The 144,179-nt window shown below is 41.9% G+C and overlaps 3 protein-coding genes across 15 annotated transcripts; 2 read left to right on the top strand and 1 right to left on the bottom strand.

The window, feature by feature from the left end:
* Window positions 1-56,890: 56,890 nt before the first annotated feature.
* Supt20h (SPT20 homolog, SAGA complex component) lies at window positions 56,891-96,374 on the top strand. Of its 12 annotated transcripts, none has more exons than XM_045155495.1 (28): window positions 56,891-57,067; window positions 58,083-58,159; window positions 59,157-59,192; window positions 59,742-59,800; window positions 61,290-61,356; window positions 62,474-62,603; window positions 64,284-64,387; window positions 64,774-64,890; window positions 65,025-65,078; window positions 68,019-68,158; window positions 69,749-69,905; window positions 70,002-70,058; window positions 73,281-73,352; window positions 74,896-75,053; window positions 76,169-76,195; window positions 76,772-76,804; window positions 78,548-78,665; window positions 78,793-78,895; window positions 79,036-79,182; window positions 81,021-81,090; window positions 82,192-82,325; window positions 86,181-86,236; window positions 86,809-86,943; window positions 88,800-88,905; window positions 89,843-89,946; window positions 90,612-90,708; window positions 95,180-95,405; window positions 95,823-96,372. In XM_045155495.1, the coding sequence occupies exons 2-27, from the start codon at window positions 58,157-58,159 to the stop codon at window positions 95,290-95,292; spliced, it is 2,397 nt and encodes a 798-aa protein (XP_045011430.1). In that variant the 5' UTR covers window positions 56,891-57,067; window positions 58,083-58,156; the 3' UTR covers window positions 95,293-95,405; window positions 95,823-96,372. The 12 variants fall into 12 exon arrangements, with proteins under 12 accessions (XP_045011430.1, XP_045011429.1, XP_045011431.1 ...); XM_045155494.1 differs by having other exon boundaries at window positions 58,083-58,174; window positions 62,477-62,603; XM_045155496.1 differs by having other exon boundaries at window positions 58,083-58,174; window positions 86,845-86,943.
* On the bottom strand, window positions 91,029-100,780 carry Exosc8 (exosome component 8). Its single transcript, XM_045155507.1, has 11 exons — window positions 100,745-100,780; window positions 99,833-99,869; window positions 99,625-99,688; window positions 99,120-99,193; window positions 97,398-97,443; window positions 95,771-95,876; window positions 95,643-95,688; window positions 93,777-93,873; window positions 92,261-92,381; window positions 91,494-91,600; window positions 91,029-91,235 (listed from the first exon to the last, which is right to left on the bottom strand). The coding sequence occupies exons 1-11, from the start codon at window positions 100,759-100,761 to the stop codon at window positions 91,120-91,122; spliced, it is 831 nt and encodes a 276-aa protein (XP_045011442.1). The 5' UTR covers window positions 100,762-100,780; the 3' UTR covers window positions 91,029-91,119.
* Window positions 100,781-101,094: 314 nt separating this feature from the next.
* Window positions 101,095-138,485, top strand: Alg5 (ALG5 dolichyl-phosphate beta-glucosyltransferase). 2 transcript variants are annotated; one of them, XM_045155506.1, is made up of 10 exons: window positions 101,095-101,113; window positions 105,327-105,498; window positions 105,835-105,881; window positions 107,302-107,370; window positions 115,754-115,846; window positions 118,874-118,987; window positions 122,338-122,397; window positions 130,539-130,690; window positions 136,221-136,306; window positions 138,289-138,485. In XM_045155506.1, the coding sequence occupies exons 2-10, from the start codon at window positions 105,360-105,362 to the stop codon at window positions 138,402-138,404; spliced, it is 876 nt and encodes a 291-aa protein (XP_045011441.1). In that variant the 5' UTR covers window positions 101,095-101,113; window positions 105,327-105,359; the 3' UTR covers window positions 138,405-138,485. The 2 variants fall into 2 exon arrangements, with proteins under 2 accessions (XP_045011441.1, XP_004660073.1); XM_004660016.2 differs by lacking the exon at window positions 101,095-101,113 and adding an exon at window positions 101,630-101,754.
* The last annotated feature ends 5,694 nt before the right edge of the window (window positions 138,486-144,179 follow it).

The raw sequence follows: 144,179 nt of genomic DNA, 5'->3' as shown, positions 1-144,179 counted from the left end.
GATTTTGCTCGGTGGATGAGCGCTGCCTAGCAAACACCAAATAAATAAATAAAAAGGTTTTAGGGGCTCTAGTGATGGTTCAGTGGTTAAGATGGCTGCAGGCAAAACCTAATGACCCCAGTTCAACTCCCCCAGGACCCACATGGAGCCAGATTCACAAGGTGGCACATGCATCTGGAGTCTGTTTGCAGTGACTGGAAGCCCTGGCACTCCCATTCCTTCTATCTCCTCTCTATCTATCTCTGCTTGTAAATAAATAAATAAATATTTTGTTTAAAAAATAAATTTTTTAATTACAAAAGGTTATTGGTATTTGATTTATAAAATCCAATCTATAACTATTTCACTTTTCTAATGATGATTAACATAACAGACAATGATGTTACACTTATGGGAAAAGTTCAATGCTGTGTCATGGTTATACAAATAATTATATTATTATCTACTTTTGTATCTCTTTAAAATTCTCCCTCAAGTGCTAACTGAGTCAAGTCTATCACCACCTCCAAGGCTCTAGGAACATTGCAAAATAAGAAGAGGAAAGGATATAAGAGCCAGAGGATGGGAAGGAATGCTGTGGTACACTGCCCACCAGACGTGGTGTGACCATTGTATTCATGACCACACGGTGACTGCCATCTCCTACACAAGAACTGCACAATACTGGGCCCATCAACATCCCATCATGGATGATGGAACAGGGCAACAGGTCCTTATCCCTCCCTAAGGAGTCATTGGCAGTGTGATGGTTAAACTGATTGTTAGCATCACAAGATTTGGAATCACCTGTGAGGGTTGATGTAGATTAGGCTAGCCTCTTTCAATGTCCATGAGTGGCTATATTGATTAGGTTAATTCAGGTAGGAAGACCCACATGAACTGTGGTGAGGCACCATCTCATGGGCCAAGGTCTTGGGCTGTATAAAGAGGAGAGAGCTGGATGGTCAGGCTGAAGCATTTCTCTTTGCTTCCTCACTGTGCTGCATGGGACCCGCTCCCTCAGGCGACGACGGCTGGGCCTTGCCCACCATGAAGGTCTGTAAGCTAGTACTGAAAGCCGATATAAACTCCTCCTCCCTCACACTGATTTTTATTTTATTTTTTTATTTTTAATTTTATTTTTTAAATTTTTATTAACATTTGATATGATTATAAAAAAAATATCCCATGGTAATTCCCTCCCTTCCCCTGCAACACTTTCCCCTTTGAAATTCCATTCTCCATCATATCACACTGATTTTTGTCAGGTATTTTTGTACGTTAATAATTAACAATATTGATAAACTTGATAAATTTAAAAAACTTATCTTCTGATGCTAAAGTTATTTATCCTATTGCTTCCTACTGATAATTAGAATATTATCCCAGATTACTTATAAAAACTAGAACCCTCTTTTACTCATTTCAGCACACAGGTACTAATCATAGAGTTTAAAATGGCCTAGGGACTCAGGGGGGGATGAAGAAATACTCTCTAGGTTTAATCTTTACAAAACAGTTACAGAAATGCTTGATCACTGTTTCTTCAAATATCTACTCCTTTTGAGGTACACTGTTTTACCTTCTGTAATTCAAATATGGACACCTTTTTAAATTTCTTTAGTTTTTTTTTGCATGTTTCCCTGGCTGCCAACTCTACATACACTGGAGAGCTCTGTCACTTCTCGGAGCTGTGGGCCTTCCCTGCCGGCTGTATCCATGGTGGAGTGATCCAACTTACACACATGCTACATATGTGCTGGCCTTCTTCCAGCTGTCATACTTTAAGACCAGTATTTATGACTTTTTATGAATGTCTGTATCATTTCATTACCAGATGTCTGCTCTCATCTGAAAACACTAGGTTTATTTTACATATATTGAATCTCTGATCTATTGCTTTTATTGTGGTATAAAAGGTTGATTGTTTATCTTTTCTGTTGCATTCCTCAGATTTCTCTCACTCTTCCTTGTGGCTTTTATTTTCCTAGGGATGGCATCTTATGTATCAAGCAGGCTACACTATGAAGTTGTTGTCTCCTCTGTTCTTGAGTCAGTGTAATCTCCACTTCATTGTGTGTGCAACCTAGCCATGTGGTTCTAATGAGAATATGTCCTGGGATGGCACTGCAAGTGTGAGATTAAAGAGAGACTGACCTCTTTCCTCTGTTGCTAATTCAAAATACATCATACACATGTAGAAATTTTTTCAAAAAGAAAAACTTGAAGTCCCATGTGGCCAAGAGCCGTATGAGTGATTCTCTAGTAACTGGACCCTCTAGCCCCCATCAACTTCCAATGACCACGGTCATGGACAACTTCATGACACTGAGTTAAAACCAACCAGAGAAGCCTCTTTCAGGTCCTGACTCCTAGCAGGGTTAACATTGGGTTCCCCATATACTAAATTTTGGAATAACTTGCTATATAGCAATAAATAACCAATATACCTCAAAAATAAAAATCACGTTAAAAAACAATCCTGGCAGGGCATGGTGGCACATGCCTTTAATCCCAGCACTTGACTTACAGAGGTAGGAGGTTCACCATGAGTCCAAGGCCACCCTGAGACTACATAGTGAATTCCAGGTCATCCTGGACTAGAGTGAGACCCTACCTGGACAAAAAATGAAAAAGAAAAAAGAAGAAGATCTTAGGGTTGAGTCCATGGCTTAGTGGATAAAGCACTTTCTGTGTAATTCTAATCACCCAAGTTCATTCAGATCCTCAGACCCTATGCAGATGCAAGAACCTGTGGCTGGTATACCTTTAATCTCAGCAAGTCTATCGTGAGAAGGGAGGCAGAGAGAGGAGAATGTCTTACACATTAATGAGCAGAGCAGTGAATAGTGAGAGGCTCCACTTCAAAAGAGATTGAAAGCTTGGACAGAAAATTGTCCTCTGGCTTCTACATACATACCATGTCTCATGCATACATACATACACACATACAGACATACATACACATACCAAATTTTAAGAAGACGATCTTGATAAAAAACTTAAAACTATAAAGTTTCTGGAAGAACACAAAGGAAAGAAAAATGCGACTTAGGATAGGCAAAGGTTTCTTAGAATACAGAAAGAGTGGACTGTACAAGAAAAACATTATAACTCAAAATTCATAGCTTATGCTCCTCATTAGACAACATTAGCAATAACAATGCCAACCACAGAATAGGACAAAGCATAACTTTTGGGCTTATATCCAGAACGTATAGAAAAACTCATTAATGAGCTGAAGAGATGGTGCAACACGTAAGAAGCTTACCTGCGAAGTCTAATGACTGCCTTTGATTTCCCAGTACCCAAGTAAAGCCAAATGCAAAAAGTGGTGCATGCATCTGGAGTTCATTTTCAGTGATAGAGGCCCTCACATATCTATTCTCTCTCTTCTTTCCCATCCCTTCCTCTCTCTCTCTCTTCCTCATGCTCCTCTCTCTCTCCAAATAAACAAACAACATATTTTAAAAGACCAGTTAAAACCCAGCTAGGACCTGTAGGTACAGCTCAGTGGTAGACAGCGTGCCTGTGTTGAGTTCCCCAGCACTAAAGAAAAAGAAAGTAATTTTAAATGTGCAAAATACCTTTGCAAAAGAGGAAGGCTAATGAGCACACAGAACAATTGTGAAAGTCATCAGTTATTGGGAAAGTTAAGGTAAAATCACAAGGAGATAGCGTTCATAACTACTAGACTAGCTGCAGTGATATCAAGTGCGGTAAAGATGCTAAGCGAACGGAACTCCTCTGCTCTGTGTAGGAATGCAGGATGGTAAGATCACCAGAAGGCTCTTCAAATGTGAAAAATTCACTTAACTTAGAACTCATTCTTTGGGTATTTACTCAAGGGCAATGATACAAGGGTTCATATATAAAGGTCTATATGTAATATAACAGAAAGTTCATAATAGGAAAAAAAAACCATAAACCAGGTAAATAGGCATCAATAGGGGGATACATAAATAAAATTAGGTATGTCTATATAGGAGTGCTTTTCAGAAACATAAGGAACTCCTGTTAAATGTAATAACATAAATGATTTTGTTTTGTTTTGTTTTTGGAGGTAGAGTCTTGCTCTAGCCCAGGCTGATCTGGAATTTACTCTGTAATCTCAAGCTGGCTTCAAAGTCATGGTTATCCTCCTACCTCTGCTTCCCAAGTGCTAGGATTAAAGGAGCATGTGACCATGTCTGGCTAACATAAATGATTTTTAAAATCATGAAGTTGAAACAAAGAGGACAGAGAAAAAAGAATACACACAATTTTAGAAAATGCACACTAGTAACGGGTAAGAAGACTAGTCTGCATTTTCTAAAATTGTGTGGACAGAAAGTAGACCTGTGATGCTCCTTGTTCCCCATGGAGGGCAAGGGAAGAATGTCAAAGGGACACAAGAAACCACTGGAGAGTGACGAAAATGTTATGCACCTTGACTCTGAAATGGTTGTTGATGGTGTGCACTGATACCAAGACTCACCGAATCTACACCTTGAACAAGGCTATGTACTTTATGTAAGTAATGCCTCAGTCAATTTGATTTTAAATTTGATTAATAACAGTGTTCGTTTCTTTACCTTTCAGTGTGATAGCTGTAGATCTGCAGTACTGTTAGAGCTCAGACAGTACGTATCACACAGATGTCCAGTGACTGTCTCATGACTTCGAAGTCCGCAGCATCAGAAACATAGAAGGAATTGTTTAGTCATACCTGTCGCAAATATTTAGTTTATGTGGATTAAATCTCTATACATTTCACTTTGTGGAATATTTAAAATATTGTATTTTTATTTATTTATTTATTTGGCAGAGAAAGAGGGAGAGAAAGTGCGCCAGGGCCTCCAGCCACTGCAAACAAACTGCAGACGCGTGTGCCCCCTTGAACATCTGGCTAATGTGGGTTCTGGGGTATGGAACCTGGGTCCTCTGGCTTTGCAGGCAAACGACTTAACTGCTAAGCCATCGCTCCAGCCTACTTTGTGGAATATTTAATAACTAATCATTTCATTACACTATAAAGTCTAATAATGCCACATGTGGCATGTGATAGGCTGGCTGACTGTTGGCTATGATAAATTTCGATTTCTGTAGATGTCTCACTTTGCATGCGCACATCAAGTTCTTCCAAGTGTTAAATTATTCTCCTAGAAATCAGGGCACAGTGGAGGCTCCATGGATTCTGCTTTCCTCTCCCTCAGGAAGCATGAACTTAACCCACTAGCAGTCTGGCATTTTCTTTCACAGCTAAGGATGTGCCTCTTCTAAAAACAAGACTGCTCCTGCTCCACATGAAATAGCTACTCACAGCCTGTCCATGGCCTAAGATCAATTTCTTCCCCCCACACACACACTTGGACAGTCCATGTTTTAAATCCCTTCCCTTCCTACTTTGTTTACTTCCTTTCTGCTATTCTTTAAGATAGGTCTGGGGCTGGAGAGATGGTTTAGCAACTGTTTGCCTGTGAAACGCTTGCCTGTGAAGCCTAAGGACCCCGGGTCAAGGCTTGATTCCCCAGGACCCACGTAAGCCAGATGCTCAAGGTGGCACATTCATCTGGAGTCCATTTGCAGTGGCTGGAGACCCTGATGCACCCATTCTCTTTCTCTCTCTCTCTCTGCCTCTTTCTCTGTCTGTCGCCCTCAAATAAGTAAATAAAAAATAAACAAAAGGGGCTGGAGAGATGGCTTAGCGGTTAAGCGCTTGCCTGTGAAGCCTAAGGACCCCGGTTCGAGGCTCGGTTCCCCAGGTCCCACGTTAGCCAGATGCACAAGGGGGCGCACGCGTCTGGAGTTCGTTTGCAGAGGCTGGAAGCCCTGGCGCGCCCAATTCTCTCTCTCTCCCTCTCTCTGTCCTTCTCTCTGTGTCTGTCGCTCTCAAATAAATAAATAAAAATTTAAAAAAAAAAAGATAGGTCCTTGCTGTAAGGCGTGATAATGCACACCTTTAATCCCAGCACTCGGAAGGCAGAGGTAGGAGGATCTCCATGAGTTCAAGGCCAGCCTGAGTCTACATAGTGAATTCCAGGTCAGCCTTGCTAGAGTGAGAGAGAGAGACAGGTCCTTGCTATGTAGCATAGGATGGCCAGGAAGGCAAGGCAATCCCCCTGTCTGAATCTCCCAAGTGCTGCTGATATTAGGGATGTGAGATCACATGTCCGGCTTAAAGTAACTTAAATAGAAAACCTTATATTTTAAGACACAATTCTCGTACCTCCCTTCCTTCATTCCTTTCTTCCTTGCTCCTTCCTTTCCTTTCTCCTTCTTTCCTTCCTTGCAATGTTTCAAAGGCATGAATGACCTTCAATTAAAGTTAATATTTAATAAAGTAGGTTCTGAAGTCAGAATAGCTGGATTTAGATATTAATTCGGGTATTTGTTACCTATGTTATTGGGAAATATTAGCAATCTTTGTTGGCCTCTTTTTCTGTAAAACAGCAATAAACATACTGTCTAACTTTGGAAAGTGATTGTAAAAATTAAATGAGATGGAGAGATGGTACAAGTGAAGGTAATGGGAAGGGATTGCGATAAAAAGTACATAATATACATGTATAAACTTAGGGAAAATTCTGAAAACAGAAAACAGAACTGTAAGTGGGAAAGAAGTTTCCTCGGCCATTCACTGTGCTGAGAGAGATTGCTCAGCACCTATTAATTCATAGGAACTCATGACTGTGATTGGCTAACGTACAGGTTACTTCAGAGAAATGACTACTTAGTCTTTCTCTCGCCATCCATGTTATTTTGCTGAGTATCACTCTAGAATCAGAAGAGTCCTCTTAAATCCTGGTGCTGTCTCTAACCAGGTGCTGTTTTATGAACCCCCTGTGTGCCATAGTTTCTCTGTGGAGAATGGTAACAATACTTGCCTAAGAATGTGCTGAAAGGGCTGGGCATGGTGGTGACACATTCCTTTAACCCCAGCACTCAACAGGCAGAGGTAGGGGCATCACTGTGAGTTCGAGGCCAGCCTGAGACTACATAGTGAATTCCAGGTCAGCCTGGGCTAGTGTGAGACCCTACCTCAAAGAAATATTTTTGCTGGAAGATATTAAATGGACTGGCACAAGTAATTACTCTCAAAAAACAACAAATATTGTTCTCTGTATTCTACAGAAGAATTCTCCCTGATATGAGTTTTTAAGTCTCAAGCCTTTCTCACAAATAAATAAATAGAATATTTTTTAAAGGAGTTAAGGGGGCTGGAGAGATGGCTTAGCAGTTAAGGCACTAACCTTTAAAGCCAAAGGACCTCAGTTTGATTTCCCAATACCCATGTAAGCCAGATGCACAAGGTGACGCATACGTCTGGAGTTCATTCACAGTGGCTGGAAGAAGCCCTGGCAGGCCCATTCTCTCTCTCTGTCTCACTCTGCCTCTTTCCTTCTCTCAAATATATAAATAAAAATAAGATATTTAAAAATAAAAAGGAGTTAAAAATAAATGTATACCCAATAAATATTTGCTGGATCAGATGAATCAATGGGATAATAAATATGAACAAAATAAATAAATAAGTAAGTGTATAGTTAATCTTTTGCTTCTATACACAGGATATTGATTCCAGGACTCTTTACAGATACCAAAATCCTTGGTTACCTGGATATCTTCTATAAAATGGTCTCATATTTGCATATAACCTTCACACATCCTTCTGTATACTTTAGATCACCTAAAATACTTATGTTACCTAAAACAATGTACATTCCATGTAAATAGATGTTATACTGTGTCGTCTGGTATATAATGAAGATATACTTTTGATCTGTGTTAGGCAGCAGCGAACACAAACATGCAGGACCCACTGTGCACATACACGGGCTTGTGTACCAATAATTCCAAATAAAGTGATTTGTTTGCTACCGTGTGGCATTAATATAGCCATGGGAAATGTGCTGCATTCTTTGGCACTGTAAACTAAAATTTTATTACAGTATTTAAGAGTATGAATTCAGCCTGGCATGGTAGCACACACCTTTAAGCCCAGCATCCAGGAGGCTGAGGTAGGAGGATCACCAGCCTAAGACTAAATCCAGGTCAACCTGGGCTACTCAAGACCCAGCTACCCACTTTACAGCTGTTCTAACTTTGGAAGTTTTAATGCTTGGTAAGCTTCAATCTCTCCACCAGGAAGTGGGAGTAATATCATAATAGGTGATTGTGAAGAATAAATGACATAAAAGATGTAGAAGCCATAGCTCAGCATCTGGTTCCTAATAATTTCTCAGTAAATGTTGGCTATTGTTAATATCCCAACATTGTAGCCCAGGCTGACCTGGAGCTCGCTTTCTTCCTACCTGTGCTTCCCAAGTACTGGGGTTAAAGGAGTGAACCACCATGCCCTGTACACACCTTTAATCCCAGCACTCAGGAGGCAGAATGATTGCCATGAGTTCAAGGCCAGCCTGGGACCACAGAGTAAGTTCCAGGTCAGTCTGTGATACAGTGAGACCGTACCTTGGGGGAAAAAAAAAAAGCAGGGCTGGAGAGATGGCTTAGTGATTAAGGCACATGCCTCTAAAGCTAAAAGACCTCGGTTCAATTTTCCAGGACCACGTAAGCAAATGCACAAGGGGACACATGCATCTGGAGTTCGTTTGCAGTGGCTGGAGGCCCTGGTTTGCCCATTCTCTATCTCTCTCTCTCTGACTCTGCCTCTTTCCCTCTATCAAATAAATAAATAAAATAAATAGCTGTAGGATGAATGGGTGAGTGGGGCACACCTCTGAGTGTGCCTGTGCAGGATTGGATCATGAAGGTTCTGATCTAATTCATGGGCCAATCCCTTGATGAAGTCATAATATGATGGCATTATTGGGAGGTGAGGAAGAGGTAAAGCCTAATTGGAAAGAATAGATTATTGGGGACGGAGGACTTAGAAAAACAAAGAAGCTTTACAAGTGCAGTGTTGCCTTTTAAGTATTTTTTATGTATTTGTTTGTTTGCAAGCAGAGAGCGCTAGAGAGAAGAGATGCAGACAGAGAGAATGGGTGCACCAGACCCTCTCGCCACTGCAAAATGAACTCCGGATGCGGCCTGCCACATTGTGCATCTGGCTTTGCGTGAGTGCTGGAGAATCCCATCTCTCCAGCCCCAGTGTTGAATCAATCAGTTTTAAGTTGGCCCAGACTTTCACCTCCTATCAAGTCTTTAGCATCTTATCTGCTAAGGTTCCCTGGCTCATTGATTGCCTCAGCCCAAACTCAAATTTCAACCAACCCAGTCCACTGGTCCTCATTCATTTAACAGCAATATGTTCCATTTCTACCGGTGACACCATTGAGCGCCAGGTTTTTCCACACGGATCTTCAAGCCGAAAGAACCTCCATCCCTGGCAGAGTAGCCGCTGGTTTTCACAGCCAGCCCGGGATTCTGAGCGGGACAGGAAGTAAGAACGCCTTAGACTCCAACCACGCTTACATAAGGTGGCGTCTTCTTTTCATTAATAATTGCTTCCCAACATTTTGCATGGTTTTCGTCAATTTTAAGGGTGCTGAAATGTTCGTGGATTTTGTTTTTGACAATTTTGTAGTTTTGTTACATATTTTGTAAGAAAACATTTAATCAGAGCACACAATGTCTTACCACAAAAGTGGAAGACATGTTCTGAATTGTCTGCCTGGTAGTCAAGTGCACAAAGTGGCACGTGCATCTGGAGATCGTTTGCACTTTAAGAGGTCCTGTCTTACCTATTCTTTCTTACTGTCTCTCTGTCTTTCTCCCTATCTCTCTCTCCCCATCTCTCTTTCTCAAATAAATATGTAAACTTAGTTAAAACTAAAAATTCATACATATATACATGTAAGTACATACATACATCTGCATCAAAATGTTCATCTAACCAAAACAAAATGCTGGCCCTTTCCTGTGTAGTGTTTACATGAGGAGTTACATTCCCTAAAATTCACTCTTACTCTTCTAGAAACAAGAATCATGCAGGCCGATACTGGGATAGATAACATCCAGGAAGCAGAAGATGGAGGATCACTACAAACTCAAGGCCAATTTAGTCTACATAACAATTTGTAGGGAAGCCTGGGTTCAAAAAAACTGATACTAAATAATAGTTCATGATTCAGAAATACTGTTTTATTTGATTTGTTTCCTAACAAATAATTATCAACATTTTAAAAGCAAGATTTACTTTTTATTTTTTTACTTTACTTCTCTTTGTTTATAAGGAGATAGAGGTAGAGATAAAGATGAGAGAGAGACATTGGAGAAAGGGAGGATACAGATGTGCCAGGCCTTCCACTGCAAATGAACTCCAGATGCCTGCACCACCTTGTGCATCTTGCTTTATGTGGGTACTGAAGAACTGAGCCCGGGTCATTAGGCTTTGCAGACAAGTGCCTTAATTGCTGAGCCATCTCTCCAAGCCCAGGATTTTAATTTTTGTTTTGTTTTGTTTTGTTTTTTGTTTTTCGAGGTAGGGTCTCACTCTAGCCCAGGCTGACCTGGAATTCACCATGGAGTCTCAGGGTGGCTTTGAACTCACGGTGATCCTCCTACCTCTGCCTCCCAAGTGCTGGGATTAAAAGTGTGCACCACCATGCCTGGCAGGATTTTAATTTTTAAGAATGGGTCAACAATCCAGACAAAAATAAATAAATAAATAAAAGTGGAGCCCCGTGATGCAAAAAAAAAGAATGGGTTAAGACTCCAAAGACCCAAACTTTATAGAACCCGGAGCTATCAAGCGTATCTAGGTTCTGAGCTGGAGAAAATGCCCAGCAGTCAAGTCAGCTTCCTGCACAAGCAAGAGGGTCGGAGGGAGCCTGGTTCTCCGGAGGAGTAGACATCTCCAGACCGCATGCAAAAACAGCTGGCCATGGCCTGCGTGCCTGCACCGCCAGTCCTGTGGGGAGCAGAGAATTGCTGGGCTCATGAGCTGCCTGCTGTGGAATCAGTAACAGACTCAGTTGCAAGAAAAAACAGACGGGGCCTGGGGAAATGGCTTAGCAGTGAAGGCATTTGCCTGCGAAGCCTAAGGACCCTGGTTCAATTCTCCAGGAACCACGTAAGCCAGATGCACTAGGGGTGCATGTGTCTCGAGTTTCTTTGCAGTGGCTGGAGGCCCTGGCGTGCCTATTCTCTCTCTCTCTTTCTCTCTCTCTCTCTCTCAAATAAAGAAATAAATAAAATGTTTTTTAAAAAAAAAGAAAAGCAAAAGCAGATGGGTGAGTGATGGAGGGGACAGCTGATGACCCCTGCTGTGACAGGTGAGCACTCAGGGTATGCACACACCACACACACACACACACACATACACACACGCATGCATGCACAACACACACACACACACACACGCAGACACACACACGCACACACGCACAACACACACACACGCACACACACACGCACATGCGCACGTGCACGCATGCACTCACAGTTTCATGCTTGAGGCAAGGTCTGGCAAAGTTCCGTTTGCAGTTACCCCAGAGACAAAGAGTGGTGTGTGAGCCCCTTGTCATAAAATGCTACCATTTGAAGTTAGGCCCAGCATTAGCCACTTGGGATCCTTCTCAGAAACTTAGTTGTTGTTTTTTTTTTTAAGTTTACAAATGATCCTGTAGGATAATCAAGGCAGCTTAAATAAATGGATCAGCTATATTCAATCTCCTTCCCTGTGAACATCAGACCCATGCCTCACAGATTTTTATTTGTATTATGTTGGATAATCGTGTCAGAACTTGAGGACAGTTACTTACCTGCAGTGTGATATTTATGATGCAGCTGCTCTGATCTTTGAATAAAGTAACCTGATGGACATGAATGTATTGCAGTGACCTGTCAGGAAATTGTATGGTCTCAATGAAGGAAGTGACAGACTACAGGGAGAAGCAAAAAAGCAGACCCAGTTCCTTACTGCTGTGGAGGGGCAAGGAAGAAACTGTCAAAATTTCAATTCCTTCACAGGAACCAAGGAAAAAATATATTTTATGACTGCAATTACACCCTACATTCTCAATATAGTAAAATTGGTATCTAAAAGTGTTTTTCTTTTCAATTAAACATATGTGAGTCTCAAAATGGGTGAACAGATGTCAAGCCATGGGAGAAAATGTTCTTTCATGAGGGGAAGAAAAATACAAAACATTGCAATGCGGCCCCCTGCTGGCTATTTTTAATACTATACCAAATCACCCAATTTCCCCAGTGGTCTCCAAGGCCCACTTTCAACAAAGCTATGAGGGAAAAAAAGGGGGGGAATTTAAATCATTCTACAAAGTTTAGCCATTTCCAAAATGTTTTCAAATTAAAGTATTTGATTATGTGTAATTCTATTCTGAAAATAGTGTTTGAGCCACACAAACTTCAGTAAATCCCTTGCATTAGTGGTTTAAGAACAAATGTTCAATATTTATTTCATACCCCATTTAAATATTCCCCAAAAATAGGTCGTAGTCATGTATAATGGTTTCTACAATTACAACAGTCCACGCAACCCTATGTCAATTGTTTAACTTTGAGGGAAAATCAGGAATCTCAAAAGCCCTTCCTAATAAAATACCTTCAAATCATAAGAGATCCCAAGAAACCAAAAAATAAAAATAAAAATTAACTAAAAAGTCATATGAAATTAAAACTAACACAACTTTGACATCGTTTTTAAATTTCTAGGGTCAAAAATCGACACTGAGAAGCAAATAAGGCCTCGTTTGTGGAGTTCCTTGTGAATGGTGGGAGAAGACAGCAGTTAGAAGGCGTTTCAGATAAAGTACAGCTGTGGGTTGTAGAGATGGCTTGGTGGTTAAGGTGCCTGCCTTCAAAGCCTAAGGACCCAGGTTCTACTCCCTAGAGCCCATGTAAGCCAGATGCACATGGTGGCATATGTGTCTAGAGTTTGTTTACAGTGGCACACTCATTTAATCTGTCTCTCTCTCTTTCATATATAAATGCAAATTTTTAATTGTTTATTTTTTTAATATTTTATTTATTTACTTATTTCTTTGAGAAAGAGAAAGAAAGATGGGGAGAAAGAGAAAATGGGCACACCAGGGCCTCCAGCCACTACAAACTCCAGACACATGTGCCACTTTGTACATCTGGCTTATATGGGTCCTGGGGAATCGAACCAGGGTCCTTTGGCTTTGCAGGCAAACATCTTAACCACTAAGCTATTTCCCTAGCCCTTAACTACTTTTTAGAAAGTAAGTAAGGTTGCAATATGAATGCACTGCTTTGAAAGCATTTCTGATACATTACATCTAGACAACTTAAGAAAAAAAGAACTGAATCAATGCTCATGTAAATTATTGAGATTTCTTTTCCTATATCAAATATGCTATTTCTGTTTTTTCACATTTTTGAATTTGTATTATTTTTCTTGAAGAGAGCTGCAGAAAAAAAAAAATGTCCACTCAGGGTTTACAAAGTCTGCATCTTAACCCTGTACAGCACAGCACTTCCTAATACAGTCTTATCTGACAATGCTATTTTACCTTTATTGAGGTCATCTTATGCTACTAGAAAAAATGATTGTGAGGGCAATTTAGAAATAAACACTGAGGGCTGGAGGGGTGGCTTAGCGGTTAAGGTGCTAATCTGCAAAGCTGAAGGACTCAGGCTTGGTTCCCCGGGATACATGTAAACCAAATGCACAAGGTGACACATGCTTCTGGAGTTCATTTACAGTGGCTTAAGAGCCTGGTATATTCATTCTCTCCCTATGTGCCTCTTTCCCTCTCTCCCCCTCCCTCTTTCACTCTCAAATATAAATTCAAAAACTAAAATAGAAAAAAATTAAAAAGAAATAAAGCCCGACTAGCAAGCAGGGCATGGTGGCTCATACCTATAATCACAGCCCTGGGAAGGCTGAGACAAGAAGATCACTGAGCCTGAGACCAGTCTGGGCTGCATATAAAGTTCTAGGTCAGCCTGGGATTCAGAGTAAGATCCTATCATTAAAAGGGACAGGGTGGGCTGGATAGATTGCTCAGTGGTTAAGGTGCTTGCTTGCAAAGCCTAAGAACTCATGCTTGAATCTCCAGGTCCCATGTAAGCCAGAAGCAGTGACACAAGCACACGATATCACACATGCACACAAGGGGGCGCATGTGTCTGGAGTTTATTTGCAGCTGCTGAAGGTCCTGGTATACCCATTCTCTCTTTCTCTGCCTCTTTCCCCTCTTTCTTTCCTCTCTCTCAAATAAAATAAAATTTTTAAAAAGGGAGAGGGTACTTTTTAAAGTGTTGGTAAAATACTTTGTGCAATGTGTGTGTGTGTGTGTGTGTGTGTGTGTGTGTGTGTGTGTGTGTGGCTAGAGGTCAACATGGACCCTTGCTCCTGCTATGCAAGAGCTCAGTCACTGAACTAGATACATTCTTTGCCCACACAAGGCTTAAGGAAAACAAGGAATCAGTATCAGTCCAAAGCCAATCAATATTCATGAGCCCCTACCTCTTGATATCTACATAGAGTGAATGACACAATTATGGATATCAACTCGTAATCCATTGCTGTGCATCAGTGACACCTTTGAAAGCCCCTGTACTGAGAAAGTGGGAGAGGAAATGTTCCAGGAAGAGTTGGTGGCCCATTGGCTTGTGGCACAGGGAAACCGTTGAGACTCCTCTCAGACCTGCAGTTGCTGACCCTCCCCACCCTGGAGAGGCCCACAGAATTGCCCAGTAGTGAGAGTTCACCCAGCCACCGCTACAAATCACGCTTGGCTTTCTTTATGGACAATGCCTTTAATTGCTACATAGAAATACAGGGTTCTACAGAATTTGTTTTCAACTTTGGTTCACTTATTTAAAAAAAAAATTTTATTTATTTATTTATTTGAGAGCAACAGACACAGAGAGAAAGACAGATAGAGGGAGAGAGAGAGAAAATGGGCACACCAGGGCCTCCAGCCTCTGTAAACAAACTCCAGACGCGTGCGCCCCCTTGTGCATCTGGCTAACGTGGGACCTGGGGAACCAAGCCTTGAACCGGGGTCCTTAGGCTTCACAGGCAAGCGCTTAACTGCTAAGCCATCTCTCCAGCCCTTGGTTCACTTCTTAATGTGTCTTCAAGGACGTGTATTCAGAACCTGCTACATGTAAGATACTAGAAATACTGGTGAATTATATTCATTAATCTTTTCCCAAAGGCATTCTTTTGGGATAGAAATTATCATTTGCTTTTGGCAATTTCATACATGTAATACAGTGCATTTTGAACCCCCCCCCCATGTTACAGTTACCTTCTTGTTGCTGGGATAAAGCATCTGACCAAAAGCAGCTGATGGGAGGAAGGTTGTTTATTTTTGGCTTATAGTCTCCAGGGGAAGCTTCATGATGGCAGGGAAAAGCATGGCATGAGCAGAGGCTGGACGTCACCTCGGTCACAGCAGGTGGAAAGCAGCAGCAGGAGAGTGAGCTCAACTCTATCAAAAGGGAGCTGGCTAAAGCACCCCTAAGCCCACCCCAACAGCACACCTCCTCCAGCAGAACTCCACCTCCCAAATTGCCATCAGCTGAGGATCAAGCATTTGGAATACATGAATCTATGGGCGAAACCTAATTCAAACCACCACTCCCCACTTACCCTGTCTTCCCATTAGATTCCCATCTTACATCCATGCCCTATTTAACTTCTTTGACCTGATCACTTGCATAACAATGAGTAAGCAGTTGGTTATTTACTGGATAGTGGGTTATCTTCCAGTGGCTACATCACTAACATGCAGGACTTCCTCTCTCCTCAAAATCATCACTTTCCACCCTTTGCTCTGAGAGATGTGGGGTCTCCTGGACCTGTCTCTCGCCTATGATGGCATGTTGACATGCTGACTCATGCACAGGGAACCCCATCTTCTGTGGTCCACGAGTGTTGTTGATCTGTTGCTTCCAGAAGACAGCATTCCACAGCCCAGTCCCTCTTGTCATCTTCCTGCTCTTATATTCTGTACCCTGTTCTGTAAGCTTCCCTGTGACTCAGAGGGGATGGTTCAGATGTCCTGTTTCAGGTTGAGCACTTACTAGTTGCTTATTGTTAGTAACTGTGTCTCCTGTGGATCTCTGAAATCACCTCCAATGTCTGTGTGGAAGGCTGTGAGTGATACCAGTATATGGGGGGAAAATCATTGATATTTAGTAGATGGTTTGACATGCTGTCAAGTTAATATAACCAAAGTATTGAGTTCCCCTCTAGATCCCAGTTCCCTATTCACAGACTTTTGGCCAGATTTACAGTAACATATGTGACTCTCCTCCTATGCAGAAGACCTAAAATTCAATCAGAGTGTAACTGGTCATACCTATAACTCTCCTGCCAGTACTGGACTATTGGATACATCTTGCCTTGCAGGTCACTCGTAATGTACGCAAGGTCTACAGCTGAGGGAGAGTGTTAAAAACAAAGGGCATGTGGTTAAGCAAAATGGCAACCTGTGGCTTGGTAAGCCAATTTTTTAAGTGTTTAAGCAAAGGTCCTTTACATGGGTAGGTAAAGCTGCTTCAAGAAGCCATAGGGAAAATTATTTTTTCCATCCTATGTGTGCTTTACTAAGGATGTATATTTTAAACTTTTTTGTAGAAGAAATGGGTTTATTTTGGCTTACAGACATGAGGGAAGTTCCTTAATGGCAAAGGAAAACAATGACATGAGCAGAGGGTAGACATCACCTCCTGGTCAACATCAGATGGACAACAGCAACAGGAGAGTGTGCCAATCACAGACAAGAGAAAGCTGGTTATAAAACCCATAAGCCCACCCCCAACAACACACTGCCTCCAGAAGGCTTTAGTTCCCAAATTACCATCAGCTGGGGACCCAGCATCCAGAACACCTGAATCAAACCACCACAGTGTGATAGAGATGTTTCAGTGTTGAACACTCCTCTGTCACTTCTTCTCAGCACTATGGTGACTCTTCAGTCATCCCAGAGGTCACCACCATCTGAAAAGAGAAGCTTCTCTAACCAAAAGTGTGAGTAACATTAATATATGGGTATGAACATGAAGAGACGTGCTTACCAGGCAGTTTGGTGAGCATAATATATGCATTGAGCCAGACACCAGCAGTTGTTATACCCCTAGGGCTCATGACTTCCTCCATCATATGTTTTTCAGTATCGGGCATGTATTCCCTCCCGTGGAGCAGGCCTCCAGTTCAGTCAGAGAGAGGTTGGTTTCCCCCATAACAGACATGCTACTATTTCATCCATTAGCTCATTTGGCCTGGCTGGCCCAACTTAAGGCTTACAGTGTCCACTGTTGTTTATCTCCACTGATGACTTCTCTCTCTCCCATGGAACTGCATGTAGCATAACTTTTCCAGTTTTATTTTTCCTTCTTACTTTCTTTTTTTGTTTTTTAGAGGTAGGGTCTCACTCTAGCACAGGCTGACCTGGAATTCACTGTATAGTCTCAGGGTGGCCTCAAACTCATGGTGATCCTCCTACCTCTGCCTCCAGAGTGCTGGGATTAAATGCGTGTGCCACCACGCCCGGCTTTTTTTTTTTTTTTTTTTTTTTTTTAACAATGGAATGAGAGAGAGAAGACTGGCATTTCAGCCACTGAAATTTTGAATCTGGTTTATGTGGGACCTGGATATTTGAACACAAGTCCTTAGGCCTCATGGACAAGTCCCTTAATTGCTAAACCATGTCTCCAGCACTACTGCCACTTTCTGAATCCAGCCTCCTGTCCCCTCCTGTCTGATAATTTCAGAAGCTTCCTGACACTTTTTTCTTCTTCTTGTGACAGGGCCTCACTCTGTAACTCAGAATGGACTGGAACTCGTTAGGTTGACCAGATGACCTCCATCCTATGTCTCCTGAATGCTGAGATTACAGGCATGAGCCACCACGCCTGGATGCACTTGCTCCGCTCTATTCTTTCTCCATGTTTCTGGCACAGCTTTTTCTACAAACCAGCTTGATTCATGTCAACATCTGGCTAAATAGAATTTCTTACAGTTCCTCAAATGGACACAGCTCTGCTCCTCTCTACAAATGCTATTTCCTCTGCTGGGGCCTTTTGTTCTTTAAGCTACCTCTACAGATTGCATCTCTTTGTTTCTGCTCTCTAAGGAAATCTCAGGCTGTGTGCCCTGACCAACTCTAACCCTACTAGGTGCCACAACTACATGTCCCTTTGTGCCAAAGCGCCTCTGTGTGCCCTATCACAGCACTTATCACATACCCTTTCATGTCTGGATTCCGTGTCTCCTGACCTTAGACCGAGAGCCTATTACACAGTGTCTACTTTGCTCAGCCCTGTACTTTCAAATTTTTATTTTATTTATTTGACAGAGAAAGAGGGAGAGAGAGAATGGGCTCACCAGGGCCTCCAGCCACTGCAAACAAACTCCAGACATGTGTGCCCCCTTGTGCATCTGGCTAATGTGGGTCCTAAGAAATCAAACCCGGGTCCTTTGGCTTTGCAGGCAAACTCCTTAATCACTAAGCCATCCTCCAGCCCTCATCCCTGTACTTTTAGAACTCAGCACACACCTGGTCCACAATAAGAGATCAGTACTTGTGTTGTTGCGCTTGAACTTCCTATATAGCTGTCCTAATCCTCCTGCCTCTACCTCTAAATGATGGGAAATAGCAAAGCATCACCAAGTCCAGCTTAATATGGTACTCCCACACCAAGCTTCTGGCCAATCTGATAGTGATAAAAAGAATGCTATTGCAAGGCTGGAAAGATGGCTTAGCGATTAAGGTGCTTGCCTACAAAGCCTAAGGACCCACATTCAATTCTCCAGGTCCCACATAAGCCAGATGCACAAGGTGGAGCATGCATCTGGAGTTTGTTTGCAGTGTCTAGAGGCCCTGGCACACCCATTCTCATTCTATCTCCCCCTCTCTCTCTAATAAATAAAAATATTTGGGCTGGAGAGATGGCTTAGAGGTTAAGGTGTCTGCCTGCAAAGGACCCAGGTTCTGTTCCCCAGGACCCATGTTAGCCAGATGCACAAGGGGGCACATGTGTCTGGAGTTTGTTTGCAGTGGCTAGAGGCCCTGTCGCACCCATTCTCTCTTTCTCTTTCTGTCAAATGAATAAATAAATAAATAAAATATTTAAAAAATATTTAAAACACACACACACACAATTTGCAAGCAGAGAGAGGTAGAAGAAAGACAGAGAGAATGGGCATGTCAGTGCCTCCATCCACCACCAATGGACCCAGATGCATGTGTCATCCTGTGCAACTGGCTTTATGTGAGTCCTGGGAAATCAAACTCCAGTTAGGCATTGCAGGAAGTCCCTTTACCTCTGAGCCATCTCTCCAGCCTGTTTCTTCAAGTTTTTTGTTGAATTTTCTTTTCACTTTCTTTAGTTGCTGGGGATTGATCTAGATGACATTGGGGAATCAAAACTGGGTGTGCCACTACACCTGGCCCAATAAAAATATATTTATTTATTTATTTATTTATTTATTTATTTAAGAGAAAGGGGGGAGAGAGAGAGAGAGAGAGAGAGAGAGAGAGAGAGAGAGAATGGGTGTGCCAAGGCATCCAGTCACTGCAAATGAACTCCAGACACATGTGCCCCCTTGTGCATCTGGCTTACGTGGGTCCTGAAGAATCAAACCAGGATCCTTTGGCCTTGCAGGCAAATACCTTAACTGCTAAGCCATCTCTCTAGCACCTTTAATTCCAGCACTCGGGAGGCAGTGATAGGAGGATCACCCTGAATTTAAGGCCACTCTGAGAGTACATAGTGAATTCCAGGTCAGCCTGAGCTAGAATGAGACCCTACTAAGAAAAACAAAAAACCAAGTATGGAGCTGGAGAGATTGCCTAGTGGTTAAGTTGCTTGCTTGTGAAACCTAAGAACCCAGGTTCAATTCCCCAGTACTCATGTAAGCCAGATGCTCACAGTGGCACATTCATCTTGAGTTCTTTTGTAACAGCAAGGAGGTCCTGGAATGCCCATTCTCCTTCTCTCTCTGTAATAAATAAATCTAAAATAATTTAAAAGCTGAGCACAATGGTGAATGCTTTTAATCCCCAGCACTTGGGAGGCAGAGAGCTATTTTAAACTTTTTATTGATAGTTTTCATACATGTAGATAATGTATTTTGATCATAACCCTCTTTCATTACTTTCTTTTATCCCTCCTCTGCTATCTCCCTTCCACTGAATCCCTGCTTTTCAAGTAATCGCTCTACTATTTGGATGACATTTTTCTCCTATCTCCATCATCTGTGATGACATGTTAATGGGCCCAATATTATGTAAATTTTTATTCAAGATGGTCTGGAGGGTGCATCTCCGTGGCTGCCGCCTTTACCACGAACAGTGTCGGGGAGGTTTGCCCAGCTGTGAGGCACTAGTGCAAGCCGTGTTTCCATTGCTGGCTTGTCAAGAAGCTCCTGAAAGGTGACAACTCCGGGGACCTGTACACCAACCTCTTCAAATGCCACCAACAATGCATTTATAAAGCAATAAAGGAGAAAGAGATTCCTATTGAAGGACTGGAGTTAACGGGCCACGGCAAAAATAAGCCTGAAAACTCTTCTTGACCTTGCCCGGTCACCTTGAAGATGGATTCCTCACATCAGGAATGAAAAGGACTTTGGATTTTGTTGACTAAGGTTGTGAACATTGCCATGGGATTTGATGAGTTTAGCATTTTCTTTCTGCCTTCTGGATGTTTCCCTCTCACTTCTAAAAGACGAGGAACCATCACTCTTGCTTTGGAATGATTGCTCACTTGCTCTGGTACCTTGCAGAAATGTGCTAAAAATTGAATGATTTCTAGGGATTATGTTGGCAACACATGCTCTGTAATCGGTTTTAAACACACCTTGTATGTAACTAATGATAAACTGGCCATGGTCAGCAAGGTTGCCTGACCTCCTGATTTTTGCTGCGAAGGACCTGTATGGGGCCCTTATCCATGAGAGCAGTTGGTTAGGGCCTCTTTTTCCTCTAAGGAAGCTAATGCTGCTCTAAAGAGGGACCCAAGCACTATGGTTCCAATAAGTTGGGAGCACAGTTTTATTTTTATATAGTAACTTAACAGTTATGATTGCCAGTGGCCTGGGTTAGCAGAAGAGGAAGACAAAGATTTTAACAGTTCCTGCCTTGTCAAGAGGAGTCTGGTTAACATGTGACAGCTTCACATGAGCATCACTTCCGGAGTTCACAGTGTGGCTCACAGTCCCCATATTGCCAGTGAAGAACAACTTCCATTATATAAAGACCTGCTGTTGCCAGCTTTCAACTCAAGTTAATCTGCATATCATTTAAAAGGAAACATGGGGGCTGGAGGGATGGCTTAGCGGTTAAGACACTTGCCTGCAAAGCCTAAAGACCCATGTTCAACTCTCCAGACCTCACAGAAGCCAGACACACAAAGATGAGGCAACACAAGGTTGCTCATGCACACTAGGTGGTGCAGGCATCTGGAGTTTGATTGTAGTGGCTGAAGTCTCTCTCCCTCTCTCTCTAGCTCACTTGCTCACTCTAAAGAAATAAAACTTAATTTAAAAAAAAAAAAAAGGAAAAATGGGGGCTGGAGAGATGGCTCCGTGGTTAAGGTGCTTGCCTGCAAAACCTAAGGACAAAGGTTCCATTCCCCAGGGCCCACATAAGGCAGATGCACAAGGTGGCACATGAGCAGCCCGGGCTCACCCATTCTCTCTCACCATCTGCATTTTCCTCTCTCTCTCTATCTCTCAAACAAATAAAAGATTAATAAAAAACAAAAAGGAAAACTGCTCCTTCTGGTAAGATGGGGAAGATCCTTGCTTGTTTTTATTTGTCTACTCTGCCCTATAATGTCTATAATCATGAAAATTAAATAACTTGTAACATTAGCTTTTAAAAGAATGGATGATCTGTAACTTTTGTGAATACTAATTTCTTTCACACAAAGGGCATTTGAGTTTCAAAGTTGATGTTAAAGCCATTGATTGGAGGATTGTAAAGGAAGGCTTATGAAAGTTCAGCACAGATATTTCCTAGTAAGTCATTAGGAGGAAAACGATTGCCTTACTTGAGAGAGAGAGGAGAGAATGGGTGCACCAGGGCCTCTAGACACTGCAAATAAACTCCAGATTCATGCAACACCATGTATGTCTGGCTTACATGGGTTCAGGGGAATCAAACCTGGGTCCTTTGGCTTCACAGGCAAACACCTTAACAAGCCATCTCTCCAGCCCTTCTCCCTATTTTGATTAGATTTTATTTGAATCTTTTGTATAGCAATTTTACCAGGATCCCCACACAGAACTTAAAAGATTCAATGAAATAGGGCTGGAGAGATGGTGCTTGCCTACAAAGCCTAAGAACCTGGCTTCAATACCCCAGGACCCACATAGAGCCAGAGGCACAAGGTGGCGCATGTGCCTGGAGTTTGTTTGCCATGGCCAGAGGCCCTGGTGTGCCTGTTCCCACTCCATCTTTCTCTCTCTCTCTCTAAAATAAATAAATATTAAAATAAAATAAATTAAATATTTTATTTTTAAAAAGATTCCATGAAATAAATTTTAAAAGGTAAAACTAAGCCTGGTGTACATGTCTACGTTCTCAACACTCTGGAGGATCCTGAGTTCAAGGAGAAAGGGATGAGGCTGTAGCTCAGGGGTAAAGCACGTATCCAGAATACATGAGTCTCTCTGTTCAATCCTTAGAACTAAAGAAAACAAAACAAAACTGGCTCTGGCCTTGGCCCTAGCCTTGAAGGACTCCCAATTTTATATGATAAAGTTGAAAATAGTCCTCGTCTTAGAGATGATTTGAAGTTATAAAACTTTAGGCAGATTTCCATCCTAATTTATTCATAATCTCTGTGAATTTACATCATGTGCTGAATTTGAGACTCGCTTTCCTTACCCAAGAAATGAAGTTAGCCAGGTGTGGTGGCACACACCTTTAATCCCAGCACTCAGACAGAGGTAGGAGAATTGCTGTGAGTTCAAGGCCAGCCTAAGACAACATAATAAATTCCAGGTCAGCCTGGGTTAAAGCAAGACCCTACCTCAAATAAATAAATAAATGGAAATGAAGGTAAATATAGCAACCTTACAAAACTGCTGTAATTTTCAAGGTGATGGATGTAGTAGAGAGCCTGGACACCAGCTCCTGAAAATTTCTCCTTCTTGGCATCATTGCCATGAACCTTCTTTTAAAAATGGGGTGGGGTGGCTGGGGAGATAGCTTAGCAGTTAAGGCACTAGCCTGCAAAGCCAAAGGATCCCCACTCGACTCTTCAGGACCCATGTAAGACAGATACACAAGGGGGCACAAGCATCTGGAGTTCGTTTGTAGTGGCTGGAGACCTGGCATACCCATTTTCTCTCTCTCTCCCCCTCCCCTTTCTCTTAAATAAATAAATATATATTTTTTCAAAGTATTTATTTATTTATTTGAAAGAACAGCAGGTAGAGAGAGAGTGAACGGGCATGTTAGGGCCTCTAGCCACTCAAATAACCTCCAGATGCATACTCCACCTTGTGCATTTGGTTTTAGATAGGTGATGGGGAATCCAACCTGGATCCTTTGGCTTTACCAGCAAGTGCCTTAACCACTAAGCCATCTCTCTAGACCTGCCATTAACCTTCTTATACTATCTATTCCCTCAAACAATCTTCATCATGTGCAAGCATTTTTTCCATGTGGGAAACCTCCTACCAAGTGACAGAGGGGGGCATATAATCTACCACATAAAGACAGGACATAATAAAACATTTTATATTTTCTAATGCTAAAAATGCATACATATGTATATTTAGAAAAATTTTCTTAACACACTTATATCTTCTCAGTGCACACACAACACACACAAACTCACACACACACAAAAGCATATGACCAAAAGATGTAAGAACAAGTATGTAGAAATAAAATCAGTTTCCAAATATGTCACATCATCAACTCTGTATTTCTCTGGCCTCCAGTTTTGAAATCGCTGGAACTACAAAAATAAAGAGAGTCCTCCACCCATCAAGAGGTCATGTTGAATGATTCCAAGCAACAGTAGAGACCTACACTGAATCCAAGTCTGAAAGGCCACATCTCGGACGCCTGGCTCCAGCTCCCAACATGTGACATCATTTAGAAACTTAGTTTATGCACAAGGGAATCACAGGACTTAAAAGGTCCTATGGAAGATATTAATGGAAAGAATCCAGGCATGCCATAAATTTTGCAGAAATGAAAAGAGGGAAATATAAAATAGCCACACTTCTTAAACCTGTAGTGGAAAGGAGGAAGCATGGCTATTGTATTAGTGTGTAAGGTGGAAACTTCCCAGATCCTTCACGCTCTTCCTACTCTTCACCCACCTTTGAGTATCAGTGACTGACAGGGGCCATTATGAGACAAAGAGAACGAGTGGCCACATGAGGAGATGATAAGAGAAGTTGAGACATACATTTTCACCCAACCTAGCAGTACCATTGCTACCATCCACAACACTTGGCACAAATCTGGACTAGCTTTTACATAACCCCCTCCCCCCCCAAAAAAAAAAACGAGCAGCAGAAACAACAAAAACTTCCATGGACTTCATAGTAATTTTATTATTGTTATTATTATCACTATTGGTGGGATTTCTTTTTGTAATATGTAGCCCAGGCTGTCCTCAAACTCATACTCCTCCTGCCTCAGCCTTCTAGCTGTTGCTGGGAATGAAGTATTTACAACCACACATTAACCCAGTCCATTTATTTGAATCTATTCATTGACCTGACCAGTTGACTCAAAAATATTAGATAACTGTGTGTGGTGACCCATGCTTGTAATCCAAGCACTGTGAAGGCTGAAGTAATAGGAGGACCATGAGTTCAAAGCTAGCCTGGGCTACAGAATGAGTTTCAGGTTAGCCTGAGCAGGAGTGAGACCTTGCTTCAAAGTTACAAAAGGAAAAACTAGATGAAATTAATTTTTACCTAAAAATCCCACATTTACCTTTAAATATCATGTGGTCAACCTCAAATCACCCCCGCTACAGGTAGATAAAAATAAAACGACATAACTCTTTTTTCTTAGTTTTATTGATTTGAGAGAAAAAGAGAGCGAGCGAGCCAAGGTCTGTTGCCACCACAGACTACAGATGCATGTGCCACTTCATGCACCTGGCCTCACAGGTGCACTGGAGAGTTGAACCCTGGCAGGCAGGCTTTGTAAGCAAGCACCTTTAGTCTCTGAGAAACCTGCCTAGCCCCATATTTCCTTTGTCAAGGTAGGATCTTACTCTAGCCCAGGCTAACCTGAAATTCACCATGTAGCCTCACGGTGGTCTTGAACTTACTGCAGTCCTCCTACCTCTTCCTCCCGAGTGCTGGGAGTGCACCACCACACCTGGCTGTCCACAACATTTTTTTTAAATCAAAACATACAAAATGATTTTAATCTTCTCATAATAACATTTAAATATGTGAGGAGGATGCCACAGCCAAACTTCAGCCCAGCTCATTCATACCTTCCTTTATTCATTTACTGAGCACCTATTATATGCCAGAATCGTGCGATGTTCATGGGAAGCGTTAGTGAACACAGTAGATGAAAAATCCGCGCCATTATAGAAAATGCATTCTAGAAAAGAGGCGTAATGGAAGAAAGAAGCATGTAAAAATAAATTCCTTTAGGAGTTGATAACAGCTTATGGAAAAGTAACTTGTGGTGCAGGGGGTGGGGGTTGTTCTCACAAACATAAACAGGATATGCAGGGAGTCTCTTAGCGGAATGTAAACATGCTGAAGGGTCATTTCAGCAAGGGCACAAGCCTGAGACACTTGAGGAGGGCAAGCGGACCAGCAAGGCTGAAAGATAGGAAAGAAGCGCATGAGTTCAGAGGACTTCAAGTGGTGGAAGGGAAGCCCTGGACTTTGTTGTGAAGGAGCTGAAGATCTGCTTTAGACTTTTCGTTGCCAGTGGCACCCGCGGGGCCTCATGGAATCACTGACTTCTCTGTGGCAGGAGGGTTAAAGGGTGGGAAACAGAAAAGCACATTGGCCAGACAGCAGTGATGCAGGGAGCTGTGTTCTTGTGGTTCGGAGCGTGCTGGGAAAGGAAGAGAAGTTGTGAGATGCTGATAGGGGGCATTTGCTTGACAGGCAGATTAAGGGGATTTTAACAATTAATTTAGTTAATGTAAAAATTACTGGCTTTCCTTATAATGTGGGGGGGGGAGGCACGTATGTCATGGTGTGGAGATCAGCGCACCACCTCGGATGTCAGTCCTCGCCTCCAGGGTCGCTCGGTGGTTCCCTGGCCCGCAAGCCTCTGGGGGATTCTCCCGGCCCCGCCTCCCATCTCACCATAGACCTGCGGAAATTGCAGGTGTGTCCACAGCACCTGGCTTTCCCCATGGATTCTGAGAATCCAGAGTCAAGGACTCATGCTTGCACGCAAGCGTTTGATCCACCGAGCCATCTCATGATATTTTCATAACATATATCACATACTTTGCTTCAATTCAGCTCTTCTATTCCTCTTTTTGAGCACTCTTCCCCCCGCCCCCCCCGCAATGATTCTGTATATGAAGGAATGCGCACAATGTTTCGTCTTTCTACCCCCATTGCCCGCTCTTGTACCCCTCTCCTCCTTTCAGGTTCCTTCTTTTCTCTCTCTCCTCCCTCCACACAGTCCCTGGGATGGTTCATCTGAGTTGTCAACTTGACAGGACTTAGATCACCGAGGAAATAAGTCTCTGGTCACATCTGTGAGGGATTTTTCTACATTAGGTTATATGAGGTGGAAAACCCCTCCGCATATGGGGCTGGCATCACTCCACGGACCGGGATCCTAGGCTTCATCAGAAGGAGAGAGCTGGCTGAGCACCGGCATTCAACTCCTCTCTCTCTGCTTCGGGGCTGGGAGCGCAGCGTGACCAGCTTTGTCTCACGGCCCTGCGGCCCTGCCTTCCCTACCTTGAGGGGCAGCATCTGCTCCACCTCTTAGTCCAAGGAGAGTCTTCTGCCTTCTAGCCACTGTTGCCAGGTCTTTGTCACGGCAACGAGAAAACTACAGCCCTCCCTCTACTTTTGTGTTAATAAGATTTTTGTTTGTTTGTTTGTTTGTTTGTTTAGGCAGAAAGATGTGAAAGCATGCCTTTATAATGTTTGAACTGACTAATTAAATGAGGATATTACCATAAACTAAGGCAGGGGAAGGCTTTGGCAAGTCTGCTTTGGGTGGGTAAGTTTTCGAGCGTTCCTGTGGTGGGCTTTGATGTCTGTGTGATGTAGATGCCTTAACGAGGGATGAAGGAGGAATGGGAATGTCCAGTAGGCAACTGTGGACACTTGGACTTTTCTGTCATCATGTTACCTCTCCAAGGCCCGGGGCAGTCTCCTTTACCCTTCAATTCACCCAGGTGTTTTTCCTTTCTTCGATTTAGGGGATTGAGTTACTGCTGACACTGCCTCTGTTGATTCTACCTGCCATTCAAGGTTCCCCGGGACTGCTAAAGCACCATCGTGAGTAAACAACTTTCAAAATGAATTCTTCATTTCTAGCCAGACCGAGCTCCACATGGAGCAAAGGAAGAACACCGTGTTCTCAAGTAGATTGCAATTCTAATTTCCGCAGTTCTCAGATGTGTGTGAGTTAAGATTTCTTCTTGTGTTGCACACGCACAACCTGCCTGGAAGGGGTATGTGTTCCAAAGGCAAGTAGTCAAACCATGAATAGATTGATGGAATTCTTAAGCAGCAACATTCTCAGCAAGAGAAATCATGTGAAATCTGAAAATCCCATTGAAAAAATTTCTTGAAGCTACATTGGTGTTTTTTTTTTATTTTTATTTATTTATTTGAGAGCGACAGACAGAGAGAGAAAGAGGCAGAGAGTGAGAGAGAGAGAGAGAGAGAGAGAGAGAGAGAGAGAATGGGCACGCCAGGGCCTCCAGCCACTGCAAACAAACTCCAAATGCATGTGCCCCTAGTGCATCTGGCTAACGTGGGTCCTGGGGAACCGAGCCTCAAACTGGGGTCCTTAGGCTTCACAGGCAAGCGCTTAACCACTAAGCCATTACTCCAGCCCTTGAAGCTACATTGTTGATGTAGCTGTGGCTGACACATTGCCAGCATGAAAACCAGCGGTGAGTGTGAGATATGTGCATAGTTGATATAAGGTCATACTGTTCCCTGTGTTTATTGTTAAAAGATATATTTTGGCTGCTGTATCTTGTGGTTAATCACTCATGACGAGCTTAAAACCTTCAAAGCCATGTGGAGAGCCACAAAGGATGTCATTCCTCACGTTACAAAAGGAGCTTATTAATGAGAGAAATACAGTGAGCAACTAAGGCAGCTGAGGGTCTGGACATTGCTCGGTGATATCGTGTTTGCCTGGCATGCTCGTGGCCCTCGTGGTTACTGGGATGGGGTGGAGGATGTAAGCTGAACGTGCCCTTGCCTGCTTGTCTGCAGATATGAAAAGCTTCTACCTGGAGTAGGGGATGAGGGAAGAACACCCTGTTCTGAATTAGATGGAAGTCTAGCCAGTGCCAGTAAAACCAGTCCTAACGTCCAGAGGCACACAGTGTGCAACCTGTCAACGGCAGCACACTTTCATAGTTTGAGGAGTAAAAATATATGCGTGGAGGTGAAATCGTTGAGTACCATCTCTCCACCTCCAGCCAGAACCTTCACACCTTTTAACCCTCTGACAAAAAGGAGGAAGCTACTTCCTTTCAGGCTCCAGGTAAATTTCCTCCAATATACATGGCTCCTTGATGTGGGGAAAACTCCCATCTGAGCAAGATTGCCTAGTCTTTCCATTTTGCAGTTCCACCGCGTAAGACAGAGATAATCACAGAACAATGCAAGCAGTTTTTAGAATTAGACTCACGTCTGGAAAAAGGCAAATGTTGGAGTCAACATGGCTTGCTGCAGATTCCCAGATGATGATCATCTTCAGACAACCTCGGCACTTGTGGTTAATGAGTCAATGTTTTGATTTCCTTCCAAACGGGTGAAAATCACAGTCGCTATTACGACAGTCCTCTAGCCGGAGGATAGATAGATAGCTCAGTCTCTGTGGTCCTCGCTCCATTCCAGGCTAACTTGGCTTCTTGGGAGCAGTAGCGACTTGAACCCTAGGTTCATTTCTATAAAATTAGGTCAGCAATAGACGGCTGTTGTGTGGCTCAAATGATAAGTAACACTTGCCATTGTGGTTGGCAAAACTTTAAATGCTGAACAAAACCATTCACGGGGCCTGCAGCAAGACTACGGCTGATAACTCACACACTGCTAGTCTAAATTTTAAAGACAAAAAGCCAAGTCAGTGAACTGTTAATTAAGATATGTCCTACTGGGCTGGAGAGATGGCTTAGCGGTTAAGCGCTTGCCTGTGAAGCCTAAGGACCCCGGTTCGAGGCTCGGTTCCCCAGGTCCCACGTTAGCCAGATGCACAAGGGGGCGCACGCGTCTGGAGTTCGTTTGCAGAGGCTGGAAGCCCTGGCGCGCCCATTCTCTCTCTCTCCCTCTATCTGTCTTTCTCTCTGTGTCTGTTGCTCTCAAATAAATAAAAAAAAAAAAAAAGATATGTCCTACTGATCATCGTAACCAGTCTATGCTATCCGGTAGACAGTCTTATAAAGTCCCAGGAGTGTCCCAGTTCTGCATCACAACATGGTAGACAGGAAACAGCACTGCTCGAGTAGGACAGCAGCTGTCAATAGCTACGAATTGGGCCCACTGTGTGTCCATCAGGATGCAAATCAGACTCAGGAGGACGGACACTGATGAGGGCTAAAGAGGCCCAACAGTCAGGCCTGAAGACATTTTGGCCTGAAATCCAAGTACCCATAAGTCTTCTTGTTCCTAAACGCACCTTAACTCATCTTCAGGGGTGGGGGGGGGTGTGGAGGCCTCTAAAAAGAATATCCCGAGAGACCCTCTTTAGATAATGTCTAGAAGTTTTATGTATTGTTATGAGTAAATTATTATCTGCTACAGAGTAATAAAGTAATTTTTAAAAGTAGAATAGGTCTGGAGAGAGGGCTTAGCAGCTAAGGCACTTTCCTGTGAGACCTAAGGACTCCCTTGAATGCACGTGAGCCAGATGCACATTGTGGAGCATGCGTCTGGAGTTTGTTTGCAGTGGTTAGAGGCCCTTGCATGCCCATTCTTGGGCCGCCCCTCCCCACCAAATAAGTATATAAAAATAAAATAAAGAAAATATAAAGATAGAATAGCCTGATAGTATGATGTCCCTGACTATCCATTTGTATTATTCTTCTCCAAACAGAAAGGTAATCACCACATTATTTTCAAAATAACTATATGTGCTAGTACGCGTGGGTATAAAATTCCCACAACATGCATTTACACTTGTGTATGATGGACTTGAATTGTATTCTCCTAGGGTTCATACACTGAATCCCTAAGCACCAGTGTGACCCTGCCTTGGTGACAAACTCTCAGTCTATAGCTCATACTGGCCTCAAGCTGAGCCTTCCTCAAAATCCCAATCCTCCTGCCTCAGCTTCCAATATTATATGCTGTTATAGGCATGTACCAAGATAGACAGGGCTACCAAGGAGATAGGTGGTCAAGGGTAACTGAGGTCATAAGAGGGTGGCACTGAGACAATGTCACTAGTGTCCTTGCGGCAAAAGAAGGGATACCAGGGTTCCATATGCTCAGTACAAAGGTCATGTGAGGACAGGGCAAGTAGGCAGCCACTGACCAGCCACAGAGGGGCGGCAGAAGCCAAGCCTACAAACCCTTTCCTCTGGGGCCTCCAGGATCCAGAACCATGAAAGGGAATGTCAGTCATTAATGACTCAGCCTATGGTATTTCATGATGGCCATCCTAGCAAGCCACTATACACATCTTCACGAAGAAAACGTCTGAGAAAGAAGGCTGGGCGTGGTGTGGTGGCACACGCCTGTAATCCCAGAACATGGAAGGTAGAGGCAGGAGCTTTGCGAGGTCAAGATCATCTTTAGCTGCACAGGAGTTTGAGGCCAACCTGGGCTGTATGAAACACTGTTTCAAAAAAGAAAGAAGGAAGGAAGGGAGGGAGGGAGGGAGGGAGGGAGGGAGGGAGGGAGGGAGGGAGGGAGGGAGGGAGGGAGGAAGGAAAAAGGACTAGTGTCACATGCCTGTAATCCCAGCACTCAGGAGGCAGAGGTAGGAGGCTCCCTTGAGTTTGAAACTATCCTGAGACTACATAGTGAATTCCAGGTCAGCCTGAACTAGAGTGAGACCCTACCTTGAACAACCCCCAAAAAAAGGATTCACCATCTATGAGGTTAAAAAAAAATTGAACACAGTTCTGCATGATTTGATCACACTGCAAAGACTTCTATGGACACACATTCCAGAAGCAGAAAGCTTAGGTAAGACACCAAGTGAAGGCAAGGAGGGGCGGGTGTCTGGGGAGATGGTTTCACAGAGGTGGACATCTGAGCGGAGAACACTAACCATGAGGCGGTGTGGCTTTTCAAGTCTGTATATTCGAAGTGAGACGCCCAAGAGCGAGGAGGCGTGGAGACATCCCATTGCACATTCAGTCTCTAAACGCAGTCAGTCTTGACAAGTGTGACAGGCATGGGGCTACAAGATTTAGAAAGACTATATGGGGCTGGAGAGATGGCTTAGCAGTTAAGCGCTTGCCTGTGAAGCCTAAGGACCCCGGTTCGAGGCTCAGTTCCCCAGGTCCCACGTTAGCCAGATGCACAAGGGGGCGCAAGCATCTGGAGTTCGTTTGCAGAGGCTGGAAGCCCTGGCGCGCCCATTCTCTCTCTCTCCCTCTATCTGTCTTTCTCTCTGTGTCTGTCACTCTCAAATAAATAAATAAATAAATAATTTAAAAAAGGAAAGAAAGACTATATGGCTTTATAAGGCCAAGGCTTATGCAGCCTTGTGATAAACACAGGTTCAAAGCTGCCTACGTTAGAACTAGTTGGAGTTGTTCATTCCCCTGCTACCAAATGTCACGTCCCCACACGTCGTGATGCCTGCCCGGCTAGATGGCACTTTTGTTGTTCTTGTTGTTCCTGTTGCTTTTATCTCACAATGTCTGTGGGTCGGGAATGTGAGAGGCTTTCTCTGGCTTTGTGTCTCTCACCAAACTGCAGTACCTGTGACAATCGGGTCATAGTCACAGCACGTGCATGTGCAATCATTGCCGACCGTATTTGGTTTTCCAAGAGCTGCTGGCCAGAGGCCAGGTGGGCTTCCGTGTTGAACGTTTCTCAGCACAGCATCTGGCTTCAGCAGAGAGAGTGAAAGCATCTGAGCTCCGCAGGCAGGACGTCACGGTCCTTTGTAACCTAACTCAGAAGTGATGCCCCGCCCTAGTGGCAGTGCTCCTTCATTAGGAGATGAGCCACAGTTAAGGTTGCGGGGTGACCCAGAGCCTGGAAAACAGGAGCCAGTGGTCACAGAGAGCCACGTCAGCAGCTGTCTTGCCCCAGCCAGAGGCCACCCTGTTTGGCTGCCTTCTCCCATGTCCAGTCTTGGGGGGGGGGGGAACACCATCACACAGAAAGGCTCAATTTCTAGCTTTGCTGGTAGCTCTTGAATCAGCTCGATCATGTTTGCTGGAAGTGAGTAGACGTGAACTCCCAAGCGGCCAATTCTCAGTGCAATGTGAAGAGATAATGAGGGTTGGAGAGATGGCTTAGTGGTTAAGAGCTTGCCTGTGAACCCAGTTCAAGGATCGATTCCCCAGGACCCACGTAAGCCAGATGCACAAGGAGGCACATGCATTTGGAGTTTCTTTGCAATGGCTGGAGGCCCTGGTACACCCATTCTCTCTCTTCTGTCTCTCTAAAATAAACAAAAATTTAAAAATGAAAAAAAAAAGAGAGATGGGCTGGAGAGATGGCTTAGCGGTTAAGTGCTTGCCTGTGAAGCCTAAGGACCCCGGTTCGAGGCTCAGTTCCCCAGGTCACACGTTAGCCAGATGCACAAGGGGGCGCACGCATCTGGAGTTCGTTTGCAGAGGCTGGAGGCCCTGGCGCGCCCATTCTCTCTCTCTCCCTCTATCTGTCTTTCTCTCTGTGTCTGTCGCTCTCAAATAAATTAATTAATTAATTTTAAAAAAGAGAGAGATAATGAAGATTAATCATTCCCCTTTCTCTCCCAGGCGATATCCAGTTTCTCCAGTGTCACCACCGGGGAAGTCGTCCACAGGAACACACGGACTGCCTGCCTCCGCTCCTGTCTGGACCCCGCCTCCTGCCCGTCTGCTTCTTCCTGGCCGGCCCAGGCTCACTGGGGGCCAGCTCACGGACACTCCTCCAGCAGCATCACTGCCCTCAAAACATGGAGGCCATGTGCTTTGCGACTGTCTGCTGGGATCATGTCCAGAAAGGAAAGGGCTCCCTTGACAAAGCAGCAGAAGTTAGATGTGCCTCATGCTGCAGGTGCCTGCAGAGACCATGAGCCAGATTTCTCTTTGCTCAGCTGGGCCCTAAAAGAGAAGCCCTCTGCCCAAGGCCCTTGCTGCTGAAGACCACTAGAGCTTTTGGCAATACAGGCCCCATCTTGCCACGGGAAGGATCTTCAAGCTCAGTATCTGGAGACACACCTGTATCTCACTCACAGCCCACCGGGATGCCACCACATATGGGGACAAAACAAGGACCACGGCTCCTGAACATACTGACCAAGGGTCACTGGGTATGGCGTTCAGTCAGCTGGAGAATGGATGATGGGATGTTGGATGTTATTATGAAGTTACTTATTTATTTTTCTCTTGAGAGAGAGAGAAAAAAAAAAGTGGCAGGTAGAGAGAGAGAGAATGGGCACACCAGGGCCTTCAGCCCCTGCAAACGAACTCCAGACGCATGTGCCACCTTGTGTATCTGGCTTATGTGGGTCCTGGGGAATAGAACCTGGATCCTTTTGCTTTGCAGGCAAATGCCTTAACTGCTAAGCCATCTCTCCAGTTCATCATTAGTCTTTTCTTTTTTTTAATTTTTTTGTTCATTTTTATTTATTGAGAGTGACAGAGAGAGAGAGAGAGAGAGGGAGAGAGGTAGATAGGTAGAGAGAGGGAGAATGGGCACGCCAGGGCTTCTAGCCACTGCAAACAAACTCCAGATGTGTGTGCCCCCTTGTGCATCTGGCTAACGTGGGTCCTGAGGAATTGAGCCTTGAACCGGGGCCCTTAGGCTTCACAGGCAAGCGCTTAACCGCTAAGCCATCTCTCCAGCCCTCATTATTAGTCTTGATGGTACAAAGCCTCACATTTAACTAGACTTGGGAAGAATTTGTAGGTTCATAAACAGGCATAAGTGAGGCATGATGGCTTATCTGTAATCCCAGCACTCAGGAGGATGGGGCGGGGGGATCGCAAGTTCTAAGTCAGCCTTAGGATACATAGCGAAACCCTATCTCAAAAAGAAGAAGAAGAAGGAGGAGGAGGAGGAAGAGGAGGAGAAGGAGAAGGAGAAGGAGAAGGAGAAGGAGAAGAAGAAGAAGAAGAAGAAGAAGAAGAAGAGGAAGAGGAAGAGGAAGAGGAAGAGGAAGAAGAAGAAGAAGAAGAAGAAGAAGAAAAAGAAGCAGCAGCAAGGAAGGAAGGAAGGAAGGAAGGAAGGAAGGAAGGAAGGAAGGAAGGAAGGAAGGAAGGAAGGAAAGAAGATCCACTGAGCTGAGATGACTGCTCAGTCAGTGAAGTGCTTGCTAGGCACGTACCAGGACCTGAATTCAGATCCACTGAACCAGGCAAAAGCGAGGCATGGAAGAGCACACCTGTCAACCTAGTGCAGGCTTCTCAGGCAGCAGGAGCCCTGGGGCTCACTGGCTGCCTGTCTAGTCCAATTGCCCAGCTCCACGTTCAGTGGCAGATTCTGCCTCCAATAATGAGGTGTAATGCCACTGAGGGAAACGCTTGACATCAGTTAGTGGCCTCCACATGCATGTGCATGTTGCATTGGCACACACACACACACACACACACACATTTCCACACACATATATACAAACACTTCACATACACATACAACCGAGAGAGAAACAAAAAGAAGCAGCCAGGCATGGTGGCTCAAGTCAGTAACCACACCCCCCCCCCCCCAGCACTCTGGAGACTTGAGGTAGGATTGCCACAAATTTGAGGCCAGCCTGAGCCATAGTGAGTTCTAGGCCAGCCTAGGATACAGTGTGAGACTCTATCTCAAAAAAAAAAAAAAAAAAAAAAAAAAGTCCTACTGCAGGTTACCTGAATGTGCTTGCTTCTCAGAGTTTGGCCCAAGTATTTTGGTCGGGGAGCAAAAGTATTAATGACCAAAATCATTCTGAACTGCTGACCCACCTGGACAGCCAATGTCCAGGTAAAGTATCAAACTAGATCCAAGCTTTCTTCAGCTTTGGCTCAGCCCTAAATGGTTCTGAATGTTTCCCAAATACTTCTTTTTTTAAAAAGATTTTTATTTATATTTATTTATTTAAGAAAGAGAGAGGGAGAGAGAGAGAGAATGGGCACGCCAGGGCCGCCAGCCATTGCAAACGAGCTCCAGACACATGCGCCCCCTTGTGCATCTGGCTCACATGGGACCTGGAGAATCAAACCCAGGTCCTTAGGCTTTGCAGGCATGCACCTTAACCACTAAGCCATCTCTCCAGCCCCCAAATACTTCTTTATTTTTTTATTTTTTTATATCTTTTTGGTTTTTCGAGGTAGGGTCTCACTCTAGCCCAGGCTGACCTGGAATTCACTATGGAGTCTCAGGGTGGCCTCGAACTCATGGCGATCCTCCTACCTATGCCTCCCGAGTGCTGGGATTAAAGGCGTGTGCCACCACGCCCGGCTTACAAATACGTCTTTATTGATGAGGATTGATAAGTCTCTCTTTCCCCATCTCCTAGTTACTAAGATAAATCTTGCTAGTTTTGCTTCGGGCGTTGCTATACTACCAGTATAAGTATAAAGCCTCACATCTTTCCTTTCAAAAGCCCTCTTTCCTCCATCTTCTGTGATTCCAGCGAGAACTGTCAATCATCAGACCCCAGCAACCCCACAGTAAATAGACACAAAACGCAGACCTACCACAGTCCAGGCTTCCCATTCCTTGGGCCTGGGTCTCAATGACAGCACTGGTCCAGGCACATGTTCAAGGAAGATGAATCAGAGCTATTTTTTACTTTTATTATTTTTTTATTAAGTACTCACTTTGTCTGGACACATCATGTGTGGGTACCATTATTTCCACTGAGAGCCCTCTTTAGTGGGATTTATTGCTGGTATTCACTATGGGGTTGCGTGTTTTTATGTTTGTGTTTGTTTGAGAGACAGATGAGGATACAGAAATCACAAAGTGCTTCAGAGCAACAGTATAGAGGAAATATTGCTCTTGATGTATGCAGGACCATCTTTCATATCATTTGAAATAACTTATCAAAAAAGAAAAAAGAAACTGAAGCCAACAAAAAAAAAAAAAAGAGAGAGAGTCAAGAGATGGAAAAAGAGAAACAAATGCTTGACTTCACTTTAGGGCCTGAAGAGAGCCATGCCTGAAGCAGTAATCCTAGAATTGCTCCACAAAGCAATAATTCACTCATGCAAGCCAATAAATTCTCTTTAGCCTAAACTGTTTCGAATTAAATTTCTGTCACTTGTAGTGAAAAGAGTTCTGGCCAATTTACCTCCATTGCTATATATCAATTCTTTAGTATCTTTTGGGGAAATAGTTTACCACCATTATACACTTTATATGACAGAGTCTCCCTCTCTCCCCCTGTCCCCTCTCTCCTATCCTCCCCCCCTCCCAAATCTCTCTTTAACTTTCTGTCAAATAGGTAAATAGCTGTAACAAGATTTCCAATGAGTAAACATTTCATGGATTTTTGAAACTTGTTTTGCTTTGGGGGTTATGGATTAAACCTAAGTCCTGGCACATGCAAGGCAAATGTATTTCTTTTGAGTTATATCCCTATATCCCCTGCTTTTTTCTTCTTCTTTTTTTCCTCATCCTCCTCCTTTTTTTTTTTTTAATTTATTTATTTGAGAGCGACAGACACAGAGAGAAAGACAGGTAGAGGAGAGATAGAGAATGGGCGCGCCAGGGCTTCCAGCCTCTGCAAACAAACTCCAGACGCGTGCGCCCCCTTGTGCATCTGGCTAACATGGGACCTGGGGAACCGAGCCTTGAACCAGGGTCCTTAGGCTTCACAGGCAAGCGCTTAACCGCTAAACCATCTCTCCAGCCCCTCCTCCTTTTTTTTTAATTGTTTTTTTGAGGGAGGGTCTCACTCTAGCCCAGACTGACCGAAATTCACTATGTAGTCACACTGATCCTCCTACCCCTGCATCCCAAGTGCTGGAATTAATGGCATACACCAACATGCCCTGCTTTAATGTTATTTTAAATGTTAAATTGAGCTGGGTATAGTGGTACAGGCCTATAATCCCAGCTATGGGAGGCTGAAGAAGGAAGAACTTGAGATCAGGGCTTACCTGGGCAACGTGAGGCATTCACGGCCAATCTAGAAAAGGTAGTGAGACTCTTCCTCATAATAATTAAAAATAAATAAATAAATAAATAAATAGTACTGAGGATGTAGTTCAATAGTAGGCTATACCTAGCATAGGCATGGCTATGGCTGGCTTCAATCCCAAGTATTATTTTTTTAGAACAATTACACACTGCCTTCAAGCCTTCAAGTAAGGGATGGAGGTGAGGCTTCACATGTGTGAAGAGTCACTGACCTGGTCCCACCTTGTACCTATAAACATCACCTATCTTTTATTTAATTTTTTAGAGACAGAGACAGAGAGGACTCAATTGGCACCCCAGGGCCTCAGCCACTGAAACCAAATTCCCGACGCTTGCGCCACCTAGTGGGCATGTGTGACCTTGCCCATGCCTCTCCTTTGTGCATCTGGCTGAGGTGGGATCTGGAGAGTCTAACGTGGGTCCTTAGGGTTCTCAGGCAACCACCCTAACGACTAAGCCATTTCCCCAGCCCATCATCACCTATCTCATTTTACTTATAGAGAAAAAAGTATGGCCTCTTGTAGCTCAGGGTACCCTTGAATTGGCTATGTGACTAAGGATAACCTTCATCCTTCTGCCTCCATCTCCCAAGTCCTGGGATTACCAGTGTGTACCACCAGGCCTACCAACATCATTTATCTGGTTCTGTTATGGTGAGTCCATGAAAAACTAGTGCATTGTGGGTAGCCTAAAATCTATAGGATGGTAGCATATTACCTGTCTCCACCAATAATTTATTCCATCCCAGTTTCCCTATTTTTAGCAAGGTTTCTGTTTTCTTCTTTCACTAAATACAACTGATATGCTAACGTGATCTGATGCTTCTTTTTCCACTGGCCTCTTGGGCCTATTTGTAGCGTCATATTCCGTTCCAAATCAGGTCAAAGCAGTTCAGGGGCTTTTCGGGGCAGTTATTGCTAATGTGTTAAAACGTATCCAGAGGATTGTCAGCCTGCTCCTTCCATGCTCCAATCTGAATGTTGGCTTCCACCTGTCGAGTTCAATGTCCCCAACTTCGTACTCATTGTGTGTGGTGGTTTCATTCAGGAGTTTCCCCCCATACCCCCCAAGCTCAGGTGTTCTGAATGCCAGGTTCCCAGCTGTTGGAGATTTGGGAATTCCTCTTGGAGGAAGTGTATTGTTGGGGGCAGGCTTATGAGTGTTGAAGCCAGTATCCCCTCACCAGTGTTTGGCATGCTCTCCTGTTGCCATTGTCCACCTTATGCTGGTCAGGGGGGGGATGTCACCCTCTGCTCATGCCATCATTTTCCCTGCCATCATGGAGCTTCCCCTTGAACCTGTAAGCCAATATAAACCTTTTTTTTTTTTTCACACAAGCTGCTCTTGGTTGGGTGATGTCTACCAGCAATGCGAACTTGACTGCAGCAATGTGCTACTATTAAAAGATTGGAATGTGGCTATATATGATGTGGCATGCCTGTAATCTCAGCAATTGTGAAGATAATGTGTTCCAGGCCACCCTGGGCTCCACAGGAAGACCACATCACATGAGAAAAATTAATTAAGAAAATAAAAATTTGAAACAATGTTCATAGCATAATTCCAAAGAGGAATTTTATGGTAATAGTAGAAAAGAGAAATCTATGTGTCAAATTGTATTCTTACTTGATAAAAAATGCTTTCTAGGTTTCATTGTTCAAATTTATTAGCTAAGTAATACATGAAATGCTTCCATATGACAATTACCTCATTTTGTGTGAACAAATAAAGTCACCTAAATGCATGCCAAGAGAGGCTGTTCAGATAAATTTGTAAATGTTGGATGATAAATGTAATTGCATTGTAGCCAAGAAGAGTAGAAGCTGGCAAAAAAAAAAAAAAGGTCAGATATGAATGATATGAATGCAGTTGATTTCTAAATCTTCTTCAAACACTTAAAAAAAAGAAAACTAGCAGTGTGCTGATAAGTTAGTCAACTAAAAGATTCTTTCCACACCTACAAGCTTATTCTGAACAGGCAATTAGTGTTGAGCAGGGAGTCTTGCAAACTTTTGCTAGATTCTTGCCAAAAAACAATAGCTAAAATACATAAACTCTCCATTATATTTGATTCAGTCAAGTCCTAAGGACCACAATTCTTAGCAGAATATTTAGATTCTGATTTAGTCTTTTTGAGACATTTATATTAACTCAAAATCTCTCATGGAAACGAACTAAATTATAGCAGTTAAACTCCAGGTTTATGGTCAGTTGAAAAGATATATATGATGCATAGCTTAGTCATCAAACAATTTTATTTCATTGGGCATGGTGGAGCATACCTTTAATCCCAGAACTCGGAAGGCAGAGGTAGGAGGATCACCTTAGTTCAAGGCCACCCTGACACTTCATAGTGAATTCCAGGCCAGAGTGAGACCATACCTCAAAAAACAAATAAATTTGATTTCATAATCTATGTGGTTCAGGTGATCAAGGTTCACTCTATTGAGTGAAGTCTGACCTGAACTGGCATGAAAGTATGTAGTCTTTTTTTTTTTTTTTTTTTGTCTTTAGATGACTCTTGTGTATATTAACAACACATGCTAGGTACTATAGTGACTTAGAGAACTTCTAAATCCAAAACCATCTGGCCCCAAGAACTCAAGAGGATGGAGACTGCACCATTGTTTTCTATTAGTGGAAATGTTGTTCCTACTTCCCTATTTCATAAAGATTTTATAAACTAGCCTTCACATTAATGTTTTCTAAAGAAAATTCCAAAGTAGTCAGATTAGTCATTTGAGATCTTGACCAACTAGTCTGAGTAGGGTGCTGCATGTTATTTTTAGATCTTCTAACTTTTTTTTTTTAATTAATTTATTTATTTATTTTAGAGCGACAGACACAGAGAGAAAGACAGATAGAGGAAGAGAGAGAATGGGCGCGCCATGGCTTCCAGCCTCTGCAAACGAACTCCAGACACGTGCGCCCCCTTGTGCATCTGGCTAACATGGGACCTGGGGAACCGAGCCTCAAACCGGGGTCCTTAGGCTTCACAGGCAAGCGTTTAACCGCTAAGCCATCTCTCCAGCCCAAGATCTTCTAACTTTTTAAATAAATTTCCAAGGAAAGAGTTGTCACTCAAAGCCTTTATTCTCCTGGGCTCCCTATGAAGAAGGGAAATGTTTACCGTATCTGGAAACATACATAAAGTTTACACAGAGAAAAAGGCAATGATATCCAGAGTAAGAGAAAATGCATAAACACAAGAAATGGGAATGCACATGACAAGTTCCTAGAGCAACGTGCTAACGATTTATCTAGCCTTGAGGAACTAAGGTGTTGATTTAATCTTGCCAGTACTGAACTGGAAACAGTGAGAAGTAAGACAGTGTTCTTGCCCTCAGAGGACTAGAATCTAATAAAGAGAGACAGACAGAAACAAAGCATTGTCCTCAAATGTTATAGAGGCTATGATAGTATGCCATGAAAGGAATAATGGGAAATAAAAGAAGAAATGACAAATCTGTGTGGATGTGTATGAGAAAGCAATGATTAAATAGGGTCACAGAAAGTAAATTAAGATGATCACATATGCAAAGAAAACCAGAGACTACCTTAAACTCACCTATGGTATAAATTTGTAGGTCCACGTGATTCTTGATACTTTTATTTTTTACATGATATGTTTGGTAGCCCATTCCACATTCAATTGCTTTTACCTCATAAAGTTCTTTTTACTTACTATAATAACTCATTATTATACATTTCGTTGTGGTAGAATTTATGACATGTAGATAATTTTTTCATGTTCATACTAACGTTTTCTGTGGGAAAGTTAGAGTGGAGATATTTGTTGTTTAAATCCCAATACAGTTAACTCTGAAACTCTGATACACTTACATTTGACTCAGCCTCAGTGTTCACAATTTATGTGTGTTTGGCTTCCTCGGGTTGCTATGTTAATATGGAGAACGTTACTGCTGTGGGAAACAAGATTAACCGAATTCCAGGTGCTTAAAATATTCTGCAGTCCAAATACAAACACACCAGAGTGTTTATCCATCAGTCTTTCCAAGTACTCCTGACAGACTACTTTACTTCCCACTTTAGTTTACTCTTCATAATCCTCTCTTTTTAACATACTTGGGAACCATATTAAATGAGAGGAAAGATTTTCTTTCTGAGTAAATAAAATTTCTCTCTTGCCACTAACAAAATACAAGTATGCTCAAATTCCTTCAGTTTTAAGATAATCTTGATACCAAAAGGTTAGTTGCCCCCAACCTTCTTAACCAACTTGATACTTTTTTTTAACCTTTGTATATAAAAAAAAAAGACTTAGGGGCTAGAGAGATGGCTTAGTGGTTAAGACACTTACCTACAAGGACCCAAGTTTGATTCCCCAGGACTGGCATAAGCCAGATGCACAAGGTGATGCACACATCTGGAGTCTGGAATTCATTTGCAGTGGCTGGAGGCCCTGGCATACCCATTTTCTCTCTCTCTCTCTCTCTCTCTCTCCCTCTTTTTCTCTCAAGTAAATAAAAATAAAAATATTTTTAAAGACTTAGTACTTAATATAGTTTTTAATGATTTTTTAAAATTTTATTTATTTGTAAGCGGAGAGAGATAGAATACAGACAGACAGAGAGAGAATGGGCACTCCAGAGTCTCCAGCCACTGCAAACAAACTCCAGATGAATGTGCCCCTTGTGCATCTGGCTTACATGGGTCCTGGGGAATTGAACCTGGGTTCTTTGGCTTCACAGGCAAACACCTTAACTGCTAAGCCATTTCTCCAGCCCCATATAGTTTTTCTAATTAATGACCCATGAACAGCCCTTGAGACCTGATCTGACTAAGCAGTCATGTTCTTGATTTTCATGTGCTCATGGAATGGACCTTTGCTTACTTCCCAAGACAAGCGTCTCTTCCATGGTTCACATTACCCTGCATACACAAATGCATTCTACAAACATGGAATTGAGTCACTGAGCCCTCCAATCAGTGCCCCACTTTTTCACCTTTAGGTCTGCAATATCATTTCTAGTTCATATACTTTGATGTAAATAGTTATTAATTCAACAAATTACACAAATAAAATTTGATGGTTTTGTGTTGTGATATTTAACACTATCTTAGCACCCAACCAGGGGATGAAGGACTGTAATCCCAACACCAGTGAGCAAAAGGGTCCTCAGATTTAGGAAAGCCTAGGCTATGTGGCAAGACCCCCGACTCAAAATTCAGAGAGGGGCTGAAGAGATGGCTTAGCTGTTAGGGCACTTACCTACAAAGCCTAAGTCCCCATGTTTGACTCTCCAGATCCCATGTAAGCCAGACGCACAAAGGTAAGGCAAGCTCAGGGTTGCACATGCTCACTAGGTAGTGCAAGTGTATGGAGTTCGATTGCAGTGGCTGAGGCCCTGACGTGCCAGTTCTCTATCTTTCCTATCTCTCTCTCTCTCTCACTCTCACTCTCTAAAAAAGTTCAAAAAGGATCAACCAATGAAAATAACCAATATGTTGTAAAGTTCATATGTTCATTAATAAAACCTCTTTAGAATCTTGAGCTTTTGTGAAAATTTCTTAAAAGAGAAAATAAGCAATTAAATTTTATTTGGGGAAGGAGTTAGGACACTGGCAGATTGGGAGGAATCTTTGATATTTTACTACTTTAAATATTCCAGGAGCTATTTTTATTTTCAGACAAAATGATTTGTTTAACAAACTTCAAACTATTGGATCTCTTTTCAGTAATCAATATGTCAAGGGAACCAGGTACAGTAGTGCCCATTTGAATATCAGGACTTAGGAAGCAGACTCTGGGGAATCATGAATTCTAGGATAGCCTGGGCTCCATAAGAAGAACTTCACTCAGAAATAAATGAGCAGGGCACTTGCCTGAGAAGCCTAAGGACCCATGTTCAATCTTTCTCCAGTCCCACATAAGCCAGACACACAAAGATGACACAAACACAAGGTCGCAACATGCATACTAGGTGGCATAAGCATCTAGCGCTCAATTGAAGTGATTGAGGTTGTGGCATGCCACTTCTCTTTCCCTCTCTTTCTTTCTCTGTCTCTCACTTAATCTTGCTCTCTGTTAAGTAAAAATAAGCAAAGAAAGAAAGAGCTGGAGAAATGGCTCAGCAGTTAAGGTGCTTGCCTGCAAAACCTAAGGACCCAGGTTCTAGTCCCCAGTACCCATGCCAGATGCACAATATGGTGTATGTATCCAAAGTTTGCTACCAGCAACTAAAGGCTCTGTCTGGCATGCCCATTCCCCCTCCCCTCTCTTTGTCTGTCTTTCTATATCTCTCCTCTTCTCTGCTCTTTGTCTCTCTTTTTCTCATAAAGTAAATTTGAAAAGTTTTTAAAAGTTAAAAATAAATAAATGAACAAATAAATAAGTTTATAGAAAGGGCTGGAAGCATGGTTCTTTAATAGTTATGTTTATATGCAATGTTCAAGACCCTGTGTTGCTTTCTCAAATTAGAATATTTAGTAACTTGTAGTTCTAAACCCCAATGTTTATTTTAAATTTTAACTAATTAATTAACCAGTTAATTATGTTTGGTGTCAAGAGAGACTCTTGTGTAGCCCGGTCTGGCCTGGAACTCTGTGCAGCTGAGGATGAACCTGAATCCCCATCCTCCTATCTCCGTCTACCAAGGGCTAAGATCACAGGTGTGTTCTACCGCACCTGACCAAAACCTCCACTCTTTTTAAAAGTGTCTCAGGAGCTACATCTGGTAGCATGATGTCGGCAATCTCAGCTATTCGGGAGATTGAGGCAGGAAGATTGAAAGTTCAAGGCCAGACTGGGCAACTTCATGACACCATCTCAAAATAAAAGATACAAGAGGGGCTGGAGAGGTGGCTTAGCAATTGAGGTGCTTGCCCACGAAAGCCTAAGGACCCATGTTCGACTCTACAGATCCCATGTAAGCCAGATGCACAAAGGTGAGGTAAGTGAAAGGTCACACATGCCCACTACGTGGGCACAAACGTCTGGAGTTCGCTTGCAGTGGCTGAGGCCCTGGCGTCAATTCTCTCTCTCTCTCTCTCTCTAAAATAAATAAATGAGTTAATTAAATTTTTAAAAAGATACAAGAAAGCTGGTGATACAGCTCACTAGCACAGGCAAGGCCCTCTCAGTCTTCAGTATTGGAAAAATAAAGACCCAAACACTTCAGGGTAGCTTTATGCCTGGTCTTTCCTATCTCTAGAACCCAACTCTACAAATATTATTTTCTCCCATGCCTTTACATCTCCTGTACTATATGTATCCGTATAGCTCAGGCTCTTTTATTTTTTAAGGGGTTTGGAATTCTGGGGGGGGGGGAGGGGGCGGGTGGCTTTGATCCTCAGGCCCAGACAGTCTTACACTAGCATCTGGTAGGAGCTCGTATTTGTGGGAATGGGGTTGGGGGATGGAATGTGAGTTTAGGTTAGGACGGGAGAAGCGCTCAGCCTAGCAGAGTCCCGCCAGAGCCAAGGAGCAGCGCGTTTCCTGAGGGCTGTGCTGTTGTAGGCAAATTCCTGAGCTGCATTTATATCCTTCTAACCACTTCGTGAGGAAACTATGACTCCTGCAGACCACGACGACGGTATTCTCCCTTGTTGCAAGCAACAGAGAGCAGAGCCAGTGACGCACAGAGGGGCCGTACACGCAGACAGTCTGCACTGAAGAGCAAGTTCGAGGCCAGGTCTTCTGAACAGAGGCCCTGTGTTTCCCTGGACCCTGTCCATAGGTAGCTGCCCTTAAAGAATTTGGCATCTGGTGGGCTGGAGAGATGGCTTAGCGGTTAAGCGCTTGCCTGTGAAGGCTAAGGACCCCGGTTCGAGGCTCGGTTCCCCAGGACCCACGTTAGCCAGATGCACAAGGGGGCGCACGCGTCTGGAGTTCGTTTGCAGAGGCTGGAAGTCCTGGCGCGCCCATTTCTCTCTCTCTCTCTCTCTCTCTCTCTCTCTCCCCGCCTCTTTCTCTGTCACTCTCAAATAAATAAATAAAAATAAGCCAAAAAAATTTTAAAAAGAATTCAGCATCTGGGCTCCTGTAACATAATTATTTAACCCCGACTGTAAAAACATTAAAGGAAATATTGTTTACCTTGCATTTTTATTTTTGAAGGGTCTGGGGATTTCTTTATAATGCTTTTTTGTTTGGTTCTTTTATTTTATTTATTTATATTTTTTTTTTATTTTTGAGGTAGGGTCTCACTCTAGCCCAGGCTGACCTGGAATTCACTCTGTAGTCTCAGGGTACCCTTGAACTCATGGCGATCCACCTACCTCGGCCTCCAGAGTGCTAGGATTAAAGGCGTGCACCACCACGCCCGGCTTCTTTGGTTCTTGTTTCTTGTTGTTTGATTTGTGGAGACGGGGTTTAATGTAAAACAGACTAGCCTCCTCAAACTCACTGCCGAGCTGAGGATGACCACGAGCTGCCTCCACCTCCCAAGTGTTGGGGTTCCAGAGGTGCGCCATTAACCTCGGCCTTGTGTTTTGATTGGGGTTTGTACACTTTTAGAGCTCTTTACCTCTGTAGTCATCATTGTATCATTGTGTAAAAAATAGACTGAAGTTAAATTAAATTAAGTTGTATTAAAATGGCTCTAGAATGTCTGAACAATTATTTCAAAGTCTTGTAGTCAGGTTCTCATTGCTGGCAAAAATCACCCAACCAAGAGCAGCTTTTGATGGGGAAAAAAAAGGTTTATTTTGGCTTACAGTCTTGAAGGGAAGCTTCATGATGGCAGGGAAAAATCACCTCCTGACCAAAGTGTGCCAAACATTGGCATGGGGAGACTGGCTACAATGCCCATAAGCCCACCCCAGCAATACACTGCCTCCAAGAGGCTTTAATTCCCAAATCTCCATCAGCTGGGAACCTAGCATTCAGAATGCCTACGTTTATGGGGGACACCTGAATCACACTACCACATAAAGCAATCATAACTTTTTTCTTAGCAATATATTTGTTTTTTTAATTTTTTAATTTTATTTTTATTGTTTTTGAGAGAATGGGCACACCAGGACCTCTAGCCACTGCAAACAAACTCCAAACATATGTGTCACTTTGCTCATCTGGCTTACATGGGTACTGGGGAATTGAACCTGTGTATTTTGGCTTTGCAGGCAAATGCCTTAATCACAAAGCCATCTCTCTAGCCCATATTCGCTCTTTAAAGTGCATTAAAGAGCTTCCATATCTAGGGTAAGCCAGGAAAGAGCAATGGTACCGTCCTGAGAACCCATGTTGCAGTTGTCTTCTCGTTGCTGGGACAAAGCACCCAACCGAAGGCAACGGAGGGGAGCAAAGCATTTATTGTGGCTGACAGTCTCAAGAAGACGTCCCTTGATGGCAGGGGAAATAAACAGCGTGAGCAGAGGCTGGACATCGCCTCTGCCACAGCAGGTAAAAAGCAGCAGCAGGTGAGTGAATGGAACTCTAGCAAGACAGAACTGGATATATCACGCCACTAAATCTGCCCACCCCCGTAACACATTTCCTCCATCAAGGCTCCACCTCCCAAATTGGCATCAGCTGGAGATCAAGAATTCAAAACACACGAGTTTATGGGGAATATATAATTCAAGTTACCACAGCCCACTCCCCTGAAAATTTTGACAACAATTTTGAGAATTCTAAGATTTACTAGGTCCATAGTCAAGCAGAGGGTTCTTGGCATTGGAAATACTTATTCTTGAAAGTTTACAGCATTTTACCTTTTAGTCATTACACAAAAGCCTTTCTACTCTTTTCACATCACCTGGATACCATGCAGAATTTCAAGTAAAACTTGGCTTCTGGTCATTTCAAGTTTTTCACATTGGTAATAACAAATCCTATCAGTTAAGGAGAGCCAAACCAGAGATGGGTATATAGTTAGCAATCTAATAGAATGGTGACATTTTTATAGCATTCTAAATGATCCAATGAAAGGTTCACACCTTTAATCCCAGCATTTGGGAGGAAGAAGTAGGAGGATCACTGTGAGTTTGAGGCCAGCCTGAGACCACAGTGAATTCCAGGCCAGCCTGGGTTACAGAGAGAGACCTTACCTCAAAATATAATAATAATAATAATATTTTTGCTTGGTGATGCAGAACTATAATCCTAGTGATTTAGCAGGCTGAGCCAGGAGGATTGTTTAACGTCAAGACCTACCCTAGCTACAGCGTGAGTTCAAAACCAACTGGGTCAACTTCACAAGACCCTCTCTCAAAAATAAAAATTTTAAAAAGGCTAAGGATTCAGATCAAGGACAATAAAAAAAAAATTTATTCTTTTATGAGACAAAAATGAAATCTGTCTGCCACCGTCAGGGCAGGATTTATTTTTAAGTGAACTCCTGACATCTAGTGGTTAAATTTAATCAATGCACTAAGCGACGCTAGTAGATCTAATGTCATAGAAAGTGTGAAAGCCATGGGCTTTATCACCTTCCTAATGCAAAGCAATAGACAAAATTTTGTTTCACCTCTGAAATATTCGTTAAAGTAAACCTTTTGATTTAAAAATGTCAACTTTTGGGAGAAGCCTCGGTGGATAAAGTGGTCACAGCTCAAACTGTAGTCCCAGAGACCGATCCCCAGACCCCGTGTAATAAGCCTAGAGCCTGGCAGCCTTCTGCAGGCCCTAATGGTGAGACAAGAGAATCTTCTGGATGCTCATGGGGCAGAGTGAGGATCTAGGGCAAGAAACCCAACCTCAAACGAGATGTGGACAGGCAACCATCAACCTGAAAGCTGTTCTCTGACCTACACATGTGGTAACACACATGCTCACACACACACACACACACACACACACACACACACACACACACACAATAATAAAGATACATAAAATAAAATACCAACTTTGAGGCCAGGTATGAAGGTGAAAGTCCGTAATCCCAGCAAATGGGAGGGAGAGACAAAAGGAACAGGAGTCCAAGGTGAGCCTTGGTTACATACCAAGTTCTAGGACAGCCCATGCTGCTATAGAAGAAACAATGACCAAAAGGGTTTTTTTTTGTGACAGAAAGAGAGAGAGAGAGAAAGAGGCAAGGAGAGAGAGAATGGGTGCGCCAGGGCCTCCAGCCACTGCAAATGACCTCCAGACACGTGCGCCCCCCTTGTACATCTGGCTAACGTGGGTCCTGGGGAATCGAGCCTCAAACCAGGATCCTTAGGCTTCACAGGCAAGTGCTTAACCTCTAAGCCATCTCTCTAGCCCACAGTGACAAAAAGGTTTTAACAAGATAAGCAGACAGTAAACAGCAGGATTGAAAGGAGTGACTATAAGAACTTCAGTCTGGAATGATAGATTGATGTCATACCGAAGATACAAACTTCATTTTGTGGACACCAGACCTCAACAGAACTACTTACCTGAGAGAACACAACATAATCTGGGTATTGGCAGTTGGAAGGCATCTTGCAAAGTGGAAACAGGAGAGGAGGCTTTGTCCATCATGCTTTTGTGTTATGACCTCTGTGACCAGCATGCCTGGCTAACAGTTGTCCATGCAGGTAAGGTTTTCTCAAACACTGCTGCAACCACCCTCCTGAAGCCTTCATACCAGCCCCATATTGGGAGGAACAGCTTGAGCCAAAAGAAGTTGACTTTACAACAACATTGACACCAAAAAGGGTCAGTCAGGAGTTCAAGGTCACCCTTGGCTTCAGCAATATTCCAGAGTCTCGAAAAAAAAAAAAGTCATGCTATATACTGTCCTGTTTCCTGTACACAAAATGGAGATAATAATAGTTCCTACTTTGTAGGGTGATGAAGGTTAAATGAATTAGCATAAAGGGTTTAATGCATGTGTGTCCAACCTGTGACCCAAGGGCCATATATGTCCTAGGATAGGTATGGATGTGACCCAACACATTTGTAAGTGGCAACTTCCTGCTACAATGTCGAAAGGTTGTACATTCCTGGCTTAAACAATCTGAATATGGAGTACACAGTGCTGAGGCAAGTTCCCTGTGTACCAGTAGTCAACCTGTATGACTCCAGAGAGACAGAACGCCTTCCCATATAAGTCACGTGACATAGTTTATTACTTACAGATTGGCAGCATGGACAGCAGAAGCCTAGGATTCATTGAAAGTCAGAACTCTAAGGCTCAAGACGGCCGCCCAGCTGGGCATGGGGATTCATGCATGTAATTCCGGCACTTGGGAGGCAGAGGCAGGGGATTGCCAGTTCCAGGACAGTATGGACTACATAAAGAGACCTTGTCTCAAAATAAATAAATGATGCAACACAGTCTTGTGTTTTGGAAATGGCCATGGGCAGTGTGAAGCAGGCTTGCTGGATGCATGCATGGAGACCCCCCCCAACCCCGCCATGGAGCCAGGAGGATGGACCATGGATTGCAGTGGAAACCCAGGGGAGATGCTGGGAGCACAAGATGGTTGCTAAGGAAAGCTACCAGTCCTGGATGAAGTTTGCCAGGACTGTGAGTAGTCTAGCTGGAGGGGTGGAATTGGAATGCCAGAGACTTGTTGCTGATTAGAATTATCAGACTTGGAGATTTGTCACTGACTAGAGTTGTTGGACTTGTAGCTACAGAGTTTGATGCTTGCCCTGTTTAAATCTTTAATTGGTTGAATATTTCTTTGCTATGCCCAATGTCATCTTTTACAATGTGAGTGTTTATTTTGTGCCATTATGGATTTTTTTGGTATCATAGCCCAATTAAAAGAGTTTAGACTATGGGAATGTTTGAACATCTTTGAGATTGATAAAAATTTATGGGGGCTTTTAAAGTTGGATGAATGCATTGTATTTGAAATCATGTAGTTATCAGTTTATGGAGGGTCAGAGGAAGAATGTGGTGGTTTGATTCAGGTGGCCCCCATAAACTTAGGTGTTCTGAGTGCTAGGTTCCCAGCTGAAGGAGATTTGGGAATTAACACCTCTTGGAGGCAGTGTTTTGTTGGGGGTGGGCTTATGGGTGTTATAGCCAGTTTCCCCATGCTAGTGTTTAGCATACTTTCCCGTTCTGGTTGTCTATCTTATGTTGGTCTGGGGATGATGTCCACCCTCTGCTCATACCATCATTTTCCCCTGCCATCATGGAGCTTCCCCCTTGAGCCTGTAAGCCAAAATAAACCTATTTTCTCACAATAAATAAATAAAGGCTAGAGAGATGGTTTAGCAGCTAAGGCACTTACCTGTGAAGCCTAAGGACCATGTTCGACTCTCCAGATCCCATGTAAGCCGGACACACAAAGGTGAGGCAAATACAAGGTCACACGTGCCCGCTAGGTGGCACAGGCATCTGGAGTTCAGTTGTAGTGGCTGAGGCCCTAGCATGCCAATTCTCTCTCTCACACTTGCTAAAAATAAATAAATAAGAAATAATGACAGCTTTCTCAGGGGGACGCCATTTCATGTATATGTGTGTGCCCTACAGATGAGGGAACCCAGAAAGCAGCCTACCCTGGGTTTTAAACCCCAGATCTTCATGACTATCTGGGCTAACACATTACAGGACATCCTATGTAGAAGGGAAGATCGGCCTAGGGTCTAGAGACATCCCAGACAATTTCCCCAATCTGGGGATATGCTCCTACCACATGTCAGTTACTCTGGAGAATAGCAAGAAAGGAGGAAGAAGTGGGTTTTGTGATGCCACCCAGAGAACTGCCCCATACTAGCAGGAGGACATGGAGGTTAGTGGCATTATTAACTGCTAGATTTTTAGAGGGAAACCTTTCTATTCCTGTGTTAGGATATGTATCTCTGCCCATTTAAATGATTGTTCATGTTCCTTCAAAGTTGTTTCTTGTTTCAGATAAGGCTTTCCAGAGGAACAATAAGTCGGCCAAAATTGCCAAGTTATTCTAACTCCATCTTTTAGATGACCCAGAGCAGGGCTTCTTAAACAGTTACTTTTCAACAGAGAAACTTTTATATGTCCCCAGGTATAAAAATAGGTGTACAAGTCAAACATTTATTGATAACAAATCATAATTTATTTTAAAGCATTTATTTTTCTTTCAAAACAAGAAGTTGATTTAAGCAATAAAAATGTTTGGCTAGGAAGGAAAGTATCTAGGATTGATTTTTTTTAGAGAAATTGATTGCTACTTAAATACAAATGGCTCTACATGTAACAGGTATGTACATTTATAAAATTGTCCTTGGTTTTACAATAGTAAATGAAAAATATTAACATTTTCTAAACAGCCAGGCATGGTGGCATACACCTTTAATCCCAGCACTTGGGAGACCGAGGTAAGAGGATTGCCATGAATTCAAGGCCACCCTGAGACTACATAATGAATTCCAGGTCAGCTTGGGCTACAGTGAGACCCTAACTTAAACACCTTCCCCCAACAAAGTCTTTAATTGAACAAGGTTATGTAAGGCTTTTTGTTTGTTTGTTTGTTTGTCTTTCTATTTTTTTTTTTTTTTCAGTTTTTCAAGGTAGGATCTCACTCTGGTCCAGGCTGACCTGGAATTAACTATGCAGTCTCAGGGTGGCCTCAAACTCACAGCCATCCTCCTACCTCTGCCTCCCGAGTGCCGGGATTCAAGGCGTGTGCCATCACGCTCGGCTAGGTAAGGTTTTTTTTATGTTGTTGTTGCGATTGCTGTTGTTAAAACGAGAATGAAATTACAGACTGGTATATAAAGAAGACATCTGGGGCAAGAGAGGTGACTTAGAGGTTAAGGTGCTTGCCTGCAAAACCAAAGGACTTGGTTTCAGTTCCCCAGTACCTGGATGCACAAGGTGGCACCTGAGTCTGGAGTTCATTTGAAGTGGCTGGAGGCCCTGGCATGCTCATATTCTCTCTATCCCCCCCTTCTCTCTTTTTCAAATAAAAAAGAAGAAAGCTGAATGAACGTGCCACTAATGGAGAAATGGTACATTTTCATGGAACGAGTACCTTTCCTCACACCACCTCCAACTGATATCATCCAAAACCTGATATTGGCCATTTAGGTTTTTTTTTTTAAGCATAATGACTTGTGTGTGTGTGCGCGCGTGCGTGCGTGCACACACACACACCAGTTACCTTATAAAGGAATGAGGAAGAAGAGAATGAAAAAAATAGAGAAAAGTATACATTGTTGTCAGAATGTGGTGGAACAAAACAGAGGCTTTTTAATTGAGGATGTATTCTTGGTCTATAACAGAAAGAAAGAAAAAAAGAAGCAGGTTCTTTTTAGCAGACTGTTCCTGTCTGTTGCTGAAACTCTTCAATTGTATCTTCCTCCTCTGTTTTCCAACTGTGCCAGTGATTTTTTTTCATTGATTGCATGCCTGCCTAACTGGAATTCTGATCTGCCTCATTGACAAGCCCTGTCATCATTCACAATAGGCTTTCCTTAGTTTAGGAAGTGGTGTGTGCCTCTTAATGAACTGCACAGAACCACCCTGTCCTGCCAACTTCAAACCAATATGATCTTCTCAGCCTTGATTCCTTTCTTGTTTTTTCTTTTGTTTTTTTTTGTTGTTGTTTGTTTGTTTGTTTGTTTGTTTTGAGGTAGTGTCTCGTTCTATCTCAGGCTGACCTGGAATTCACACTCTGTAGTCTCAGGGTGGCCTCGAACTTACAACAACCCTCCTACCTCTCCCTCCTGAGTGCTGGGATGAAAGGCGTGCACCACCATGCCTGGCTCCTTTCTTGGGTTTTTCACTGGCCATGGTAAGCTCTAAGACTCCCTAGCTGCCACTACACAGAAGAAGCACCAGCCAGGCGTGGTGGTGAGCGCCTTTCACCCCAGCACTCGAGAGGCAGAGATAGGAGGATCACCGTGAGTTTGAGATCACCCTGAGACTACATAGTGAATTCCAGGTCAGCCTGGACTGTAGGGAGACCCTACCTCAAAAAAACAAACAAACAAAAAAGAAGTACTAGGTCTGGCTGGGGAGATGGCCCAGTGGTTAAAGGTGTTTGCTTGCAAAGCCTGCCAGCCTGGGTTCAATTTCCCAGTACCCCCGTAAAGCCAGATGTAAGAAATGGCATATGTAGCTGGAGTACATTCACAGTGGCAGAAGGCCCATAGCACATACATTCTCTCACTCTCTCTCTCTCTAATAAACAAAAATAAAAAGAATAATAAAAGAAAGACGAACCAGGTCTGCACTGAAAGCACACACAAGCAGCATCTGGGCAGGCAGAAGGCCACAACACTGGACCAAGGAGAGCAACTCTTCTATACAAACCACGTAACCATTTATTAAAGATGAAATCAAAACTGCTTACTAATGAGATAGATTTGCTTATTTTTTTAATTTTTATTTATTTGAGCGAGAAAGAATAAATGGGTACACCTGGGCATCCAAGCCACTGCAAACAAACCCCAGATGCATGTGCCACCATGTGCATCTGTCTTACGTGGGTCCCAGGGAATCGAACCTGGGTCCTTAGGCTTTGTAGGCAGGTACCTTAACTGCTCAGCCATCTCTCCAGCCCAGATTTGCTTATTTTTAAGCAAGTACCTTTAACTGCTGAGCCACCTCTCCAGCCCTGCTTGCTCGTTGTTAAATAGGAATTGAATCTTGGCTGAATATTTGATGCTGCAGAATGCAGAACCTTTGCAAAGTCAATTCTTTTGACCTTATAATTGCCAATGCTGAGAACACTGCTTCACGTAAACACATAACACGAAATGGTAGATGTACGTTGAAGGCCATTTCAGAAACTGGTGCTGACGTGTTGGCGGCTGAGGTTTTCGGTAATTAAGCCATCATGTTTTCATAAAGCAGAAAACTTCATATGCACAATAAAAACACTGTAATTCATTACATCCAATAATCTCAAATCTGCACTGAGGTTGATCAGACAGCTTTCATTGGTTGTCAGTGTGACGGCCTTTGAAGTGCGAAGTGTGTGTGTGTTCTGTGTTCAAAGCCAAGGTTTCAGTGATGTAACATGGGTGTGTGCTGGCAGAAACATCTTAGATTCATTATGTGTTTGATTTTTCATTAATTTTTTATTGTAGTGTGCTCAGAAACCATTTGCTGTTACCAATTTTTTTTTTTTCTTTTACTATTCCCACATTCAATGATGCAGCCGCATTTGGGGTTGCAACCCAGTTTAAGACACTGTGTCCTAGAGTGAACTTTATTAAAATACTAAATTCTTCTCCCACGAGGGTTTATCTGATTTTTTTGGAATGTAATGTATGAAGAATCATGATCTCCATCTGGGCATGCTCAGAAATATACCTGCTTGTGATGACAAATCCTGTATGAATGTGAATGTTTCCCTCAGGAAGTCCCCTTTCTTTCTTTTATTTTTATTTTAATTTTTTAATTTTTATTAACATTATCCATGATTATAAAAAAATCCCATGGTAATTCCCTCCCTCCCCCTGACACTTTCCCCTTTGAAATTCCATTCTCCATCATATTACCTCCCCATCCCCTTGCTTTCTTTATCAGAAAGATACTACTTTGAGAGTTATCCTTCAGTTTTATTTTTTGTTATTGTTGTTTGTTTTTTTATTTTTTATTTTTGCTTTTTTGGTACTTGTTTTCAGTTATAAGTCTTAAGCCATTCTTCACCCTTCTTTCCTTTTTTAAAAAGGTTATCCTTTTATTTTTATTTATTTATTTATTTATTTGGTTTTTTGAGGTAGGGTCTCACTCTGGTCTAGGCTGAACTAGAATTAACTCTGTCATCTCAGGGTGGCCTTGAACTCATGGCAATCCTCCTACCTCTGCCTTCCGAGTGCTGGGATTAAAAGTGTGCGCCACCACGCCCAGCTCTCTTATTATTATTTTTTTTTTCAAGGTAGGGTTTCTTTCTATCTCAAGCTGACTTGGAATTCACTGTATAGACTCAGGGTAGCCTCGAACTCACAGTGATTCCCCTACCTCTGCCTCCAAAGTGTTGGAATTAAAGATATGCACTACCATGTCTGGCTTCCATTTTCAAAATTATGGTGTGTGTGTGCGCTTGTGCATATGTATGTGGAGGCCAGAGGTGTCAGTCCTCTGAAATGCTGTCCACCTTTATGTGAGACACGGTCTCTCCTTGGCCTGGAGCTCTCGCATGAGACTAGGGTGGCTGGCAAGTGAAGCCCAGGGATTTGTCTCTGTCTCCCCAACGCTGGGATTACAGCATTGAGCCACCATACCTGACAAGGGCTAAGTGTGAATAAAACTTCCTTCTATCACCTTTGTTTCCCAAGCTCTGGTTGAGCCAAATACTTGATCCAATCGCACTGAGATTCAAAGAAACATTTGTACACCAGTGTTCCCAATAAGCTTTTTTTTTTTTTTTGGTTTTTCGAGGTAGGGTCTCACTCTGGTCCAGGCTGACCTGGAATTAACTCTGTCATCTCAGGGTGGCCTTGAACTCATGGCAATCCTCCTACCTCTGCCTCCCGAGTGCTAGGATTAAAGGCATGCGCCACCACACCCGGCCCCAATAAGCTTTATTCACAACAGACTTACAACACAAATGCCCATCAATAGATAAAATTATGTTGTCTATATACAATGCCCTCTTAGCCACACAGATCGGGCCACTCCTACTATAGGATAAGCAAACAGATGCAAGTGGAGACAGAGATGCCAAATTCTTAACCTGGCCCATTTTATATTTCTAGGCCCTAGTTGTCACTGCCTTTAGTAAAATACTGCCTCTAATTCCTTGTGACACAAGATAACCCTATATGACATTATGTTAAGTGGAAGAAGACACAAAAAGTTACGCATACCAATTCATATAAAATATCTATAATAGGCAAATCCAGCTTTTGGGTGGAGGAAAATGGAAGAGGGAGGAACGGGGTTCAAGTTTTATCTTACAGTGATGAAAATGTGGGTCGCACAACATTGTAAATTCTTCAAATGCCACTAAAATACCTCTTTTAAAATGGTTCATTTAATGTCCTGTGAATTTCACGAAAACTAAAAACAAAAATTCAACTACCAAAGCTGCTTCAAGATGTGTAAGTACAAGCAGATATTACAATATATTCTGACAATGCAGTTTCTGAGTTTAGGAATCATCTGAGGTAACTCAAGATTAAATTCGTTGGTGCCTGGTATTCCCATGGAAAGCAGTAAGTACTGAACTAGGAAACTAAGGTAATGGTGTCACATAAAGAAGAAAGCTATTAACAAATTTCCTTTGTTTAGAAATCAAATTTTTCTCTTATTTATTTGCGGAGAGACATGAGCGCGCCAAGGCTCCCAGGGCTGCAAACGAACTCCAGATGCATGCGCCACTTTTGTTACGTCGGCCATACAGGTAAGCGCCTTGAACCCCGAGCCATCTCTCCAGCCCCGTTGGGCAACTTAAGCGTTTCCTACGCATCCAAAGAAAACCACCCAGTATCAGCCTCCCGCCCAGACCTGAGTATCCGCACGTGTGGGGAGAGCCAACTCTGGTTCCCAGTCGGAACCTTCCGGCCGCAACACCGCCCCTACAAGCCCCACCCCTTCCGGCCGATCGCCGCGGCCTCCAATCAGAAGCGCGGGCCACAGAGACAGACCGTTTCCGCGCGGGTGGGCGAGGCTGCGGAACCTGTGGCCAATCGCGCCGAGGCCGCCGCTGTGGGCGGGGCTGCGGGGGCGGGGGCGGGGCCGCGGGCGGGTTCTGCGCGCGCGAGCCCGCGGGGGTCAGAGGTGACGCGCCGCTTCCGGAGCGGTGTTCGGGCGCGGTGGGGGTGTGCGCTGTCCTGGGAGACCCTGCGGGCCGGGCCTTGGCCTTGCGCGGTGCTGCTCGCGGCGGACTTTTCAGCCAAAGGTACCGGTGCGACCTGGAGAGTCGCGGGAAGACGACGAGGCGCTCCTTGGGCGCCCATTTTGAGGAGAGGTCGGTCGTGCGGCTGTGCAGTTGGTGGACGTGGGGGGATGGGATAAGCTTTCTATCCTCGAAGCGGAGTTGAGTCGAAAGCCGCATTTGGAAATCTCGCGTCGACCGGGGAAGCCGCTGACATTTAAAACTGGATCATTTGCAGGTTCTTGCCAAGGCTTGTGGGCGTGCAGACTCCGCCCCTTGGGTGCAGGCTTTTGTCCCCAACTCCTGGCGGAGGTCGGCTTGGCTTCTGCATTACTATAATCACAGTCCCTGGTAGGGCACACACACTCATTCTCTCTCTGCCAAATCTTTCCATCTCATAAATAAATAAAAAGAGTTACACTAAGATTAACCGTTATCATCAGACATGAAGCAGCATGCGTGATCTCTGTGCAAGACAGAAAGAACATTGAGCTTCAGCTCCGCCACCTCCTAATCCCACTCCAACCAGTCAGGCTCCAGAAGGTGGGGCGTGGCAGCATCTTCAAACTCAGTAGGTTACTTGGTTTTGCAACCAGGATGAGAAATCCCTGTATTAGAAGAGAAATTTTTTTTAAATAATGTATCTGGTTTTTATTAGAAAAAGAAACTTGGATCTATCTGGAAAATGCAGCTTGGGATATTTTTGGGAACACTAGGAGAATTTTTATCAGCAGACATGAAGCTAGATTTATGATGAGAATATGATATGGTTGTCAAAGCCGGTGGGCAGGTTATAGACATTCACGAAAACCAGGGGCTGCAATTTTGATGTTAGAGAAGAAATTCAAACAACATTTATTTTTCTCTCCCAGAGTTAAATGTTTTTGAACCAAGTGTAGGAAATTATTTAAATTTGCAAACTTCTTGGCTCTCCCAATGAAAGTTTTGCCGCAATGAGTAAGTGGTTGGAATACATGAATTTTCCTGTAGCACATTATTAAAAAGGCTATTAGAAATACATGTGCCTTAAAAGTAATTTTTTAAGCCAGTTACTAAATAATAATCCAGCATTACGTTAACATAGCTCTTATTGTTTCTACTTCTGCAGTATCTCAGACATGGTTTTTACACCACTTCAACAACGCACCTAAGTTTTCTTACTGGATCCCCATCTTATGCACAATGGTAAGCTGCAGCGAGGTGTGTTCCCGTCTGTGTTTAGTCTCTTCATCTCTGTATTACAGACACAGAAATACTTTTTAAAGAAGTAAATATAAGAGACTGGGGAGATGGCTCAGTGGTTAAAGGCACTTGCTTGCAAAGCCTTTTGGCCAGGATTCAATTCATCAGTACCTATGTAAAGCTACATGCAAAATGTGGATATGCATCTGGAGTCTTTTTGTAGCAGAAAGAAGCCCTGCACACCCATTCTCATTCATGCTCTTTCTCTCAAATAAAATATTTAAAAGAAAAAAACTCATTCTCTCTTTTATCCTTTCCTCTCTCTGACTCAAATAAATAAACAAATCTTTTAAAAAGGGGGAAAACACTAGAGAGATGGCTTAGTGGTTAAGGAGCTTGCCTGTGAAGCCTAAGGACCCAGGATTGATTCTCCAGGTTCCACATAAGCCAGATGCCCATGATGGTGCATGTGTCTGGAGTTTGCAGTGGCTAGAGGCCCTAGCACACTCATTCTTTCTCTCTCACTCTCTCTGTCTCTAATAAATAAATGATTAAATCTTTTTTTAAAAAAAGTGTGTACTGGAAAGGTTTAGCAGTTAAGTCACTATTTATTTGTAAGCAGAGAGAGAGAGAGTGAGAATTGGCGCAGTAGTGCCTCCAGGTACTGCAAATGAACTCCAGACACATGTGTCACCTTGTGCATCTGGCTTACATGGGTACTGGTGAATTGAATCTAGGCTAGTCCTTAGGCTTCATAGGCAAGCACCTTAAAGGCTAAGCCAATGCTCCAGCCCAAGTGACAAGTTTTGAGCATTTTTAAATCTCATCCTGATCAAGTGTCCAAAACTTCCATATTTTTTCTTTGTTACGTACCTTAATAATACAGTGGGAAGGAGGAGAAAAATCAAACATTGCGCTTGTTTCAGAAAATGAGTGAATTTTAAATATTATTGTAAAAAAGATAACTAATATTGTCAAATATATTGTTTGCTTTTTACAGCAGCAAGCTTTAGAGCAAGCTTTGGATCGTGCAGAGGTGAGGCACATCTAAGTTACATGTTGAAATATGTTGATAATTGACACAGATTCAATTTTGAGATTTTTATAGTAAAGAATACAGTATTTTAGGGTAGGTATGCTAATTGGTTGTAAATATGTAAAACTGGGTGATGTTTAAGTCTATTACTTGGAATCCTCATTAATATGCTATAGAATAAAAATTGTTTGAACAAGGCCATAGAATTTCTAAAATTGTTTTTCTAGTTTGACAAATGCTCTACCAAAAAGAGAGAGAATGTATTTTTAATACATTTAATCATAAAACATTGAAAATATTTTTGTCCTGTAAAATTACAGTTTATAGCCCTGAAATACCGTGTTGAATCTTAGTGTAATTCAAATTTCACTTGTTTACAACATATTAACAAGTTAAATAGTTTTTCCCTTATATGATATAGCTTGACATGTGTGAGAGACTCAAGGGAGTAAGTGGCCTTCTTCACCTAGGCTGTGTTCTAAATGTGTACCCTAATATAATTGTTCATGCAGAAGACAAGCTACATTCATTGTTATTTTTTTTTTTCAGTATATAATTGAAAGTGCTCGTCAGAGACCACCTAAAAGGAAGTACATATCTAGTGGAAGGTATGAAAACTTATTTGATAACCTTACATTGAGTGATAAATGCTAATCGCCATTATTATATTTCTACTAGACACTAAAGATATTACAAGTTTGCTACACCTATATGTTGAGTTCCTATGCATATCTATATAGATATATATATCTATACAAAGAACCCTGAAATAGTCCAAAATCTGAGTATTTGAGTCCTGGCAGAAACTCTTAAATAGAACATTTCCCATCTGACTTCATGTCACAGACTATAATCAGAATACAGACACAATAAAAATATAGAAAATTACCTTAGCATGTTTGTATAAATGTGTGCAAGACAAGTACTTTTTGTGCATAAGCTATGTTTCTGTCCCCAATTTACCTGTTAGATACATGCAAGTACTCCAAAATCTGAAGAAACCAAAACATTTTGGTTCCAAGTATGTTAGATACTCAACCTGTATTAGGAAGTCCTAAGTTGGTATTAAAAACCATTCCCGGGCAGGAGAGATGGCTTAGCGGTTAAGCGCTTGCCTGTGAAGCCTAAGGACCCTGGTTTGAGGCTCAGTTCCCCAGGACCCACATTAGCCAGATGCACAAGGGGGTGCAAGCGTGTGGAGTTCGTTTGCAGTGGCTGGAAGCCCTGGTGCACCCATTCTCCCTCTCTCTCCCCCTCTCTCTCTCTCCCCCTCCCTCCCTCCCTCCCTCCCTCCCTCCCTCTCTCTTTCCCCTTCTGTTGCTCTCAAATAAAATTAAAAAATAAAATTAAAGAAAACATTCCCAACCCAGCCTCCACGTTTAGAAATTCAGTATTGGCTTGGCCTATAATCATAATACTGGGTAGGCTGAGGCATGAACGTTGTAGATTTGAGGCCAGTGTGGGCTACAAAGAGAGAGCTTGTCTTGAGAACCAAAGTAAGTGTGACTGCAAAATCTGGAAGAGCTGTTGCTGTTATTGATGCATAATGACTGTCATTGGCCTTTCTGTATAAATTATGTAAACGTATGTATATACAATTTGAATACTTACAAACTTTATCTATGTTGTCAGCTTTGGAAAAAAGTATTGATGTTAATCCGGGTGTGGTGGCGCTTGCCTTTAATCCCAGCATTTGGGAGGCAGAGGTAGGAGGATCACCGTGAATTCAGGGCTAGAGTAAGACTACCTCAAAAGCCAACAAAAAGTTGAGTGTGGTGTCCCACACCTTTAATCCCAGCACTTGGGAGGCAGAGGTAGGAGGATCTCCATGAGTCGGAGGCCACCCTGAAACGACATAGTGAATTCCAGGTCAGCCTGGGCTAGAGCAAGATCCTACCTCAAAAAAAAACCCAAAAAGTATTGATGTTTACCCTGCCGAGCTGGCATTGTATGGAAATCAACAGCCATATTGGTCTGGAAACATAACAATTTTCTTGCCATGTACTAAGATAATGTATTAAATATATAAAGCTACAGGTAAAAAAATGTAATTTATGATTGTGTATTAACCCCATATATTTATTGATTTTTTAATAGAAAGTCTATATTTCAAAAACTTTATGACTTATATGTTGAAGAATGTGAAAAAGAACCTGAAGTTAAGGTAAATATAAATTTTTTATGGTATTGGAGATTTTGAGTTGTAGTGGAAGGAGGAAATTTAGAAATTACCCAGGAAACAGCTAATGATTTATTAACCAGACTCTAGTTATTTGTTCTTTGGATGACCCAGTGCCCTGTCTAATCTAGCCCCAAGTCAGGATCATGAGATGAGGCAGGAGTGGAAGAACAACGTTCACTGAGGGTTTTATTCAGAATCATGCATTTTGGGCTGTACGGATGGCTCAGCAGTTAAAGGCACTTGCTTGGAAAACCTGACAGCCTGGGTTTGATTCCTCAGTACCCATGTACAGCCAGATATACAACATGGCCCTAGCATGCCTATTCTCATTCTCATTCTCTCTCTCCCTCTCTCTGCTCACAAATAGTAATAATAAAAAAGAATGAACAATTTTAAAAATTGTGCTTTTATGAAATTGTGGATTTGACTATGTATGCATTATATTTACTGAGGAATTTTTAAGCATGATTCCTAAGGAATTAATGTATTGAATTTTCAGGAAATTGTGTGAATGACTTCCTACAATTTTAGGCTCAATGGTTCAGTTACTTTGAGTTGTAGAGCTTGCTTGAATCTAATTAGACTCTAACAAAGGAATGTACACCTATTAACATACAACTAAACAGAATGCCCCAAGCTTTTCATTTATATTCCTTTTATTTTTATTAACTATCATGTTTGAGGCAGAGTCTCTCAGTACCCAGGCTGGCTTTGAATGTGTGGCGATCCTTGCACCTAAGTGCTGGGATTGCAGGTGTGAGCTATCGTTCCTGGCTTTTTTTTCCTCCTTACAAAACAAGACAAGGTCTGGCCATGTATTCCAGGCTGGATTCTTCTTCAGTCTGCTGAGTACTGAGGTTACAGCCATGTACAGTCACATGCAGCCAGTTGATGATGTGAATTACTTTGCATAAAACATAATTGTGAATCAGTATTATGTTTACATTGCTGTCCTGCATACAGTGAAAATTTCCCACATCTACAGGATTGCAATTTGAAAGAATACCATGAGATGGATTCAGATCTGATTTTGCTGAATTATGCATTATTTTTCAAGGCTATACTATACTGTTTTCATGAACTTTGCCTCTTTTTAAAGCAGAAATTAAGAAGAAATGTGAATTTGTTGGAGAAACTTGTTATGCAAGAGTCTCTGTCATGTTTAGTGGTCAATCTATACCCTGGAAATGAGGGATACTCTCTGATGCTCAGGGGAAAAAATGGATCGGGTAAGACCTTTGAAAATACGCCTTCAGCTTCTTAATTTTCTCAGGGGTTTGTCCTTTAAATCATTGAAGATTAAGTAATAATAGGCAAAATTTTATCCCTCAGTTTTCTCCTTAGGTTTTATCCTGGGAATTTGAAAGTATTATATTAAAGTGTGTTAACAATTTTAAAGCAAATTTAGAAGATACTTGACTTTTAAACAATTGTATTTTCTTTTTTAGGTTACTGTTTCTATTTTAAGATAGCATTAGATAGGTGTACTGCATTTTGAATATACTGAGTCTGGGGCTGGAGAGATAGTTTAGCCATTAAGTGTTTGCCTGTGAAGCCTAAGGACCCCGGTTCTAGGCTTGATTCCCCACTATCCATGTTAGCCAGATGCAGAAGAGGGCGCACATGTCTGGAGTTCCTTTGCAGTGGCTGGAGGCCCTGGTGTGCCCATTCTGTCTCTAACTACCTCTTTCTCTGTCTCTCTCAAATAAATAAATAAATAAAAATAAAACAAAAAATGAGTATACTGAGTCTGGAACTGTTAACATTAAGTAAATCCATCGCTTTTGAGTAATTTTCATATATTAAAATACTTTTAGAGCCAGACATTGTGGCTCACACCTTTAGTCCTAACACTCAAGGAGGCTGACATGAGATCACTGTGAGTTTCAAGTCCGCCTAGGGCTACAAAGTGGATGCCCTGCCTGGAAAAATGGTGGGGTGGGGGGAGGGGCGGGACTGGAGGGATGGCTCAGCAGTTAAGGCACTTGCCTTCAAAGGCTTAGGTCCCTGGTTCAATTCCCCAGTACCCATATAAAGCCAGATGTACAAAGTTGCACATGAGTCTGGAATTCCTTTGCAGTTTCTAGAGGCCCTGGCATGCCCATTCTCTGTCCCTCCCTGGTTCTTTCTCACTCAAATAAATGAATAAATACAATATTTTTTTAACTCTAAAAAGAAAAATATTTCTATGAATGTTAATTAAAAATGTAAATATTCTCAAGTTTCAGGGGCATTGAAAATTTGATGTGATGATAGTATTGTGAAAGGGACTTAGCTAGTTAGGAGTTGAATTTACCAAGTGTAGATGTAGCTCATTCAGTAGAGTGCTTCCCCAGTATGCATGATGGTCCAGTCCTATAATCTCAGCACTGAAAAGGTAGAGGCAAGAGGAACAGCAGTGCAAGGTGGTTTGCTACATAGTAGGTGTGAGGCCACTGGGGTACATGAGACGTGTACCCACCACTGAGCCGTATCCCAGCCTATTTCTTTTTTAAATGTTGGTAATTATAAAATGAAACACTGAGAGAATTTTGTCTAAAAAGTGACCATTTTTTTAGATGAGGTCCAATTTATTCTTCAGAATTCTAGATTAATTTTTGTGCAGTGAACTTTTGGTGTTGAAATTTTATCATATACTGATTATTGCTGGCTAGGATTAGAGTAATACTGTGTTTGCGAGGGAGAACGGATATGAATGGGCGTGTCAGCATCTCCTGCCATTGCATGCAACACTGCATCTGGTTTATGTGGGTACTGGGGATTTGAACAAGGCCCTGTAGGCTTTGCAAGTTAATGTTTTTAACCACCGAGCCATCTTTCCAGCCCCTCTGTTCTTTTTAAAGTCATGTAAATATTTCCCTAACTTTTTGGTGAATTTACTCAGTCTTCAAAACTTTAAAATTTTTAAGATTCTGAGACCATTCGACTGCCTTATGAAGAAGGGGAATTGCTTGAATACTTAGATGCAGAAGAATTGCCTCCTATTTTGGTTGATCTCCTTGAAAAATCTCAGGTAAAAGTCTCTATTTAAAATGCACTGCTCAGCACAGTGGCATTTGGTGTGTGTTTATGTTTGTGAACTTTTAACATGTGCATAAACTTTTTATTTTATTTTATTTGTTTGTTTGCTTTTTTAATTTGAGGTAGAGTCTTACTCTAGCACAAACTGACCTGACCTGATACATGCTAGGTAACATTTGGCACATTATGTACATCGTAGTTGCTCAGTATAGCTAATGAAGGATGTGAATGTCACATTTGAAAATATTTTATTTGAGTGCCTTGAGGAGTTGGTGAGTGGCTAAACGTAGTTTATCAGAATGTAAAGAATGTGAACAAACTCAATTACTTAGGCTTTTGAAAAATGAGATTTACCTGAATGTTTTTTATTCCAAACAGGTTAATATTTTTCATTGTGGATGTGTCATAGCAGAAATACGTGACTATAGACAGTCCAGCAATATGAAATCTCCTGGCTACCAAAGTAGGCACATTCTCTTACGTCCAACCATGCAGGTATGAAATGCTTAATGTGGAAGCACAATCTTTTGATTTCAATCAGGTTCTTATTTACTAAATGTCTTCATATATATATATATATATATATATGTACTATGCATAAGTGTTTTAATTTTTTTTGTATCTTACAGACTTTAATCTGTGATGTTCATTCAATAACAAGTGATAATCATAAATGGACCCAGGTTAGTTCTTTTTTAATCACAAGTAGGCAAACAAATAGGGTGAAATATTGAGCAAAAGTTACGTTATTTCTTTATATATTATGATGGACAGTTATGTGAAAAAAAAAAGTAAGCTAGCTTTATGAGCTTTAGAAGTTAATCTGCATGCATGCAGTAATCTCAAGGACCCCAATTGCTTGCAGCCATGATAGGGTCAAGCAAAAGATAAAAATAACCTTCACCCTGGATGCTAAAGCAGGCCTAGCTTCTCTCTCTCTCTGTCTCTTTTTTCGAGGTAGGGTTTCACTCTAGCCCCAGCTGACCTGGACTTCACTGTGTAGTCTCAGGGTGGCCTCGAACTTATGGCGATCCCCCTACCTCTGTTTCCCAAGTGCTGGGATTAAAGGCATGTGCCACCACACTTGGTTCTCTCCCTCTCTCTCTCTCTCTCTCTCTCTCTCTCTCTTTTTTTGTTTGCATGTGTGTGGGATGTGTGCACGTGTGTGTGCAGTTGCATGTGCATATGGAAACCAGGGGAGAACATCTAGTATCCCCTCTATTTCACTAATACAGAGTCTTACTGATTCTGGAACTTGCCATTTTTGAGAGGACCTACGGTGATTCTTTGCTCTCTGCTTCTTACAGGACTGGGGTTACAGAAGTGGGTGGCCACACCCCGCTGCTTTACTTGGGTGTTGGGGAATCTAACTCAGGTGGTTTCATGCCCTCATGCTTGGGACAGGAGGACTGAAGCACTGAGCCATTTTGTTTTGATACAGTCTCTGTAGCTCAAGTTAGCTTGGAAATTTATACTATTGCCTTAGCCTCCTAAGTGCTAAGATGATAGGCATGTACCAGTATAACTGGCATAACAGAACTTGCCTTTCCCTGGGTGATAGTGTATTAACCCCACTAGTTCTAGTTCAGTCAAGTATGATTCCCAGTCACAAGAGTATCTGCTGCTGTGGAGAGAAGTTACTGCCAAGTCCAATAGAATATCAATAAAGAAAATTGTGCTCCTCTGAAATGTGGTTAAAGATTCACTTTATCCACAGTTAGTGTTGTTTTTAGTTTAGGCTATGAATTTTTTATTTGTAATAAGGTTAAAGGCTTTTAATATTCAAAGACAAACCCCAGGAATGGTGGCACATGCCTTTAATCCCAGCACATAGGAGGCAGAGGTCAGAGGATTGCTGTGAGTTCAAGGCTACCCTGAGACTACATAGTGAATTCCAGGTCAGCCTGGGCTAGAGAGAAACTCCACCTTGAAAAACCAAAAAGGACAAATTTACATTGGTCAACATGGATGATATTGGGGCATAAATTTCTTAAGCTGAAAATTAGTAAAGGAAAGCCTATATTTACTCTGCCATCCTGTATAAACTGCATTTTGGGCAGCCAAACAAAAACTGAAGGGGGGGCTAGAGAGATGGCTTAGCGGTTAAAACGCTTGCCTGTGAAGTCTAAGGACCCTGGTTCGAGGCTTGGTTCCCCAGGTCCCATGTTAGCCAGATGCACAAGGGGGTGCACGTGTCTGGAGTTCACTTGCAGAGGCTGGAAGCCCTGGTGCACCCATTCTCTCTCTCTCCTTCTATCTGTCTTTCTCTCTGTGTCTGTCACTCTCAAATAAATAAATAAATAATTTTAAAAAAATTAAAAAACAAAACTGAAGGGGCAAAAAATTTAGGAAACTCTAGCCAATAAGCACAAAAAGTGATGGGATTAAAAATATGTTATTAGTTTGGAGGTCTTATAAAGTAACAGGTTTAGGCAGCAGTCACGGTTTGATGCAAAGACTGTCAGAAGAGAGGTTTACCGAAAACTTTACAGCTCAGAGATCTGATAAACTCTAGTGATCTGAAAGTGAGACAGTTGGTTATTATGTGCCTGTTACTTTGATGCAAGGCAGAGAATAGAGTATAAGGTCATACCAATAAGGAATGAAAAGTCTAGTTGTGATCAGTCTTCTCCATCTATCTAGCAGTTCATAGGGAATTCAGGGAATACTAAAACAAAAACAAATCTGTGATTTGATGAGAAGCAACTGGCTAAAATAGTTAAATAAGTAAAATTTAACAAATTGGGTGTATGAACACAGAAAAAATATTCAAGAAGTGAATATAGAATTATAAAGATGCTTAAGAAAAGCTAAAATATGTAGTAATCCTTTCATTAGATGCAGTTGAAACTGAAAATATATTCTGTGGATAATGGGCTGAATGTAAATCTGCTGGATAGTAGAGGTATGCTTAGCAGTAGATGCCACCGTTCCCCAGGTAAAGAAAGGACTTTAACATCTCAGATGTGAATTATTCCAACAAAGCCAGCACAGAGAAATTGTGGGCATGGCATTGAATGAAACTGAGTGTCAATACATAGTTCTAGCTTCCATGACAGAGCTGAATGATACTATTGAGGCTATTTATTTGAAAAAAAAAATTATTCAGCATTATTGACTTGCTTGGCTATTAGGATATTTTAAGCAGTGAGCAAAAAGAATAAGATTTAGTAAAACAACTATGTAGAATCAGTAAAAAGCCTTGATGTGTTTTGGATTTTGGCATTATTAGATTTTTGTTACAGTGGAGCAGAATGCAATCAATGTTTTTCAATTAACTTAAACACTGCACAAGTTTTGGGAGAACAGGATTTTGTCTGCTTTGTTGTTTGCTCTGTCCCCAAATCTGAGAACCTAGCATAATATCTAGTAAGGTCTTCAGTAAACATTTGTACAGAATTGATACATGTGTGCTCTTTCACATTATTTTACATTATTATTTCACATTGTATACACATTAATGTGTTTCCTTTAGAAATATTTTTTATATTGTCATTTCTAAAGCTTACATACTAATGTTCAGACTTGAATTACATTTTACTTTAGTGCTTAACAGAGTTCCAGGGCACATTTCTAGATTAGTGATATGTATCAGGTACTGACGTGCACTCTTCAACGACCAGGAAGATAGACTTCTGCTTGAGAGCCAGCTAATTCTGGCAACAGCCGAGCCATTGTGCCTTGATCCTTCTGTAGCGGTGGCCTGCACTGCGAACAGACTGCTCTACAACAGGCAGAAGATGAACACACGCCCGATGAAACGGTAACTGTCAACATTTGTGTGACTGTGGCTTGAAATTTTGCTGACCACAGTATCTTTTTCCAAAGTGTAAGTAATTTTGTTAAATTTGAAAATGAGATTTTTAATAGACTTGGATTGTTTCTGTACTGTGGTTTTTAAAAAGTAGTCTGTGTTGCTCTGTATTTTCTGCATTCTTTTAAAGAGCTAACTGCCTGTAAGCTTATCATCTGCCTAACAGAGATAAGTGAGACTGAGAAAAGACCATAAATGGACAAAGAGAATTTCTACATTACTTCTTGACACTGGGTAACCAGTTTTGTTTTTGTTTAATTTTTAAATATTTTTATTTATTTATTTGAGAGAGCAAGTGAGTGAGTAGGGGTGAACTGCCACTGCAAACACCAGGTACATGTGCCACTCTGCATTTGGCTTTATGTGGATACTGGGGAATTGAACCCAGCCCTTCAGGCCTTGTAAGCAAGTCCCTGTAATCACTGAGCCATCTCTCCAGCCCAGTTTAATTTTTTAATTTTAATTTTAATTTTTATTCAGTTTTTCACTTGTTTGAGGTAGGGTCTTGCTCTATCCCAGGCTGACCTGGAATTCATTATGTCGTACCAGGGTGGCCTTGAACTCACAGCAATCCTCCTACCTCTGCCTTCTAAGTGCTGAGATTAAAGATGTGCACCACCACACCCGGCCCCAGTTTAATTTTTGATAACTGGAAACATTATATCCCCAGCCCCTAAATGTCTTTTTCATATCATGGTAATTTTTCTCCAAATGTTTTATCTACCTCTTCTACTTAATAAAATAATGCAAAGCTTTCCAGTTTCTGGATCCTGCCCCCACCTCCTCAGGGAAGAGGGGCTCTGTATTCTTTCTTTCTCTTAAGATCTACAAGCTCTATCTCTATAAGCTCTATAATAAGATCTAAACTTAAGGGCTGAAGGGATGGCTTAGCGATTAAGGCATTTGCCTGCAAAGCCAAAGGATCCAGGTTTGATTCCCCAGGAGCCAGATGCAGAAGGGAATGCATGTGTCTGGAGTTCATTTGCAGTGGCTGGAAGCCCTGGTGTGCCTATTCTCTCTTCTCTCTTTCTCTGTCAAATAAGTAAATAAATAAATAATAGAAAAGGAAGCTAGGCATACCTTCCAGCACTTAGAAGGTAGAGGTAGGTGGATCACCATGAGTTCGAGGTCACCCTGAGACTACATAGTGAATTCCAGGTCAGCCTGAGCCACAGTGAAACACTACCTTGAAAAACCAAAAAAAGAAAGCTAAACTTATAAAAAAGAATGCATATTATTTTGGACAATAGTTAAAGTTGGCTTATAACCAACTACTTTTTGATTAATAATTTGTTATCTACCTTATAACTTCACATTTGAAAGGGTTCCAGAAAGTACCCATTTTCTAAATCGTATAATTATACTATGTAAGAGTATAATCAGAGAAAGGATACAGCTTTCAAAATAGTGAAGTAAGTCCATGTACAACTCAGTATCAACCATAAGAAGTCTCTGGCTACATTTCCCCAGGTCTCTTACCAATACCTTAAGTCACGTGATCCTATGCTTTGTTGAGCTTAAACCTTTTTACTATTTTAGGTGCTTCAAGAGGTATTCCAGGTCCTCTTTGAATCGGCAACAGGATCTGTCTCATTGCCCCCCTCCCCCCCAATTGAAATTACTTGATTTCTTACAAAAAAGAAAGGAAAGGAAAGCAGGTCAGCATTATGACCTCAAAATTTCTAAAGCAGGAAATGTAAGTATATATTTTTTAAACAGAGCTTTTTAAACCAAAAAGCTTGTTTGCTTTTACATTTTTGATATAATATGTAAACTGCTTGTAATTTTTCAGTGTGTAGATATGTGGAAACGGAGTCCCTGTAATTTGGCCGTACCTTCTGAAGTGGATGTAAGTCAGTTCATGAAATATTTTTTTGTATAGCAGTTCCTAAATGTTATTATTGGATAGCTAGTGTCATGAAAAAAGAAAGTAAAGATAATTTTAAATCAACTGCGTATGTTAAGAAGCTGTGTGGTCTTCAGATTTGGTTGTAAAAGGTAGTGGTGATTTTATTTTATTGAGAAAGGGTTTTGCTATGTAGCCTATCTGGAGCAGTTCTCCTATCTTACTTCTTCAGCTTCCTGAGAGCTGGGAAAACCAGTTTGTACCAGTGCACCCTTGTTTGAGACAGGATCTCATGCTTTAGCTGATGTTGGCCTGGAACTCACTTTGTAGCACATAGTAGCCTCACACTGAGGGCATTCCTCCTGCTCAGCCTCTTAAGTCTAGAGGTGACAGGGTGGCCACTGTGCTTAGCTTCAGGTACATGAAAATAAAACACTGAAGTATATTTCTGTGTTTATAGTAGGATTAATGAAAATGATTTCAAAATGTGGAAGAAATACAGTATGTTTTACATATTGTTTATGAAATGCCTCTGTCTTTTTCCATAGTATTTCTTTATAATTTCCTTGTAATTCTTATTTCCTCACCTGGTTAAATTGAATGATTTAAACACTGGAGCCATGGCAAAATTAGGAACACTGGGCAATTTGCTGATCTTACTTGTAAATGCATAACTGGTGAAAGATACATTTGTCTTCTTTCTTTTTTATTATTCACTCAATTCTTTTGTCACTTTTTTGGCCAGTCTTCCTTAGCAAGCACATGTACTATGATTACAATGTTGTTGTTTTCTCTTCTGTTTTAATCTACAGAGCCAAAATCATCATCAGACTGTGTGTACAGCTCAAGGAAGAAAGCCACATTATTGCCTTTGGCATAAGTGGCCCTCAGGGAACATAGCCTAGGAATAGATGTTTAGGGTCAATTGTATAAAATTTAGCTTTAGAAGGCAAAATGGTTGTCCAGTGCAGCATTTCCCACACCTGAACATAGGAATAAATCGCTTGTTAAATAGTCAATCCTAGCAAGTCTGGGCACTGAAATGCGACCATTTTCCAAGGCCCTAGTTGGTCCACAGACCACTATGTTATTAGCAAGGCCCTAATAATGATGGTTCTCAGTGTAGCTCATCAAAAGGATCAGATGTCTGTTAGACATACAGATTTCAAGTTTCAGTTTAGACCTTCTGAGGAGCTCTAGAATATGAAAACAAATTTTTAAAAAACGTCTAAAAATAGGGGCTGGAGAGATGGCTTAGCAGGTAAATGCTTGCCTGTGAAGCCTAAGGACCCTGGTTTAAGGCTCAATTCCCCAGTACCCACGTAAGCCAGATGCACAAGGTGTTGCATACATCTGGAGTTAGTTTGCAGTGGCTGGAGGCCCTGGTGCACCCATTCCCTGTCCCTCTCTGACTCTTTGTCACTCTCAAATAAATAAATAAAATAAAATAAAAATCTAAAAATAGAATATGCAAACATCTGTACTTTTAATAAGTACTCAAGTGAAATTGAATTCTTTTCTTTTTTTTTTTTTTGGTGCTAAAGTTTAAACCCAGAGCTTTGTGTGTTTAAGTGTACATTTCTTTCAATATTTTATTTTTATTTATTTATTTATTTATGTATGTATTTATGTATTTATTTGAGAGACAATGGTTACACCAGGGCCTCTAGCCACTGCAAATTCCAGATGCATGTGCCATCATGTACATCTGGCACACGTGGGTACCGAGGAATGGAACCTGGGTTCGCAAGTCTTAACTGCTAAGCCATCTCTTCAGCCAAGTGTACATTTTGCCAGTGAACTATACCACCAGCCCTGAATTACTCAACACTGGTTACCAAGAAGGGGAAAGTTTGGTTTACACAGGTTCTTAGGAGATAAAATATGTGGTGTAAATCTGAATAGAAAGTAGAAGCCATTGGAACATTTTTATCAGCCTCAATACTGTGTGTTCTTTATCTCTTCTCAGTTTTATTTACTAACAATTATTGTGCTATTAAAAACTACTAAAATTTCTGATCCTCTCTGACATTTTTCCTAAAGGACATGAAATAAGAAATAAGAAATATTATCCACAAAAGCAACTGAGTTTATTCTGTTCGTGTAGTAACTGAAAAAATTTCCAACTGGGTTTTTTTTGTTGTTGTTGTTGTTGTTTTTTAATTTTTTTATTTATTTATTTGAGAGCGACAGACACAGAGAGAAAGACAGGTAGAGGGAGAGAGAGAGAATGGGCGCGCCAGGGCTTCCAGCCTCTGCAAACGAACTCCAGACGCGTGCGCCCCCTTGTGCATCTGGCTAACGTGGGACCTGGGGAACCGAGCCTCAAACCGGGGTCCTTAGGCTTCACAGGCAAGCGCCTAACCGCTACGCCATCTCTCCAGCCCTGTTGTTGTTTTTTAAGCTGGGTCTACTGTAAAGTAGGCTGGACTGCAACTTCCTATGTAGTTGACAATGACCTTGAACTCCTTATCCTCTTGTCTCTACCTCCCAAGTGCTGGGATCATAGACTTGTAGCGCCACATTCAGTTTTATGTGCTGCTGAGAATCAAATTTGAGCTTTGTGTATGTTAGGCAGGCTCTCTACCCACTGATTCGTATATGTAGCCCCTGAAATTCTAGTTTTATTAATTGAACATACCAGAATTTTAATTGTGCATATTTAGAGAGTTTTAAACTTCTTAAATGTAAGTAATTCTTGTGTTAACAACTATGTTGTATTTTTTTGAAAAAAATATTTTAAGAGAGAAAGGGCTGGAGAGATAGCTTAGTGGTTGAGCACTTGCCTGTGAAGCCTAATTACCCCGGTTCGAGGCTCAGTTCCCCAGGGCTCACGTTAGCCATATGCACAAGGGGCACACGCATCTGGAATTCGTTTGCAGAGGCTGGAGGCCCTGGCACACCCATTCTCTCTCTTTCTCTCTCTGCCATTCTTAAATAAATAAATAAGAATGAAAAAAAATTTTCAAAAGAGAGAAAGAAGCAAAGACAGAGGGGTGGGAGAGGGTCTTTAGCTACTGCAAATGAACTCCCGATGCATGCGCCACCTTGGGCATCTGCCTTACATGGGTCCTGGGAAATAGAACCTGGGTCCTTTGGTTTTGCAGGCAAGTGCCTTAACTGCTAAGCCATCTCCCCAGCCCTTATGTTGTATTTTTAAGTTATATAGATAGATTCTTTGGTCAAAATACTGATTCCATTTTATCTGGTGCCTAAATTGATTAGGTGGAAAAATATGCCAAAGTAGAAAAATCTATCAAATCTGATGACTCACAACCAACAGTCTGGCCAGCCCATGTAAGTAATCGTTACTAGTCTCTTTTACTAATTATATTTGTTTGTGTAAGTTTTAGCTTTTTTTGGACAGCTGCTCATGTAGCCCACGCTGGCCAGGAACATAACCACAGATGACCTTGATGTATTGATTCTTCTGTCTCCCAAGGGCTGTGATTGTAGCTGTGTGCCATTAGCCTGAGCTAATGATAACTGTTATAACCTAGCATCTGAATTTATTAAACATATAGTTGATTTTAATGTGCAACTTTTTTAATGGATCTTGGGATTCCCATGAATTGCAAGAAGAAATAGTTGTTTTAAGTTTGGTCTTCACTTTAAACAGCAGTTTCAATGCAGAACCGCATTCTTAGAAATTGGGCTCAGCTGCAGTCTCAGCTCTTTGTAGCAGGGTCAGGAGGAGGATCTGTTGAAGACACTGGGAAAAGAAATTAGTAAACTAATGATATGCTGTCATTAAAACTAGAGAGGCTAAGGCAGGCAAGTTACAGATTATTTATTTATTTATTTGTTTGTTGAGTCACAAATTTAGAGATCAGCCTGGGTTACCATAGTGAGGCCTTATCTCAAAAAAAAAAAAAACCCTGCATTTTTACTTTTGTTACATATTTTGTTTTCTTTTTCCATTTAATACATTCTTTTAAAGGTGTCTGTCTTTTTGAGATAGGGTTTCTCTAAGTTTGGAGCCTACTATACAGACCAAGCTGGCCTCATACTTACGGCCATTCTCTTGCTTCTGTCTCCTGGTATTACCGGTGTGGGCCACCATATGTGGCTTAAAGATATCTCTTAATGAAAATATTTTAATTTTCTCATTGTAATAATAATATCTTAAAGGGAGAAATTGGCATAATATATTAGATCAGTCCTAGGTCTAAAATAAAACAATACTTTGTACATATACAGCTTCATATATATGACTAATGCCCAAAACATATCTGCTGTCAGGTTGTGTTAAAATTATTAGGTATTTGCAATATATATGTCAAATGCTATGAAATTCTTTCATACTTCTTTTTAGGGGTTGGGGAGATGACTCAGCAGTTAAGGCACTTGCCGGCAAAGCCTAAGATCTGACTTTGATTCCCCAGTACCCATGTAACAGCAGACGCACAAGACATTTGGGGCTCATTTTCAGAGGCAAGAGGCCTGGGCCCCCATTCTCTCTTCCTGTGTGCCTAATGTTCTTTATCTCTCTCAAATAAATAAATATTAAAAGAGTTTTTGGAGTCCTGTCAAACGTGGAGATCAGGACAGCATGAGGGAGGGCTTAGGTGACAGGCTAGAGGATTTCAAGCAGTTGTGTTCAGTCCCCTTACCTCTAATGTGAAGATAAAGTATTGTTAACTGTGGGATGTGTTGTTATCATAGTGTGTGTTAATGCTTTTTATTTAAAAGAAAAAGTATAATCCTGAGCTTTATTCGTTTATCTGCTATTAAACATGTCTATAGTGCCAGGCGTAATTACGCCAGACCAATTTTTACTAATTCTAATTGCTTGCCTACATGACAAGATATTATTTGGAATGTTCTTTTATTTTTTCAGGATGTAAAAGATGATTATGTGTTTGAATGTGAAGCTGGTAATCAATATCAGAAAACAAGGCTAACTATCTTACAATCTGTTGGTGACCCACTTTACTATGGTAAAATACAGCCCTGTAAAGCAGATGAAGAAAGTGACAACCAGATGTCTCCATCCCAGTGAGTTCTGTCAAATATTGGAAAATGAGGCATCCAAAATCTACTTAGCAACTACTAGTGAACTATTAATGAATATAAATTTCCTTTAGGTATTAATTTGTTAGTTAAATAGATCAGCTAATTTTGGCAGTGGATCTGAGTAAGCTAAAATGCAGTTATCGTGTTATCTAAGTTGTTTATTATAATAGTGATTTCTGTTTTTAAAAGCCCATGGTGTAATTGATTTTATGCTAGCTTTAAAAGGCATTCTTGGTATATTTATGTTGGCAATTTATGTAGTTGAGGTTCCAAAATGCATGTATTACATGTTTTTAGTACCAAACACAAGCATTTAGTTGTGTTTTTATGGTCAGTTTTATTATTAGTGTTTTTTTAAATAAATAATATTGAGGGCTGGGGAAATGGCTTAGTGGTTAAGGCATTTACCTGCAAAGCTTAAAGACCCTGGTTTGATTCCCCAGGACCCATGTAAGCCAGATGCACAAGGGTCATGTGCATGTCTAGAGTTTGTTTGTGGTGGCTAGAGGTCCTGGTGTGCCCATTCTCTCTTTCTGTGTATCTGCCTCTTTTTCTCTTCTGTTCTCTCTCTCTCAAACAAATAGTAAAAAAAATAATGATACTGTTTTGAAAAAGTAAAATTCAGAAAAAGACAAAAGTCAGGTCTTTGCCAAATTGTTGTTAAAGCTTTTACTGAAATATGAATTGAATTTAGTACAGAAAGGTGGGCTTTAAAGAATAATTTCACTAATACCTAGGCAAAAGGCAACAGGAAGAGATGGTAGCAGAGATTCCTTAGCTAACAGCTGTCAGAGAATTTTAACTTTAATTGATGATATTTCAAGAATAACCCCAAAAGACACATATGTCATTATACGTATTTAACTTTTCCAGAGCACAAGGGTATAACGTGTTCCCTTGTGAAAAATGAGATTCAGGTCACTCCTATGGCAGAACAAAAATTAAATAGTTTTGCCATTATGTTAGGGAGTTGCTGCAGAAATGCTTCATGATTTGTTTGCCTTCATTCTTCTATATTCCTAATTAGTAAGTGATGTTTAAGTTTGAACTGTGTTAACCCTGTGTTTTTTTTTTTTTTTTTGCATTTTATCTTTCAGCTCTTCTACAGATGATCATTCTAATTGGTAATTAAAAAAATAAAATTTAATATTTTAATCTAAGTCATAATGTCAAACTTTTTTTAAAAAGACTTATTAAAGGTATTTGTTTGAATTGACAATACAAACTATCTTGCTTGTCTAAAATAATTACAAGGTTCTATCATTAGTTGATAACTATGATTTCCAGAATTAAAAGATGAGTGGAAGGCCAGAGGCTTGTTTACAGCAATAGTTCAGTTATTTGCTAAAGGGACAAACTGTGAGTACTTACTGTATTTTAGTCTAGATTATGTTCTGAAAAATCTTATGAGAAGGTAAATCTCTAAGTTAATTATTTCATAATGCATGTGAAGCTTGAGCATTATTTCTTAAGCTTAAATATGTTTTGTTATGTTTAATGGTATATATTGGTAACTTTAAATGAATTCATGCTATTGTTATGAACTTCTGTGACATTTCTTTCACTCTGAATATAATATATTTAGTTAGAGCATAATATAAATTATATACCTTTGACTGAACTAACAAGACTTCAGCAGTATGCTCAGAGCTTCTTAAGACACACATATCTAACAGCTCTTCTTCTCTCCAACATTTTAGGTTTGTTATTGGGTCAAAGACAGATGCTGAAAGGTAAAAAAAAAAAAAAAAGTTTTTATCTTTCTTTGTGATCAGAATGGATATGAAAACCTTTGCACACTTCTAGGATAGAAAGTTTTGTGTTAGGAGTCATTAACATTTATTTTGTTATTGCATTAACTTAAAGGAACATAATATCATTTGATATTTTAGGTCTTAAATGTTAAATCAGTGAGAAAATCTGTAAGGTTTTTGTTTTCTTAATTTTTTTATTTTTGTTTGTTTATTTGAAATAGGGAGGGAGAGAGAGAGAGAGAATGGTCGTGTCAGGGCCTCCAGCTACTGCTAACTCCAGACATGTGCACTACCTTGTGCATCTGGCTTACATGGGTTCTGGGGAATTGAACCTGGTTCCTTTGGCATTACAGGCAAGAACCTTAACTGCTAAGCCATCTCTCTAGCCCAGATGGGTTTATTTTTATTTATTTATTTGGTCTTTTGAGGTAACTCTAGCCCAGGCTGGCCTAGAATTCACTATGTAGTCTCAGGGTAGCCTCGAACTCACAGCAATCCTCCTACCTCTGTCTCCAGAGTGCTGGGATTAAAGGCGTGTGCCATCATGCTCAGCTTTTTTGTTTCTTTTTTTTTTTTTTAAATTAAACGTTGTATTTATTTATTTGCAAGTAAGAGAGAGACAGAGAATGAGCATGCCAGGGCCTCTAGATACTGCAGATACACATGCCACTTTGTGCATTTAGCTTGTATGTGGGTACTGGGGAATTGAACTCTGGCGGTTAGGCTTTGAAAGTAAGCATCTTAATCACTGAGCCATCTCTCCAGCCCTGTAAGGTGTTTGTAAACACTAAAATCCAACTTATTCTTATTTTTTAAAATTTTTTGAAGTAGGGTCTCACTCTAGCTCAGGCTGACCTAGAATTCATTATGTAGTCTCAGGGTGGCCTTGAACTCACAGTGATCCTCCTACCTCAGCCTCCTGAGTGCTGGGATTGAAGGCGTGCGCCACCACACCTGGCTCCAAATCCTACCTATTCTTAAAAGAAAAAAAAGAAAAACAGTGAAAATGTATGACACATGAAAATGTTAATCACTTTCATGGAATGAAAATTGTGGGCATAAACACAATTGTGTTTGCTTGATATTTTATTACCTAGGATGAATTTTCATAAAGATAAAGAAAATAAACACTAATGTTTAAAGTATAGTTTTGTTATAATATGAACATTTAACCATCTGTGGAAGATCAAGGTGGAACTCAATGCAAATCTTAAAGGCAAATGAGAAATTTCATTGGCTGGTTAAGTATAAATATCCCTACAGTTTCTGTATTAGAAATTAGTTATTGTAAATGTTTCTTCAGATACACTTAGCACAATTAGCAAAAGGTTTTGAGCATTACTTTATTATTGACAGGATTAAAAGAATTCTTCTCTCCCTACGCTTGCCCCACCCCACCTCCCTTTTTTGTGGCAGAATTTCCTTATGTCACTCAGTTTGGCCTTGAACTCAATGCCTTCATTTTTGCCTCCCTACAGCCTGTTGGATTGTAGTCACTATGCCTGACAAGAATGTATGTTTAGACCCTGGGTTTGGCTCCCCAGCACTTTGTGGGGGGAAGGCAACACTTTTAACACAAAGATAAAGATAAAACACCTTAACTGTAATTTTTGTGTTAAATTTAATGAACTGTTTTTCTGGTAATAGTTACTTATTTTCTAGATAATAAATTTGTCTTTAAGTAGGCACTATGTACTACCTCTGTTTTTCCTTATATTTCAGGGTAGTTAATCAGTACCAGGAATTGGTCCAGAATGAAGCCAAATGTCCAGTGAAGATGTCACACTGTTCTAGTGGCTCTGCCAGTCTCAGTCAGCCTTCTCCAGGCAAAGAAACAGAAGTATGTTATATATAGCTGTGCTGTGACAGTCTCTTAGCAACTGCGAAGAGCACTTTGCAGAGAAAAGTTGTCTTCATCTAGGAGTGACATTGTAATTTTAATGAGTCCCTTTAATGTCACTCTTCAGCAGCCCGAGACCGTGTCAGTGCAGTCATCAGTTTTGGGAAAAGGAGTAAAACATCGACCACCACCCATCAAACTTCCTTCGAGCTCAGGAAGTGGTTCCACAGGTATTAAATCAATCCTTAGTTTTCTGTAATCTAGAATAGGAAGTGTCATGCAGTCATCTCTAAATTTTTTCTCATTGTTTCTGTGATAGTTCACAGAACTTTGTTTTTATGAGTAGTAGATCATTGCTATACTCTTCCAGGTAACTATTTTACAGCACAGCAGGCCAGCAGCTTTCTTCAGTCTCCAACTCCTTCTAAGCCAAGTCTTTCTCGGAAGTCGTCTGTGGATCTCAGTCAAGTTAGCATGCTTTCTCCGGCTGCTCTGTCACCCGCCAGCTCATCACAGAGTGAGTCAGAATATAAATCCTTTGTTAAATGTTCATAAACTTTTGCATTAGTGTTTAGGACAGCTTTTTTCCAGCCTGGGAGTAATGAAATCTGAATGTATTGTATGCCAGAAGTCATGAGCAGCATCAGGCAGAGTGCTTGGTTGTGTGTGTTAGATGTTTATCGTAATTGTTCGGTGTCTGTGTATGCACTCTGTGTATACCTTTCCTTTACACTTGTAACCTATGTACCTCCTTAAGAAGTAATCTGGGGGAAAAAATTCCAAAATATTTTTATTTCAGTGTACCCTATGATGATTTTACATTTTATGTAAACTATATAGCTGATGAGAAAGCAATGCCATAAGAGGAATTGGTGAGGTCTGGTCTTTATATGTGTAAGAAACTACCTAGTTCCTAGGTTGAAATAAAATAAACCAAAAACCAGTATGTCCAAAGCTCTCATCTATAAGTTGTCATTGCTAAAATGTGATGATCTGAAGATACTAAAATATAATTTTTACTACTCAATACTTTTAAATATCAAGTAGTTCTAAAAATACTAGATTTGGTTGCAGAGAATTTCTTCAAATTAATATCTGAAATTAGGTGCTAATTTGGGGAAAACCCAGTTTTTTTCAGTTTTTTTTAATAGATAACTGGTATATGCTGAACTGCACAGTGATAGGATGGTCTTTGCATTAGATATAAACATCATCTTGATAGCTCAAAAGGTGTAATTTTTCTGCCTTCTTGTTTTGCACAAAGAAAATGACGTAACTTTTCTGAACGTCTTCACACTTGTGATGTTGTGGGTATCGATTATGGTCATCTACTGTGCCAGTTGTTACTTTAAGTAAGGGTTGAGTGGCAGCTTCTGGACATTCACATTTCTTTCCTTTCTTTCTGCAGGACATGAAAGCTAAAAAAAGAAAACACCTCCAGAGCTTTTGGTTTTACTTTTCTGGTTTTATTTTTTGTTTTTGTTGTTTTGTTTTTGTTTTTTTTTAGTGATAAACTGTGCATACTTCATTCACAACAATTTTCTATACATTCTACATAAAGCCGAAGTACACAGTTACTGTTAAAGATGCAGTATTATCTATCAAATGACTGCTGTATTCTTTGCAAATTTGTCAGGATAAATTAGGAGTGAAACATGTATATCTAGGCGCCAAGTATGCTTGTTAATAATGTATAACTTAGGAAATATGTCCACAGTTTATCTCAGACTCTTACACTAAGTAAGCAGTATTTTTTGTAAGAAGTCTTGAGTTAGTAAAATTGTAAATAACAAAAATTAAATTCTTTTTCAACTTTTTAGGCCAAAGGCATCATGTAAAAAACTAACTTTTTTAAGTAGGTATTGTGGTAGAATACAAATGTATATCTTCATTGTTATTGTAATAGTGTTTCTGCTGGGGTTTTTTAGGTGATATACTGCATCCTTAATTGTAATTGAGTGTAGCAACACTCCTGTATAGAGATTAACACTTGCAGCTAACTGCTTTAAAAAAAAATGGATCAAATTTGTCAGTGCTAAGTAAGATTCCGTTAACCTTATTTTTAAAGGACAGGCCATTTATAACAAACTAGCCATTTTTATTTTTCTCAATGAGCAGGATCTGGAACTCCTAAGCCATCTTCTCCTACACCAACCCCTTCATCGACCCCACACTCTCCTGATGCTCAGAGCTCAACTCCTAGTATCCCTTCAGCTACCCCAACTCCCCAAGATTCAGGCTTCACCCCTCAGCCCACTTTGTTAACTCAGTTTGCTCAGCAGCAAAGGTCTCTGAGCCAGGCAATGCCTGTAACAACCATTCCTCTTTCCACCATGGTAACATCTATAACTACAGGAACCACGGCCACCCAGGTCATGGCAAACTCTACTGGACTTAACTTCATCAATGTAGTGAGCTCTGTTTGGTAAGTTCACCTTAATACTCTGATTTTACTTTTTTTTTTTTTTCCAAGGTAGGGTTTCACTCTAGCCCAGGTTGACCTGGAATTCACTTTGTTCTCAGAGTGGTTCAAACTAACGGTGATCCTCCTACCTCTGTCTCCCAGGGCTGGGATTAAAAGCACATGCCAGCATGCCCAGTTCTGACTTTACTTTTTAGATGAATAGTTTTATTTGTAAGATCAAGAACAAATGTTTGGGCTGGAGAGATGGCTTAGTGGTTAAGGTGTTTGCCTGTGAAGCCTAAGGACCTAGCTTCGATTCTCCAGGTCCCATGTAAGCCAGATGCATATGGTGGCACATGCGTCTGGAGTTCGTTTGCAATGGCTAGAGACCCTGGTGTACTCATTCTCTCTCTCTCTCTCCCTGTCTCTAACAAATAAATTAATTAATAACAAATATAAAAATAAATGTTTTGGGCTGGAGAGATGGCGTAGCGGTTGAGCGCTTGCCTGTGAAGCCTAAGGACCCCGGTTCAAGGCTCGGTTCCCCAGGTCCCACGTTAGCCAGATGCACAAGGGGGCGCACACGTCTGGAGTTCGTTTGCAGAGGCTGGAAGCCCTGGCGTGCCCATTCTGTCTCTCTCCCTCTATCTGTCTTTCTCTCTGTGTCTGTCGCTCTCAAATAAATAAATTTAAAAATAAAAAAAAAATAAAATAAAATAAATGTTTTTTTGAAAAAAGGACACATCCTTATTAGGCTGAACGATAATAGTTTAGATATGCAGAGTAGCTGCCTCACATGTGTCTTTGAATTTTAGTAATACACCCAGGTCCTCCACTCAGATACTTTGATAGTCACCTAGATGTTGTTTCTCTCCTGTTCCCATCTTCTAGTCCCCTGGTTAGTGCTTTTCTTTTCCCAATTATACTTAAAAATATATTAATATAGCTTGCCACTTTTAGCCAACCTGTCATGTTTGGACATTGAAATGAACCGCAGCCTGGAAACTGATTTGACAACCAAAATATCAGTTTTTTTATAGTTTGCTTTCTAATCTGAGTAACTCTGTGGCTGATTGTTCCTTCTGCAGTGCAGGCATGATGCTGTGTCTCATTCTCTTGTAGTGGAGCCCAAGCTTTGACGAGTTGTGACACTGGTGCCATAAGTCCTGCAGAAATGGCCCTGAGCGGACTTCTGCCCTCAGGGGGTCTGTTACCAAGTGCCTTGCTGAGTGCCATGCAGACAGCTTCTCCAGCAGGTCAGAGTACTAGAAATAACTGCTCTAAAACACTTCAGGTGCATGCCAAAGTGAAATTGTTATTTAAACCTCGACAGTTTTTACTTTTGTGCTCTATTTATTCTTTACTTTTTGGCTTTTGAAACAAGTTCTCATATAGCCCAGGCTGGCCATTAAACTCAGTATATAGCCAGGATGACATGAAACTGGTCCCCTTGCTTTGACCTCTCAAGTGCTGGGATTACTGCCACGAGACACCATAACTAGCCATAGGATTACTAAGCATATAACTAAGGACATTTAATGTCTGTTCATAAAGTATTTTACCCCACATATTTTAAGGACCTTTTTTGTTCTGATCTAGAATTAACCACCCTCAATATACCTTTAGGGAGAAACTTGTTAAACTTAAATTTGTAAGTATTTTTCAATAACAAAAAAAAATATTTTTGTTAACATTATTCCTATTAATATCATAGTCCAGAGAAAATAATTGTAGTTTGAACATGTATGTTATTATATAAGAGACATCATAACCTAATAGTTAAAAACTTAGCTTCTAGAACCAAACGGTGTCCATTTTAATTCTAGTTGGTTACTTCACTAGTTTTGTAATCTTTGGAAGTTTTTTTGTACCTGATTTTCATGAGAAACAAAATGAGGAAGGATAGCATTAGTAATCTGCCTCACAGCCATAGGATTGGATGAGTCCATATAGGATAGCATTAGTAATCTGCCTCACAGCCATAGGATTGGATGAGTCCATATAGATAAAGGGCTAAAGCCTGAGGCATAACAAGCATTCAGAAGTATATGTTGCCATCATTTATTGTGGTAGTGGTCTTGTAATAGTTACTACTACATATGCTAGAAAGTAGTTGAAACCAATTGTACTGTTTTTTTGATTCTCTGTAAATGAATGTGTTGTAATATTTTGTAATAATCCATTCTCTTACTGTTGAAGAAAGGTTTTAACAAGAAAGACAACATAGAAAATTTCATCCTTAGCTTTCTGGAGTTAGGAGATCCTAAGAATAAAATTTAAACATGTTGCTGTGATTTCCTAAATAGGGTTGATGTTCTTATTTTAATGAGAAAGTAGATATTTACATGTGAATATCGATATGCATGTGTAAAATAGTACCAGTTATGTGGAGGTCCCGCTTCTGTCTTTACACAAGCCACTTAATTTTCTCCCTTAGTCTTACTTTCATCCACTTTAAAATCTAAATAAGGGCTGGAGAGATGGCTTAGCGGTTAAGGCGCTTGCCTGCTAAGCCTAAGAACTCATGTTCAAATCTCCAGGTCCCATGTAAGCTAGACACACAGTGATGCAGGCACTCAGTGTTACACATGTACACAAGGGGCACACGTTTCTGGAGTTCATTCGAGGTGGCTTAAGGCCCTACTGCACCAATTCTCTCTCTCAAAAATAAATTTAAAATATGAAAATAAGAATCTCAGTTGGTCTTTGGGAGAAATGAATGGCATCTTCAAGTACCTTTAGTAAGTCAGAAAGCAACACAGGGGTGCCCTCCTTTATGACATGAGTAGCAATTAGAAGTTAAATAGGTACACAGTTGTTTTAATAAATTTGTCCAGCAAGGTATGTTAATTTTGTTATAATCTAATTATATTTTTAAATTTTCTTATTCAAGGCTTGGATAGCATCACATGTGACTTTCCTGCATCTCTTATTTTATTTTATTTTTTGAGGTATGGTCTCACTCTGGCCTAGGCTGACCTGGAATTCACTATGTAGTCTCAGGGTGGTCTCAAACTCATGGCGATCCTCCTACCTCTGCCTCCCGAGTGCTGGGATTAAAGGATGCGCCACCATGCTCAGCTTCATTTTTGTTTTAATAAATACTGAGAGACTATACTTTTAGGGTTTGCTTGTGTGGTTTTTTTCCGAGACAGAGTCTCATGTGGCATGGGCTGGCCTCAAACTCCTATATAACAAAGGAGACCTTGAACTCCTGATCTTCCTGCCTCTAACTCAAAATTGTTAGGATTACAGATGACACACTACAGTACCAGGCCTAGATATATTTTTAATTTTCTTCAAATTGATGTTTTTTTTTCTTTTTCGAGGTAGCCTGTTACTTTAGCCCAGGCTGGTCTGGAATTCATGATGTAGTCTCAGGGTTGCATCGAATTCATGGCCCTCCTCCTGCCTCTGCCTTCCAAGCGCTGGGATTAAAGGTGTGTGCCACCACACCCAGCTTGATGTATTATCTTAATGACCACAATATAAACATACTTTGAGATCAAGGTCAGCAAACTGTAACCCATTGTAGTTTATGCTAAGAATGGTTTCGTCAGGTGTGTGCTTGTACCCCTGTTCATAAATGAGTGTGGGCACATGTGTAGAGATCAGAGTACCAGGCCTTGCCTTCTGCTTCCTTTTGAGTCCAAGTCTCTCGTTCTCATTCACTGCTAGCAGACCTGTAGGCCTGCAGAAGCCTGCCACTGCTTGCAGCTTCTACATGGGGCCTAGGATCCGAACTCACACTCGGGCTTGGGCAGCAAGGGCTTTATCCACGGAGTCGTGCCCCCAGCCTGCTTTCCACATCTTTCAAGGACATAGTTTTAAAAAAGAGAGAAGAAACAAATAGGCATCATAGGCTATATATGGCTCATCAAGCCACCGTGTGTGTGTGTCCGTGTATGAGCACACATTTGTGCAGGTTTTGTGTTCATGTGTGTGTGGTCAAAAATACATGTTGGGCATCTTTCTTAGTTACTGGCCACCTTTTTTGAGGCAAAGTCTTGCACCAAGCCTGGTATTGGAGCTCACCAGTTCAACTGCACTGGTTAGCCAACCTGCCTTAAGGATTCTCCTGTTCCATCTCACCGTCACTGAGTTGTTAGGCTTGTGCTGGCACACCTGGCATTTTATTTATTTATTTTATTTTATTTTATTTTTTTCGAGGTAGGGTCTCACTGTAGCTCAGGCTGACCTGAAATTCACTGTGTAGTCTCAGGGTGGCCTCGAACTCATGGCAATCCTCCTACCTCTGCCTCCCAAATGCTGGGATTAAAGACGTGAGCCACCACACCCGGCTCACACCTGGTATTTTAAAACATGAGTGCCAATGATGCAAACTCAAGCCATCATGCTTGCATGGCAAGCACTTCACTAACTGAGCCATCCTTCCCCAGTTCCATTGGTGATTTTTAACAAAAAGTGTTGCCTCATCCCTGGCTTTAAGATCCAGATTTTTAGGAGTAAATTCAGAATTAACAGGGTTTTGTTTCCTGACACTGGTTTTGATCCTTACAAAATTCAGCATTCTTTAACATTCTACAAAAATTTTAAAAAGCCAGGTATGGTGGCACACACCTTCAATCCTAGCACTCAGGAGGTAGAGGTAGGAAGGAGGATTGCTATTAGTTTGAGGCCAGCCTAGGACTAACAGAGTAAATTCCAGGTTAGTCTGGGCTAGAATGAAACCTTACCACAAAAAAATAAAAATTATAAAACAAGCAGCAGCAGCAGCAACACATCATTGCTTTAGAGATGGTGATGTTGATATTTATTCTGTGTAGCTGGAAAATGCCAGCACTTGAAGTGTATTTGCACAACAGTGGTTATTATGTTATACCATGGTGTCCACTACTTTTTCCATCCAACAGTCAAAATAGTAAAAGTTTCTGGAATAAACGGTTTATATCTAGCACTCTACATCTTGAATAAAATTCAATATTGATAAATATACTAGAAATGCTTTTGTTTTTAAGATGGTTTAAATATGGAAAATAAACACATCTGTAGAAAAAAATATATAAAATACATTTTTACATACTAAAAGGATAAATTATTTTCATGGATAATACTTTTGATCCATTATAACCATTAGTTTTATTTAACAGGTGTACCATTTGGTTTAAAAAATACTTCAAGTCTCAGCCCTTTAAATCTACTCCAGGTAAACTTGAAAACACTCCCTTTCATTAAAATTTTTAGATTCTGATTTTTTTCTCCACAAAGTATATTTGTACATGTAAACACTTCTAATGTTGAAGTCTTGTCTAAACAGACTCTTACAGGGTGTATTTACTGCTCCCTTTGTGTGGTCCCTTTGTGTGGCTGACCTGAAATTCACTGTGTGGTCTCAGGGTGGCCTTGAACTCATGGCAATCCTCCTACCTCTGCCTCCCAAGTGCTGGGATTAAAGGCGTGCGCCACTACGCCCGGCTTCCCTCCCTCTTTCTTAAGTAAATAAAAATTTTTTAAGTTATTTCTAAATATATTCATAATGGCAGGCAACTTGTTTGTTTAGCTTTTGTGTAAGTAGTACTTGTTTGAGTGCTGGGCCTTGAACCCAGACCCTTACTGGGTTACACTACCAGCCCTTCTTTTTTTCTATTTCCTTGTGCCTAGAATAGTACCACATGCATAGTAAATTATCCATTCATATTTGCAGAATAAAGAAATTTAAACATTGACATGAAAGTAATGTAAAGGTGGCTAATTGATTCTTGTTTAAATTCTGAATAGCTTCCTGGTGGTTCACTCATTTTTAACACCCTGCAGCCACAGCCGCCGCCGCCGCCGCCACCGCCGCAGCGCTCTCAGTGTGCCCCACAACAGCCTCAGCAGGCAACGTCTTCTAGTCAACAGCCAGGTGGTCAGGTATGGTTTTTATTACAGAACTTAGGACACATTTTTCAGTTTGTTGGAATGAGTATCTCAGGTGATGGTTCTCTTTATTAAAAGTAGTAGCTGTCGCTGTGCATGGTGGTACATGCCTTTAATCCCAACACTGGGGAAGCAGAGGTAGGAGGATCACCATGAGTTCGAGGCCACCCTGAGACTCCATAGTGATTTCTGGGTCAGCCTGAGCTAGAGTGAGATCCTACCTCGAAAAAGAAAATACATAATAGTAGTAGCTATCATTTACTGTAATATAGGTGATGTTTCCATCTTTCACAGAGGAACCCCATGTGGATAACTAACTCACCTAGCCATACCATGAATGGAAGAACAAGATATTTCTCTTGTGTATTCTAATTAGTCATCATCCTGTGCCTGTAGGATTTTGTTGCTGTTGGAGTAGAGCTGTCTCTGTTGTCGTGAAGTGTGAGGCAGTGGAAGCATGCACAAAAGCAAATCCATACACTGCCAAACAGAATAAGAAGTTCAGCAAACCAAAGTAGTAGAAGATGTGGGTTTTCCTGAATCTTGACTGTACTTTAGAATTCTGAGTCCACCTTCCAAGTTTCTCTTAGCTCACAGTTAAAAAATGTTCTCCACCAATCCTTCTCCCCAAGTCTCCTCAGGTTTTAGAAGGGGCACATTCAAAACTACTTTCTTCATTAACATTAAGGGTTGCATGGCTGATAAAATCATTAAGAAGCTTTCTTCCAATTTATTGAACTTTGGTAAAATACACGTTACTGTGTTGGATTTAGAATGGTTGGTTAGTTTTGCTGTGTCTGTGCATGGTATCTGCCCATGTCTGCAGATGCATTTGCCCTGTGCACATACGTGCAGCAGCCAGAGGAGGATATCCTCCTCTCCCTCTTCCACAGCCACCTCCAGTTTTGTCTGTGAATGCTGGGGATCAAACTCAGGTCCTCATGCTTACACATTGCTCCAATCCTGAGCCATTCTTAAATCAATCAAAATAACTCCTCACAGGCTTGACCAGAGGTTTGTTTCCATGGTGATTCTAAACCCTATCAAGTTGACAGCTAGGAATTAGCTATCACAGGGAATAATTGCTTTCCTTTATTAAGTGAGTCTTCTGCTACTACATAGGCTAAAATGCAGATTTTGTGAGGTTTAGTGTATATATATACACACTATATTTATGCCTGAGGAGTTGTTATTGTTCACTTTTAAGTAATTAGAAGTTCTGATATTTTAATTAGCTCTGTTAGGAATATACAGGATTTTAGCCCAGGTAGGCCCCAAATTCACATCCTGCTGCTTTAGCTTCCTTAGTGTTAGAATTAGAGGTGTGTGCCTCATACCCAGGTCCAAGTCTGATTGTTATATATTGATCCTGAATTTTACAGTCTTGTTCAACCTGCCTAATCCTGAATTTCTTGTTCATAGATATTCATACCATTCATATAATAGAGCATTTTCCTTTATATGTATTCCTGGTATTTTCATGAGTTACTCTGCTGGTAAGAAGGTCTAGTACTTTCTTTGAAAGAGTATTCTATGCTTAAAAAATTTGCATTAATAAAGCCTTATGAAAAAAAAAATAGGGCAATAGAGCAAGAACCTGACTCAAAAAATGAGTAAAATCCCAAGGTAATATTAAGCAACAAATACACAGTAAAGTTTTTCTTGTTTCAGTTCTTACTAATTCTCCATTTTTATGGTCTTTTACAGTATTCTTTCCATGAGACACAAGCTATTGTTGATACTGTCATACAAAGGAAAGAACAAAAATGATATAAAAAATTGTTTCAATTGACCAGCTCTAATTTTTTTTTCCCTTTTTTATATGTCATTTACAATTTTTTTAAAATCAGGGTTCTGAACAAGGTTCATCTAGTCAAGAACAGGCCTTAACTGCTCAGCAAGCTGCTGTCGTTAACCCTACTGGAATAGGAGGTTTTGTGCAGCCCCAGGCAGCTGGTAGGTATCTAACTTCATACCTAAACTCTGCCCACCGTTCCTTTCCTTATAAGCCATGGTCAGGAAAGAGAGTTGTGTTTATCTGTGAACTGTTAGGTTGACACACACTTGGCTAGGCTTTTTTCATTCATCTAAAAAATGCTTAAAAGAGCTTTGACTTAACATTCAAAACTGCGCTTATTCATGATAGTTTACTGGGAAAGTTTAATACAATTATCCAACTTATGGCCACTTCCAGTGTTTGTTTCCTCGATTGCACAATTCTTCTCATTCTTATTGTCTTGTTTCTTGATGAAAGTCTTCATCATCAGTAGCAAAACTTGTCAGCCTTACTTACTACATTCATAAAGATAAAACCAAACTGAGTGTCTGCTCCCTGCTTCTAGCAGTAAACAGTAAATCAAATCAGATGGCAAAACTTCTAACTTCACATTTAAAATCAGTAAGGTCACATAATAGAAATTTAAAAATTAGTGAAATTGAATTTGAAGATTAAATGAGCATACATACCAACATTTTAACTTATTACTGAGGTCTTAATTTTATAATGAATTTCCAAATGGAAGTTTATATGTACCTTTAACCACTTGTGACTTTTCTAAGAGCAGTAGTGTAATTTGTGGAAAGAACCCTAGACAAATCTTGAGTTCCTCTTACTTTAGATTAAGAAATCAAGGTTATCCTTGGCTATATAAACAGGGATAGAGTGCCTTGACATATCTGTAACTCTTCCTTTTGAATGGTTAGTAAGTTCGTTAGTGATACTCTCAACTAACAGGAGACTACTAAATGTATTCTGATGTGTCTGTGATTTGGTACCTGAGATCAGTCATACTGCTAACCTTTCTATTTTTTTCATTTTCTTTGTTGTCCTTTTCTAACTTTGATAGTCTTCCAACTTTTTGACTGGCTTGCTTTCCCCTTCTCCTCTCTGTAGTGTTGTCTCAGCTTGGCTCTGCCGAGAACAGACCTGAGCAAAGCCTTCCTCAGCAGAGATTCCAGCTCTCCTCTACCTTTCAACAGCAGCAGCAGCAGATACAAGTAATCTAGCAACTTCACTCTGATTACAGTTTTTAAGACAGCTCCAAAAGTACCTTCCAGTACCTTGCGTTAGGTTTATTTTTACTGTCTTTTGAGACAGATCATCAGTAAATTTAGCAAATCTTAAAAGTCTGACAGTTTAGCCAACTTGGAGCACTGATTATAATTTACACATGTAATTCATACTTGTAAGTCCTTAAAGTGCTAGTGGCACATTGGCATCTTTCCTGCGTGCATTATGCTATGAAATGCTTTTAAGTGCTAATTGTTAATTTGCTGATATTGTATTACAGAAGCATTCCTTTTAGTTAATGTCATACCTGCTTGTTTAGAAAAGGAAAGTCAGCATATTGTACTTGACTCTTGGTATTTTGCTATGATCTATCATTCTACAACAAAATGTAACTGAAGTTGCTGAGTTACTGCAGTGTGGACTGGCAGGGCTAAGTAACGTAACTGGAGATTGCTAAGAATTCTTCTGACAGCCCTCAGCAGGCTTCGGTGTGACAAGTGCTGTGTGACTGCCTTGTGTCCATGTGGTACAGTCCCTGTTGTTATCTTGGTGCTTTCTCCTTTTCCATTTTGTTTCCATTACGCCCAAGAAAAGCACCTTTCCACCTGCCTGTGTGTAACATAACCTAACGTTTTTTCTCTCTCTCCTGCAGCAGTTGCGATTCTTGCAGCATCAAATGGCTATGGCAGCAGCACAAACAGCTCAGCTACATCGGCACCGGCACCGGCACACAGGCAGCCAGTCAAAAAGTAAAGTGAAGAGAGGCACGCCACCCACACCAAAATCCTAAGTTCTGTTTCCTCCTTTTAAACACACAAGAGCCAAGAGCATTGGATCATAAAAGTTACATTTCTACTTCATTATTTTTTTTAAGCTGTCAGTATTTTACACTGCTAGATGTACAAAGTTTATACAGAAGCATAGCCCTACAGCTTTTAATACAAATGGGGAAATAGTTTAATGAGCTATGAGGTAGGGCTGGTTTGTCATTGATCTCTAAAAATGCTTGCATTGTACATAGTATCTATGAAGATGACCCAAGAAATACCAGAGACAGCTTTCAAAAGAATGTGGTTTGATATATTTATTTAGTATAAAAGTTTGTGCACAGTGTAACAAATACAATTTTTACAAATCGGTTTTGAAAGCATTGTGACTGTTTATTTGGGTTTCATACTCTTAATTACTTCCTCCATTAGTTTTTTAACTTCTTTGTGTCTTGTAACTGCTCGACTCATGCAGTCCTGAAGTTTAGCTCCATTCAGTCCACTTCCACCTGAAAAATATGCCAGTACTTTTAATATGTTACTTTTCTAAAATTTCAGGATCATACCAAATTGTTTTTAAAAATATGTACTCTTAAGTTGGTGTAAGACCTCCAAAAGACTATGATATGTTCTATAAAAATGTAAGTAATTTGAAATAACAAAGAAGCTAGTAAACTTACATTAGCTAAATAATAATACAACCTCCCTGTTTCCAAAGCTCCTAGGTTTTATCTAAATATGTTTAGGGCTAAAGAGCAAGAACATGCCTGGTTTGTGAAGACAACAGAGCCTGCCCTTCTCATCCATTACTACTGTTAGTGTTCCTGTAGCCAGATGTTCCTCCTCTGCAGTTGGGTCAACCAGGAGCAAAGTGCTAGAAGGAAGGGAAAAAAAAAAAAAAAAAAAAACAAACAAATGAACACAGATGATCAATTCGTGGAACAGATTTTACTTTAGTTTAGTAATATAAAAGAGCTAATCCAGAACTACTAGGAAGTCAGAAAAGGAGCAACCTAAATCAGAATGCCCAAGGCAATAAAAACAAAGTGAAAGAAAAAGTGTACTCTTAAAATTTCTTAGCAGATACTACAGATAGCATCAGGTGATAATCTGTTGAAAGAACTGGTGATAACACAGTAACAAGGCTTGGGGTTATCTGAGTTTATTCTCTATTACCACCTCAAAATAATAAACATATCAACAGTAAGGAGAGAATAAAATTTGTCATTTAAAGCAGGATGCTGTGAATGTACAAGGGATTTATATATAACTAGGGCAAACCAGAATATGTCATAATTCTGGGCATTTCTTATAGTCAGAATTAAAAAAAAATTATCAGAGAGAGATAGAGGCAGATAGATAATGGGTGCACCAGGGCCTCCAGCAAAGGAAGTTCGGGTGCATGCACCACCTCATGCATCTGGCTTTATGTGGTTACTGGGATAATCAAACCTGGGTTCTTATGCTTTGCAGGTAACCACTAAGCTATCTCCAGTTTGAATAAAGAACTTTTAGAGACGTTCTGTTAACTTACTCATCAAACACAGCAAAAGACGTTGCGACTGGGTGTGTTCCAATATTCAAATAACTTTTCTTCTTTAAATTTACTTCTGCTAAAGCAGTTTCTTCGTTTATAGTAACTTCTGGCAACTGTACTAGAAAAAGACAAATAACGTAAAGTAAATGTGTTATATATAATGACGTGGTTCCTAGGTGTTTGTAGCTCCCCCTTCTATTTATCTACCTGGTCTTTGCGATTTTCTTCTGTTTTTAGTGCTGAGGGCTGTGCCCAGAGCCTTGTATTTCGCTAAATCCCCAATCTTGTTCCATACTTTTAAAACTGATTCCCCCCCCCCCAAATTTAACTTGTCCAGAGCAATATTTTATTTAGTTAGAGACAGGGTTCCACTATGTAGCCCAGGCTGGCCTTGGTCCTAGTAATGGAGGCATGTGCTGCTGCCTCACCTGGCATCAGAGCATTTCGATGACCAAGTATCCCCAAATAATTAAATACATTAGTGATAAACTTCTGTTTGAAAATGTCTTACACTACCGCCTTTCTCCTTATTTGAAAAGAAAAGTTTTCTGCATGTTAGCTGATGTTTCAAGCATTTTCATTGTATTCATTCAATGAACACTTGCACTTCTATTCCCATTTTATTAGTTAAGGAAACTAATAGTGATAGAGGCTGGATTCAAATTTAAGTCCTTGCCTTTAATTACAGTTATACTATTAAACTGCTGTATCTTTAGGTTGGGGGTATTTTGTTTTGAGATAGAATTCCACTGTAGAGTCAGGCTAGCCTCAAACCTGCCACCTACTACTTGTAAGTGCTGAAATTATACTTAGTGCACATGCCTGGCTTAAATTGGTTATATTACCAATTCAGCAATACAAAACAGTAGGAAAATGAGTAAGTCACTAAAATCTTGTACTAAGAAACCATATATAAAGATGACATTTACAGTAAAAACAGTTTATGTCCTGCTATCGCAACACAAAGAACGTGAGCACTAGATCTGCCGCACCAACTACCTGAACTGTAGTCAGAACTACTCCCTACTGCAATGGTATTTTGGGAAGGAGTGTACCCCTAATGACTTAATAACTTAAAAGGTATTCCCAATTTTAGAAAAGTTATGTCAGTTTATTAGAAATGCCATGAAACTGAACATGGTAGCACATGCATGTCATCTAGCACTTGAGAGGGTGAGGCAGAAGTATCCAGCCAGAGGGGCTGCTTAAGAAAACAAACAGAATCAAAATTAGCCAGGCGTGGTGGTGCACACACTTTAATCCCAGCGCTTGGGAGGCAAAGGTAGGCAATTTCCATGAGTTCAAGATCATGCTGGGACTCCATGGTGAATTCCTGGTCAGCCTGGGCTACAGTGAAACCTTACCTTGAAAAACCAAAAAACTTAGGTTTTTTTTAAAATAAAAGACTCAAAATTAGAAGAGTGATCTTTTAAAAGCCTTCTAAAGCTAACATCACTGTATATTGTTTAAGGTCCTGACAGACTAATACAAGGTCTTTGTTAAGGTTGCTTACCATCCTTTAAAGCCGCTAACAAAGCAAACGTGCAGGCATCCAAAATGTTCCCATCATAGTCGAGGCAGATGAGATCACAGTACAGAACCCAAGCAAGCTAAGAGAGTTTACATACAAAAAACTGAAACATTGTGACAGGTAAACATTGCTGCTTGCAGTCTTACAAGTTACAGAACCCTTGGTAAGGTAAGCAAAACAAACTTGAAAGCCCAACATCTTTTATTTTCAACTTTTATCAAGTAGGAAACCAAAAGTAGAGAGATTTGGAAAGTTGGGTTTTGACTACCAACCTGACAAATGACAAGTACGTCCATTTTCTTGAACAATTACAGATGCAGAAGCAATGTCTACTATTGCTAGTTTACTAAGTAAAGGAAATACTTTTTGAAAGCCCTGGGTGAAACACTACCCTTTACACATGAAGTGTAGGTTTTGTTTTTGTGGTTTTTTTTTTGGTTTTTCCAAGTAGTGTCTCAGTCTAACTCAGGCTGACCTGTAATTCACCATATAGTCTCAGGGTGGCCTTGAACTCACTGCGATCCTCCTACCTCTGCCTCCTAAGTGCTGGGATTAAAGGCATGTACCACCACGCCTGGCAAGTATAGTTTTTTTTTCTTTTAATTTTTTTGTTTATCATTTTGATTTATTTGAGAGTGACAGACAAAGAGGCAGAGAGAATGGGTGTGCCAGGGCCTCCAACCACTGCAAACGAACTCCAGATGCGTGTGCCCCCTTGTGCATCTGGCTAACGTGGGTCCTGGGGAATTGAGCCTCGAACCAGGGTCCTTAGGCTTCACAGGCAAGCGCTTAACCATTAAGCCATCTCTCCAGCCCAAGTATAGTTTTTGTTTTAAATGGTTTTTTAATTTTGGTTTTTTGAAGCGGGATCTGGCTCTAGCTCAGGCTGATCTGAAATTTACTATGTAGTCTCAGACTGGCCTTGAAAGCATAGGAGTCCTACCTCTGTCTCTGAGAGCTGTTAAAGGCATGTGCCACCACACCTGGCTCCTTTTTTTTTTTTTAATTTATTTTATTTACAAGCAAAGATAGAAGAGAGACAAAGAATGAGCACACCAGGGCCTCCAGCCTCAGCAATTGACTCAAAACACATGTACCACTATGTGTGTCTGGTTATAAGTGGGTACTGGGGAATCAAACCCAGGTCATTAGGCTTTGCAGGCAGGCACCTTAACCACTAAGCTATTTCCAGCCCTGGTTTTTACTTAACTTTTTTTTAAGCAGGTTTCACTAGTCCAGGCTTACCTCAAACTCCTTCTATAGCTTAGGCTGGCCTCAAACTCATTGTGATCCTCCTATCTCACTGCCAAGTGCTTAGACTAAAGGTATTCTTTATAATACAGATTTTATAATGCTAACTTTTGTATGTTTATATTCTCCCATAGGAAATGCCTCTGTAGGTTTATCAAGTCTTATTCTCGGGTTTCAAGTAGGTGTTTGGAATCCACTATGCAGCTTCACCTTAAGCACTGGCATCATCCCTGCTGTACACGATTAGAAAACGACTGCATTGCTTGGATTAAAATGTATCTCCCCAGACAGGCAACAAGCTAGTTGTCACTGTGAGCTGAGCATGATGACGTCTGTAGCACTAGCACTTCGTAGGCTGAGGTAAGAGGATCAAGAGTTAAAGGTCAGCGTGGAATATGTCGTGAGACCTCTGTCATAAAACCAAAAAAGTTTGGTGTTTATAAAGTTAATAGTTTATTTAGATAATTATGGAATAAAACCAGTATTTTACAGAATTAATTATAAAGAATCTTCCTCCATGTATAAGGAGATTGTTAATTTTCCTGTCATACATAAAACCTCCAGAGTTAACAAATGCTCATGGCTTATCCCTCTTACCTTTCCTGGAGAGATGCACAAGTCCTCTTTCTGAATTACCTGTGAGCTTGAATGGTAAAGAGCTCAGTAAATGGAATGTCAAAAACTGTTTAAAAATGAATGACATGGTTTTATCAAAACTGTCTTACTTTTCAATGACATCTGCAATGAACTGGCTAGTCACCTGGGCCTCTTCTCCAGGAGGTCCAGCCCGAAATCTTGAAGAACACAGGGGTGGAAGATCTACATTAGGAACTGAAAGAAACACCGCAGCTGTGGATTCACCTTCGCCTTACTGATATGTTAAGGTATCATCAATCTACACAAAGGCAAGACTTTCCATGTAGAAAGCATTTTAAAACTACATTCTTGGCTGGGCATGGTGGCTCATGCCTGTAAACCCAGCACTCCAGAGGCTGTGAATTAGTGCCAGGTCACCCTAGGATACAGTGAAAGAAGTCTGCTCAAAAAAAAAAAAAAATTTAAAAGGGGGGGGGATTACATTCTTGGACTTTGTAAGTTTCCAAAGCTTAGATTAAAAAGAAAGTGCTTTTGTAAAGTATTTACAGAACATCTCTCTTTTAAATGTGTGTCAATCCTCCAAATCCTTTTCCATTTTCCTGGTTTCTCTCAAAATACCTCCGTTTAAGCTGGGTGCGGTGGCACACGCCTTTAATCCCAGCACTGAGAAGGCAGAGGTAGGAGGATCACTGAGTTTGAGGCCACCCTGAGACTACAATATGAATTTCAGGTCAGCCTGGGATAGGGCAAAACCCTGCCTCGAAAATCCAAGCCATCTCTCTAGCCCTTTTTTGTTTTTTTTTGTTTTTGTTTTTGTTTTTTTTTTTCACATAGTGTCCCTAGGGTCTCACTGTAATGTGGAAGTGGTTCTGTAGGCCCAGGCTGGTCTAGAACTCTCAGTGGTCTGTGACCATCACTGAGTACTAGGAATGAAGGTGTGTGTGCATATACCATCACGTGTGGCCTCATTTAGCCTTTTAAAAAAGTTCTTTCCTACTTATGGTTTGACTCTCATGTTCCCAATAAAATCATGTGTTTTGAATAGTTGGTCTCAAGCTAATGGCAATTTGTGGGTGGAATCCTGCCGGAAGAGGTGGTTGTTAGGACAAGCTTTGGGGCATTATAAGCAGCTCCCTTTGCCAGAGCTCACTCAGCTCACTCTCTTGTTCTTTTCTACCTCCTGTGGCATTTGAGTCAAGCCTCTGCTTATGCCATGCTTTCCCCTGCCATCACAAAGCTTCCACTGTCAATTGAGCAAAAATAAAGTTTCCTCCCACCAGCTGCTTTTGTTCAGGTTCTGTGTCCCAAAAATAAGGTAACTACAATAGAAAATTGATACCAGAGGGGCAGATAATTGCTGCTAGAAACCTGACTGGCTTATGGCCTTTTAGAACAAATTTTTCAGGAGAACTGTAGAAGGATTTGAAACCTTGACCTAAGAGATGCTTTGCAGTGCTACGCAGTTTGATACTTAAAAGAGACTATGTAAAGAGAATTTTATAATCTTGACTAAAATTTTATTTCCTTGGTTAATGACACTTGACTATGTAAACAAAAGTTACTTAATAACAGTAAACTTATGAGATAATGTATCTTGCTATATCATCTGCAACATCAGAACGGTTTTAGGGAATGTGCCCTTTCCTATTTCTAAATATTGGGAAATCATCTACACTTAAGTCAACTACTAGATCATAGCTGTAATTATTTTAAGTGTTACATGTTTTTGTTAAATTACAAAATTATTTAGCTTACCAATATATCCTTTATCAGGGGCATCTGTTGGTGGAGTTGCAAATTCCTATAGAAGCAAACACATGTTTCCTATTGAGAGAGGCTACTAAAAAATTGTACAGACGAGCTGGGTGTGGTGACATACACCTTTAATCCTAGCACTGAGAAGGCAGAAGTAGAATTATCCCTATGTGTTTGAGGCCAGGTCATCCTGGGCTAGAGTACCCTACCTTAACAATGACAAAAAATTACAAAGACATTTTAGCAATTAGTTATGGGAGGCTCTACCAAAGACCATATTAGCTAATTAATTACCTGGTAATTAGTATCTACTATGCTGGGGGAACTGTGTCAGAGGCTCTAAGGACATGACACTGACCTTACAGAAGCTCAGCAAGATTTTTAAAAGGCAGTAAAGAGCTGGAGAGATGGCTTTGTGGGTAAGGCACTTGCCTGCACAGCCTAAGGACCCAGGTTCGATTCCCCGGTACACATGTAAACCAGCTGCACAAAGTAGTGCATGAGTCTGGAGGTCATTTGCAGTGGCTAGAGGCCCTGGCACAACCATTCTCTCTCTCCCTCTCCTCTTTCTCTCAAATAGATGTGAACTGTGGTACCCATCAGCATTACCCACAGATCTTTTAGCAGTATTCATTAGGTTTCTGTCCCACCATCATTGTACTTATTTAGTAGCCAAAAATCTGAATTTAATTGCAGTCAACACTAACCAGAGAAGGAACTAGTAGAGGTCTAAAGCAAGATTTCAACAATCACTAACCCAGTTCAAATGTCAGACCCATACTTACAGCTGAGAGATTTGGGCCAAAAAAATTTGATCCTTCCCTTTTCATTTTATTTACTCATCTGTCAAATGGGCAGATTAGTAGTTCCTGCTCCTGGGACTATTAGTGGGGCTCAAAGGAGACAGTGCAATCATGTTCCTCGAATGAAGCCTGCCTAGCAAGGAGTTAAGTGCTCAACTGTGCTGCTATTACTTCAGCTTTACCAAGAGTCTGAATTTGGGCTTAGTAACTCACTTTTTTTTATTAGCCTTGTTGCTAGACCTCACTTGTTGAACAGAGCTTAGAAACTGGAGAAATCTGTAGCACTTACTAGCCTTGGGTGCCTGCAAGGTAACAGATTAAAATGCTCATGGCCAGGCGTGGTCATACACGCCCTTAATCCCAGCACTGGCGAGGCAGATAGGAAGATTACAGTGAGTTCAAGACCAGCCAAGGATTACAAAGTGAGACCCTACCTAGAAAATACAGGAAAATATAACTAAAAAATGCTCTCACTAGCTAAAAGGATGTCACCATAAAAATCTTAATTTCTTTTTTTCTTCAAGTTTTTATTTATTTGAGAGAGCGGAACGGGGAGAGAATGGGTGTGCCAGGGTCTCTAGCCACTGCAAAAGAACTCAGACACATGCAGCACCTTGTGTGGGATCTGGAGAACCAAACCTGGGTCCTTAGGCTTTCCAGGCAAGTGCCTTAACCACTAAGCCATCTCTCCAGCCCCAAAGCCTTAATTTCCTAAATGATAAAACCAAATCCTTGAAAAATTAGGATGATGAGATTAGTTTTCAATTATTTAGTGAATTCATAGGTAGTTATAGAACTTGGGTTGAGTTAGAAAAATCTTGGTAAATAAGACATTTGACTGCCTAATCACCAACACTTAAGTTACAGGTATATATTACGATCAAGGAAACACGAAGCTAATTCAACAGGACAAACATACCGCTTTCACTCCACAAATAACTGTAGTATTTCCCAGCTTCACTAAAGCCGAGCCATCTGCAGTACTAATGGAACCTGAGAAGGGAAGCACAGTATTAACACAAAACTTCAAAATAATAGTAATAATAAGATAATCAGAGCCAGATGTGGTGGTGCACGCCTTCAATCCCAGCACTCAGGAGACAGAGGTAGGAGGATTGCCATGAGTTTGAGGCCACGCTAAGACAACATAGTGAGTTTCAGATCAGCCTGGGCTAGAGTGGGCTACCTCAAAGAAAAAGAACAGAAGATAGAAGGAAACCACAAACTCATTTGATGTTTTAGTTTGCTAAGTATGATTATCTTGTATATATGTCAATTGTCCAAGACAAGTTCAAATTACTGATTTGGAAATATTACTCTAAAATTAGAATGATTCCCTTAAGTTTGAGAATTTGGCTGAAAAACTGGGCTAAGTGGTGCAGAAAATAAAACATGGCAATGACATAATGAAAATATATCCTCACCTATGTTGACAGTTGTGGTTCTGAATTCACCAAGTTCCCTTCCATCTGGGCGGCAGTTTTCTTTCTAAAAGATTGTTTATAAGGACAGAGATTACATGTGTATTCTACATATACTGGAGCAAACAGTAACCTCATTACATAAATGAAGTATGTCTTTAAAAGAAACATTTTATCAAAAAACAATGTGCGCATAATCATGTTCACTCACCAGAAATCTTCTGTAATACTCCAGAGGTTCCACGGTTCTAAAACATTCAAAATATATTGGTGGTAAGTTAATGCATGTTAAGGTGTGATAGAGCAACATCAATCTCCGTCATCTTTTAACTTTCCTGATGTTTGTTAATCACCTATATTTATAGAAAGTACATAAACTTGGAGCTGCAATCATTCTATTGCTCTTTAACTCTGCATTAAGCAATTAAGAGGACTGGAGTCCAAAGCCCTGTCTTCAAAGAGGGTAAATACCAGCGGTGAAGCAATCATGTCATTCTTGCTCTGAAGCCGGATTCTTAGCAGTTTTAAAAATAGTCACATCTCTGTTTTCACTAGAGTGAAATTTAGTACATTCTTCCACTCTGACTGCAGGCAATAAACCTTATGGGCAGTTCACAAATGTTTACATTTTTATACTTGCAAGAGGTATGTTTAGGCTGCAATTCTCGCCACCAGACCGTGTCTTAAGTTAAACATAAAGCAAGTGTATGTGTCTACACACACGCACGTGCATACATATACGTATGCCATGTGACACTCCTATCTAATCTGGGGTTTGTGCACATTTACTTCCGGCATCATTCCTTCGGAATCTCCACACGCATTTCAAAACTTTAGCCCGACATAGGCTGCATCCCATTCCAAAAAAGGGTTTTCGGTGAAGCCCTCGGGAGGAGGCGCAATTCTGAGAAATTACGGGAGTAATTTTAAACGGTTCACAGCACCTCCCGCGCTGCAGGGCGGCCACACGCGGCGCGCCGGCGACGCCAGCGCCGTCCGGTCGCGCGTGGGGAGAAGCCCCGGGCCCGGGCCCGGGCCCGCCGGCGGGGCGCGGAGAGCGGGGCCGGGCGGCCGCATCCGGGGCCCAGCGCCAGCGCCCAGCCTCCCGCCACACGCCACTCACTTGAACCCCGCCGCCATCTTGCCGCGCCTGCGCCGCCAGCTCCGCCCCGCCCCCGCCCGCGCGCCGCGCTTCCCGCCGGCCGGGAGGCGTCGCCCTACCGCTGCTGACGAATCTGCCGCTCGCGGGGCGCGCCCGTCCTCCACGAGGCCGCAGGGGGGCTAGCCTAAGAGTAGGGCCGACGACGCCCCCAAGCAGCAGCAGCAGCTCGGGGCCACAGGCCGGGCGGAGGCCAGACGGCGGCCACCTCCCTCCCGGGCGGGGCGCCTCATGTCGTGAACCGCGTCACCGCTGCTGAACGCGGGCGCCCCAGAGTGCGGGGTTTGGGGGAAGCGGGCACGCACCGTCAGAGCTACCGGTGCTGCGGAATGAGTACGTCACTATGTTGCGCCCGTCGGTAAATGACTCGTCATACACCGGAAATCTTGAGATGAGTGAGCCCTGCCTCAGTCAGGCCACGAACGTTACTTAGTTTATCTGAAAGTCAGGCCCAACGGATGTGCCGGACTCCTAATTTTGGGGGTCTGGTAATCTGGTCTTGGCGCCCAGCGCGCCTACCTCGGTCCGAGAGAGCCGCGCGTTCCTCTACTCGCCGCGAGAGGGCGCTGCGGGCACGTCGTGGCGGCGCCTCGCCAGGCCCCGGGGGCGCTGCGAGCGGCGGGGGCCGGACCACGTGTTCTCTAGCGTTAGGGGCGGGGTCACGCGCGCTCTCTTTGGGGGCGGGGCCGCGCCCACTCGCGCGCGCTGGGGGCGTGGCCAGGCGCTCTCTCGAGATTGGGGCAAGACCGCGCGCGCGCTCTTGCGCGGGGGGCGGGGCTACGCTCTCTCTCGCGACGGGGGCGAGGCCGCGCGCGCTCTCTAGCGGCGGCGGCGGCGGCGGCGGGGCCGCGCTTCCGCGTGCGTGGAGCTGCCAGATAGGCGGGCGGGCGTGCGGCCCGGCATGGAGGATGGCTTCGATCCTGCTGCAGCTGGCGGGGCTCGGCGCAGCGCTGGCGGCCGCAGCTGTCATCCTGGTGAGGACCGCGTAGGGCTCCGCGTCACCTGCCTTCACGTTCTCGGCCTCCCGCTCGCCGGCCTCCCCCGCCTCCGCGCTGCCCGCTCTCGGTCGGGTGCTTTGCCTCCTGCTTCCCCAGAATTCCTGCCCTAGGGCTTGCTCTAGCATTTTCACCCCCTTTCCTTCGCGTCTTTGTTTTCCTTTTGCAACCGTGCCTCTCCTTGTGTCCAGAGAGCCTCGGGATGCGCCCACCCAGCAGCCCTCGGCCTGCGGGCCTCGACCTCCCCAAGTCTGCCTCCGGGCTCTGCCCCTCCGGCTCCACCCCGGGAGGTTTTGGGCCCCAGAATCTGCCCTGTGTGACAGTTTGCAATAGAGCTATGTTAGGGCTCCAGGGATGAGCAAGGGGCAGGCCCAAATCTCATCCTGTCACCTCTGTCTGGGTCGTCGTGTCCCACAAACAATCTAATATTTTCACTGGCTTTTCCCTTGGAAATACAGAGCATTGTAAACACTTGCTGATAGGTAGACAATGGAAATTTGGTCAAATGAGCTCTTTAACACGTATTTTAAATATTCTTACTTGAGAGAAAGAATGGGCGCGCCACTGAAAAAAACGAGCTCCAGGTGCATGTGCCACTTTGTGCATCCGGCTTTGTGTGGGCACTGGGGAATCAAACCCAGACCATTAGGCTTTCTAGGCAAGTACTTTTAACCGGTGAGCCATCTCTCCAGCCCTAACATGTATTAGAATGAGCCTGCCTGCTGTTTAGTCAGTAAACATGGGCTTCCAGCTTCTAGTCATTCAGACTAGATGTCTGCTGCCAGGACAGCCACTCTGCCTGCGGTCTTACCAGAGAAACTTCATTTACAGCTCAGGAACAGTTTTGATAGAGAAAGGAAAAAAATAAAATAAAAGAACGCCATGCTCCTGACTTTTTGTTGTGAGTGAGCCAGGAGCCCGCTCACCCAGTGTGTCTTCTTTCAAGAGTTTGGACAAGTCTAACTTTTGTTGGGTAAGAGTTTGGCATAATTCTAGGTAGAAGCTGCCTTTGAATCCGTTGCAGATTTAAATGTGTATGTACATTAAGAGGTTGTGCCAGCAATGCTGAATCCCACTCTCTTGAAGTTGTAAGAGGTACTGTTTGTTGAATACTTGTGAGTGTGGAACCCAGTGTTTCATGTTTTGATTTGTTTGTTGTTGTTTTTACCTTTGAAGCAGTATGGTGACTTAAATTTTGCCATTAGCTTCATTTCTTTGGTGAGGACACACTTGTGAGAAATGTCATACAACTAGTGGAGCTTGGCTGGCATGTTCATTCATTCATTTGAGAGAGAGAATTGATGTGCTGGGGCATCCTGTCACTGCGCATGTACCCTAGACACATGAGCTACTTTATACATCCGGCTTTACATGGGAACCAGGAAATTGAATCCAGGCCAGGAAGCTGCGCACAAGTGAGGTTAGTCCCTGAGCCATCTCTTCAGCCCTTAGGTAGCATTTTAAAGAGCCCATCTTGCTTCCTGTCTACCTGTTGTTCATACATTTTCCCCAACTCTACCCCTTCTTTTGAGTTATTTAAAAACAAACACAAGATATCATTTATGTATTGTGGGTTTGTGTGTGTGTGCGCCCACCTATGTGTGTATATGTCTAGGTATACCATGGCATTTTCTTGCCCCTGGAAATGAACACTGGGTGCCTGTGCCATTTTTTGCATCCAGCCCGCATGGATGGCCTGGGAATTGAATCTGGGCTGGCAGACTTTGCAAGCAAGCTTCTTTAACTGCTAAGCCATCGTCCCAGCCCCTATATTTATTTGTGTAAGGACCTTCCTTAATATTTATTTATTTGTATGCAGACAGAGAGAAATGGTTATGCCAGGGCCTCTAGCCACTGCAGACGAACTCCAGGTGCATGCTCCACCTTGTGCATCTGGTTTTACATGGGTACTGGGGAATTAAACCCAGGCCTGCAGGCTTTGCAAGCACATGCCTTTAACTGCTGAGCCATCTCCCGAGCCCTGAATTATTCTTTTTGATACTGAAGTCCTTTCTTCAAAAGCAGTGACACCCCCTTCGAATACACTGCTTTTCTTCTTGTGATACCACCCTTGTACTTGCTGATAATTCTTGCTTTCTGGTATGATGGGCTATTCTACCTCTCATTGTAATTTTCCTTCCCCAAATCTATCAACCATCTTCTTAGAAGCACTGGTTGCTTTTTCCAGATAACTGAATTCAGCAGTCACGCTACAACTGTAGGATTCAGCAGAGACTTGACTAACGTGGCTCCTGCCCTTGTGCTCACAGTAGTGAGAAGCAGCTTCATTGTGCACCCAGCAAACCACTGTGAATGGTCATTACGGTACAAATGAGCAGAATTCCGAAAATTTATAGATTTTTTTTTTTTTACATTTTTATTTTATTTATTTATTTGAGCAACAGGAAAAGGCAGATAGAGAATGGGCATTCAAGGGCCTTTGGGCCTCTACAAACAAACCCCAGCCACATGTGCCACCTTGTGCATCTGACTTACGTGAGTCCTGGGAATCAAACCAGGCTTCTTTGGCTTTGCAGGCAAGTGCCTTTACCAGCTAAGCCATCTCTCTTGCATGTATGTCTGTGTGGGTATGCCAGGGCTTCTTGTTGCTGCCCATGAACTCCAGATGTATGTGCCCATTGTTGTATCTGGCTTTACTTGTGAATACTGGGTAATTGAACTTGAACTGACAGGCTTTGCAAGCAAGGGTCATTAACCATTAAGCCATCTCTCCTGCTATGAGGTGGTTGTTTTGAAATAAAGTTTTCCAGTAGAAAAAAAAAAAATGATACAAAGAATGGCTTATTTCTCCATTTGTTTCCGTCAGACTGACTAACCTTTGAACCTCAGTCATTGTTCCCGTCCCACAAGACTAGGGTTATAGACACGCATGACTGTCCCCAGCTGTTTATGTGGGTGCCGAGGAATCAGCCCTTCTCAGGGTCTCATGCTTATATAGCAACTGCTCTCCAGCCCCTCACAAGTTTTGTTTTATTTTTTAATTTCCTTATGCAAGTTTTATACTTACTCCAGAAGATGTTGAGTTCTGAATTCAAATTGAAGATAGGCATGAAAATATGTTTGTAAACATCATGGGCCACGCTGTGAGGGCCTGGGAACTTTCCCTTCATCTTTTGAATCTGTCTGGTTTAAAACAGGAAGTTTGCCGTCACCCCACATGTTCCAGCCACCATGCAGGCCCATCCTCAGTCATATGTAGCCAGCTTCCAGGGAGGGAATGGACCTCGCTGTGCATGTGGAGGAGGAGGCCAGACTTCCTGGAGTGACTGTTCCTGATCAGATCTGGGATGACAAAGGTCTATGGATTAAGTATGAGCATCTTACAATGGGAAAACAATCATCAGTTCATAACTAAGGGGGGATAAGTAGGGGACTGACTTCTGTCTTAACTTTAAATTCACCTCCAGACCATCATTCATGAATCAAAAACTCCAGACAGTCTACTAAAAGGAAAAAGTCATACATGTGATACATTTTAACAGCAGATATTTAAAAGAGCAGCATCACGTTTTTTGCATGTCTCCTTTTAGATTTCAGTTGTTGCATTTGTAACTGCCGCAAAGATGCCATCGTGTCACCGACATGAAGAAGAGAAGTTCTTCCTAAACTCTAAAGGCCAGAAGGAAAATTTACCCAGCATCTGGGACTCGCCTACCAAGCAGCTTTCTGTTGTTGTGCCTTCATACAATGAAGAAAAACGGTGTAAGCTCTATTTGATTTTTTTTTTTTTGACAAAGGGTAATTTTAATGATAGTGAAATGTACAGCGTTTTGCTTCACCAGGTTTGAACGTATAGGTTGTTGTGAGCACATAGCTCACAGCTGTGTTATCATAAGTAGAGCAGCTCTCTGAGATATTGGCACTGATGTATTCTAGAGAAATAAGATGTGAGCGAGACATTCCTGCTGAGAGCCATCCCAGCTGACATCCCAGAGGGGTTAGTTAGGTGACTGGGATGATTTCTCTGTGGAAATGGAGTATGTTGGGACTTAGTAACTCATTTTCAAAAGCAATCTTTAAAATGTGTTTTTCTTTAAGTGCCTGTGATGATGGATGAAGCCCTGGGCTACCTAGAGAAGAGACAGGTACCACACTTTCTCTTTCAATAAGATATCTCCAGAGAAAACTGAACCAGGCTGCCAGCCGTGGACCCCATGCTCAATGCACTGTGAGCAGAAGTGCAGCACAGCCTGATCCCTGGGCCACCAGAGTGGGGCCTACTGCTAGCCATCAGTAGGCACACCCAGCATGCCACATCCAAAGGCAGATGGGCAACCTGGGACAAACCAGAAAGCTGGCATTCCTCTTTATATACCTTCCTATACACTTTTAAACCTCTTGCCTGGTGATGTGTGTAGAATTAAGTTTAAATGCATATGCAGATCTTTTCTTCTGTGAAAGTCATTCAGAAAGAGTTGTAGGGGTTTTTTGTTGTTGTTGTTGTTGTTTGTTTGTTTTTGTTTTTGTAATTTCCATGGTTGGAGTCATTATAATTACTCCATAAAACTTTGTGCTGAATGTACATTGATATGCAATTATAATCTCAAAAAATTGAAAGTTGTAAAATAATTATACAAAATTAAACAACCTCAATCCCATTCCCTTTCCCAGAAGCAATAACTATTATCAATTCAAGAAAGATTGGCAAGGGATGAAAGCACGGGCCTTGCACATGCTAGGCAGATGCTCTGAGCTACTTCCCCAGTTCTGGAAGATGTGTATTTTCCCATACACGTGTACTTAGGTTGTTCTTTTGTGTTTCTCTGTTACTCCCTAGTGCTTCTCCCTCATGCACTTTCTTCTTCTTTTTCCTACACAAAGAGAAACAAAATAATCTACCTCTCTTCAGAGTCTTCATGGAGAGGTTAAAAGTTAAGTGAATTGTATGGCTGGCTTTTATTTTTTTTTTTACTTTTTAGAAAATTCTTTGTTTATATTTGCTTTGCTTTGTTTTGCATTTTATATATAAAGAGAAGACAGCAGAGTCATTTAAACAGGGTCTGTCACTAACAAATGAGTAAAGCAAAAGTGGATTGAGCCCTTGGTTTGTTTGTTTTTTGGAGATTGGACCAGGGCTTCACACTTGCCAGGCGTGTGCTCTGCCACAGGACTAGATGCCCAGACCCTCGTGTGAGGCTTCTGCCTCTTCTGTTACATCAGCCACATGTACTAGAAGTAGACTGGGAAAGTTAAGGCACCCAAGGTCTTAAAGCTGAGGAGTGGTGCAGCCAGGTTGACTGCACTCTGCTTCAGACCTTGCAGCCTGCCTTCCCATATACTCTTTCCAAGAAGCCATAAATGCCTGGTGCTGCCACTGATGGGATGTGGGTCCTCTGCTCCTACCCAGTGTGTCTCCTTTTTGTTCTTACCCTTTTATTCATGTGCTTTGTGTACTACTGTTTACAATTATGTATCTTAATGCTGGAATAGTTGTTTAAATTACAGCCTTATTAATCTCAATAGCAACTTCACCAAGTTATGGTCCATTGTTTTTGCTTCTTGCAGAAGCATGACCCTGCATTCACTTATGAGGTGATAGTAGTTGATGACGGCAGTGAAGACCAGACTTCAGAGGTAAATACATGCGCTTTTAGAATGATCATTTGATAGAAATGTGGAATAATTAAGTGCATGTGAAATCTACTTCTCACTAGAGGAGGCTAAAGCTGTCCTTCCATTCTCCTGTGTCACTGTGGGAAGCTGAGAAGCACAGACGTTACTGTGGAAAGCGGGAAGAGTTGCCGGTAGTATCCCCTACACCATGTGACCAGGGCGACCCCGCACATCACCAGATGGGTTTCCTACCAAGTTATAAGTCTGTGCTTGTGCCCCGCTGACTAGGTTCTAAGTCAGTCATGAATATGGGAAGCTGCTCTCTTATCTGTTACTGGGCATCAAATATGTCCTTCGCCATGCCCATCGAGATGGGCCAAAGGGAGCAACCGCCCTCCACACCTGTATTCCCACACCTATTTCTGACCAGCTCAGCTGCACTTATCTTTGTTGTAGTACATTTTCTTTCTTTCTTTCTTTCTTTTTTTTTTTTTTTTTTTTTTTGTTGTTGTTGTTGTTTTGGTTTTTCTAGGTAGGGTCTCACTTTAGCCCAGACTGACCTGGAATTCACTGTGTAGTCCCAGGCTGGCCTCAAACTCGCAGTGATCTTCCTACCCCTGCCCCCCCCCCCCCCAGCATCTCCAACACTGAATGCTTTTATTATCAGGAATGTCCCACAGGTGTGGGAATTATCCCAGCACTCAACACTGAGGAGGCAGGCAAGTGGATGGAGGCTTTGAGGCCTGCTGGGGTTATATAATAAGTCCCTGACCAAAGTCGAAATGCCTAGCTTGGTGGCACACACCTGTAACCCCAGCACTTGTAGGTAAAGTCAGGAGGATCAGAAGTCCATGGTCATTTTGGGCTGATTTAATAAGGTCCTCTTAAAACAAAAAAAATTCTCATATTTTTATTTGGTATTATGTTTTGTTTTTTGTTGTTGTTTGGGGGGAGGGTGTGTGTGTGTGTGTGTGTGTGTGTGTGTGTGTGTGTGTGTGTTCTGCATGCATGCTGAGGCCAGAGGAAGATATCAAGTGTCCACCTTATTTCCATGAGACAGTTTCTCACTGAACCTGGAGCTCCCCATTTTCAGGTAGACTGGCTGACTAAGGAGCCCCAATGATCTCATCTTTATCTCCCTCGGTATTGAGGGTTACAGGCATTTGTGGCCATTCCAGCCTTTTCATATGTATTGGGGATCAAACTCAGGTCCTCAGGCTTGCATAGCAATCATCTTGCATCCTAAGCCATCTCACCAGTCCCAGCATTCATATTTAGCATTCATATTTTTATAATAGAAGATTAATTTATAATACTCTTAATGATCTTGTTAAATAGCAATGTAATCACTCTTAAGGAAAATATATAGGGAAATAGCCAGCCACTGGATTATGCATCGGCTAATGATTTTTACTAATACTAGCTCTGCTGGAAACTTAGGAGCCATGCCTCTGTGTAATGAGCCTCAGGGTTATTGAGTGATAAGCCCACAAATCCTGTAACAGTAAAAAGTAGGGCCAAAGGAAAAATGATACAGAAAATTTGAGAGGAAGAATAACTATAGAAGTAAACTTTTTTACAAAATAGTTTTATTTATTTATTTGCAAGCAGAGATAGAAGAGAGACACACACACAGAGAGAGAATGGGCACACCAGGGCCTTTAGCCACTGCAAATAAATGAATTCCAGGTGCATAAGGCACTGTGCTTCTGGCTTTATTGAGTACCAGGAAATCAGACTCAAGTCATTAGGCTTTGCAGGCAAGTGCCTTAACCACTGAACCATCTCTCGAGCTCCCAGAACTAAACTTTTAAAGTTAGTTTTGACAAGGAATAGGGATATAATATATCCAGATTGAACAGCCTGTGTATGCAGAGACAGAGGTTGGTAGGGTCTGTCCTGGAAGAGTAAGGACTATGTTTTGGGTAGTGAGTAGATCATGAAAGCTATAAACACAGGCTGACTAAAAGGTTATTGGTGCATAAAAGGAAAATAGTCAACTTGCTCTTGTGGATAAGTGTTTAGAAGTGGTGTCTGCCCCACCAAAGAGACAGCTTCCTGAAGGGTACTTTTCTTGGTAGCCATTGGCATGTGAGTGGCCAGCTGGTCTCTAGGAGGTTCAGGATGAGCGCAGGAATGGTTAGCCCTTGTCCAGGAGGGTCAAGATGAGCGCAGGAATGGTTAGCCCTTGTCCAGGAGGGTTGGGATGAGCACAGGAATGGCTGGCCCTTGTCCAGGAGGGTCGGGATGAGCACAGGAATGGCTGGCCCTTGTCCAGGAGGGTTGGGATGAGCGCAGGAATGGCTAGCCCTTGTCCAGGAGGGTCGGGATGAGCGCAGGAATGGTTGGCCCTTGTCCAGGAGGGTCAGGATGAGCGCAGGAATGGCTAGCCCTTGTCCAGGAGGGTCGGGATGAGCGCAGGAATGGCTGGCCCTTGTCCAGGAGGGTCGGGATGAGCGCAGGAATGGCTAGCCTTTGTCCAGGAGGGTCGGGATGAGCGCAGGAATGGCTGGCCCTTGTCCAGGAGGGTCGGGATGAGCGCGGGAATGGTTGGCCCTTGTCCAGGAGAGTCAGGATGAGCACAGGAATGGTTAACCCTCGTCCAGGAGGGTCAGGATGAGCACCGGAATGGTTAGCACTAGTCCAGGAGGGTCGGGATGAGCACAGGAATGGTTGGCCCTTGTCCAGGAGGGTCAGGATGAGCGCGGGAATGGTTAACCCTTGTCCAGGAGGGTCGGGATGAGCACCGGAATGGCTGGCCCTTGTCCAGGAGGGTCGGGATGAGCACGGGAATGGTTAGTCCTTGTCCAGGAGGGTTGGGATGAGCGCAGGAATGATTGGCCCTTGTCCAGAAGGGTCGGGATGAGCACAGGAATGGTTAACCCTTGTCCAGGAGGGTCGGGATGAGCACAGGAATGGTTAGCCCTTGTCCAGGAGGGTCGGGATGAGCGCAGGAATGGCTAGCCCTTGTCCAGGAGGGTCGGGATGAGCACAGGAATGGTTGGCCCTTGTCCAGGAGGGTCAGGAAGAGCACAGGAATGGTTAGCCCTTGTCCAGGAGGGTCGGGATGAGCGCAGGAATGGCTAGCCCTTGTCCAGGAGGGTCGGGATGAGCACAGGAATGGTTAGTCCTTGTCCAGGAGGGTCGGGATGAGCACAGGAATGATTGGCCCTTGTCCAGGAGGGTCGGGATGAGCACAGGAATGGTTAGCACTTGTCCAGGAGGGTCGGGATGAGCGCAAGAATGGCTAGCCCTTGTCCAGGAGGGTCAGGAAGAGCACAGGAATGGTTAACCCTTGTCCAGGAGGGTCGGGATGAGCGCAGGAATGGCTAGCCCTTGTCCAGGAGGGTCGGGATGAGCACAGGAATGGTTAGCACTTGTCCAGGAGGGTCGGGATGAATGCAGGAATGGCTAGCCCTTGTCCAGGAGGGTCGGGATGAGCGCGGGAATGGTTGGCCTTTGTCCAGGAGGGTCAGGATGAGCGCGGGAATGGTTAGTTCTTGTCCAGGAGGGTCTGGATGAGCGCAGGAATGGTTAGTCCTTGTCCAGGAGGGTCGGGATGAGCGCGGGAATGGTTAGTCCTTGTCCAGGAGGGTCGGGATGAGCGCAGGAATGGTTGGCCCTTGTCCAGGAGGGTCGGGATGAATGCAGGAATGGCTAGCCCTTGTCCAGGAGGGTCGGGATGAGCGCGGGAATGGTTGGCCCTTGTCCAGGAGGGTCAGGATGAGCGCGGGAATGGCTAGTCCTTGTCCAGGAGGGTCGGGATGAGCGCAGGAATGGTTAGTCCTTGTCCAGGAGGGTCGGGATGAGCGCGGGAATGGTTAGTCCTTGTCCAGGAGGGTCGGGATGAGCGCAGGAATGGTTGGCCCTTGTCCAGGAGGGTCGGGATGAATGCAGGAATGGTTAGCCCTTGCCCAGGAGGGTCGGGAAGAGCGCAGGAATGGTTAGCCCTTGCCCAGGAGGGTCGGGAAGAGTGCAGGAATGTCTAGCACTTGTCCAGGTAGGTCCGGATGAGCGCAGGAATGGTTAGCACTTTTCCCTGCAGCCGTCAAGGTTGGAAAAAACAAAACTTGACATCATTTTAATTTTTTGTATGTCTCAATGCAAAGAAAACCCAGGGTCTTGCTTTTAACAGAGAGACATAGCCCAAACAGGCCTGGAACTTATTCTCCCATGTTAGCTTCCAAGTACTTGTGGTTACAAATGTGTACCATCACACTCAACATGTTTCTATTTTTTTTAATTTATTTATTTATTTTGGTTTTTCAAGGTAGGGTCTCTAGCTTTGGCTGTTCTAGAATTCACTCTGTCGTCTCAGGGTGGCCTCAAACTCATGGCTATCCTCCTATCTCTGCCTCCTGAGTGCTGGAATTAAAGGCGTGCACCACCACACCCAGCCAAGTTTCTATTTCAAAACAGTGTTTCTCCTTGGGTTGGCTATTGCTGATTTTGCACTCAGTGGAGCTTAGGAGAACTGTGGGCCACCCTCCTGTTGAGTTCCAAGCATTCAGAGCACAGCAACAGTTGCATGTATCAGACCCCGCACAGAATCCATAGGGGACACTACCAAGTTCGTGGTGATAAGCAAGGGGTCCTGGCTGCGGGCCCTGACGAGTACATCCAAGAATCAGCGTGGATGATTCCTGTAGGTGTGCCTCCAAGGGTCCTTCACAGCTCGTTTCTGTGCCCTGCAGAGGGAGCTTCGAACCATGCTCAGGAAAGCTGCCTTTGATTCATTCAGCTACTTGGACAGTGGTTTTATCTTCCTGCTTTTGGGGTCTTCTGAGGAATATATACAACTCAAATAAGTGTTCTTTGAATAGATTCTCCTTGAGTTGACATGAGGCCTGGCTGTGACACTGAAATACAGAGGTGTGAAAGTAAGCTCGGCCTTTAAGCTTCCACCACCACGTAACCCAGTACTGTGAGCACAGTGCGTTAGATACTTTCAGTGGTTGGGAACTTTTTCATGGCAGATACTTAGGTACTAGAGGCATTTAATTACCTGAGGCCAGGAATTGTAGGGAGGCATAGTTGACTACAGGTCATCATGGAAATTACCAAGTTGCTGGATCCACATCTATTGATTGTGGTTTTGTGGGCCAGAGTATGGAGGTGTGGCCAATCAGGCCTACACAGGAAATTCCCAAAGTACTTGGCAAAGAAGATTTAGAGCAATTATTGCTCATTCTCTACAGCTACAAACATTTCACCTTTGCAAGGCAGAATTGCAAGGGAAAGTGTGGCATGGTTGACAGCAAATAATGCCTACCGCCATGTTGTCTACAAACCCATGGCTGCATTTGCTCATTGAAAGTGGTCAAGGGCAGACTCGGTCAGGCACTGTAAAAAGTTGGCCACTCAAATCTACAGGCTCCACATTCACACAGTGAACCTATAACTAATGAAAACTACATTTTGATCGAGTCTGACATCTTCCGTGGCAGAGTCACGGGTGAAGTTGCACGCGCGCCGTCGGTGCCCCCGGCCATGCTCGTGCAGAGACCCGAGTTAAACTCCGTGGGTCACGTGCACACAGGGAAGGAGAGACATCACAGTAGAAGGAACTAGTGGGGAAGAAGGTTCAGTGGAGGAAAGGCTCAGAAGGGCACAAGGTAACGTAATGGGAGGGAATTATAATGTGGTGGTGCACGTCTTTAATTCCAATACTCAGGAGGCAGAGGTAGGAGAATCACCATGAGACTACATTGTGAATTCCAGGTCAGCCTGGGATAGAGTGAGACCCTACCTCGAAAAACCAAAAAAAAAAAAATGTATGTGTATGTATGTATGTGTGTGTGTATACTAATAATAATACAGTATTATATACATGTATAAAATTGTATCTGAGAGCCTGGAGAGATGGCTTAGCAATTAAGGCACTTGCCTGTGAAGCCTAAGAACTCATGTTCAATTCCCCAGTACCCATGTAAGCCAGATGCACAAGGTAGCACATGTGTCTAGAGTTTGCTTGTGGTGGCTGGAGGCCCTGGCACACCCATTCATTCTCTCTCTCTTTCTCCCTCTTCCACCCTCCCTCCCTCTGTTCCTTAAATAAATGAACAGAATAGGAAAAATAAAAAAAGTGTATCTGAGGCCTGGGTTCATGTACAGCACTGAAAAGTCCTGTTATTAACTGACCATATATAGGTTTTTTCCCCTTATCATTCTTGCATCATACGAGGTATTATAAGTAATCTAGAGGTGAATTAAACAACACAGAAAGATATGTGTAGATTCTATACAACCATGTATCATGTAAGAGATTTGTGCATTCTTGGATTTTGCTATCCTAGGGGGTGCTGAAACCAACCCCAGGTGGACCCGGAAGAATGACTGTATAAGCCTGTGCTTTTCTGCATGCCACACCGCTGGGAAGGCCTGTGGTGTGTAAGCAACACCAGGTGTAGAATGCTGTCAGAGAAACAGCACCATTATTATTGCGATCAGACTTTGTTTCTCCGTGGGGGAGATAAGGTTAGAAAAGGAAGCTGGTGTATGAGCTCAGTCTAAGATAGCCTGACCAGTGGGCAAGCAAGGAGGCATGTTCTGAGGAAATGCTAAGCATATGAGGACATGGTGTTCTGGAACCCCAGTACTGCTGATGTACAAGGTGCTGAGGCTGGCAGAGCCATGTGAGGAATTAAAAGTAGATGATCATCACACAGACACTTTCAAGAACTCATTCCCACCATAGAAAGAAAGAGGAGTGATTAAGCAGTCAGGCCAGAGACGGGGAGCTGTCAGAGAAGGCGCTGGACTTAGGAGGATGCAGGAAGGCAGACAAAGCGGCAAGGCATTTTAGAATCCATTTGATGAGTTTTCATAGCCGTGGAATTGCCACAGGAATGGAAGATGTTCCTCAGGCTTTTAGCTGGCGTGCCACAGACACTGGTGACACCCTTTGACACGTGAGGGACATAGAGTGAGGTGGGAGGAGCAGATGAGTGACATTCTGGTGATTTGTATCTGGTGACAAAAGGGAGAAGCCTGGTCTGTCAACCAACATTGAGACTCAAGATAAGATGTAAGAAGTAATTAGGCCTAGGAGTGCTCTCCTTAAGCATGGATGCTGAGAGAAGGCAACCAAGGCTGCACACAGATGTGGTTGCGCTGCAGGATCCTTGCAGGGACCGTCAGCATTTTAACAGACAGTAAAGGAAAAGGAGCTAGTGGTAGGGCCTGAAAGGGAAAAGTTAGAGGAAAAAAGTTAGGAGCAATGCCAGATCAAAATAGCTTTGTAATTGCCTACCACAGTGATGTACAAAGCAGGGTAAGTCAGTGTGATGCGCCAGTAATCCCAGGCTGTCAGAGAGTGACAAGTAGAGAGGTGAGGAGAACCACAGGCATGGGCAGGTGCGGAACGCAGAGAGCAGGTGCACACCACTGCTTCACGACTTGGGGTTTTAAAGGGAGGTGGTTGTGTGTGTGTGTGTTTGTGTATTTGCTGAAGATTTAACCCTGTGCTTTGTACATGCTAGTTTAGTGCTATACCACTGAGCAATATCTCCAGCCCATGATTTATGTTTAAATATTTGTAGTTTTGTAAGAAAATAGTAAAGTATAAGAAGTTTGTTGGTTTTTTTTTTTTTTTTTTTTGTGGTAGGGTCCAACTCTAGCCCAGGCTGACCTGGAATTCACTCTGTAGTCTCAGGGTGGCCTCGAACTCTTGGCACTCATCCTACCTCTGCCTCCAGAGTGCTGGGATTAAAGGCGTGCGCCACCATGCCTGGCTTAAGAAGATGTTTCGGATGGTGGACACTTGACTGGGTTTGAAGCCAGTGAAAAAGAAGAGCTGGGAGATTTTAAAGAGAAAGAAAAGTTAACATTGAAAATGTCTGTGCAGAAAGAGGAATTTGACTGAAAGATTTGGGGGAAAGGTCCAGAATGCTGCAGTTCTCTGGGGAGAAAGGTAGGCTGCTGGCCAAAACAAGGCAGCAAACCATAACAGTTTTGAGGGCCTGACCACATGTTTGTTCCTGGTGGCTCAGTAGCTATGGTACAGGAGTTAAGAGAAGGGTTGCTCCTGCTCTGCCTGCAAAGGAACTGAATCTGTAACTTCAGTCACTCATACAGATCAGTGTTGCATCTTGTTAGAACTTCTACAGCCCCTCTGGGGCACTAAAGTGTGTGGTGGGTGAGGTCTGGTCATTAAGAAATGATAAGCCAGGATAGCAGTGTCTGAGCCAAAATGAAAAATCCAGTTTATGTAACTCATGTTATACATATAACATATTTTTCACTTTCTCTCTTACTAATTATGCAGATTATAATTTATTCATTGTAATTTGTATACATTTATGGAATTTCAGTATATGATGGTGTAATCAGACCAGCATAATTGTCATATCTGTGAACTTAAAATTCCAAGTTAGTTTTCTTTTGATTTTACCTAATTTGACAGGTAGCATTTAAATACTGCCAGAAGTATGGAAGTGACAAAGTGCGCGTGCTGAAGCTGGTGAAGAACCGTGGGAAAGGCGGGGCCGTCAGGATGGTAATGTACAGGGGGAATAATGACCTTCGCATACATAATGCCCATCTGTGCATGTACAGTGTTGTGCACCATTTCCAGGTAGTGACAGGATAATTGTAACTAGTTCATGCATATATTGGAATCATGTTGCTTCTGTCATAAACATAATGGATGCTTCAGAAGGCCTATTTATATTTTTCTTATAGTTTAAGATGTCATCTACTTCTGTGTGTCCTTGATGCAGCTACCAAGTTACTTTTCTTGTAATTGTAAAATATTCCCTGTGTTCATCTTTTCCCATATGACCCGTGCAGCGGTACCACAGAGCTTGGTAGTGTGAGCTTAGGTGAGTGCTACAGGGAATGTGTAATCTGCCAGGAGAGACAGTGAGAGGAAGATACTGTATTGAAGGGAAATGAAGTGCCAAGAGAGCCCAAATCAGAAAAGGCTGCTTTCAGCTGAGGTATATCAGGTAGAAATGAAGCTATGCTTAAGAAAGGATTTTTTATAAGTCAGTCAGGCATGGTGGTGCATACCTTTAATCCCAGCACTTAGGAGGCAGAGGTAGGGGGATCACTCTGAGTTTGAGGCTACTGAGACTACATAGTGAATTCCATGTCAGCCTGGGCTGGAGCGAGACCTTACTTCAAAAAACAAACAAACAAACAAAAATCAAGCTAGATAAAAAAAAATTAAATTAAATTAAAATTCAAAAAAAATAGGTTGGGGTAATGGCTTAGTGGTTAAGGTGTTTGCCTGCAAAGCCTAAGGACCCCAGTTCGATTTCCCAGTCCCACGTAAGCCAGGTTCACAAAGGGGGAATGCATCTGGAGTTTATTGCAATGGCTAGAGACCCTGGCACACCCTTTCTCTTGATTTCTTTCTCTCTCTCTCAAATAAATAAAATATTTAAAAAAAAAAAACAAGAAATAATAGTGCCTCAAATGACTTCAAGATCTATTTATTTACCCGCCTCTCGCAGAAAAAGAGGCTGAGAGATAGGCAGCATGGGATGTGTTCAAAAGTCCCACGTGTCATGGGAAGCCTTAGCCCTTATCTCTACTCTCTTTTCTTTGTGAGCACAAGTATCTCCCAGAGACCAGCCTTACTCCCCATTCCAAACAGAAGAGCGAAAGATGCCTGCCAGCTAGTTTGCTCCTTACAGTGAACTTGCCCAAAAACACGCTACTTCATAACTGTTACTTATATCTCATGGGCCAGAAAAAATGTCACAGGCCATCCCAGTTTCTGAGGCAGGTTGAAAATTCTTTATTTTTCTTCCTTTTCTTCCCTCCTCCTCTCCTATCGTCAATTCTCCTCTATTTTTTTTTTTTTCCCACCATGAACTAAGGTTTTTATTTTACTAACTTGTCATTTAAACAAATCATTAGCACTGGGCATAGTGGTACATGCCTTTAATCCCAACACTCAGGAGGCTGAGGTAGGAGAATAGCCATGAGTTCAAGGTCAGCCTAGCACTAGACTGAGTTCCAGGTCAGCCTGGACGAGAGGAAAACTGTACTCAGAAGAACAACAACAACAACAAATCATGAGTGTATGTTCTCCAAATTAATGTGTTTCATTGACATTCTCATACATTTGTCATACTCACTGACCCGACCTCCCTCCACCAAACACACACACTGTTCCCAGGAGCCTTTAAATTTTGCCATTGACAGAGCAAAACTTAAGCCATTCATCAGCCTTCACCAAATGCAGTAGTGTAGCCAGGGTTTTATTTATCTGCTCATGATAGTGCCACAGAAAAGGAGAGGATCCACGTGGGAGAGCTCACAGATCAGGTGGAGGGGTCTGATGGGGGGCGCATAGAGGGCACTCTGAGTAGAGGCCCCGTGCACACGAGGGGTCACGTTCTGTTGACACTGAGATGTAGCTAGATGTGCATATCTGTAGTCGCTGCTAAATGCTATCAAAGCAGTATTTTACTATGCCCAACAAATACATGGTTAAGAAAAAAAAATAGTGAATGCAGATAGATAGACATGGAGTTCACAGGCAGTTGATTTCTGTGTGAAGTACACATTGTAGAGCCATAATTTACACAAAAGGTCAATTCAGAATTGATTGACATATTTTACCAAGTGTCACATGCCTCAGTTGACATAAAGTTATCTTTGGACACTTGCTGACTTTTTTTGTTTTGTTTTGTTTTTTTGGTTTTTTTTTTTTTTTTTGAGGTAGGGTCTCACTCTAGCCCAGGCTGACCTGGAATTCACTATGGAGTCTCAGGGTGGCCTTGAACTCACGGCGATCCTCCTACCTCTGCCTCCTGAGTGCTGGGATTAAAGGCGTGCGCCACCACGCCTGGCTCACTTGCTGACTTTTAATCACACCTCACTGCCCTTAAATTCGCAGCAAATTTAAAATAGTTTTTACAGTGGCTAGAGGCCCTGGTATGCTCATTCTCTCTCTCTCTCTCCCTCTCTCTGTTTCTAATAAATAAATAAAAATAAAAATAAAAATCTTTAAAAAGAAATAAATTAGTGTTTAGGGACTAGAGAGATGGTTCAGTGGTTAAGGTGCTTGTTTGCAATGCCTAGCAACCTGGGTTCAGTTCCCTAATAAGCACATACAGCCATATGCACAAAGTAGTGCATGCATCTGGAATTTGTTTGCAGTGACTGGAGACCCTGGGGCACCCATTTTTCTCTCTCACTACCTCTGTTCTCTGTGTCTCTCTCCCTGTAACTAAATAAATAAAATATTTTAAAAATAGTTTTTCTGTACCACAAATATATGTAGCTTCAAACTCAAAATTATAGTGATTCCGAATACCTCTCATTCATCCAAATCTTCTTTATTATCTTAATAGTTTCCAAAGCATAAATAGTATGGCTTCAATTGATTTTAAAGTAATAAAATGGATAATAAATATATATAGGACCAGTGAACTGTTGCCTCCTCCTGCCACATTATACCTAAAATTTCCCTCTTAGATGTTTTAAAGAAAGCAGAATAAATTAAAGTTCCATCAAATTTAAGTATAATTCTAAGCTTCTTTCTTTTACTTGAACTTTTTAAATATAGGGTGTATTCAGTTCTCGAGGAGAGAAGATTCTCATGGCTGATGCTGATGGAGCCACAAAGTTTCCAGATGTTGAGAAGTTAGAAAAGGGACTTAATAACCTACAGCCTTGGCCTGTGAGTATAAAAATATGCTGTAGCCAGGCTTGGTGGTGCATACTTTTACTTCTAGCACTCAAGCGGCAGAATGTGGTAGTTTGAATGGATGGCCCCAGTATATTCAGGATTTTATTACAGTTTGTAATTTAGATCTGCAGCCACCTGGCTGGAACAGGTGTCACTGTGGGTGGATCCTAGGGTCCAGCCCTGAGGTGTGGGTGTGGATCTGGAATTCCAGTCTGAAGACTTGCAGAGTGCTTAAGCTCTGCCTGGAGTTCCAAAGTGTGCTTTCTTGCTGGTGGCTTCTCTGTCTCTTTGATGGGCCTGTGAAAGAGCCAACTTCTGCTGGCATTATGGAACTTCCCCTTGATTTGTAGGCTTCAATAAATCCTTTCTTCCATTATTGTGCCTGGTTTGGAGGTTCATCTCAGCAACCTGAAGCTGTCTACTACACAGAAGTAGGAGACTTGCTATGAGTTCAAGGCCAGCCAGGGACTACAGGGTGATTTCCAGGTCAGCCTGAGCTACAGTGAGACTCTACCTTGAAAAGAAAACCAAAATGACAAGTATATGCACACACATATATATGGTGTAAATGACATAATTCAGTCCAGATCATAGGTTCTAAAGTCAAAATTAAAAAGAATTTATCTCAGGCTGGAGAGATGGCTTAGCAGTTAAAGTGCTTGCCTGCACAGCCTAAAGGACCCATGTTTGACTCTCCAGATCCCACATAAGCCTGACACAAAAGTGAGGCAAGCACAAGTTCACACATGCCCAATAGGTGGTGCAAGCGTCTGGAGTTTGTTTGCAGTAGCTGAGGCCCTGACGTGCTAATTCTCTCTGTTTCTCTCTCTGCCTGTCTCTCTAAAATAAAATTGTTTTAAAAAATAAAGAAAAAGAATTTGTCTCAAGTTTAAAGTTTAAAAGTCAAGGTTTTTTGAGGAGGAAGAGAGCATGAAATTCCTGTATAAAAAGTACAGTTCCATGAAAAGTAAATCATGTTAATACAACCATTCACTAGTTTTTTGTTTGTTTTTGTTTTTATTTTGTTTTCAAGGTAGGGTCTCACTTTAGCTCACGCTAACCTAGAATTCACTATGTAGTCTCAAGGTGGCATTGAACTCTTGGTGATCCTTGTACCTCTGCCTCCCAAGTGCTGGGATTAAAGGCGTGCGCCACCACGCCCGGTTCATTCACTGGTTTTCTAAGAGTGACTTGGTAATTACTCATTTAGTGTTCTCCATACCTCTTGTTTTGTTCAGAAATGAAAGTAGCTGTTTATCCTCATTAAGCCTAGCTCATGGGCTTTCAGTTGCTACAGAACGACTGTCATCAAGGTGATTGCTATTGCCTTCTGTTTTCACAAAAGCCATATATTTAATAAGTGTGCCTTACATGTATTCCTTCATGCCTTAAAAGAACAGTGACTGAAATCCTGGGCTGGAGAGATAGCTTAGTGGTTAAGGCACTTGACTGAAAAGCCTAAGGACCCAAGTTTGATTCCCCAGAATCCACATAAGCCAGATGCACATGGTGGCATATGTGTCCGATGCTCATTTGCAGTTGTTGGATGCTCTGGTGTGCCCTTTCTCTCTTTCAAATAATTTTTTTAAAAATATCATCTTTATCCTTATAGTAAGTTCGGGTATAGTTTAGAGGATTTCTTGTTTATTTGCTTTTTTGTTTCTGTAATTCTCTTTGGCTTTTCCATTCTGATGCAAGGATTTGTCTATTTACATTTCATTACCTTAGGTTTTATTTTATTTTATTTATTTATAAGTACAGAAAGACAAAACACACAGAGAGAGAGAGAATGAGTACTAGGGACTGTAGCCACTGTGAACATACTCCATCCAGATGCATGTGCCCCTTTGTGCATCTTGCTTTATATGGATATTGGGGAATCTAACCCAGGTTGTGAGGGTTTGCAGGCAAACGCCTTAACTGCTGAGCTGTCTGCCCAGCCCCTATCTTAGTTTTAATTACTGTAGCTTTGTAGTAAGCCCATATGAAGGAACTAGTCCTTTCTGATGCTTAGCATTTTCCAAGCGTTTTTCTTGGTTTGCTCTTCTTCCTTAATAACTGTAAAGGCAGCTTGTTTCATTCAATTGGAAAAAAATATTCTGGGAGCTGAAGAGATGGCTTAGCAGTTAAGCGCTTTCCTGTGAAGCCTCAAGGACCCTGGTATGAGGCTCTATTCTCCAGGACCCACGTTAGCCAGATGCGCAAGGGGGTGCATGCATATGGAGTTCGCTTGGAGTGGCTGAAGGCCCTGGTGTGCTCAATCTCTGTGTATGTGTCACTCTCAAATAAGTAAATAAAAATAAACAAGCTTTCTTTTAAAAGAGAAAATATTTTATTATGTTTTTTTTGCTATGGCTTTAAATTCACAGGTTAAGTCTTTATGCTGTTGTCATGATCTGGTTTGTCCTTTGTGCTACAACCTTTGTTTCCCTTGATGGCAGTTATGTGTTCTCCTAGATGTTGCCACATTTCTTATAAAGTCTGTCTCTTATTTTAATTTATTTATTTACTAGAGAGAGAGAGAGAAAGACAGAAAGAGAGAATGGGGCCACCAGGGCCTCTAGCCACTACAAACGAACTCCAAATGCATGCGCCACCTTGTGCATCTGGCTTACGTGGGTACTGGGGAATTTAACCTGGGTCCCTAGGCAAGTGCCTTAACTGCTAAATCATCTCTCCAGCCCCCTAAAGTCTATTTCTTGCTTTTTTTTTTTTTTTTGTCATTGATGTTATAAATGTTGCTTCCATTATATCTTCTGATTATTGATTATTCTGATTATGCATTTAAAGGCTAAAGTATTAGAATGTCCTCAATGTCTACTTCTCCCTTTGAATTGTGTTCTGTTTTTGAAGTTACGGTCTCACTATATAGCCTTGAACTCACCATCCTCCTGGCTCAGCCGTTCAAGTGCTGGGGTTTCAGACATACACCACCATGCCTGCCTTTAATTTTTTTTGGTCGTAATTTTTCAGCTGATGGTCTTATGTTCCTACTGTGTATACTATTTTTTTTTTTTTCAATGTAGGGTCTCACTCTGGTACAGGCTGACCTGGAATTAACTCTGTAGTCTCAGGGTGGCCTCAAACTCATGGCGATCCTCCTACCTCTGCCTCCCGAGTGCTGGGATTAAAGGCATGCACCACCACGCCCAGCTAGTGTATACTATTTTTAGATTACTTTATTTCTGTGCTTGTTCTGAACTCCTCAGTTAACCTTCAAAATATTTTAACATTATTGTAAAAAAAAAAAAAAGTTTCTAAAGGTAACAACGTTAGTAGTGAAAAAGAATATATTCATAAGTAGCACTCAGTGTTAAGACTTTTATTGTTTTTTCCCTCAGGACCAAATGGCTATTGCATGTGGCTCTCGAGCTCATTTAGAGAAAGAATCAATTGCGCAGGTAAGATTTTTAGCTGGCATGAAACAGCAGATTTTTAACATGAATATTGTTATGTAATGTTTGATAAGAAGTAGGCTCCTATATTTACTCTCTTAAAAATGAGGTTCCTAAAAAAATGAGGCTTGGGACTGAACAGATGGCTCAGCGGTTAAGATACCTGGCTGCCAAGCCTAACCACCCAAGTTCAATTCTCAGTACCTACATAAATCCAGAGGCACAAGGTAACATATGCATCTGCAGTTCGTTTGCAGCAGCTGGAGGCTCTAATGTGCCCATTCTCTGTCTCCTTGAAAATAAATAAAAATATTTAAAAGATAAATTAAAAAATTTAAAATATGAATAAATTTTTAAAGGAGGGAATTTTTCAACTTTAAATTTTTATGAACTTTGAATATTTAGTACATTTCAGAATTGCCTTTTTAAAAAATATTTTATTTATTTGTTTATTTGAGAGAGAGAGGAAGAGGCAGAGAAAAATAGAGACTAGGTGCATCAGGGCCACTGCAAACGAACTCCAGACACATGTGCCTCCTTATGCATCTTGGGTTTGCAGGCAAATGCCTTAACCACTAAGTCATTTCCCCAGCCCGGAATTTTTTTTTTAATTTTTTGTTGTTGTTTTTATTTTTATTTGAGAGCAACAGACAGAGAGAATGTGTGTGCCAGGGCCTCCAGCCACTCCAAACAAGCTCTAGATGCATGTGCCCCCTTTTACGTCTGGCTAACATGGGTCCTAGGGAATCGAGCCTTAGGCCAGGGTCATTAGGCTTCACAGGCAAGTGCTTAACCACTAAGCCATCTCTCCAGCCCTGTAATTGGCTTTTTTCTTTTTTTGTTTTGTTTTTCAAGGTAGGGTCTTACTCTAGCTCAGGCTGACCTGGAATTCACTATGTAGCCTCATGGTGGCCTCGAACTCATGGTGATCCTCCTACCTCTGCCTCCCAAGTACTGGGATTAAAGGCATGCGCCACTATGCCCAGCTGGAATTGGCTTTTTTAAGTGTATACAGGAAGGACATAGATTTCACTTTGCCTTAGAAAACAAGCAGTTCTTATGATTATTTTGTTAACACTCAAAGAATACCCATTTAATTATGCAAGTTAAACTTTGAATTGATGCATTTTGAACCAGGTAATCTGTTCCTAATATTCCTCATATTGGTACAGTTAAGTGGTATGTGGATTGAGTATCCTTGATGCAGAATACAAAGCTTCAAATACCAATATGATGTCGTAGATGGAAAATTTCACACCATAAAACTATTTCATGCACAGAATTATTAAAGTACTTTACAAAATTATCTTAGCCTCTTTAAAGTGGATATGGAAATGTAAATGATTACATTTTTAGACTTAGGTCCCTTTCCCCAAAATATGTTCTTACATATATATGAAATAATCCAAAATATGAAAAATGTTGAAAATTTGAAGCATTTCTGGGCCCAAGCTTTCAGCATAAGGGATATTTAGACTATGTCAGTTTTGTTCAAAGTTTAAATGTTTTATTTTGTTTCTCTTAGACTAAGCTGTAAATTTTGACTCATGGCTGCCCTTTTTAGAAAGACTTCAAGCTGTTTGCTTTATAGATTAGTTGGGAAAGGCACACTACTGTGAAAGATGAAATCTCTCTCTGAGGAGGTATCACGTACAGTGTTGCAAGTCTTTGTTCTGCTTTTTCACTTTAGAATTGAGGTCTTGAGTATCCAGTCCAGTGAGTGGTCATTGTGTCCTCAGTGGGGTCTCTCCTGGAGTAATCAGGAAGATTGGAGACCTGTACATGGTCACTGTTACCTGGGGATGGATTTTAGTGCAGGCCAGTCCGGTCACACTGAAAAAGACTCTAGGATGGAACCAACTGTCTGTCTTCTCCATGGTTCCCAAGTCAGCCAGGGGAGGTTTTTAATGCAGACCAGGCCAGTCACACACTGAATCAGACTAGGATGGGACCAACCATCTGTCTTCCCCATAGTTCTCAGGTCAGCAAGGGAAAGATGTTTTATTGTTGTTGTTTTATTTGGGGTTTTTTGTTGTTGTTGTTGTTTTGTTTTTGGTTTTTCAGTGTGCACCACCATACCAGCCTTGGCAGGAAAGGTTTTTAATGTAGGCCAAGGTCAGTCACTCTGAATCAGTCTCTAGGATGAAACCAAGAGTCTATCTTTTCCAATGTTTCTCCATAACCCTCATGCACACTCAACCTTAAAAACAGTTGGAATAAAAGATTGTATCTCCTTCAAAGATTCTGAAGATAAAAAAGGGTCTAACACTGATAGCAAAGTCAAAGTGTATGTTTAAAGAAAATTAAACTCACCTTTCTAGAAATAAATTATTTTAGCATCTAGCTATAGTATTCCATTTACCACATAAATTTTCACTAGTGTTTGAAAAAAAAATGGCTAATCTGTTAACCACAGAAAAAATATCAATCCTTGAAATATGACATATATAGTGAGTTCTTACAGTGTGAGGCCCTGTCACAAAAAGCAAACTTCCATTAGTTAAAAGTGCTGAATTTTTCATAGAAATATTAACTAAAAGATACTGTGATCTAAATCTTCTTTTATCTCCTACTTCTTGTAGCCAGAAATTAATGAGTCTTCCCCAAGATCTACTGTTTGTAATTAATTATCTTGCTTTCATCCATCCCCTCTTCTATCTCTAAGCCTAGTGACTGATTGGAGTCTGGTCTCTGGCAGATTCAACCCTATTTGCTTGACCCACCACTAGAGGGCAGCAGTTTCCGTTCTGGTGCTGTTTCTAATTGCTGCCCAGTCTTGCCCAGGTTATTGTCATAGAACTGTACCTGGTTTATGGAAAGCTATCTCTAGGAGACCAGACAAGCATCTTCCCAAGTCCAGGAAATGGCAGTCTGGCCTTCCATTTCTCTTAATGTACTGTACATAATGTAATGTAAGCTCTTACATGGCGATCAGTCTGCAGGCAATGAAAAAGCCATAAAAGAATTAAAGACCAAGCAGCAGCTTATGGCAGTGTTTAGGCACATATTTTTTGAGCATTTTAGGCACATCTCAGTTGACCTTACTGTCTGTTTGGCTGCTGTTCTGGAAGGCAGGCCTTGTGCAGCACCACAGAGTGGTTTAGCTCATGTGTGCATGTTCCTGTGTGTTCTGTAAAGCAGTCATGTTTCTGTTGAGCAGATAGTCTCAAATGTATCATTTTGAAAGGATTAAAAAATAGAATTCCTTACCAGTTATTTGATACCTTTGGTTTTTAGGAAAGTGAGATTACCATTCAACTTTACATTTTCCTGAATTCTTGTATTTTCTAAGCCTTGGAGATGTTCTTCCCAGTAGACAATGAATACCCATCCTCATGTTTTAGAATGTCCTTTCAGACGCCAACTTGGGGCTACTTGTTTGTTTTCTGCTTCGCTTGCCTTACTGGAGTGAGTCTAGTCTACAGAGTATTTCAGGCTATTATAGCATGGTTAAAATGTTTGGAAAATTAAAGCAAGATCATCTTGCTTGTGACTTAGCTAATTTTTTTTTTTTTGCTTTTACATATGATAGAAATCAAATAAATTAAGTTCTTCTTGTGAACTCCACACAGTTTTGCTTTTTAATAAATAGAGTCTATTCACAAACAAAATGTAGTAAGTCTGTTAACATGCAAGCAAAAGCAGGCATTAGGTAAATACCATTCAAACCACACTTTACGAGTATTTTTTGTTTTTCAAATATTTTTATTCATTTATTTATTTGAGAGATAGAAAAAAAGAGGCAGGCAGAAAGAGAGTGTGTGGGTGCATCAGGGCCTCTGCCACTGCAGACCAACGTCAGACACATGTACCGCTTTGTGCATCTGACTTTATGTGGGGACTGGGGAATTGAACCCCAGCCATCTGGCTTTCAGGCTTTACAACCAAGCACCTTCAGTCACTGAGCCATCTCTCCGGCCCTAGGTATTGTTTTTCTCTTTTTTTTAACCTTTAATTTTTTTTTTTCCTATCTGCCAGTTTATGTTTGTTCCTTTCCTAACCATAAATGTTCTCTTGGAGGTTTAATCAGTCCATCAGTATTTACTGGAAATATTTTATATGGAAGGCACTGAGCAAGCTATTATGAGCTTCCCAAAATATTTTAAGATGAGGTTTCTGCCCTGCCTACTTAGAGAGGTAAGACATATTTACATCAAAACATAATTCTGGGTGCTAGGTGACAAAAACTTAAATGCTAGGTCATTTACAATTTCTTTTTCTTTTTTTTTCTTTTTTTTTTTGGCTTTTTGAGGTAGGGTCTCACTGTAGCTCAGAGCTGACCTGGACTTCACTATGTAATCTCAGGTTGGCCTCGAACTCACAGTGATCCTCCTACCTCTGCTTCCCGAGTGCTGGGATTAAAGGCATGCGCCACCACTCCCAGCTTCATTTACAAATTTTACCTACCTTATACATGAGAATTTTATTCTCCCTTCCTGCCCTATTACACAAGAGAAGTTGTAGCCTGGAGAATAAAGCCTGTAAGCTTCCTTCTTTCTAAACCCATTACTGAGTTTCTGTTTCTTTCTGGGCCAAACACATGGCTCACAGCTTCAATATAATTTCACTGGCTCCTTACCGTAACTTTGTGGGGCTCACTTTGTAGCTTAGGAAGCTGAGAGCTAGTATGCCCTGCTCAGTCAGCCTGCCCATCAGTAGGGGAGCAAGGACTCAAAACAGGCCTGCTCAGTTGGACACTTCCCCCATGTATATTGTTACTCTCTCTGATGTGATAGAAAAAGTCATGTGAATGAAGAATGATGGTGAAAATTATAACTACAAAAGGCAAGAGTGACCCTGCTGTATAGTGTGATACATTGAATGTTTTCCATAGACCTTTAACTGGCTGCTTGTTCACACAAGTGATGCATCATTCCATGGGTTCGATACCTTATGTATCAAGCCTTTTAAAAGATCTGTCTTTTTAAAAAATGTTAAATATGAGAGTCTTGAATACAGTTGATGATAGTCCTTTTCTAATTTATTTACTTTATCTATTTGAGAGAGAGAGAGGCAGATAGAGAATGGGTGTGCCAGGGCCTTCAGCCACTGCAAACAAACTCCAGAGACATGCACCATCTTGTTCATCTGGCTTACATAGGTACTGGGGAATCAGACCTGGGTCCTAGGGTCTTGTAGGCAAGCACCTTAACAGCTGAGCCATCTCTCTAGCCTAATAATTATTCTTTTTTTACTTTCATTAACAATCTCCATACATGTATATAATATACCATGATCATAATCCCCTCCCACTACCCTCTCTTGTCCCTCCTCCTTTCCATTTAGTCCCCGTTCTGTTTAATGTCATCATTTTTGAACCTCAGCCATTTTTTCCCCTCCTATTTTGCAGGTCTTGTGTAGGTAGCATCTACCACTGTGAAGTTGTGAATGTCATGGCCACTTTGTATCTGGAAGACACTATTGCAAAGTACTCCCTTTCCTTTGGCTTTTACATTCTTTCTGTTACCTCTTCTGCAGTGGTCCTTGAGCCTTTGAGGGTGTGATAGAGATAACTCACTTAGTGCTGTATGTACCATTCTCTTCTTCTCATCATGAGTTTTGAGTCATCGTAGTGGTCATTGCCATAGAAAAAGAGAAGCTTCCCTAACTCAAAGTGAGTAGAATTAATGTATGGGAATAAACATAGTCAGAGGGCAGAAGTGAGCATACTATATCCATTTAGCCAGAAGACAGTAGTAGTTTTCCTCCTAAGGCTTATGACCACCACAACCATAGGCTTTTAATTATGTTTTCAGTACCAGGCATGAGCTCCCTCCCATGGAGGGGCCCTCAAGTCCAATCAGAGAGCATTTGCTTTTCCCCATAAGAGACGTGTGACCATTACACAAGCTGGCTAGCTATAAAGCTTGCAAGGTCCCCTGCTGGTTGAGACCATGGATGACTTTTCTCCAACAGGCAGCATAGCTCTTTCCAGCATCATGACAGCTAGTCAACAAGAAATAGGCTTCAAGCTCAGCTCCAGCTTGGTTCTCCTCAGTGACCTGCAGCCCAAGCATGTGGTATCTTCAGTGATAGGTTCTTCCTATCCGGTGGGCAACCAAGAACTTTAATAATAGCTTGTAATATTCTACAGGAACCATGGGATTCCCTAATTAACAACATACTAGAAGGTATCCCACCCCCGGCACTGAAATATTTTATAACAATCTATGGCTGTTGGGTACACCATTATCTACTCCCCACAGTAGGTACTTTGCCCAATCTCCTCTTCTTTTTCAATATATATTGTTTGTTTCTTTTGTTTTGTTTTGTTTGTTTTTCAAGGTAGGCTCTCACTCTAGCTCAGGCTGACCTGGAATTCTCTATGTAGTCTCAGGGTGGCCTTGAACTCAACGTGATCCTCCTACCTCTGCCTCCCGAGCACTGGGATTAAAGGCGTGCACCACCACACCCAGCTAGCATATATATATTTCTTATGTAGTGAAGAAGTAGGTTTCCTTGTGGCTTATTCATAACATCTTTATTTTTATAAACCCTCCTCCTGCCCCCTGCTCTCCTCCATCTCCTTGATAATAACCTGTTCTCACAGGGTTTTTGTTTTGTTTGTTTTTTGAGGTGCTGATGATTACCCAGTACCCTGTGCATGCTAGGCAAGCACCTTTTTTGTTGTTGTTGTTGTTGTTTTGTTTCTTAGAGAATGGCTCGCCAGGGCTTCAGCTACTGCCATCACACACCAGACATTGGTGCCACCTAGTGGACATGTGCAACCTTTCACTTGCCTTATCTTTTGTGTGTCTGGTTTATGTGGGAACTGGAGAGAGACTGAACATGGGTCCTTAGGCTTTACCAGCAAGCACCTTTAACTGCTGAGCCATCTCTCCAGTCCAGCCCTTGGTTTTTTTGAGACAGGCTCTCATTTTGTAACTTAGGCCGGCCCTGAACTCACAATCCTCTTGCCAGCTCTATTCTTTCTTTGTGATTTGCAATATATAATAAATAATTAGATATCATTTCCATTTTGCCAGTAGTAATCACTAATAACAGTAGTAAAGCCTAAGTTTAATATCCAAAGCATTCATGATCAGTCTTTACATGTATTTACTTAGATATCTGGCATTCCGAAGTAGATTAATTTTTTAAATATATTTGCTCATTTACTTAAAGAGCAAGAGTGGGTATGGGTGTGTGTGCCAGGGCCTCCTGCCACTGCAAACGAATACAAGATACATGTACTTATTGGGCATCTGGCTTTACTTGGGTACTAGGGAATCAAACCCAGGCTGTCTGGCTTTACCAGCAGGTGCCTTCAACCACTGAACTATCTGTCCAACCAAGTAGGAGTTTTTTGTTGTTATTGTTTCAAACCCCTGTAGTGCATAACCCTTGTGTGGTGGTCTGATGCACATGGCCCCCATAAACTTAGGTGTTCTGAACGCTAGGTTTCTGGCTGATGGAGATTTGAGAATTAACACCTGGAGGCGGTGTATTGTTGGGAGCGTGCTTATGGGTGTTATAGCCAGCTCCCCCTTGCCAGTGTTTGACATACTCTCCTGTTCCTGTTGTCTGCCTCATGTTGGCCAGGGGTTGATGTCTACCTTCTCTGCTCATGCCATCATTTTCCCTGTCATCATGGAGCTTCCCCTTGAGTCTGTAAGCCAAAATAAACCTATTTTTCCCACAAGCTGCTCTTGGTTGGGTGATTTCTACCAGCCATGCAAACCTGACTGGAACACCTTGTGATACTCTCATCAAATTCTAGGTCCATATTTTAGCACTTTGGGACTGTACACTCAGAAAACTCTGCTTCTTTGAAACATAAATGCTATGTTGCACAAATAAGCATAATATATGTAAGAGAATGAGATGTTCTTGCTCATAGCAGAGTCCCAGCCTCCTTTCTCCTGGCAGAATGAAGCCCTCACCCCCACAGGTCCTGGACCTGGATTGCTTGGCTTAGCTCCTGGGGAATTGCTAACTCCTGTGCTCATCTGCTCTCAGCAGTGGGTGTCACTGCTTTGTTAATGCCCTGATGCCTAAGTTGTACCAGTCATGAAATATGAACTGCTCTTTACTACAGCCTGATATATACGATCTACCAGTCATTAAATATGACATGCCCTGGTCTACAGCCATGATCCCAGTATCTCCCAAAACAGAAAAGTCATTTCTGTTTTCTTTGTTTTCAGCGCTCTTACTTCCGTACTCTTCTCATGTATGGGTTCCACTTTCTGGTGTGGTTCCTTTGTGTCAAAGGAATCAGGGACACACAGTGTGGGTTCAAATTGCTAACTCGAGAAGCAGCTTCCCGGACGTTTTCATCTCTGCACATTGAACGATGGTAGGTGTCTGACTGGAATGAAAGTGCCACATCTTATTGCCCAGCAGCTATCCCAGGTAATGGACACAGTCCTGTGTTTTCATAGTGAAGCATTTGAGCAGTTGACTGTTATATTTGTGTCTTTCTACTGGCTGCAGTCTTACTTTGAAAATCTCAAACCCAGCGAGGAGGTTCACTTACGTACTCACATTAAGCATAGACAGTATCAACTGAGGAGCTTCAAAGCATCCTATTTCCTTAACTTTGACTTTTTCCTTTGAAGAAAACAGCACAGAACTGACAAGCAAAATGGTACCATTGCTAGGGGTGGTGGCTCATGCCTTTAATCCCAGCACTCAGGAGGCAGAGGTAGGAGAGCTTCTGTGAGTTTGAGGCCAGCCTGGGAGCTCAAAGTGAGTTCTAGGTCAGCTTTGGCGAAAGTGAGACCCTGCCTCAAAAAATAAAGGTACCATTTACTGTGCTTTCCTTTCTTCCAGGCTGCTGCTTTGCCCTGAACCTTCTTCGCTTCTCTAGAGTATTTCTTTTCTCTTGAGTGTTCAGCCTTTTCCTCCTGATCATATTATTCCTAAACCCTCTCCATTGACAACTGCACGTGCCCTATAGCTCCACCCCCATCCCACTCCTTCCACAGCCAGGCTTTTCTTGAACATGTGCTCTATATTCACCATCTTCTTTCCTTCTCCATTCTCTCTCTACCCCACTTTAATGAGGATTTTCTCCCTCTGTCATCCTTACCTCCATGTTATTAATTCCAGTGGTCATGTTAAGTACTTGTCATACATACTCTTGGTCAAGTAACTTTCTTATTGCTGTGAACAAATACCAGGACAGAAACAACTTGAGGGAGGGAAAGGGTTTAATTCAGCTTTCTCGAGGGGAAGTCTCTACCCAGACCTCGCCTCTCCATTCTACCCATGATTAGTAAATAGCGTTGCTGACTGAAGCTGGAAGGCCTAACATCCTCTCAACTCCTGCATGTATCTAGCCAAGAACAAAGCTTTTTATACCTTTTATATATCTCAGTTTCTAGACAACATCCTTTTCCAGGCTTCCAGTTTGTAGCCATAGGGGCCTTTGCTGTCCTATGCCCCTTTTCTGCTTCTGACCCTCCAGTGGCTTCGTGTGGCTTTACAGGGGCTAAAGTCTCACTCTGCCTCTTCAGTGTCTCTTCCCCCAGACCCTCTGCAGCACAACCTGCCCACACTACTCCAGCTGATGACAGATGCTCAGTGCCCAGGAAATACTGTCAAAAGAATCAGTGCTAAGTATTAATCATGAGTTAGTTCTGTGTAGCTGTTGTTCCTGGAGGGGTATCTGCATAGCATTCCAACGGCTGTTCATTAAAAAAAATAATAATAATAATGTATTTTATTTATTTATTTGAAAGAGAAAAAAATGGCGGAGAGAGAGAATGGGCATGCCAGGGCCTCCAGCTATTGCAAAAGAACCCCAGACACATGCACCACCTTGTACATCTGGTTTACATGGGTCTGGGAAATCAAACATGGGTTCTTTGGCTTTGTAGGCAAATGCTTAACTGCTAAGCCATCTTTCCAGCCCAGAAACTGAAAATCTTTAGTGCTCATCTTACCCATGCTAGAGTCTACCTGGGGAACCTGACTCTTTAGTGCTCATCCTACCTGTGGTAGAGGCCACCTCTGAGGAATCTTAATCTGGGTTCTCTGCATATTCTTTTCACTCCTTGTTTTTGTTTTTGTTTTTTTCTTCCTAACATTTTTAGTTACCATGCTTCTTGCTTTATTGTGGCTCTTATACATTTTTGTTGAGTAATTATTTGATAGGCTTTCTGAATCTGGAAGTTAATGACCTCATGTGCATCCCCCTCCTGCTGACTTCCTTTGAGTCCTCTGATCCCAAAGCTTTTCTGGAGTTCTGGTACTCATTAATCTACTTCTAGGCTTCTCCACTGCTGTTGTCCATTTTTGCTGTGACCACTTATCTGCTCAGCTACCTTAAAGCATCCCAGTTTTTAAAAAATATCTCCTCCTTTCTATGCTCTTGTGCTTCTTCCATTCTTGTTGCTTTAATTGTAGTGAGATTTCAAGAGGGAACAGCAGGGTGTATGTTTATCTGCTGTGTTTAACGAGCCTCAACATGCACTTTGTTCCTCAGGATATCTGAATCAGGCTGAGTAACCTTAGGAAACACAGTAGGGCAGCTTTTAAAAATATATGATCTCAATTCATCAGTGCTTATTTCCACTATTCCTGTTTATTCATCACTTTTATGTTTCTGCTGTTTGTCTTTTGATAGGTTATTACATGCAGATAGCCTTGGAAAATATCTAGAATTTTATTCAGATTATTAACTACCATTAGAACTCAGTCCCCTTAGAAAGTGAAGGTTAAACTTAATTTTTTAAATATATTTTATTTCTTTTATAATATTTTTTTCTGAGACAGGGAGAGGGAGGGAGGGAGGATGGGCATGCCAGGGCCTCTAGCCACTGCAAACAAATTCCAGATGCATGTGCCACCTTGTGCATCTGGCTTACATGGGACCTGGAGAATCAAGCCTGGATCCTTCGGCTTCACAGGAAAGCACCTTAACCGCTAAGCCATCTCTCCAGCCCAATATTTTATTTATTTGGCAGAAAGAGAGAGAATGGGCACATCAGGGCCTCTAGCCACTTCAAACAAACTCCAGATGCTTGATCCACCTTGTACATCTGGCTTGTGTGGGTTCTGGGGAATCGAACCTGGGTCATTTGGCTTTGCAGGCAAGTACCTTAATGGGTAAGCCATCCCTCCAGCCCAAACCTCAGGTTTAATTGAAATTATTTCCTTCTTTAGTAAGTATCACAATTCTAGATAACAACTTAACAGAAGACTTACATAGTCCTTGCAATAACACAGTCTCCTTTTGTAAGTGGCTTTTATTTGCTTTGTTTTGTTTGAGACAGTTCTTCACTCAGGCTGGCCTCGAACTCACAGAATTCCTCTTACATTAGTCTCCCAAATGATGAGATTATTAAAGGAGAGAGCTCTGCATGGGCTTGGAATTCTCCAACTCAGTGCAGGAGAAATGGCTTATTAGTTAATGTGCTTGCCTGAGAAACCTAAGGACCCAGAATCAATTCCCCAGTACCCTTGTAAGCCAGATCCACAAGGTGGCATATGCATCTGGAGTTTGTTTGCAGTTGCTAGAGGCCCTAGTGTGCCTATTCACTCTCTGTCTACCTCAGCCCCTCCCCCAAACAAATAAAATTAAATTTAGAATTCTCCCAAGTCAATTTTTCACAAAGAATCCTCCAAGCCACCAAACTAGTGGTTTTCAAGTTCTTGTGCACTATTAGCAAAGAAGTGAAAGCACAGACACAGATGGGATAAATTATAAAAGATTTATTAAGGAAAAGTTGAGGTAAGAGGAAAAAAAATAGAAAAGTTCTCAAGGCAAAAGGAGTTCCCTCCTCCTCAGCCAGGCTGGGAAGGGAGAGAGGAAAACTGGGGGGGAAAAGTTACATGGAGGCTGGGATCAGGTCCTTATTTAAGTAAGCATCCAATCAGGATGAGTCTCCTTGCCAAGTTTAAATGTATATGGTGGACCTTGATTAGTTAGTGGGCCCACAGTGAGTGTAGACTCAAGAAAGGCCCACCCACAGAGAGTGCAGGACCACAAAAATCAGGAAGTTGCTCCTAATGACTATATTAACTTGGACTGGTGTTTCCTTCTAGTCTGGCCAGGGCAGCTTGATATCTATGTTTTTACTTGAGTCTGTATCCATGACAGACTACCTATTTAAAAGAAAAAAAAAAGAAAGAAAAGTGGCTGGAGAGATGGCTTAGCAGTTAAGCGCTTGCCTGTGAAGCCTAAGGACGTGTTCGAGGTTCCATTCCCCAGGACCCACGTAAGCCAGATGCACAAGGGGGCACATGTGTCTGGAGTTCATTTCCAGTGGCTGGAGGCCCTGGCTCACCCATTCTATCTATCTGTCTGCCACTTTCTCTCTCTCTGTCTGTTGCTCTCAAATAAATAAATTTTTAAAAAGCTATTTTGCCCCTGTTCTCTAACAGGATTACAGGTGTTTACCACCACACGCAGCTGGTTATATCAGCTTAACTAAAACACTTAAAGATAGTTTTCATACTGAATTACCAGAATACTTGGAATCTAAACAGTTGCATTATGAATGCATATAATGTAGCCAAACTAAAACTTTCAAATTCAAGTTGTTTGGAACCATAAAAATCAAGTGTACGTGATCTTAGAGCATTGTGGAGTTTTGTGTGTTTTTAATATTTAGACCCCCAACTGGTAGCAGTTTGGGAAATTTGTGGGGCCTTTGTGAGGTGGAGCCGTACTGGAGGACATGTGTTGCTGGGGTAGGATTTTAGGGTAATAGAGCCCAACTCCAAGCCTCGTACTTGGATGACTTCCACCCAGATGCTGTGACAAGATGTAACATCTGGCTTACGTGGGTCCTGGGGAATGGAGCCTCGAACGCGTCCTTAGGCTTCACAGGCAAGCAAGATGTGACATACTGCCATGTTTTCCCCTCCATGATGAAACTTCCCCTCCAAACTGTAAGCCAAAATAAACCCTTTCCTCCCATAAGCCACTTCTGTCAGGTCTTCTGTCCCAGCACCAAGAAGAAAAGTTCTACAGGCACCTCCTTCTGGAAAGCCACCCAGAACATTGGAGTTGTGCTCCTAGCTCCTAGAACGTGCATGTGCTGGAGGGAGTGTGACCCAGGGAGGAAGCAAAGCAGGGAGGCCTGCGCAGAGGCCTGAGCGCTAAGGCTGCTCTTCCTGTAAGAGAAAGCAGTTGGTTCTGAGAACTTTTATAAGTAGAATACAGAAAAACCTCTAGGCCAGAATTCTTACATTCAGGGAAAACAGTTTTGACCAAAGGCTGGATGCTGTAGGACTGGAGAGGAGCATTACAAAGTCCTCGTCCTGTGTAGAAGGAAGGACAAATGTGAGATCCAAACTGTGACGTTGTGTGTTGGAACAAGTGTCAGGGCAGTGTATTTACGTGTCATCATACCCAGGAGTGTGCCAGCCTACTCTTCAGCAGCTTTTCACTTGCCATAGCTGCCAAGGACAGCTCAGGGATGAACAGGGGCATGGACTTAGAAAAGAAGCCCCAGTCTTTTGCTGGTAGAACTTGATGGAGCAGCCATACAGTCAGCGAGAACCTTCTCTCCTAGAGCCTCACACAGCCCTGCTTTCCTGGCTTGTTCCATCTGTTGACCAGACATAGTAAAAGCTGAGATTGAAAACTTCATCTTGCAAATTCTTATAATTAAATTTTCCCTTGGGTTTCTGAGTTGTGATAGAGGTTTAGCATTTCTCCTTTAAATGTTATGTAATGACTTGAGTATCATATTGTCCTTGAAGCTTCTGATCCACTCTGTGTTCAGTTATTGGACCTGTGGGAATCTGATCTTCAGTTGTACAATATAAGCTTTTCAGGTACCCTGTAAGCTTCTTAGAACCTGATAAGGTAGAGATTTAATTATGCTGTATTTGTCCTTTTAAAAATAGATAACATATATTTTGTATTCCAGGGCATTTGATGTAGAACTGCTCTACATAGCACAGTTCTTTAAAATCCCCATAGCAGAAGTTGCTGTCAACTGGACTGAAATTGAAGGTGAGTATATTGTTTATTTACAGCTGATGCATAATCAGCCAGTGAGGAGACATCAGACAGTGCCGTTGTATGAAAGTCTGTTAGTTTAACGTTCTCTCCTCACCTTCAGCAGGGCCTTCCCAGCTCATCAGAGAGCCAGTTCTACCAACTCCCTGTGTCTGGCTCATTCTTCTGTTTCTCTAGTCCCTTGTAGTCCTCAGTCAGCCCTCCTGCTGGGCCAAGGAACTGCAATCAGACCTTTTCCAGTAGACAAGGTCATGGCGATCTGATGTTAATAACTGAGTTGCTACAAACCACTGTGCTGCTAAGGTGAATAGGAAACTGAATGTGTTTGCTCTGAATGCCCATTGTGCACAGCCCATTCAGAGCCAGTTCTTTTGTGTTGGAGACACGGTGTCACCGCGTGCATGCACTTGCCTTGAGTTTGTGGGCTTAAGCAGTTCTCGCATCTGAGCCTGCTGAGGAGAGAGCCCTTTGTCATACAGGCACTTTACATTCACTCACTGTGCGTCTGGTGCTGGAGACATGGCGCAGTGGGTAAGGCATGTATTTATTGTACATACGCGTGTCGTGTTTTTGGATATGTGTACAGATAACACTATGCTATTTGTAGTCTGATACTGTAAAATCTGTCACAAATTTTAAATTTTTTATTTCAGAAAAAATTAGCCAGCCTAGATAACATAAAATAAATCAAGTTTTCTCCTTCACTTACCTTTGAAGGGGACCTAAGCAATCTTACCACATGGAGCAGTTAACATGGTCAGCTGGAAACTGCTTCAGAACCCACCATCTGCTGGGTGTGCACGTGGCGCGCTTGCCCTCGCGCTCTCTCTGTCTCTCAGAGGCCTGTTGTAGCTCAAGTGTTAAGACAGATAAAGTTCAAGAACCAGTTTCAACATGACAAAAATTGCGTTAAGAGTAAAGTCTGCAAGATACATTAGTGGAATGGTTTGGGGGGGGTGGGATTGAGCAATTGTCTACATTCAGAGCAGTAAGAAAATATAGTTAAAATAGCAATGAAATCTTGCACCTGTCTCCTGATGCGTGTTTATGTACCTTGCAGGTACAGCACAAGCAGCGCTTGCACTGTGGTACATGAATCACACATCTACTTAGGCTGGTGTTTCTGTGTAGCCTGAGAAAAATGTGGACACAGCTGTGAAGTCTGGCCAGGGATACTGTTTTCTTCAGAGTTGTGGTGGTGCAATGCCTATAATGCTAGCACTCAGGAGGCTGCGGCCAGAGAATCACAGGTTTTAAGCCAGCTTGGACTATATATGAGTTCAAAGATAACCCAGGCTCTGAGACCCTGTCTCAAAGAAACAAAATAAACTTTTAAAAATGTCACACGCCTTCAATCCCAGCACTCAGGAGGCAGAAGTAGGAGGATCACTGTGAGTTCGAGGCCAGCCTGAGATTATATAGTGAATTCCAGGTCAGCTTGGGCTAGAGTGAGACCCTACCTCAAAGAAGCAAAAAAAAAAGAGAGAGAGAGAGAGAGAGAGAGAGAGATTTGTCTTCTGTATGCTGTATTTCTAGTTTCTTTGTATGAAATTATTATACTTTATTATGAATCAGCACTCAGCTCATAGACCCTTCACCATGCCTCAACCTGGCTTCCCAGGACCTCTGAAAAATTCATACTGAGTTTCTCTTCAGTTGTATTGTATTCCCAGGTGGTTTGGTTTTATTTAGAGAGAGCTAATCATGTCTGCTTTGAAATTAAAAGAAATAAGTTTTGAAGATTTAAACAAAAGTAAGGTGCTAGATGGTTATAAAGATCATGAGGACTGACTTCTAACTTCTGTTTTCTCCCTGTTTTTGTTTGTTGGTTTTGTTTTTCACTGTACTGGGGATGAAGGCCAGGTACTCGCACTTGCAGAAGAGTCCCCGCACTGCCTCAGCCTGACGTCTTGGATGCAAGTTCAAGCTAATACATTGTCTCTGAAGTTAACTTTATTTATTCATGTTTTATTCAGGTTCTAAGCTAGTTCCATTTTGGAGCTGGCTGCAGATGGGCAAGGACCTACTTTTTATAAGACTTCGCTATTTGACTGGTGCCTGGAGACTGGAGCAAACTAGGAAAATGGACTAATGTGCAGACTGGGACTGCATTCTGACATATAGCATCATGTTTCATAAAATTAAGATTTCAAATAAAACCAAGAGAAAACTGTCTTCGTCTGCCTGTGGATAATTTTAAAGAATTGGCTATCATAAGTAAAAAGTTTATTTTTCTTTTGCATTAACAACTTTTGTCAGTAGATTCAGAGAAAGATAATTTTGAGAACAAAGATAGAAGCAGTGATTCTTAAAGTGCCGCACAATATTCCTGAACATAACGATAAATCACAGTCATTTAATGGTCTTCAGGCATTTAAAGATTAAGATAGGGGCTGGAGAGATGGCTTAGCTGTTCAGGCACATCCCTACAAAGCCAAAGGACCCAGGTTTAATTCCCTAGGACCCACATAAACAAGATGCACAAGGTAGTGCATGTATCTGGAGTTCATTTGCTGTGGCTGGAGGCCCCATTCTCATTCGTGTTCTCTCTTTACCTCTGCCTCTTGAATAAATAAAAATAAAATATCATTAAAAAGAAAAACTAATTGTTAGAATTTTTTAAAGATAGTAAGTTTAACTATACATACATGTTTTTAAAGCAAATAAGAACCTGGGACATTTTTGAAATGTGTATACAATGTTTATTCTGACAGGCAAGTAGCCTTTTAGTGACTGTTAGTCTGCACTGAGGACATGATTTTATAAGAGTTTCTATTCAGTATTGCCACCTTGATTATATAGAAGAGTATCTTCAAAATGTTTGTAACTGTCTTTTTTTTTTTTTTAAACTAAAAGAAAAAATAGTCTGTTTTTTCACATGTAGTGTTTAGGCTGTCCCTCATGGAGCTAATTTTAAAAATGAAACCTAGAAAAAAATAGACATATGTTTGTATATTCAAACTTCAAAAAAAAAACATATTTTAGACTAGGAAAACTCAGAAAACTATGTAAAAGGCAATAATATAGACTCAGTCATGAAGATCTCCATTTCCTCATCTTATTTACCTCTTCCATGTTGCCTTCGAGCCCTCTTTTTCATTTATTTGTCTGGGACTCAGTGCTGACAGCCAAACCCAGCTCTTTGGGTTTGCTAGCCAAGTACTCTACTCCTCAGCTATATACTCAGCTCTTGAAAATTTTTGTTTAGAGCACAATTAAGGGGCTGGGGTGAAGGCTCAGCAGATAAAGGTGCTTGCAACAAAGCTTGCCAGCCCAAGTTCACTTCCCAAGCCACTCGCTTAAAGCTGGACATTCATTTACAGTGGCAGGAGATCCTGGTGCATGCACACAAGCACACATGCATGCAAAAAAAAAAGGATCAATTTAAATAAAACAATAATTTGGCTGTGATGGCTCATGCCTTTTATCTCAGCACTCAGGAGACGGAAATCAGTGCACCACCATGAGTTTCAAGCCAGCCAGGCTACAGAGAGAGTTCCGAATCAGCGTGGGTTAGAGTGATACTTGCAAACATTAAGCATAGTATAACCAAAAAGGAGGAGAGGAAAGTAAAAACAATTCCAAGTACTTAAATATTAATAAATATATTTACTTAATCCCAGAAGCCTTTGATGTTGAGCTATTTTAGAGGATAATTATAGACTATTTTTGACATCGTAGAGTGTTGGGCTCTGAAAGGACCAGGCGTGAGGCCTAGTGGGACTTCCCGAGTCTAGCTAAAGTTTGGCGACCTGTCTCTGGCCAGCTAGGACTCAGCAAGATGCCTAATGACTTCTGGCCTGCCACCTTGTGGTAATTGTAATTACCATTTCAATAGTTAAAGTTTACTATTGATCCTTACCTCTTCCCCCATCCTAAAATCCCTGCCTTCATCCCCAACATGATATAGGCAACTGCTCAGAGTAATAAAGCGAGTTGTTTCTGCGAGTTCCTGCATCGAAAAGACTCCCGACTCTGTGGTTTTTCTCCGGTGGCCAGGAGAGATTTCTGAGTCGTCCGACGCTCATCATCCTCCTCAACTCCTAGGGAGGAACCAGCAGGCCTGGTTCTTCCCTCAGCACTACCTACCTGACTGGGAAGGAGCCCCGCAGTAGAGAAACTAGGACTAATAATAATAGTCATTGATATAGTTTGGATTTGAAATGTCTTTGGAAGGCCCACACATTAGAGAATGGGTCCCCAGCATCTGGCACTGTTGAAGGTGATGAAACCCTTAGGAGGCAGGGCTTAGTGGAAGGAAGTTAGAGCACCAGGGATGTACCATTGAAGGGACCAGAGTATAATTCTATAATGTCTTCCCCCATGCCTCACCTTCCCTACATGCAGATTTGCCTAAGCTAAGAAAATAGGTTGAGGGAAACGTAATTTAATTTGATTTACAGAACTTGCTAGCATCAGGTGACAATAATAACCACATTCTTTCACTATGTGCAAGGAAGTGTGAGACACTTGATTATTTAGGTAAATCTGATCAAAGTAACTTGTACAGGTATAAGTCCACATTTCATAAAGAAATAGCCAAAAAAACCTAACTCAAGACTATGGAATAAGGAGCTGGGGAGATGGCTTGTAGGATGAAGTGCCTGCCGTGCAAATACACCTGAAGTTGGATCCCAGAACCAACAATGCTGGATGCTGCAGTGAGCACCTGTACTCCCAGCATGCCTCTGGCACAATGGGAGGTGGAAACAACCTGTGGCCCAGCTAGCCTGGAGAACCCCGCAGCGAACGAGAGATACTGCCTCAAACAAGGGGTAAGGTGAGGATGGTCTGCCTCCTGAAGGGGTTCTGACCTCCACACACGCGTGGTGTGCACACTCAAGATTATACAGCTAGTCAATAGTCATACTGGTACTAACAGAAGAAATTATATATATGAGTGAGCATGGGAAACACCTGAGGTTGAGAGTACAATTTTATTAAAACCAGGCAACTTGACCCTTTTCTACCTTCTGACTTCTTCTTAAAAGTTTTTTTTTTTTTAATTTTTATTTATTTGTATGCACAGAGGTAGGGAATTGTTGTGCCAGGGCTTCCCGTCACTGGAAAGAAACTCTAGACACATGCACCACTCTGTGCATCTGGCTTTACATGGACACTGGGAATCCAGGTCATCAAGCTTTGCAAGCCAGCGCCTTTTAAACCGCTGAGCCATCTCCCCAGTCCCCACCCTTAAAAATATTGCTGTGACGTTTATTTGGCTTGAGCTTCATACACGTGGACAATATTTCTTGGCATCTATAATTTCCTGTCTCCGTATAATTTTGTACTTCTGCCATTAGTAGTTGATTCTCCAGTACTATGTTCCGTTCCCTTGACTCCTTAAGGGCAGAACCCTTGCCTTTTGTTTGTGTGTCGGTCTCCATGGCATCCTCAATTGCAATTGCTCAATTTCCCAAATGGTTAGATAATGCCACTATTTCAATTCATTTATAAGAAAAAAAAAAGATGTGAATAAGATTGTCTGTTTCATTGATAGCTGGGTCCCCTGAAGGAGCAACCAAGCCAAGTGGCTTCGTTGAGAATTTTATTTTGCTAATCTAATTAGAAAGGATACATTTATAATTGGCTGATTTTGAAATAAAATTCCAGGTAGTATATTAATGGTTCACAGATCCCAGTACTTTCCTTGGTTGGATCTTATTTAAGCTCCTGTTAGGCTAAGAAGGGGACAAAGAGGGACAGCAGTGGTCTTTATCTGAGCATCAGTCACCATAAAGCATATCCCAGCTATCCAGAGGTGGGTGTTTATTTAAGTCCTCCAAAGTAAGATTGTAGGGAAAGGGAAAGTCCATGGAACAAAGCAGTACTCCTCTCCCCTTCACCTGCAGCAGTGTGCATTGGCATCCCCAGTGAGTCCCTGAAATCATAAACAGTATGGGAGATTGCATTGATTTTCTTTTCCTATACATACATGGCTGTAGTGAAATTCAATTTACACACTAGACGCAGTAAAAGATGAACAACAAAGCAGAATAATTATAATTAAATCATGTGAATGTGTCCCCACTCCCTTCTCTTTTTCTTCCTTTCTCTCTCAAAATAGCTTTTTAAAATTTATTTATTTTCAAATTAGGTAAAAAATATTTATATACTTATTCATTTGCAAGCAGAGAGAGAATGGGTGCACCAGAAGCTTAGCACTTAAGGCGCTTGCCTGCACAACCTAAAGACCCAAGTTCGATTTCCCAGTACCCATGTAAAGTCAGATGCACAAGGGGGCACATGCATCTGGAGTTCATTTGCAGTGGCTGGAGGCCCTGGCATGACCATTTTCTCTTTCCCTCTCTCTGCTTCTTCCTCTCTCTCTCTCTCAAATAAATAAATAAAAATAAAGTTTTTTTAAAAAAGAAACAATAACTCTCTCATTATAAAAAAAAAAGTTTGGGCAGAAGTACCCTAAAGAGTGGATGATTCTGAACCCAGAAGCCATAGATTATTACAGAAAATTCCTAATGCTAGCAGTGGGATACTTCCCAGTAGTTTTGGTCAGGGAGGTCCCTGACCCACCCATCCACTCCCAAAAAATGGCAATTGCCAATGCTTTGTTGTCCATCAGAACTAGAAGGTAAGACCCTATTGCTGAAGGCACCACATGCTTGGACGACAGAACACTGCCTGCACATGTGTGTTCAAGTGGAGGTAGAGATCCACGCATTGGGAGTCTTCCTCATATCACTCTCCATCTTATTATTTTGAGACAGGGTCCCTTTCTGAACCTAGAGCTTACTGATCTGGCTAGGCTAGCTAGCCAGTAAGCCCCAAAAATCTTCCTGCCTTCACCTCCACAGTGCTGGGATTAAGGGCACAGGACACATGGCACTCTGTCCAGCTTTGGCATGCATGGGTTCTGGGGATCCTAACTCAGGTCCTCAGGCTTGTGTGGCAAACACCTTACCCACTGAGCTATCTTCCCAGTCCCCAAAGCAGAATTTTTTTAAAAAAAAGATTTTTATTTATCTATTTGAGAGTGACAGAGAGAGAAACAGGCAGATAGAGAGTGAGAGAGAGAATGGGTGCATCAGGGCTTCCAGCCACTGCAAACGAAGTTCAGACGTGTGCGCCCCTTTGTGCATCTGGCTAACGTGGGTCTTGGGGAATTGAGCCTCGAACCGGGGTCCTTAGGCTTCACAGGCAAGCGCTTAACCACTACACCATCTCTCCAGCCCCAGAATTGTTTTTAAAATAAGAATTTTGTTGTTGTTGTTTTTAATTTTTGAGACAAGGTCTCACTGTGTAGCCCAGGTAGGCCTCAAATTCATTATCTCCTGCTTCAGCCTTGTGAGTGCTGGGTTATAGGAGTGTGCTACCACATACAGTCTCAAAAATAAATAAATAAATAAATAAAAGAGATATTTGTACACATATCCATGTTTGTTCCAGCATTGTCACAACCACAGGGCGGAGGCAACCCAAATGTCCACTGACCAGTGGAATGCTGGAAACAAACAACAACCAAAAAAAGTAAGCTGGGCATAATGATGCACGCCTTTAATCCCAGCATTGGGGAAGCAGAGGTAGGAGGATCACTGTGAGTTCAAGGCCAGCCTGAGACTACATAGTGAAATCCAGGTCTGCATGGGCTATAGGGAGATTCTACTTCAAGAAAACCAAAAACAGAAAAAAAAATTGGTACACACACCACAGAATATTACACAACCTTAAAAATATAGCAATTCTGTCATATGCTATAACATTAATGTGCCTTGAACACATGCTAAGCAAAATACTTCATTCATAAAGGACAGGCACATATCATTCTCCTACTCACATAGAAAACCCAAAATTATAGAAATAGAAGTTAGAAAAATGGTGCCCAAGGACCAGGGAGTGGCAAGGGGACAGA

This window comes from Jaculus jaculus, chromosome 7, assembly GCF_020740685.1.
Source record: "Jaculus jaculus isolate mJacJac1 chromosome 7, mJacJac1.mat.Y.cur, whole genome shotgun sequence".
NCBI classification, from domain to species: domain Eukaryota; kingdom Metazoa; phylum Chordata; class Mammalia; order Rodentia; family Dipodidae; genus Jaculus; species Jaculus jaculus.
Note: the sequence above shows the minus strand (reverse complement) of the source record. Positions and strands in the feature narration are given on the sequence as shown.

Excerpts from the sequence above, each read along its gene's own strand:
- Exosc8 (XM_045155507.1), bottom strand. Across the intron at positions 99,194-99,624 it reads AACCACAACTGTCAACATAG|GTTCCATTAGTACTGCAGAT; the intron begins GTGAGGATATAT and ends TTCCCTTCTCAG. Across the intron at positions 95,877-97,397 it reads CCCTGATAAAGGATATATTG|TTCCTAATGTAGATCTTCCA; the intron begins GTAAGCTAAATA and ends TGTTTCTTTCAG.
- Alg5 (XM_004660016.2), top strand. The coding sequence starts at position 101,689 with ATGGCTTCGATCCTGCTGCAGCTGGCGGGGCTCGGCGCAGCGCTGGCG. Across the intron at positions 105,499-105,834 it reads ATACAATGAAGAAAAACGGT|TGCCTGTGATGATGGATGAA; the intron begins GTAAGCTCTATT and ends TTTTTCTTTAAG. Across the intron at positions 118,988-122,337 it reads ATAACCTACAGCCTTGGCCT|GACCAAATGGCTATTGCATG; the intron begins GTGAGTATAAAA and ends TTTTTCCCTCAG.
- Supt20h (XM_045155493.1), top strand. Across the intron at positions 81,091-82,191 it reads AATGTAGTGAGCTCTGTTTG|TGGAGCCCAAGCTTTGACGA; the intron begins GTAAGTTCACCT and ends ATTCTCTTGTAG. Across the intron at positions 86,944-88,799 it reads GTCAACAGCCAGGTGGTCAG|GGTTCTGAACAAGGTTCATC; the intron begins GTATGGTTTTTA and ends TTTTAAAATCAG.